This window comes from Dama dama, chromosome 27, assembly GCF_033118175.1.
Source record: "Dama dama isolate Ldn47 chromosome 27, ASM3311817v1, whole genome shotgun sequence".
NCBI classification, from domain to species: Eukaryota; Metazoa; Chordata; class Mammalia; order Artiodactyla; family Cervidae; genus Dama; species Dama dama.
In genome coordinates, this window is record NC_083707.1 from 34,980,263 (window position 1) to 35,124,441 (window position 144,179).

Sequence of the window (144,179 nt, forward strand, 5' to 3'; positions counted from 1 at the left end):
GCCAGACTCTGCCAAAAGCCAAGCTTTTGCTCACAGTGTTTGGTTCTCGAGTTTCATTCTACGATCTCTCAGCCTAGCCCAGAGCCAAGGCTGTTGAACAAGGAATCTGGAAATCCAGGTTCCATATCAATTTGCAGGATTTAACCTCTTGAGACTCAGTTTCCTCAGCAGGACCTCACCAAGGTCCCTTCCATCTCTAAAGTTAAATGAACCCATAATTTAAACGAACAAGTGCACTTATGTATTTCCTCGATCAGACAACACCAAGAATAGGGGTCTCCCATCAACACCCAATACCCCAGCCATGCAAGTAAAAACTGTATCTTCTCCCAGAAAATGCAAGAGAAGCAAATGAAAATTCAGAATGAATTTCAGAATTCAGAAAAATTCTGGAAAACAAGCTTAATATACTTTTAGTATACCTAACGACCAATGAGAAGAGTTATACTAACATCAAAAAGTGTGAAACATCTTCCACACTTCCCTTGAAATAAACTTCCCTTGAAATATACACAAAATCTACATGAAGAAAAGTTTAAAATGCTGATGAGTATTTAAAAAAAATACTTAAACAAATGAAAACACACACTTCATCTTGGACCAGAAGACTTAACAAAATAAGATATTGATTCTCTCAAAATTAATTTAAAATTTTAATATTATCCCAATAAAACACCAATGGGATTTTTAACTGAACAAAATGGTTCTAAATGGTTCTATTTTTCTATGAAAAATAAATAAGCAAAAATAGTGGTCAAATTCTTATTGCTTAAGAGGTTAATAAGAATGGGCTAGCCCTCTAACTATACTGAAAGGTATAATAGTCAAAACATTTCATACCAAAAAATGAAATAATTAACGACACAGAATAGAAAAATCCAGAAATAAACCCAAATATATATAAAAATTTTTATGTTAAATATATATTCACATAAGAATTTATATACATATGTATACATATACACATACAAGAATACATATACATATGAGAATCTACATTTTTTTTCAATTCCCATTTTGAATCAGTGGGAGGTACATGGGATTATTCAGGAAATGATGCTGGGACAATTAAGTTGCCATTTGGAAAAACATAGGTTAAATATGTGTATACTCTACATGTCACAAACAACCAAAAACAAAAATTCCAAATGAAAATCCCAAAAGCAAAAATACAAAAGTCCTAGAAGAAAACATGAGATTTTAAAAAACAATCTCAACAGTGCAGACAGTTTTCCCAAATATTATACAAAATTGCAAACTCAGAAAAAATTGATAAACTGAATTACCGTTTTAAAAAAATCTTGATTCTTTTAAAAACATAAAGTCAAATGAAAAACCAGGAATAAATATCTTTAAACTATATTTTAGGCAAGAAGCTAATTTCCCTCTGGCAAAGAACTTCTCAAATCAATGAGATAAATAACCCATTAGAAAAAAGAAGTAAAAAGAGCTAAAGAATATGAACAGAATTGAGAAGAGTTCACACAAAAGGAAATACACCTGGCTATTATCGTAAGAAAAGATGTTCAACCTCAGTCACAGTAAGATAAATGCAAAACAAAGCTCGGGGGTAGTAAACGGACAAAAACCAGAATGTTTGATAACAGGCTCATTTGACTAAGGTAAAAAAGGGCACTCAAAATTGCCCATGAGATTGCAAATAGGAAAAACCCCTAAGAGTAATTTGGCAATATCTATAAAAATTTTATAGGTAGAGATATCCCTTGACTCAATAATGCCACTTCTAGAAGCTGATCTTGTAGGTATATTTGCATAGGAGTGAAATGACACAGATATGGGATAGTAATTGCAACATTGCTTAAAAAGCAAATGATTGGAAACAAATGTTCTTCAGGAGGGTGCTGATTAAATAATGAACTACTCAGACATACTAAGTAAAAAAAGCAAAATGCAAAGCAATGTGTATAGTACACTACCACATGTGTTAAAAAAATGACTATTATAAGGCGTGTGTATGCATGGATAGTTAATGTGCATAATCAGTGCAAGAAATAAGTTGTATCTAGTACAGGAACTGAGTATCGGGAGAAGAGATAAAAGAAGGGCAATTGTTTTTCACTGTATTCCCACTTATAACATTTTACTTTTATACTATTCAAGAAGTTTCGATGAACACAAAGGCCCCCAAACTGGAGATTCTTCAGCCTTACACAGGACCTGCAGAATCAGATTCTCTGGGGCAGGAATCAGGGACTGCAATTCTAACAAGCACTGTGTGTGATTCTTGGGCAGAGAAGTTTGAGAAGCCCCAACGGATAACATCACTGGAAACGCAAGTTATCAAAATAATAATAGCAACAGTGATGTAAGCAGTAATGAACACTTCTTTGGAAAGATAAAGTCCAAGACACCACTGCCAAAATCTTGCACAAGCTTTCCTGAAAAAAAGAGAAAAAAATTCTTTGGCACAGCCAAGCATAAAAAGAGTTTACTCCATGACAAATTATTCCCTGTTCTCTCTGGTGTTCGGTTTTAACCACTGTTAATCCTTTCACTAGATTTTAATACTTTAGCAAAATGCTTTACTCTCATCTTTTGAGCTAGGTAAGAACATAACAAGCCTCACTTGAAATTACATGAAAAGGAGAGAAGTGAAATATTCAAAGACAGCACACCTCCCAATTCACCACTTTTCAGCTAACAACTATGCACTTTCCGTGTTCTAAAGAAACTGCCGACTGGGAGAAAGGAAGAAGCGTGTACATTCAATAGATTTCTTCAGTCTAGGCATGTCTGTGTTGCAAAGCACAAGTGTGTATTTCTGAGATGCTAGAGGGGAGGGCAAGGGCATAGCCTCAGGTTTCCCACCGTTTTGGCTCCTCCTTGGTGTTCAGTTTCTTCCCCTTTAAACCAAGATGAAAAAACAGTATGCTGGGGGTGATTAGGAGCATATGCTCCAGAGCCAGACGGCCTGGGTTCAATTCCCAGTTCTGCCACTGTGTAACTTTGGGCAAGTTACTTAACTTCTCTGTGGCTCGGCAGACACAACTGTAAAATGGGGATAGCACCACCTCATTCACTTGGCATGGGGATTAGCTATGTTGATATAGGTGCAGCACTTTGTATAGAAACTGGTAAGTGCTGGATATATACCTGTAATTACTATTTCAGATAAGTCGTAGACTGTCAAGTGGTAAAGAGACAGGGAAGAGAAATCTGTAATAGCTAAAAAGACACAGAAGGCAAACAACAATGAAAAGCTGGTTATTTCCAAGAAATAAAAACCCAACTAGAAGATACTGAAGCAATGGGCCAAGCAAAGCAAAGCTGTTTTTTCCTTGTTCGGCTGATGCTCGGTGGCCAGACCTTTCCATTTTCCGGTCTGGGTCTGTATCACTGGATAAGTTTTATATCAGGAGCCTCCAACTCAGCAGGTCTGGCATTAGGGGGTGGCAGGACCTCTTACCGAGCCCCTGTGCCCATGAACATGACCAGGATCGCCACCCTCAGTGTCCCCAAAGGCAACAAGAGGACTTGACCTCCACAGAAAAACCCGAGGTGACAAGGAGCCTGGAAGAGCTCTAAAGGAATCCCAAATCCACCAGCTTCCCTGGTCATGGACTCTGGGAGCCCAGACCGGACCGCAGGCCCACCATGGCCTCATTGCAAATAATCTGCACATGGGATTGTGGGCAGAAAAAGCAGATGGAAGGGACCCCCCAAGACCACACTGCCTGCTTTCTCCATTTTATGGTTGCTGTGGAGACTGAGGTTCAGAAAGAGGAAACGACCCACCCCAAAGTTCAGCAATACCTAGATGATTATCTCACCACAGGGACCACTGATAACTGAAAATAGAAGCCCTTCTACTAATTAAACATTATTTCATCTTTAATTGCCATATTTTAGCCATTCTTTAAAAAAAAGAATAAGTATTCTTATTACTATGCATAATAAGTATCTCATTAAAATAATGACATCAACCATCAAGCTAGCCCTTCCCTGTAACGACTGCTGAGCAGGGGGCATGGTGATGTATCAGCTGTCTTGCTAGTTCTCCAGGGCAGACTGCAGAGATGCTGCACAATGCCTGGAGGGGTCACCACTCTGACCCGAGTCTCAGAGCCGCCTCTCCATCATCCTAGCTTCCCTTTCGAAGCTATTTGGGACTACCAAGCATAATTTACTTATCCAAAGTTCCTACAAACTTACTTAGGCTCTCGGCCTAATATCCTATAGTTGAACCAACTGAAAACATGACTCCTTTCACATTTGACTCCTTTCAAACCACCACATGACTCCTTTCCTCTGCAGGTCCAGACAGTTATCACCTTGGCCATGACCCACTGCCCCCTTCCCCAGAGACCATAGCATAGAGGTCTGCTCAGAACCCAGCTCCAGCTAAAGGTTCAGCCACGCAGAATCCAACCTGGAGTCTCAACTGACCAAAGCTGCAGATACCAAATTTTTACCCACAGACTGTGTTTTGAAAAATCTGGACTAGCAAGTTGATTAGTATTTGTTTCTCCTTTTAAATAACCCAAGTCACATCCAATAGTCCATCGGAGCGTCCAAACAACAGAAGGCAACCAGTGTCGCCAAACTGACTTGCTATTTCAACTCAGAACACTGCATTTTAATTATTCTGAGCTGCCTTGTTCTGCAAGAACATTTGATCTCTGCTCTGACCTCCCACCTTCTGTCCACACACCTTCTCAGAGTCACAGGGATCCAAAGACCCCGGTGGACAATGCAGGTAGACACTAGAGCCACCACCCTGCCACAAATGGAGAGCAGCCTGGAATACGGCTGAGCCAAAGGCTGACTGTATTGCCCTCCCATCAGTCAAATTTATCTCTGATCTGAACCTACAGCAAATTTCCAAGTACTGGGGAAAACATTTCCCATGAGCAAGAAGTTAATTTATTTGCAGGGGAAAATGAATGGCTCCCTCCATAGGCACCGGGAAACAACACGAAGTGACCCTGAAGACAGACCCCAGACAGAGCCCTCAGTTATGTAAGATGGCCTAAACTCAGCCAAGGGTGACAGAGGACATAAATTTTGCGATGCTCAGTAAGGGGGTCTGAGGATTCTTTAAACTGAAGCACACCTTATACTTAAATATACTCCCTAGTGAGAAATGACTTGGGTTTTGTAGGTAATACTTTAGGGGAGAGTGCTGAATTTGTGTACTTAGAAGAAATTATCAAACGTCTGCTTTAGACAATTACACATAAGCAAGTTATCACTGAAAAGGCCAGATTAGAGGAGTCCACTGTGTTAGGACAGGTTACAAGAAGCCCTCTCCCTGTCTTTCTGCCCCTTATATTTCATGAACTCCTTCCCTTTGTGTGTGTGTGTGTGTGTGTGTGTGTGTGTGTTTAAAAAGAAGCAGCACTTTAGAAACTAACTGGTATCTTAGGATTAGAAGGAGCAGTATTTGAGACCATCCTCAGAAAAAAAAAAAAAAAAAAGACCCTCTGGAAGACTCTAAGAAAAATTCATTTTCCAATCAAAGCATATTAACTTGAACATCTCCCAACCCTCCAGAAAGCACTCAAGGTAATGAGAACCGTAAGAGGAGGAAGGGGGAAAAGAATGAGCCAGTGGGGGTAATTCTCTTCTGCTGTCAGACCATACCAGTTCTACAAAACAATCAGCCGAAACCAGACTGCTATTTCTGAAGCGTCCATCTCTGCCACCAGCCACCTGGGCTGAGGGCGGGCAGGGGGAATCCCTCACTCCACTCTGCCCCATTTTGTTCAAAAGTGCAGGTAAGCCAAGGGACACAACTCTCACTGATCATAAACTTCAGGTACCCATATGGAGTGAAAGTGAAAAGTGAAAGTTGTTCAATCGTCAGACTCTTTGCCACCCCATGGACTATACAATCCATGGAATTCTCCAGGCCAGAATACTGGAATGGGTAGACTTTCCCTTCTCTAGGGGGTCTTCCCAACCCAGGGATCAAACCCAAGTCTTATGCATTGCAAGCGGATTCTTTACCAGCTGAGCCACAAGGGAAGCCCAAGAATACTGGAGTGGGTAGCGCTCCATTTGGAGAAGTACCATATGGAGTAAGGCATAAGTAGCACCATATGTAGTGAGGCATCCAAAACACTCATGCACTGCTAAGAGCTCACGCCCTTCCTTCAGTGTCAGAGTTCACACCGTGCCGGTTATGCACCAGACATTTCACATGGATTATCTCAGTCCTATGAGTTATATGCGTATGTATGTTAAGTCGCTTCAGTCACATCCCTATGGACTGTAACCCACCAGGCTTCTCTGTCCGTGGGACTTCCCAGGCCAGATTACTGGAGTGGGTTGCCATTCCCTCCTCCAGGGGATCTTCCCGACCCAGGGATCAAACCCGCATCTCTTACGTCTCCTGCGTTGGCAGGCAGGTTCTTTACCACTAGCGCCACAACATGCTTTATGTTATGAGGAAAATGAAAGCTAGGTAGCTTGTCCGAGGTCACCAAGCTCTCCTTGCAGAGCAGGGACTTGAAACCTCGTGGTCTCACTCCAGACCTCACTCTCTTAACCACTGTCCCCGCCCATCATAGGGTATCAGGGTACAAATGAGCTTCACTGACTTTTCCCCACACACACATCCCAGGCCTGCATCTGACTTCCAGCAACACCCCACCACAAAAGACTTCCCTTCTCCTGGTTCAGACTGGACTCCACAGACAGGCTGTAATCAGTACATCATTTACAAAGGCGTCATGTTTAGGGAGCCAAAATGAAAGGCCATCATTTTGTATTGTCAAACAGCCTCCCAATTGAAACTCATGCTGCAATGTAGAAAAAGAGAGGCTACTCAAACCATTTTCTATCTTCTGCTGAGTATAAAGACTTTAACTTCACATGAGCTTGGAGACGTCACCACACTCTGTAAAAGGGAGGAACTAGGAAAGAAATCCTTCTGTCTCTGGACCACAGAGTATATTTCATTCAGTGGAAAAGAAACTCTGGATTTTTTCAATGTTTTTAAGGCTTGATCCTAAACAGAATGTTTATAATTGCAGATAATGTCATATAATACTGGGTCTTTTTCACTTATAAAATTGTCCTCAATGCAGTGAAAGTGGAAACTTGACTCCATGTGGCAACTTCAGATGAATCAAGGTATAAAGCAGCTCCAAGAGGAGAATTCATTGAAAGTCTGTAAGACCATTTGCAAATATCACATGTACTTGCTTTATATGAATGTCTATAGCCATACACAGTATCAAAATGAAACTATAAGGGAAGGAATTCACTGTACAGAAGACAAAACAATACCCTTTTTATTTTTAAAACTCTGGTGAAATAGGTTTCCATATGACATCCCATTTTTTAAAAAATTAACGTAAACCAACCTGCCTGTGGGTTAGTCACACTATAGAGACTTCATCATGGTGTGTACAGATGCCTAAAGTATTTACAAATGTTATCTGTTAGGTAGTAAAGTTTTGTTGCCATTTTTCCAGCACATATTCCACAGTAAAATAAAGGGGAGATACTGATGTTCTTATACAAAAATTCTTAACAAGTGGATAAAGGCAATTTACCTGAGAGAAGATTTGTTCTTGAAATATTTTTTTCACAACTGGAAATATAGAAATGGGATGTAGTTGTAAAAGAAGCATAAGAATGTCTAAGTTTACATTTTCTTCTTTTAAATTATTTAAGTACCATTAAGTTAAAATGTTTACATTCATTATAAAAAATGTTGTTAAATCTTTTATGCAAATGATTTAACACTGATTGCTGCAACGCAAATTGCACTTTTTAAAAAAAATTATTGTTTACATGGAAGAAAAATATCTTTTGTTTGCTACCCTGTTTACAAATTCGGACTGACTTCGGGTCAGTCGCACAATGTGAACTTTGAGAAACGTCAGTCACAGTGTATGTTACAGTTACGATGCAGTCCTGCAAACTGAGTGATATTTTTGAAGAGACCTCAAGAACCGACTCAGCCTCCGGAGGTGTGTACCAAACGAAGGATCTTCTCCATGAACTCGTGGGAAATCAGGGAAGGGGGCTGTGGAAAAGGGGCGGAGAAATTCTGGAATAACCAAAACTGATCAGAAGAAGCACATGATTTGGGGCAATACACATAAAACTTTGGTTTAAAAATCTCTTTCGATATTCCATGGCAGGCAAGGCCCCGGGCGTAGTTCTGGTTTCTGCATGTGTCACGATAGACATCCAATCCCCTGGCCGACCCAGAGACCAGCTGCCTGGAAGTGGCCCCCGTGGCCAAGGAGGCTGTGGGCTGCCCCGGTCCTTCCCTGGAGAGGCGGTCCCTCTTCTCCCTGGGTCTTCAAGACAGGGTCTCGGGGGCAAGGCAGAGCAAGCCTCTCGGGAGATTCATCTCTTTCAAATAAAGGCACAGAAATCATGTATCAGAGGAAGAAGTCTGGTCAGCATCCTCGGCCCAGTCCGGACTGCTTGCCAAGAGGATCCATGAAGGCGATCCCACGGGCCGGCAGCGTCCTCTCTGGTCCCCGCGGCCGCTCAGGCCAGGGCCAGGGCGCACCAGGAATCCTGCCTCACCGACGACGTGACTTCGGCCGGCGAGGCCAGGCTGACGCCGATGTACAGCCCATCTTGACCTGAGTACTTGAGCTCGCTGTTCTCGGGGTTGGTGCTGTCCCCGGCACCGGACATCACCGAGCCGCCTGCCTGGTGGAAGAGGGGGACGGAGAGAAGGAGAGAGATAGTTACCGATAAATGTGTCAAGCAGGGCTTCCCTGGGGGCTCAGTGGTAAAGAATCCACCGCCACTGCAGGAGACGCGGGTTCGATTCCTGATCCAGGAAGATCCCTCTTGCAGCGGAGCAACTAAGACTGTGCGCCTCAACTACTGAGCCTGTGCTCTAGAGCCGGGAGCCAAAACTCCTGAACCCCATGTGCCCCAGAGCCTCTGTTCCACAGCAAGAGAAGCCACCGCAACGAGGAGCCCAAGCACCGCAACTAGAGAGTAGCTGTCGCTCATCTCAACTATAGAAAAGCCCATGCAGCAATAAAAAAAATAATCAAAAACATATTAAATTATTATTTTTTAAAAATATGTCAGGGAGAGACGATCGAGATGGTTAGACTAGCCGGCAGAGCTGCTCACTGGGCGGAGAGATGCCCTTGACCCAACCCTGATGATTTTCAGCTCTTAGAATCAGCCTCCTGCTCATGTTATTAACTCATGGCAGGAACCACCCGGCAAGATTTGCATGGACACAGGTAGGAAGGGGAACTGGAGGCAGCCTATTTGTAAAAAGTGCCAAATGCTCAGATCTCTGACAGTGAAACAAACCACACCACGTAGGTCCACAGGCCCTAAGGATGCCCGCACATTCTAATCTCTGCAAAAGAGAAAGTGCAGAGCACTGCATGGACGCACACACACACACACACACACACACACACAGCAGAACCATGAGGCTTAGCAGTTCTATTAAAGTCTAAGAAGGGAAAGATACATAGTTCAGCAAGGCCTGATAAATGAAATTTTTGGGCACTGACTTCATGGAAAATTAACCCATGCATACACAGGCTTTAATTCTTCCCAAGAAGAACAGATCATGTTTGAAGCAGGCCACATGATAAAGAAAATGCTAGCATCTTATATCTGTCATGATCATGACAATTATTTCTTGAAGCAAAAGGTCATTTTTCTCATTTCATTCCTTCCATCTAAATTAAAATGTCAAATAGCAAACATGATATAATTTAGTAAAATCAAATCAAAATAACTAAAATCATGTTTAGATCATGGTTTGAGAATACAGTTGCATTTGGCTTTTTTTTTTTTAATCTAACCAAATTCACATACTTTTAAATCACTTCTAAAGCACTGTAGTTGTTTAATCATTAAGTCATGTCCAACTCTTTTGGGATCCCATGGACTGTAGCTCAGAAGGCTCCTCTGTCCACGGAATTTTTAAGGCAAAAATACTGGATATGGGTTGCATTTCCTTCTCCAGGGGATCTTCCCAACCCAGGGATCAAACCCGCGTCTCCATCGCCAGGCGAATTCTTTCCCACTGAGCCACCAGAGAAGCCTGGTATTTCTTCTGAATTTTCAGGCTTTCCATAAACTACAGGATATTTGTTTTTCTGACACAGGTAGAACATCTTGCACTTTTCAAAGCATTTTTTTTTTTTACATTCACAAGCCCATTAAATCCTAAAACATCCATCTGTCTGGCCAAGCTGATGTTACATCCACTTCAGAGAAACACAGGGCACCAGACACAGAACAAATGAATGGAAGTTTCCCAGAGTGTCCCTGGGTCCACTCAGGGGCCTGGAAGTGGATGCAGTCCTACCCTCTCCTCTCCGGAGAAGATCTGGTTTTGTCTTGAACCCTCAGAATAACTGTATGGGGCCGAGAGGCAGGACTGCAGGAAGTCCGACCACGTAACTTCCCTCCAGCCGGATAGACCGAAACCAGCCCCTCCACGGCTAACCAACCCTTCCCCTGCCTGGCAAAAAATGAAGGTTTCTGAAAATCCACCAACAGCACACCCCACCAAAACTTCTTTTTAAACAACACGAGCTTAAAGATGTAAACAAGGGGCTCTGGGTGCCTAAAAAAAAGGAAGTTTCACAAACTCATTGAGATGTCTAAAATTTAAAGTAGGTTCTTGTGAAATAGATGAAATAACCCTGTTAAACAAACTAAAGCTATGGATTTACATACACATACAAATATGGTGGCCTTCCCAGGAGGCTCAGGGATAAACAATCCAACTACAATGCAGGAGATCCTGGTTTGATCCCTGGGTCGGGAAGATCTCCTAGAGGAGGGCATGGCAACCCACTCCAGTATTCTGGCCTGGAGAATTCCATGGACAGAGGAGCCGGGTGGGCTATAGTCCATGGGGTTGCAAAGAGTCAGACACGACTGAAGCGACTGAGCATGCAAATATGGTGATTCCTTTTAGAAAACCTCAGCTATAAGCAAACTAACCATGGATCCAGACTTAACTCCCAAAGAAATACATAAAAGGATGCTATTCAATTATAAAAGGAGTCTTCATTTTAGAAAAGAGCTATCACACAACTAGCAGAGTGAGGTCCCTTGTACACGATTGTCATACCCAGCTTTATATTACCTACCTATTCTCCGCAAAAAGCATTTTCTTCCCATTTGTCTGACCAATCTGACTTCACCACAGAGTGCTGCTTTCTGGAATGGAGGGGTGAAATGAATGGACAGGCCCAGGAAGCAGCTCACCTCAAACGGCCAGACGTGCTGTGCTGTTACCGCAAGTCACAACCAGCAACATCAGCAGGGCACATCAGAGCCAGGCAGTGGGGCCGTGAGCCCCAGACACAGTCGCTCCCAGCTTGGGTGGGGAAACCAGGACAGATACACTCAAAAGTCAGTCCGCTCAACAGCTGTCATGAGTCTGACTGTCTGAGACAGGAAGGTGGAACCAGAGGTCGGAAAAGGAATTGCAAAGAAAGGATACCTGGGGGACGGCCGCAGACAGCCTGCACGGTGGGACCAGCTCTGGCTTTCCTATTCTACCCTGGTTTCAGCCACCCACCTCCTGAGCCTCCTCCTCAGGAAACCAGCCCTACCTCAAGTATGTTCACGACAATTAAGTGAGCTTATGTTTGCAGACGCGTCAGAATGCCTTGCCATGTTAAACATTCCATCAAGGGAAGCTATTGTTGTGGGTAAGGAAAGGGTGTTCAAAATTGGAAGAATGCAGGATGTGGGGAGGCCTGCTTGCAAGAAAAGACAGCTGAAAGGGAAGGACATGAAGCAATGAGTCAGAAGAGGCTATGGGAGAGGGAAACTGGAAAGTCCGACCTAGAACTTTCTCAGTTTCCTCACCTGGAAAATAGAAATAAACAGGCAGCTACATCAGGAAATTGTTGCAAGGGTTAAGTTAGAAGAGAGCCCTTGTCTCTGACAATAGTAAAGACTGAGTATATGCATGCTACTATGAAAAAGTGTTAGTCACTTAGTCGTGTCCAACTCTTTTCGACCCCATGGACTGTGGTCTCCCTGTAGGGGAACCTGGTGGGCTACAATCCATGGAATTCTCCAGGCAAGAATACTGGAGTGGGTAGCTCATTCTTTCCTCCAGGGGAATCTTCCCGACCCAGGGATCAAACCTGTGTCCCCTGCATTGCAGGCAGATTCTTTACCATCTGAGCCACCAGGGAAGCCCTATGCTACTCTGAGAATTTTGTTATTGTGGTGAAGGAGCATGTACCTAATGAAATCTCCCCAATGTCATTCTTCGCCAGACAATTTGCAGCCATGGATGGGTGGGAGCAGCCCTTAAGAACTCAGCCAGAGCTAAGTTCACTTCAACCAGGACATTATTCTAACCATTGACGACGGCTCTCCCCAGAAAGCAAGCCAGGCCCTCCTGCACCCCTTCAAAAGGGTCACTGGCCCTTTATCAAATAAACCGCATTAAAGAAATATTAATACCCTGAATACTATTCTTACACCTGAACACCAGTCCTAAAAGCTACTATTGAAATGCTTATTGTCTTCTTTGTTCAGACAAAAATGTTATATGGCAAGCAAATCCCAAATTACATGGGTGATGCGCTCCTGAAAAAAATAGCAACTTTGAAATCAAAAGCAATATGTGTTCCCTGTGAGAAAAAAAATAAGTACTTGTGCCCAGGGTTTGAGAAACTTAATTTTTAAATGAGGATATACTATTTAAGGGCTTCCCTGATAGCTCAGATGGTAAATAATCTGCCTGCAATGCAGGAGACCTGGGTTTCATCCCTGGGTCGAGAAGATTCCTCTTGAGAAGGGAATGGCTCCGCACTCCAGTATTCTTGCCTGGAGAATCCCATGGACAGAGGAGCCTGGAAGGCTACATACAGTCCATGGAGTCTCAAAGAGTTTGACACAACTGAGTGACTATCACTTTCACTCATCACATACTATTTAAACAAGGAATGTGGCAATGTACAGCTTTTTTTTCATGTTAATCATACTTCAATTTTAAAAAATTGAAATTTTATGTCATGATACATAATGAGATCGTGATGAGATCAGATGGGATAGGTAACACCAGACCCCTCCATCCCTGATTGGCGGGGCTACACTCTGGCTCTAGCCTTAGAAGGCAGTTAGCAGAACCCATCAAGAACTTTATACCTTTCTGAGTGCTGTAATTTCACTTCTGGAAATGGATTATAAGGAAAGAATTCAAAGGGAGGGAAAGACACCCCACAGGAAGACATCCATTGCAGGGTTATTATAACAGTGGAAACCATGGAAATAATCTAATGTCTCATAATATGGGGATGGTCTGGGAAAGCAAGGGATATCCGCTCAGTGAACAATTATGCAATTATTGAACCTAATAAGATCCTGTAATGCAATGTTAATCGAAAAACCACAGGAAAGTAATTCTAACTAAGTCATAATTACAACGTGTCCATGGGCATACATAGGTATTTCAAGAGAACCCAGGTGAGGAGGTGAGGGACCAGCTGCAAGGGCCCAACCTATTACTAGCCATCTGTAGCTTCCTTTTGAATATTTTAATGGAGTGGCACAGCGCAGTCTAACTCTGGGGGAGAGTGGAAGACATTAGGTCTGGAAACGCAAGGCACCAGCGCTTGAGAAATGAGCCAGGCTGGACAGTCATAAAGTAGCATGAAAAACAAGGAGGAATCAGAATGGAGGGAGGATCAGAAGGGCCCCCACGCACCCTGAAGTCACCTCCACACCACCTGGCACAGACTGGAACCCGGCCAGTCATACATGTGTGACCACAGTTTCAGGTACCTGAAAACATCACAGAGAGTACAGAGATGGGCCCATCAGTATAACCTGAGCTCTTGAAACTGGCATCTAACTGCAGAAGAAGTCTAGAACTGGCATAACTCTCCTTCTTAAGAAACCTGGCTTGTCATGTTGTCATGTTAAGTATCTTCCCCTCACTGGGCATATGCAAGCTGCCTCTCAAAAAGCAGTTTATTATGTTTGCCGGTCAGAGGGATGGGGGAAGAGATAGTTAGGGAGTTCGGGATAGACATGTACACACTGCTGTGTTTAAAATGGATAACCAACAAGGACCTCCCTTATAGCACAGGGAGCTCTGCTCAGCGTTATGTGGCAGCCTGGATGGAAGGGGAGTTTGGGGGAGAGTGGATAGATGTATGGCCGAGTCCCTTCACTGTTCACCAGAAACTATTGCAACATTGCGAATCAGCTATGAAAGGGAAAGTCATTCAATTGTATCCGACTCTTTGTGACCTCTCCAGGCCAGAATACTGGAGTGGGTAGGCTTTCCCTTCTCCAGGGGATCCTCCCAACTCAGGAATCGAACTGAGGTCCCCTGCACTGCAGGCAGATTCTTTATCAGCTGAGCTACCAGGGAAGATTCTATAATCGGCTATATGCCAAAACAAGAAGTTTTAAAATAAAAGTTAAAAGGAAAAAAAAAAAAGAGAGAATCAGTTCAATTTGGGGAGAAAATCAGAGATCACTTATTACGACCCTGGACCCAGCACAGACACACACAAAGACAAGTCTAACTGTCAACCGGGTAAGGTTTTCTCACATCTACTTAAATCCCTGAAAGGATCAGTACACAGACATCTCAAAGAAGGCACGTCACTAACCTAAACCAGTCTAATCCCCCAAAAGTTCCTGAACAAAAGCAGGAGAGAGCACTCCGGACGCCCACAGCCGAGCCATCCTTCCTCCTCTGGGAGGCAGCCTGGCCAGCCCAGGTCCTGGCTCTCTCTCTGATCAAAGTGCAACCCGAGGGTGGAGCAGAAATCTGTTCTGTGTTTCCACTCCCAGCTTATCGGCCTCCACCCTCCCACAGACTGAAAATGGAGGCACTTCCTGTTGAAAAGAATGTGTTATCAGCCCCGACCCAGGCCGGGCTTAGCACTGAAAAGCAGGCCAGGTCAGATGGGGGACCCAGAGCAACCAGCCGGACACCCCACCTTCTACAGGAATAAATTAATTTAGGGACAAGTAGCAGCTGCAGACGCGAACATGGAAAATCTCCCCTGGCCTGTGAGGCGACACAGTGATTTCTGGCTCACCCAGGCTGTTTTCCCGTGAGAATGAGCCTTCGCTCATTTTTCAGACACAGATGTGCAAAGTCAAAGATTTCTGACTCGGTGAGCTCCTCCAGAGGATGCCCAGCAGCATCTGACCCACACTGGAGCTCGCCAGGGCTTCCCTGGTGGCTCAGTCGATAAAGAGACCACCAGGAATGCAGGAGGCCAGGGTTCGACCCCTGGGTTGGGAAGATCCCCTGGAGAAGGAAATGGCAACCCACTGCAGGGTTCTGGCCTGGAGAGTCCCCACAGGCAGAGGAGCCTAGCGGGCTCCTGCCTGGAGTCCGTGTCAGTCAGTTCTCTCTTTTCCTTAACTCATCACATCCCATGAGAGGCAGGCCCAGAGAAAGCCTCCTACGGTACTGAGGGAGCAGTCCTGGGAAGGTGACACGTCAGAGCAAAGGGAAACCTTAAAGGACACAGCCTGTCCAGGAGAATTACAGAGGTTCTCTGGCTTGTGGATTATAAATTTCGTTTTTGAGGAAGCAAACAAAAAAGGAATGGGCTGATCTGGAGAAACCAACCCAGCACCCTGGACAGGTTGGGGGAAGTGTGACCATTCCCAGAGCACAGGACTTTGAAGATGACCACACTGCCTCCTCCGCGTGGGTTCAGGCTGTCAGCTTCCATGGCATCTGGTCTCTCCTTCCTACACCTCTAAGTGAGCTGTGGTTACAGCTATTTCCTGGGTGAGGGGAAGCCAGCCACCTCTCACTGCCAAAGCTGTCTTCTCGGCTAGGGCTTCCCAGGTGGCTCAGTGGCAAAGAACCCACCTGCCAAGCAGGAGACTCTGGATCCTTGGATCTGGAAGATCCCCTTGAGGAGGAAAGGGCAGCCCACTCCAGCATTCTTGCCTAGAAAATCCCCATGGGCAGAGGAGCCCGGCAGGCTACAGTCCATGGGATCGCAGAGTGGGGCACGAGTCAGCAACTAAACAATAATGCAGGCAGATAGGAGAGATGTGGGTTCGATCCCTGGACTGGGAAGATCCCCTGGAGAAGGGTACAGCAACCCACCCCAGCATTCTTGCCTCAAGAATCCCATGGACAGAGGAGCCTGGTGGGCTACAGCCCATAGAGTTGCAAAGAGTCAGACACAAATAGAGCCACTTAGCCCAGACTGCTTTCGTAACCTCTAGGTTAGACCCTGTGGGGCTTCACAGCAGCCTTCCTCAAAAAAAAAAAAAAAAAGAAGAAAGCAAGCAAGAAAAACTAAGTGTATGTTTCAGCAAAAGTAAAAACACTTTCAGATAAACCTTAACTTCCATGGTCATTTCAGTTTGGATGGAGGGAAGAGGGACAAGACACAAAAGCGACCCAGTTGACAGTTGCGGAGGTAACACCAGGAAGCTACACAAACACACACAGGTTCCGTCTCCACCGGGACGTGTGAAAGCCATCCATCACAACAAAACCTTGAATTCTCCCACAACTGCTCAACAAAGCTCAAGAAGAGAGTGTCACGGTCACCTCAGCCGATGACCCAACTCAATGTTTTGCAGAAGAGTTTATTTCTTTATAATTTAGCAAAGAAATTCCTTACTGAGAAGAGTTCATCAGCCACCCCTTTGACCCCTCTTCCCCCTTCCAGGCCTGAGTTGGCCGGGTTACATCCATAGGCTAAACGCTGCTATTTTTAAGGAGGAAAAGAATTCTACAGACACACTCTACTCTAGGCAAAGGAGCAAACCGTTTTACACGTCCATACACACAAACAGCAAAAATATTGTGACGAAGGCGTGGCCCCAAGTTTACAAGGACCTGGGTTTATCAGTAAGAGCCTGATGTACTGAGTTGGCCAAAAAGTTCCTTTGTTTTCTTCCCCATAGCTTCCATAAGATGTTACGGAAAAATCTGAACTACCTTTTTGGCCAACCTGATACAAATTGCAGGGGGAAAAGGGTTTGTCCCACAGCTTGAAGTCACTGGCCTCCTGAAGAAAAGATTTATCTTCTGAAATGAACCAAAATGGATGACTTAGTCAAATTCAGTGGTAAAAGATCCAGTGGCAAGATAAAAATTAGCTATAGGAGCTTGGATGAGCCCCCTGCTCTGGCCATCTCTGCTAGACAAAATGGACAGCAGTCCATGGACCCAGCAACATTGACAAGAAAGCATTAAAAAAAAAAAAAAAAAAGTAAGCAAGCATTATGAAACTGCTAAGAATCACAACAAATGAAATATCGTTGCTATCAGGGAAATAAAAGTATCAAAACACAGTTACTTTGTTAACATAATAGCTTTATGTCTCTAAATTCCCTCCATGAAGAAAGTAAAGATTTATGTCTAATGTCTTGGGATGGAAAAAAAAATGCCATGCAAATAAAGCACATCACTATCAACTTCCAAGGTCATATTTAAACAGTGCTAGTCATCCTGAACTTCAAAGCTGTCTGCAGGCATCTCCCACTTATGCTACACGCTATTCCTAAGGACCAGATGGTGGGAATTATTTTTCCCCTTTAGTGAAGGGAGGAAAACAGGGGCTTTACAAAACCTTGGCAGCTCACTATAGTCACACACAGAGCTGGAGCTAGCGCCTGGCTGCCTGACTGTGTCGTTCCAGCTGTTAATCCGTGAACCCAGAGAATAAACTTCAGATCATACTCAGGCGCCACCATGAATCAGGTGACTAAAGGTAAGGAGAGCTTTCAATCACAAGTATTGGTTCCCTGGTGGTTCAGTAGTAAAGGATCCGCAAGTGATGCAGAAGACGCAGGAGACCAGGGTTCGATCCCTGGGTGGGGAAGATTCCCTGGAGGAGGGCACGGAAATGCACTCCAGTATTCTTGCCTGGAGAATCCCATGGACAGAGGAGCCTGACAGTCTGCAGACCATAGGGTCGCAAAGAGTCCGAAGCGACTGCGTGCTTGCTCACGTGCTACGTTTAACAGGATAAAAATATGATTCTGGGGTGTGTGCTCCAGCTCTGGTCAAACCATGCCATGCTAACAGCTACCAAAAGGGGCCATACACCAAGCAAATTATCACTGAAACATTGTCAAGTAATGACTTGGAATTGTTTACTCAAAAGACTCCAACAGGACATTGAAATCAATATCTGCTATTTGTTCAAATCTTTCTTAAAATCTGGGGTGAATAAAATCACCTCTTTTCGCTTCAGCTCACAAACGCTTGAGTATGTACCCTGATGTTGTAGGTAGCTGAACCATGAATGATCGCCTGTGTCAAGACTTGTCTTTGGAGATGCTTTTTTAAATTATTCAAATTTCAAGGAAAATTAACAAATTGGTCTAAACACAGAGCTAACAGATTGTATTTAATTCATATCCATTAGATCTTCATATTGCTAGTAACTCTTTTGGCAGACACCCATGAAATGCATAATAAATTACTTTTTGTTCCAGTAAAGGAATTCATTTTCTTCGAAGATTCATTTAGCAATAACATTTCAGGGCACCCTTAGCCAGATTTCTTAAGTTTGGCTGTGTTTTCCCGTAACATTATTTCATGTTTTGTGACAATTTTGTATATTCTTATAGAGGCGGAAGAAAAAAAATCGCAGAGTTGTGTTCTGAGATGAATCTGTCTAACTTGAGGCCACAACAAAAAGGCGACACCCAACCCACGCTTATTCTTTACCTAGCATTCTAGCTTTCAGATTGTGATAATGAGTCACTTATTAAACAAACCACAGTACTGTGATAAATTGGGTGGACACATAGGTTACAAACTATTTAAAGAGTGGCACAGCTTTACTGTTGCCTAACAGACATACAGACTCATTGGATATTAGTGTGGTTAAGTGTATTTCTAACCACCATCCTCCTCAGGACACAAGCACACAAGAAGAAAAAGAAAAAGAAAAAACGGGAAGTCTAGAAAAGGCCCTCAAATCAAAACGAAACTATGCAAACTCCACATGCTTCCACGTTCCTTGCCAGGGTGACGTGTGACTTTCTCAGTGAAGGCCAATGTGGTCAGACAGGAACGTGAGTGAGTTATTAGAAGGGGCTGTGAAAGAAGAAAAGAAAGGGAGCCTGGCACGTAAGGAGCGTGAAGATAAAATGCCAACAAAATATTTATGTTCATGGCTTGCAGCAAGTGGCGAGTGGTATATTAATAACTGCGATGATGGGCCAACTCCCTGGGAGCAGTGGGAGACGTCGGCTCCAGCCCCGGCTGCAAGGCGGGCTTGTCTTGTGACCTTATGGAGTCACTCCGGATCCTGGTTTACAAATGAGCCCCTCATAATACCTAAGTGCAACTCTCTCCCAGACCCTCGTGCGAGATTAATGCCTTTTTAACTCTTTTTATTCATTTAGAGGAAAAAAAAATATCTTGGACTATAAACTCTTGGGTGGGGGAAATGGATGCTTGTCTCTTTAAGAAATGCTTTTTAATGATTTTGTAAAAATTAAATTGAAGGTAATTTGCTTATTCTGCAAATTCCAACTCACTTGGCACTCACTAAGCATGGGTTTAAATCCCACTTCAAAAGGATTTTGGCACCTCGATCTTGTATTTCAAGGGAGACTTTTTACCATCACATTAGGCATGTCAACAACAGTAAACTTGCCTACCTATTATTTTTTTTCCCATTACCCAACTAACGAAGCCCTAGAAATGCAATGGGTTTTATTGATAAGTATATTTAACAAGAAAATGTATACAATGTAGCTTATATATTTGGTCATGAGCAAGTCATTTCTATGGTGCTATTCTCCTAGCTATATACCGTCAGCTAAAACTAACCAAAATTAATCAGGTTTCTTTAAGAAAATGCCATTTCTTCCCTCTAAAGACTTCAACAGTGCAGATAGTATCACATATGAATTCAGCGTGCTGTAAGGGTAAAACCACTGACTCTGCATCTGCCAGGCCTGGATCCAATTCCAAGCCCGTCTCTTAATCAGATACATAACCTTGGGCCTATTATTGAGTGTCACTCCTCAAAATAGAAAATAGAAAAAGATACCTCATTTGTACAGTGATAATTGGGAATAAAAAAGATACATGAAAGAACTGGAACATAAAAGGTACTTGGTAGAAGTTAGTCTCCTGCCTTCCTACGTCCCAGAATCTTACAAATGAGCAAGTACGAGAAACGGAAAACGCCTCAAAGCAACCATTATGGTGATTAATCCACCAACACCCGATTCTCGGAGCGCCCTAAAGGTGTGTGTGGAACATTCAATGTAAGAGTTAAGCAGGAACTTTTGGCCCCCACTTCAGCAGCCTCTTAAATCTCTTTCTGACACGTGAGGTCCTCTGAGTGAAAGCAACTCGGACTGTATGTATGTAGGTCCTTCGTGAATGTTCCTTTCAGCTATCTAACCACTATAAGGATAATTAATAATAATAGAAGCTATAATTGTGTGACCAATCATTATGTCGAGTAAATCTAAAGTGATTCAACTACTCAGGGGAAAAGACAGTGGAATATAAAACTTACTAACAAAGAAAGAAGCTATGTGACTCAAGGGATGTTTTCCCGTTTTCATCATAGGATGCAAATATTAACATATAAAATAAAATCCATAAAAAGAATATAAAATATTAACTTGCCAAGTACCTAACCTTTCTTCAGAGGCCTTATAAAGACATCCAGACAGCCCAAGAAATGTCAGTCCCTAAATCACTGCCCCTCATCTAAGAGCACTTAAGCACTTAACTCTTTCAAACCACTTTTAGCATGAGATTTAGCACCATGCAGCCCAGAGGTATTGCTTCTGACAAGGTCATTGCATAAAGCTGTTACCAAGGAGAGGCTGCAGTAGGGAAAAGTTTCTCTAGGCAGACAACCTCTCTGAAGGTTAAATGAGGCAGGAACTGAGGTACCTATTCAGCACAGAGAAAGTGACCAATGAGCAAGGCCCATCCAAACGCAGAGAACCAGCCAGAGAGGAATCTGAGGCATGATCCCCTTGTCTCAGTCTAAGGACGCCTGCCTCTCTCCAAGGAAGCTGTCTATCACAAACCACCAACCACAAAGTGAGGAAATGAATCCCTATCACTAACACGCCCTCCCTAATAGCCTCCGTTCCGAAGGGTCACCTGGCAGCCACTCTGAAACCATCTTGCCCCCAAGGAGCCCCTAGGGACCAAGAAACATTCTAAGGTCAGGACACATCACGAGTTTCAAGGAGGGAGTTTTCCTTCGTAATTGTGAGAGGAAAACCCTGCTTGTAAAATGTACAAAAAAGGATCATGCGAGCATTTGTTTACATCAATTATCAAAACACACCCAGTTCAGGATGGTTTTAATTGTCAGACTATAACTACATGGTTGATGAGAAACCACAGTAGGGGTTAGAGAAAGTCCACCATTTAGAAATGAACTTAGTGTGGACCCTACCTAAGGCTTAATATGAACTTGAAAGCAGTTTGAAATATCTGCCTTCCACCTAATTGATCCATCTCATCTCCTGCTACATTGGCTTTTTTTTTTACACCCTACTCTCAGCCTTACTGAATTCCTGAAACTGTGCCCTTGAAGCATCATAGCTACCCATGCTCTTCTTCTTCCTGGAGATTTCAATCCCAATTTTTCCCCTACAAAAATCCTCCACAACTAATTTAGATTTCCTCTCCTCTATGAAGCCATTTCCAACCCTGTAGTCAGAATTCATGGCTCCCTACTTTTGACTTCTACTTTTTTGTTCATTTATAGCTTTTTCAAACCTGATCTGTCTGTACATACGTGCTCCCACCACTACCACCACGTTATGAACAATTCAATGTCTGGAACCTTGTTTTACTACATGAAGAACGGTGTCACCCCAGCACAATGCTCCTTAAATAGAACAATGACTGCAAGGCAAAGGCTACTCAGATGGAGTTTGTGTTTATTTCAACATTATGTGTTCAATGAGGACGTCAACATTATATTTGCAGTACTAATATAAATTTAAGTAGGCTTTAACTTTTTAAAATAATCATCAACAGAACTACTTTCAGGCGGGCAAAATAGGTCCAGTGATTTCTTATTCTCAGACATTGTCTTATTGTTCATTTTCTCACCAAATTAATCCTCCCTGTCCCAAAGAAAATTAAGAGAAATACCCTTTATCTAAAAATTGGGGGATGAGTTATAAACATATGGTACATGCATATGTAGAATATATATATACACACACACACTTTATGTGTGTATGTACATACCCAGAGTATCCTCTGGTTTTATAAATTTTTAGTTACAGGTCCTAAGAGGGATAGGAATCTACAGAGGCTACTTGTTAAATCTTATTTGGGAATTGCTAAAATAAAATGTTATCATATTTATCTAATAATAATAACAACAAGTACCATAAAAACACAACTCAGTCAAGAAATGGAATTCAGTGAAAGATTTAAATATTCTTACAATTCACAGAGAACACAAATGGCAAAGAAAATCTTATCTCTATTCAGGTCCACTAAAGACTCAAAATTTTTCAGTAAATTTACAGGTATAAGAACTTTTTACACTGAATAAAAGAACTATTCTGGAGAAATTTAAGTTCCAAAGTCACAAAATTAATCAACATATCAAAAATTAAGTTCAACACATTTCTTAACCCAAAGAATTCCATACAAGAAACTGATTCTAAAATTCTGATCAACACAGAAAAAAATAAGGAAAATAAAAATGAAAGATAGTACGGTCTAGTGAATAACAAGTGTTATATAAATGAAAGCAAATAAATCATTTACTGCAATCATTTTTAAAAAATTCTAAAAGGAACAAGACAGGGGTTATTTTACTATCAGGCTGCGCGGCAGCAGCAACAGGTTTTCCTGTTTTCATAAAGGAGACAAACTGCCCTCCCTCCACCTCCCAAACCACACACCACACGGGCACAGCTCGCAACAGAGAAACTGAGTTCTAAGGGATCCAGGTCGGCGAGCTGATGACCATGAGAAGGAATGAGACAGAAGTAAAGTTAAAACACAAAGGAGCATCGCTTCTCAGCCTTTTGGCTAAGATCAAGTGTAAAACACAAAGGAGCAACATAAAGCTAAGACATGCCAAAAAGTCAACAGCATGAAGCTTCCGAGCAGTGCAAAAATGATTCTCCTGTCTCTCCCCCCAGAATACTCCGTTCCAACCAGATCTGCTCAGGTTCCAGGTCCTGAGAGGACCACCGCTGAATGTGCCCACAGGTGGAGACCTCAGAACATAAAGAAAATCCTCTAGGACTGCCTGCTGCTGATCTCCAGCAGCTGATTCCTCAGACGGGAATTAACACAGCCAGTCTGATAGGTCTCTTCTCAGACTTCTCTGCTTTAACTCACTTTAACTCTCTAACTGTCTTTAAGGAAGGCTGGAGGAGCAGGTATGCAGGCACTGACGTCTCTAAGTAGAGCACATGGCCCGTTTCCTTGTTCCATTGGGAATGTTCCTATGATCACCCTTTGTTCTGGGAGCTCGGCTGTCCCTATTAAACTAGGACTTCCCTGCAGGACTAATTTCCACCCCGCCAGTCACAGGGGCCGCTGGAGATCCACGGTGTGGACCCGTCACCACAGGAGGTTTAAGGGTCAAGCCAAAGAAGGAACCCTGTGCTACAGACCAGATACACCTTTGCTACGGGGATATAGCAACATCCCCTTTACCTACAGCGCTCACAAAATCCTATAAGCAGTCGGTCACAACGACAGCTGTCCTCCAACATCATAAACTGAGACCTAAGTGGGAACATGTCACATCTTTGTCAACACAGCCGCCTTTCACAAATGCTTCTGCCAGCTGCCCACAGATAACACCTCCAGCAGACTCTTCATGACACCCCCCACTGCCACAGTAGCCACGGGCACGCAGAACCAGTCAGCCCAGGAGGGTCTGAAAAGTGTCAAGGGACCAACAGAGACACACCCTGGCGCTCATGGGGACACCACGGAGTCGGCGTCAATTATCCTTGGAGGGGGCAGATGCCATAAGGCGGCCAGCAGGTTGGCTTCTGCCAAATAAGCCTGCTTCCCCCAACGGTCCCGTCAGGAGGGCAGCGAGGACTCCATGATGGGCTGGCCACCGGGGAACATCCAGGAGCCCAGATGCCAGCCCTGGCCGGGGAGGGGCGGGTGCATGGAGGGAGGAGGCGATGATGGGCCGTCCTCTCCGCCACTGGGCCGCCCCCCACCCCAGGCCACCCCCCGCTCCGCCCCGCGCCCCCAGCTCTGGGAAGAGCTATCAGGACGCATTTCTGAGGCCACCTGGGCTCAGAGAACTGCCCATCTGCGGCTCGCACGACTGTCTCCCATGGAAGGTGCCCGGGCCCCGAGAGCAATGGGGACCTTGTAGGGAACTGCTCTCCAACTCCCCCAATCTCTAAAGTACTTTTTTTTTTTTAATACTAAAATTGCTTTGCCGCCTGGCTGCTAGTGGAAAACTGAGCCTTCCTCCGACGGCACCGGCCGGCCAGCCACCCCCAGGAAGAGGGCTCCCAAGTGAGATACCAAGGCTGCCTTAAGACCAGCCTCCAGATTCCCAAGGTCCCACTTTCAGACATGCTCAGGCTAGATCCCGTCACCGCCTTTGCACTGGTCCTCCCCTGGAGGGCAAAATTCATTGGACTTGCAAATAGTCAATTTTGAATTGAATTTTTACATCACAGAACCACCACGCGAGCAAAACAGATTCCACCCACCTTGTTTCTAAAGCCCATTGTTGGGCAAATATCTCTATTTCTGTGCCATTCATCATTCAAATTTAGCTTTTGCCTCACTAAGCTTGGACTATAGCACTGCCAAAAGTGAGCTGGAGCAGGCAGCAACCCATTTTTCAGCCAGTAAAGATGGACCACTGAGGCTGAAATGGTAGTTGGTCCCTCAATGATTTGGAAAATCAGAACACTGTTTTGCCTCACATAAGCCCCATAATTGGCTTCCGTGGCAGTTCAGATGGTAAAGAATCTGCCTGCAATGCAGGAGACCTGGGTTTGATCGCTGGGTCAGGAAGATCCCCTGGAGAGCGGAATAGATACCCACTCCAGTACTCTTGCCTGGGAAATAGAATGGGCGGAGGAGCCTGGCAGACTACAGTCTATGGGGTCACAGAGTAGGACACAACTAACTGACTAGCACACTTTCAAGCTACATAACTGCTTCTGAGGACTTAGGGCTTCATAAAGGAAATTTTAAAATAATATTGATCTTTTCATTTCCTTACAAGTAACTTCTATTTACCAATTTAGACCCTTTAAGTTACATGTTAGCCTCTTGTAAAAAAAAAAAAAAAAAGTCCTTCACCAGCATTCACCTTTTATGAAGGTTATAAAGGCAAGAATGTTCTTTAAGAACATGTGTCTGCAACAAATAAAAACAGCAAAAAAGCTTTTTCCATTTTGAAACTCTGAACTTTCTTGTATTAAAGAACCCCCCCCCCCAAAAGAGCTTGAATTGGAGGATAAAGAAAATATCAAATATACTTTAAAGCAGATTTTTAAAAGATTTTTTTTTATGTTTAATTTTTGTTAGTTTAAGGCAGCAAAAATACCAGCTCCAAGGTTCCCAGTTCAAAGACACCTCGAGGGCAGTAGTTTCAATTTCACCTGCGGTGATTGTTCAAAAACACCAATTTCCAAGCCCCACCCCTAGAGACGCTGACTCAGAAAATCCAGGGTGGAGCCCAGGAATCTGTAGTATTTCAAAGTACCCCAAATAAAGTAAAATTCAACAGAGAAAAGAATTACTAAGTAGGGATTTTAATGCTAATGTTTCATCCTAAACTAGTGTAATCCTCACCCGGGGCACTCTGGGAAAACCGGCCGCCCCGGGGGCCAGCGTGCATCTCTGAGGGCCAGGGTGCGGCTGGGTCATTTTTTTAAAGGGCATTCCAGGTAAATTTGGGAAACCCTAGGGTGGGAAAGTGCTCTTCACTTGAGAAAAACTGAGTTTCAATCATGACTTTACTGAAACTAACACTGTGATCTGCACCAAAACCCAGGCATCCTCGTAGGGGTGTGAATCTCTCACAAACCCAATTGCTCACAGGCTGATCACAAGGCTGAAATAAGCCTGGGTACAATCAAGGAACATCAGAAGAAGGCAAGGCTGCCCAGCCCAGCAAAGGACCAACAGTTAGGCGAAGATCAGTGAATACAGCAGCACGTGACTCATGGTGATGACGTTTTACTTTGGGTAGATGCTTTCCAAAAAAAGAGAAAAAAGGAAAGAAGGAAGAGAAGAAAACAGAGAAGGCTGGAGTCAATAAGATTTGTTGCTGTTTAGTTGCTCGGTTGACTCTTTTGCAATCCCATGGATCACAGCCCGCCAGATTTCTCTGTCCTTGGGATTTCCCAGGAATAATGGAGTGGGTTGCCATTTTCTTCTCCAGGGGGTATTCCCAACCCAGGAATCGAACCTGCACCTCCTGAGTCTATTGGCAGGCAGATTCTTTACCACTGAGCCACCAGGGAAGACGTTGATAAGATACGCAAAAACAATTTAAATGTCATGGGAACTGGGATACATAAAAACCATGGAGCTGGTACTTTTCCTGATCTACACTAGAAATATATTGATATACATACATATGTACGTATACACACACACACACACATATATAAACTCAGATAAAAACCTGGAAATAAAACAATTTAAAGCACTTCAAACCCAAACTCCTTGCTTTTACTTAGGTTAATTCAACCATAAAAAAATGATATAGATCTTAATTAAGAGGTTTGTAAAGTACTTAAGTTTGTCATTTTGTTGACATTTAAATGTAATTTCCTCTAAAAACTATTCTTAGGTATCAGCTAACTAAACTGAACTGTTGGTTTAGATTATTGTACTACCAGATAAGATAAAATTGGAGATAATATACAGGAGAGCAACTCACTAACTCAGAAATAGTCTATGCTGTTTTAACACTTACCCCTGAGGCTGCCGGTTGTGTGGTGGGGGAAGTATTTTTGCTGCAGTCATCTGCGTTAGAAGAGGTGGAAGTTGGAGTCATGGGAACAGAATTATTGCTATTACCTGCAACGGTCAAAATTAACCTCATAAATATACATATACTCTACTAAGGTTGGCAAATATTTTACAGTCAAACAGCATTTTCTTATATTTACCAGAGCAAGCTTTTGACTTATTTATGTTCTTAGGTTTTCGTTTCCTGGTTTGAATTCCCTCTTTTTTCATAGCAAGCGGTCGAGGCACCTAAAAATTTTTTCACATAGGCCATAAGTTTAATAAATATTATACTGCAGAAAAACCAAACTAACTAGAGCCCGAATGTCAGTACTGAAAGCCCTCATTTAAAAGAACTTGGCATAAATTTCAATCCAATTTTTATACACACTTCATAGATTCCAACTGCACAAAGACTACACTTTCCCCATCAAATGCAGATTCCTCCAGGAAAAAAAAATGGGGTGATTTGCCAGGTAGAATCTCTTCCCTCAACTTAATATTTACTGTTTTAAACAACTTCAATTACAGAGTGAAACCACTGAATTACATATTTTTATTTCAAAGAGATCGTGAATTCTTCTTTCTACATATGCCAAGGTTATTTTTCTTTTTAAAATTGGCATATTTTATACTATCTTGTGCTATGCTTAAAATGCAAAATCTTTTTAACTAGAGCTACCCAATGTTATGACTCTTCTGTATAGATGTGTTTGAATGCATTCACATTTTTAAGTTATAAACTAGTTAGTGTGCATTTCTAGTAGGTTCCATGCTTTTTTCTTTTTAAGTGTACAGGTCTTTAAAATACACACTACTATATACAAAATAGATAACCAACAAAGACCTCCTGTACAGGGAACTGTACTTAACATTCTGTAATAACTTAGGAGGGAAAAGAATCTGAAAAAGAATATACACATTCACATATGGGATCGCTGAATCACTGTGCTGTACATCTGAAACACAACATTATAAATCAACTAGACTTCAATTTTACAGCTTTTTTTAAAAAGATTACTACCATTGTATCAGTTCTAAAAATGCGTATTTCCACATTTTTGTATTTCTACAATCTGGATGTCTGACTATGGATGTGTGTGAGTTTAACTGGCAGCATTTTTTTTTTGTTTCTTGCCAGTATGATAATAGTTTCTAGTATAATTGACAGGCCCCCTAGATTCACAAACATGCATATACAAAAATCAGATCCTTCACCCCATGCCCTCTCGTTTGCTGATTTTTTTAAGCTGAAACCAAGTACAAACAAGATACTGCAGGTGTATACACAGAAGCGGAGAAGGTGGCGCACCCCATGGAGCTTCATGTAGAGTCCACACGCATTGCACACAGGCTCGCCCTCGGCGTTTCTGCGCCACAAAGTGGTGGTCGTGGTGTGACAGTTGGCACAGGACAATCCAAGCCGCCGGGAGGAAGGCTAGAAAACAGCACAAGAGGGTGGACAGACATAAGTGCTTTTCACGTATATGCTACACATGTCCATGTGTCATGTCCCTGCCAGCAACAAGCATGTACCTGGTTATTACAAATAAGCAGTCCCCCTTGAGGCAAAAAAAAAAAAAAAAAAAACTTGATGTGTAATTAGGTTGACCTTCCTGGACCAAAGTGTGCTCCATCTAATACAGATCAATGGATCTGCCCCAGCTCATTAGCATAGATTAGAGCAGTCACAATACTGGCCAATGCCTGCGCTCACTGTTGTTGTCAGAGGTCTGAGTGAAGAAATTAAGTCACAAACTGCCTGCCAATGTGTTAAGTGGCTTTGGGGAGTCTCTGCCTCATCTGAAAACTGAGATAACCAGGTCTGTTTCTCAGATACATGCAGAGGAATAAACCAGAAACTATAGAAAACCCTATATATATTAATAGAAATGAATTTTGGAAGATGCACAAAAATTTTGTAAAGAAACATATTTTAATACATCTCATTAATGATCATCACGATCGCCTATTGCCTGAATTTTCTGTATTATCCATTCTCCAAAGGATAACCAAATTCTACAACACTGTGTTAGTGCTGGCCTTCTCTTGGTGATGCTGTTTTATTTGATTTACCCTGTCGGTATAGTACTTTTCCTCACATGGTGGTGGTGGTTTAGTCGATAAATCATGTCAACCTCTTGTAACCCCATGGACGGTAGCCTGCCAGGCTCCTCTGTCCTTGGGATTCTCTAGGCAAGAATACTAGCGTGGGTTGCCTTTTCCTCCTCAGTACAAAGGGTTAAATTTATCAGAAAAGGTCAACTGTCTGTCACTCTGATTTTTGTTTCCTTTATACCCATAACATCCTTTTGTGGGGTTTATCTCCTCTGAACTATTATGTGTGAATTATAAAGAGGGACTTCTTAAGCTAGTCTAAGTTCCTACCTAGAATGACAAAAATCTAAATTTGCTTTTCAATTACCTAGATAGGCAACTAAAAAAATCTGCTATGACTTCAGTTAAAAAAAAAAAAACAAAAAGCCTATGGGGAAAATCCAGGGACCAAAACAAGTTTAAAGATATAGAATTAGGGAAGTTGGCCATGATGATTAATTTAAGAAAAGAAGTTACAAAGAATACACGACAAAAACATAGATTGAGCATGTACTAACTATTCAGATTAAAAGACAGAGATTTTCAAAATCTTTGTTGGCAAAGTCAAAGCTAAAAATTGAATTTTGTTTTTACAACTCACGTCCTGTTATTGCTACAGCATACTCTTTACAGACAAGTTGTAAAACCAAAGAGACACTGGGAAGCCTCTTAGCACTGCCACATTTTTAAGAAGTCGGTGCTAAGAAAGAATCACTTTGACTTTTGGTGGAAACGAGTATGTTTGGCTGGGAATTTGCTTTGTTAAAATGATGAAAACATGAAATCTTACACATCAGGGCTTCTTTTTTTTTTCTTTATCCTTAAAAGAGAATAATTTCCCAGAAGAACACTCCTTTCTCTTCATAAATATGAAATAAGTAAATTAGGGACAGGAAAGTTCATTTTATAAACAGGCCATTTATGATAGTTTGCAGTGGAATTTGGAGCCAATGTGAGGCAAACTTGTTATCAGAATTTGCCATTATAACAAAGAACTTTATGACTGTCAACTGCAGATCATAAGTGAAGCCAGTCTCCATAAACATGTGAAATGAAGGTGAGCAGGCTATAAAAGTTCCTTGTAACAAGCGATCTCAGTTATATTCATCACTGACAAGGAATTCAAGTTACACCATAAATCTCTTATTTTGCAATGTATTACAAGTTCAAATTCACCGTGATTGGTCCTGTACTGCTAGCTAAACAAACTTGGGTTCAACATTCTATGTCTGAGAACTAACTAGATCCAGCAAAACCATAAATAAGAAGCCCACAGGAGAACTAATTGATAGACACACCCTTCAATTGGTATCATTTATAACCCATTTACAAAGCACATTGTCGGACCTTGGTCACTGCCAAGACACCTGCCATGCAGAAGGAAAACTAATAGATTCAGAGATGTTAAAAAAAAACTGGGTTTTGTGTTTCCTGTTATCAAATTTAAAATGCCACAAGAAACGAAATGGCTACTATTCTGCCAGTTTTTTGCTAAATCTTGAGAAAATGTTACCTTTCTAGGCTCAGCCAGGACTCTGTTCAATGTGCCTTTCCAAAAAAATAATAATCACTTTCATTGTTCATACACTGGCTAATGCATGAAAACAAGGAACTTCCTTGGAATATTTACCAGCAGTACTTTTTAAATATGATGCATGTAAGAAAAATGAAAACCAATGGGAGTCGGGCACAGAAGTTAAGGATGCCCTTTGAAGCAAAGTCTAAGCTGTGGGTGACTAACAAGTTTAAGGCACATACACTCATTAAATTAACCCCGGCCACTTTATTTTAAATGCATTAAAAACAAAACAACCATAAAACTAATTGCTTCTCTTTAAGGTGGCAGACTCAGATTGTGATGCAATTTCACTCTAATCTATTTAACACAAACAACATGTGTAGCATTTGTTCCTGCTAATTAGAGTATAACAATTAAATAAATTACTTGGATACTTAAGATGTCTGGCATCTAACTGTAAAATATTTTACTTTAAAAGGTATTAGAGTACCAGTACTTGGCTAAACAAATGTTAGCCTTACAGTGGGGCGTGTGAAAGCTTTCATTTATTTTCTCTAATCAGGACAGCAGTAAATAGCCTTTCCTTCTTAAAAACACAGGGGACAATAAGAGATTAATCCCTGAAGAAAATCAGAATTCCCACACTTGAAATCATAGTGAAATGTGTTGGGATGGTGAAAATCTTCCACTTGAGAAAAATGTACAGACTGCATTTTTTCCCCCTCAAGTTCTATGATCAGTAGTTCTCTGAACAGCCAGATTTCAAAATAACAAAAGTTAGAGTAAATAAATTTTTCACTAGACTCAAGGACAATCCAAAGGACGGATGGAATTTGGAGCTAAAACTAGTCTGAAGAGGTGGAAAGGGCCCAGAGGTGGAAAGGACAGAGTCAAAGGGATTCAAGACAAGCCTGTGGGGACAAGAGGGCTGTGGGTTCCATTTTAACATCCATTTTACGGGATGTTACAGAGGAGCTAGGTCTCTTCAAGAATCCACTCCAAACCAGACAAGAGTCCACAGTGAAAAGAAGCCTTAACCTGACCTAGGGCTGTAGCCTCAGTTTTTCTCCCAGGAGGTTACTAACATTACTCATTCCTTGGATCTCCTTCCAAAACTATTTCAGTGCATTTGCAAGTACATCTAGAGATGTGTAAAGATAGGGGGTTGGTACTTTTTTTAAAGGCAGTAGCACACCACACCTTCCTTCCTTTCTTTTTTTTTCTTTTCTTTTTTTCCATTTAAGGATGTCACTCCCCGTGTGAATTTGAGCAGAGGGCTGCCTTCGTTCCCCTGTGGCTAGTTTTGGGGACGATCTGCCCCGGTGGGCGCTGAAACTACCCGGGACCCCCAATTCGGGTCCGCTCTAGGCCGCGGGCACAGGTGCGGGCCGGGTCGGGCGGGGAGACCCGCTCCCCGCGGGCAGCGCGCGGCTCCCGGCCGAGCCGCGGGGGAGGGCGGCACCCGCACTCACCACGCGCTTCTGCGGCTTGATGAGGGGCCGGCTGAGGCCGTTCATCTTGCTGTAGAGACCGCAGGCGTTGCACAGGTAGTGGCCGGTGCCGTCGCGTCGCCAGAGCGGCGTCTGGATGGAGCCGCAGTTCACGCACTCGCGGCTCTCGGGCAGGTCCTCCAGCAGGTCTGCGGACGAGAGGCCGATGAGGTCCCGCCGCGCGCGCGCTTGCCGGCCCGACCCCGCGAAGCCCCCAACCCGCACCCAGAGTCCCCCGGGCCCGCTCCTGCGCCCTTCCCCACCCGGCCTTTCTACTCGGCGGCCCGGCCGGGAGCCGGCTGTTGATGTCACCGCGCCCGATCTGTTGACCAATTATTTGTCCAATACTTCTGCACCCCTGGGCGCGCCCCGTGCAAAGCCCTACAAAGTCCGGTGACAGAGCTGGCAGCCCGGCCCGTATCATCCGCCTTCCGTCTCCCCAAGGACTTCGGAGTCGAGATGAGCCGTGGGGAAGTCGGTGTGGGCCCCCTGACCTCTCCTTTCCCGCTGTTCCCAAGCTTTTCAAAACTGAAATCCATCACAATTACAATATACCACTTGCCAAAACCCGAGCAAGCTTTACAATATTAACAGTGATCGCTCACCCCAGCCCCCACCCGCAAATATCTCCACAAATACCCCGGGACATAACCAAGCTGTCTTCTTTTATCTCAAGTAATCTTTTGAAAGTATTTTCTATAACTACCACTCTTCCTTTTCCTCCATAAAGAACAGACAACTGAAATTAGAAATACTGTTCTTGAGCACTTTTGCCAATTAATTAATAATGACTCCTGGGGGGAAATGCAGTAGGAAATTTGTAAGAACAGAGATGAATGTTAGTTTGATTTTCATGTCACAAAAACCAAACACTAAAATATTATTTTAAAATGGGTCTAATTGCTACAGTCTACAAAATTTCTACAAACGGTGGATACTGAATGGATTGAGAAAATTACCAGCACTGTTACAGTGCTAAATCAAAGTTTTTCCTACTTTCCTACACTAAAACTTCCAACTTATGTCATCTATTTAAATTAATATTTGTCATTTTACTGTTTGGTTAGTTTTCCAAAGTTCATAATTAACCTAAACCTGCTAACTTTAAAAAAAAAAAAAAAAGCCTTTAGAGTAAATGATTTTAACATTTATTACTTCCCCTTAAATCAGCTAAATATGAACAATTAACTAAAGTGAGATGGGTACTTATCAAGTACTTTAAAAATACTTTTAAAAATATTTCCTTTAAAATAACTGTTTAGAGTTATTTATATTACACAAAATTTAAATGTTACAATTTAGCTTTCTTCAAGGGGCATTTTGAATCAAATTTTAAAGTAAATAAACATTACACTTTAGAGTTTATTTGAAGACTGTGTTAGCAAACCTTTCTATTCTTTTTCTTTCTATTCATCAGTGGTTGGTTTATAGCTTGTGTCTATCATCAGCTTTTGTAAATATATTTCAGTCTGATTTGGATGCACAAAAATCTTTAATTCAATTAACATTATTTTCCCTGCAAAACAAGTTTCCTTCCTCCTCGAGAAATAAATTTAAAAGAAACTAGCACCCCCCATAACCCCAGTTCAAAGCTGTCATGGGGATACTACAACTTAGAACACATCACAAAGATTTATTCTTCTCCGCCCTAAAAGCCACTATTGACTACGGTAATCAGTAAAATGCTCAGGACTTCAAGGACACTGAAGTTAAACAAGGTATTTGTCTTTGTTGTTGACTTTAAAATGTTACCTATCAGAGCCCCTCTCCATGGAGAAGTGGGGCATTCCCTGGAGAACCCAGCCCCATGCCTGGCCTCCTTCTCGCAGGCTGGGAACAATAAAGAAACTCCCAATAGAAGACTGTGAGCACCCCAGGTAAATCTCTTTGGTCAGCTGAAAACCCAGAGACAAAATGTAAAGCCCTGCTTGGATAAATAAAATTTAGTAAGTTTGCCTATTTTTAGTTAAGTAAAATCTACAGTTCCCATTCCCTCCATACTTTTCCTGCTCCTCTTTCGGTAGCTTCGATTTTACAACCGAAATAAGCAAAATGCGACTTTTTATAATGCACAAAATCTAACTGTGCTGGAAGCTCTCTCACCAACAGGCCCCCAATAGGCCCCCTATTCATCCTAACTTGTCTGCTTTGGGTGCCCTGGGCAGCGACAGACTCTGGGGAGAAGGGTGAAGTCATCCCCAGACTGAGAATGGAACCCAATTCAGCAGGAGCTTGGAAGCGCACTGGCCTCTGGGGACAGAGCTCACCCCCAGCCTCCCCACCACGCACCCACCAGCACCAGGGAGAGGTGAATACACCAGGTTTCCAGAGCACTCAACCACACCCCTGCCTTCGCACTGAGCCCAGCCATTCACTCAAATCAGTTAAAAGAGTGCCTCCATTTTTTTTTTTTTTTTTTAAATCAGATTGGAGAAGCAGAGAATCAGGAACCTGGGAGGAGAGGGGCTGGGGGTCAAGGTCTCTCTAGCAGGGGAATATCTGTGGGGACAAGCAAAATTAGGGTCATTCGTCTCCCCAGCTCCCAGATTGGCTTATTCTCAGCAGCTTCCTGCCTTCTTAAAAGACTCTTTAAGTTTGATGTTCCCAAACTCCTCTCCTTTAAAAAAAAAAAAAAATTCTGAATCTATACAAGACTTTTGTAACTTTGCAGCGTCCTACCCAGAAAGTGAAAAAAATAGTGAAAGGATAGACTACGTTTCAAATGAAATAACTTATAATTTGTCTGTAACTGCACCCAACCCCTCTAAAAGGGTTTTCTTCACAGAACCAATCAGTTTAACCATCCCCCAATCAGTTTAAACATCCCAAGGCAGAATGCCTTTTGGACTGCTGCTCTTCCTCTGTCCCGTGAAATGCTGAAACGGGGCAAAGGGAAATGGAGGTCAGGCTAAGGTGTGTCTGCCAGGCCAGCAGAACTGCCCCCAACCCAATTCACACCACCTTTCAGATTCCCTGCTGGATTCCTGACTTGACAAGCACCTCACACCCCAACCACCACCTCCTCCCCATCCTTTGAAGATCCTGTCTCCCAGTCTCTCTGCTCCCAGGAGCCAGACATGGGTCCCCATGCAGCAGCAAGGGTGACCTGGCTCTGTCCTCTCCAGTCTCCAAACCTCAACGGGGCCCCTCCCCGCCCCCACTCTACACACAGACCCACAGGCTGTAAAGATTTTCCACCCAAAGTTACTGAGAGACGGAGGTTCGAGTCAGAGCCACTGGTATTCCCAGACTATCCCTGAGCACAAGGCTGGCTGTGCCTCACTTGACCCTCACTAATTAGGACCCCCAAAAGTCCTAAATGGAGGACCCCAGCCCTGGGGAGTGCGAGTCCCAGGTGGGATAACTTAGGCTGAAAGGCCTCCTTGTCTTTGCCACCTTCTGACACCCACAACACCCCTTAAAGAAGCAATAGGCCAAAAAAGTCTTTTTTTTTTTTTGTCTTAGGAAACTGTCAAGTTACATCAAACGCGTGAAATACAAAGACAGACCCCTGAATGCACGAAGAAGGATCCAGAACCCTGCGGCTGAGGAAAGAAGCCAAAACGCCTCTGTCGGGCCAGACAACAGTTCACACCCTCCTGCTTGAGCAGGACAAACGCTCTTCAAGACCGCGCGTTTGCAGGAATTTTGACAACTTTTCCCAGCTCACTCCAAACTGCCCCCAGACACTGGAATGGAAAGCATGAGTGGGATTGGAAACTGAAAAATTATTGGCGTGCACTCTGGCGGAGGAATAGGTGTGGGTGCCGGCGTACCCCTGGTCCCAGCCTGGGGGTGGGGCGCAGACGGGAGCAGCAGCCGCAGACACCCTGCCTGTCGATGCCAAGCGAAAGGGCCCTTCCACCAGCTTTCCCTCGGGACAGTCACGAGGCTGACCTCTCTGCCTCCCCTCCCAGAGTGGCAGGGAGATGCCAACTAGGTCCTTTTTTCCACCGTGGAGCTTTTTTAATAAAAACACTGTCCTTGAGAAAAACACACTCAACTCCCGACCTTTGGAGAGGTGAATTGGGTACGACTCTATCTGAGAGGGTGACTGCCACGCTCAGCACTCACCTAAAGTCACCCTCCCAAATGGGAGTCCCGGGTGGAAACCCGGGAAAACTGGGGTCTGCGACCAGGCTCAGGCCCTGTCGAGTCCCTCCTGGGCTCACTGTTTCCAACGGCCCACTGCAGTCCCTGGCCTGAGGCGTGCCGGAGCATCTAGTCTCTCTCGTGCAAAACAGAAGCACCATCGCAACGCGGCCGGACTCCGGGCACCCACACCAGGAAAGCCCCGGAAACAGGGTCCAGGTCAGAAAGCTGCTCCACACCCGCCGCGCGCCCTCCAACCCGCACGCCGCGGCGCGACCCTGCCCCTTACCTGTGCCGGGGCCGCGGGGCACCGGGAGCGGGGCTCCGGCGCGGCTCTGCAGGCTGTGCAACACCGGGGTCTCGAAGGGTCCGGCGGGCCAGGCGGGCGTCAGCGGGGCCCCCACGTAGGGCGAGTAGGCGCTCGGGTGGTGGTGATGGTGGTGGTACGTCCCGTTCAGCGGCCGCGCGGCCGACAGCGAGCCATACTGGTGCTCGCGACCGCCCATGGCCGCTAGGCCGCCGCCGCCCCCGCTCACGCCGCCCGCGGCCCCACCGCCGGCTGCCGCGTAGCCCCCGGGGTCCCGGGCCGCGCCGTTGGCCATGGGCGGGCTGGGCGAGTAGGGGAAGCGCGCCGAGACGTGAGCCGCGGCCGAGGCGGCGCTGCCGGGCCCCGCCGCCCCGCCGGCTGCCGCGCCGCCTCCGCTGCCGTACGGGGGGCTGTCGGCCGAGGCCTGGGGCCAGCCGGGGTGAGCGCCCGCGCCCCCCGCATGATTGGCGGGCCCGCCGCCCGCCCCCTGTAGGTACGGCAGGCCGGGCAGCATGGAGCTCACGCGCGTGGTGGGGACGTAGACCGGGGAGCTAGCGGCGGCCGCGGCTGCAGCGGCGGCGGCCGCCGAGTGCACGAAGCCACCGGGCGAGCCGTCGTAAGCTGCAGGCCCCTGGCTGGAGAGGGCGGCGAGGGTCTGGTACATCTCCTCCGGCTGCTCGGGCGCGAAAGGGCTCAGCTTGGCGCCGCGGCTGGACCACAGCAACTTGCTGGCGGTCGCGGCTTGATCGAGGTCAGCGAAGAGCAGTAGGTCCTCCCAGCTCGACAGGGCGCCCGCGGGGCCCGAGATCCCCGGCGCCGAAGGTCCGTGGGGAGCCCCGAAGGGATGCGAGGCGTAGGGACTGAGCAGCAGCGAGCGGGCCGTGGGTCCCGCCGCCGCCTCCGTGTCGAGCTGCGGCGTCCTGCAGTTGCTGGCGCCGCCCGGGCCGCGCTTCCCACCCCGAGAGCAGCAGGAGGAAGAAGAGGAGGAGAGGGGGGAAGGCGGCGTGGAGGGCTCCCGCGCTGGAAAGGCTCCGGAGTCGCTGGCGTCCCCAGGAGGCGCGGCCCCAAGGCGCTTCGGCAGGCACCAGCCGCCGTCAGTCAAGGCCATCCACGGTCCTGCGCCGCTGCAAACTGACTTTTAGCTCCTGAGACTAGATGGGGAGGGAGACAGGATCGAGAAAGGAAATTTTAGGAAGAACTTATCAAAGGCGCGGGCTGCACCGCATCTCACCTCCACTGTTCTCTCCAGCTAATGAGATTCCTCAAAAATCCCATTTTCTGCCCCGGGTTCCAGGGGTGAGAAAGGAGCACGGAGCCTGCGCAACCGCCGCAGGGTCCTCCCAGGGCCAGGATACCCGCTCCTCCTCACCCGCAAGGCTTGTATCCCCTCTAGCTCCCCTCCCACGCCCGACGCAGCATCCTTCATCCGCGAGCGCCAGATCCCAGGGGTGCCTGGGAGACTGGCTGAGCTTTTCCTTCCGCCCCAAAGTGGCTCCCTCCGGGCCAATGGCACACACAAAGGAACTTTTTAAGGAGCCATGCGTGTCTGCGCCGCCTTATCCTGCCTCCGTACCGCGGTCGCTCGCCCGAAATGCCTCGGGGTGAGGGCTGCCCGCGTGAAAATCATTAGCGTAGAGTAGGCAACCTGTCCCCCGAAAACGAAACCGTCGCGTTCTCCTACTCGGGCTTTCCCAGAGCTTCCTGGACTGCGCTGACGAGACAGAACGCGAGCCCCGGAGTGAAATACAACCCAGCCTTGGGAAGGTGGGGCGCCAGGGCGGAGACCGAAGTCTCAGACCTTAGGGACACACAGGCTGTGCGGGATGTCCGCGGGGCCGGAATCTCCTGCCCACCCCCACGTCCCCGGCGCCACGCACCTTAGGTACCGCTTGCTTATGCAGCCGCCAGCGCGTGCGTTCACGCCGGCTGGGCCACGCCGGCCAGGCCACCCCGACCCACCCCGCGGTCATCCCCAGCCACGGAAAGGCCAAACCGTTCTGGAATCGGACGTCGCGGGGTGGAGCGGAGTGCAGAGAAAAGGAGGGGGAAATGCAAGGGGGGGTGGGGGGGGTGGGGTGGTGGGGGGACGTGAGACCGCCCCGGAGCCGAGGCCACCCCAAAGGGGAGAGCAGGAAGAATGACAAGGAGACTGGGAGGGGGGTAGAGGAGGGAGTTGAACGCAGCCGGACTGGCCTTCTCGGGGCCGCTTCCTCAAATCGCTTCGGCTCAACGGAGATAACCATACTAAAATTAATACCCACACACACAGACCCGGGCTAGATAGCAAGAAAGAATTCTCTGCCTGCCTGACTGCCGGCTCCCGCCCCTTTGCGCCAAGATAACTCTGAGATAAGGCTGAGCGCAGATAAGCGCTTCGGGGAGAGGAAAAGACACCAGAAGTTGGTCCGCGGTGTCCCGGGAACCTGGGAGCCTGCCGGGAATGGAGAAGGTAGACACCCCCGGAGCCAATCGCGGCCCGCATAGGGCCGGAGAGCCGAGGCCGAGGGGCCTGCGACTAGGGAGGGGAGGTGCAGAGGAGGAAAGAGGGGAGTTGGGGCAAGAGAGGAAGCAGCCGAACCTCGGATGGGCGCTGCGCATGGAGAACAGCCGTGGCGGAGGGTGCTCCCGAGCGCGGAGAGAGGCCGAGGGTGCCGGCAGGCGAGCGCGAGTCCGGGGTCTGCGCGGTGCTGCTGGTGAATAAAAAGGAGAGAGGAGGCGCCTCTTACTGCTCTGCCGGAAAACTGCAGCCTGCGCTCCTGATTGGACTCACCGAGCCCTAAACAAACAGCGCTCGCCGAAGGGTGCCAGGCTGTGGGTCGGAACTGCGCTCTGCGAGCAGCTGGGCGCTGGAGGTGAAGAGGAGGAGGAGGGAGCGAGGGGAGGAGAGAAAAGAGGGTGGGGAGGGGACGCCGAGCGGCGGGGGGAGGGGAGCGCGCCGCCACGGCAGACAATGAGCCCCGCGCAGCCTGCGGGTGTGGGCTGAGCCGCGAGCGCCGTCCTGGGAGCAGGAGGCCAGTCCATACGGGGGGCGCCGATCCCGGGGACGCCGGGGGAGGGGCGGAGGTGGCAGAACGCCTGATCTGGCGGGCGACCCACACCCATTCCTCCGCCCTCCGTTACACGCGCGCTCAAGGGGGCGGGCTGGGGGGGAGGGGAGGGCGATGGCGCGGGAGGAGTTGACCATGCACAGCCCCACGCAGCCACCGCCGCCGGAGCGACGCGCCAGCTCCCGGGTCAGCGCTCCCCCCGAATAAGAGGGGGACCATGCCTTCCTCCGCCGGCCTTTTCCTCTCCTCTCGACCCAGTAAATGGGCTTTTTTGCTCCACAGTTGTGTGTGACCGACCTTAAACTCTCCCGATCTCTTCTCGAGACTCTGGGGCTCAGGTCGTGGTGGCCGTCGGGGGTCTCGTCTCCTGGGATCTAGGAAAGAAAGAACTCGAGTGTCCAGCTCCCTATCTCTGTCCTACTAAATGTGATAAATTCCTGTGAAGTTTCGGGAGGTTCCCGTCTGCACTCCCCAGCTAACCTGAAACTTTCAATTCGGGGTCACGGTGCACGAAAGGTTAGTCCATGAAGCGCGCAGAGTGGAAAGGGGTTTCCACGCCAGTCGCGCCCAGAGGTGCTCTCCGAGTTTGGGTGTCCCGTTTGCTCTGAACTTTCCCTGGAGAACTTCAGGTAAGTCTCAGATAAGTCGTTGGCAAGAGGAGGGGGTCACCTTCCCCGGTCCCAGCGAGAAATACCTCTTCCCCACGCCCCCGCCTTCACATACACACCCCTTCTTCGCTCCCTCCAAATGGTTATCACAACTGTGTACAAACTGATACGGTCCTTGGCCGGCAGAGGGGCTGGAAATGAACGTCGCGGGGTTATCAGCGCCGATCTGTCAGCAGGGCGTCGCGGGGCCGCAGGTTCGTCCTCGGCAGGAGCCGTGATGTATGTCTCGCTCCCTTTCACTCGCAAAAAGGATTTTTCCCAACAGATGTGACCTCGGGAGGCTGGAGAGAGAGAGAGAGAGAGAAGGAGAGAGAGAGAGAGTTTTAACTAGGGCAAGAGGAGTTGTTTTGTGGGAATGGATTTTTACACTTTTTTTTTTTTTCAGATAAATCGAAGTAAATGATTTTCTAAAGGTCAGTCTCCCTGAAGTGTGTGTGTGTGTTTCCAGCTGGGGAAGGGAGAGGCGCCTTAGCAGAGTGGAACCAAGTTATATAGAGGCTTAGTAAAATAGGGTTTCTAGAGATCATGAGACCTCCTGGCTAAATATATGTTTCCTCTGGATGTAACTGTGAACCTGTGGGTCCTAGGGGACAAGGGGACAGGGCCTGGCAGCCCGAGGGAGGAGGGAACCGAATGGAGAAAGTCGGCGATTCTTTTTTTCCCCCCCATTCTTCATTGTAAATTGCTGCTAAACACTTCTGAATTTCAAATTGCTACCGAGAAGGTCCATAAACCGTTCTCATCCAATTTAGTCACTTTTATTACATTCCTCTTTGCCTCCCCGGATCACTGCGGCGGCTCCCAGTTTCAGCGCGGCCGCAATTCCGAAAGACTGAAGACAGAAAACTCTGGAAAGGAGACTAGCGACTGAAGCAGGATCCAGGGGCTTTAAATTTTAACCTGGGTTCGATCGAATGCATCTACCCGAACAGATAACCCGGCGTCCACCGTCCACTTAGCTCCGACCAGGGCTTCCAATGCCTTTCTTTTTTCTTTTCTTTTTTTTAACCTGAGTTCTGACCTAATTTTTACGCAGACTGTTTTGCAAAAGCTCATCTGTAAGCCGTTACAGAACGGTTGTGGGCATTTGATTTTCTCTGAGTCCAAGGGTTCTTAAATGTTTCTGAGGTCTGTTCTCAAAAGCAAAGTTTTTTTTTTTTTAAATACATACTCAAGTGAAGTGATTTCTAATGAAACCAAGTTAACAAATAAATCCTTTGGTTAAGTTGGGAATACAGGCTGTGAATGGCCTCCAAGTTTGAACCCCAAAGAGACCGAGCCCCCTCCCCCACCCCCCACGCAAGAAACTGATTCCTGCTGTGTGTATTTCTTTATATTTGCAATTACGGGGGTGACCGTGTAAATTTCTTTGGACAACAGATGATCCCCAGAGACCTGCTTTTCCGGCCACTCCGCAGCAGCCGGGAGAGGGTGCCCTGGCCCCCGCACGGCCGGGACAGAGCTGAGAGGCGGGACGCACACCAATTTCACTATGTGCCATTTCTAAGGCTCGAGAAAGGACCTGACATTTTACCACCGCCCCCCCACCCCCACCCCCACCCCCAGAACTCCGATTGCGTTTGAGTATTGCTCAGAACAAAGGTGGGGGCAGGGAGGTAATTGTTTGCTCTCTTGCAAGGTCACAAATTTTTTTTTTAAAGACTAGTTTTGTTTTTCTTGCCAATTAACTAAGAAATAAAACTGTTTGACCCATGGAATTGATTCAGACAGAAAGCCAGATTGCCTGACCCTTTCAGTTTGCAGTTTTCCCAACGCGTCGACTTTGGCCCTGGGGACAACACCCCTGGGGAACAGCACATTTTCAAAGCCACCCTCCCAGGGGCCCCAGGCCCGGCGCTCTGAGCTTCCTCTGAGAGCCCCAGCTGGTCCGGGAAGGTGGGGGATATTAGGGGACGCAGAGGAAGAAGGGCACCGCAACAGCTTGCGAAGGCCTCCACAATGCTCCAGGTAGACGGTCCTGTCCTTAAAAGTTGTTTCCTTTCCTTTCTTTCTTTCTTTTTTTTTTTTTTTTTCCTTTCCTTTTCCTAACGCCTCTCTCTTCCTTGGTGATTGGCTAATCCGGAACGAAATCGTTCCTCTCGGGACCATTTAGACCCGGGGAGTGGCCCCTCCAGAGAGAGCCTGCCTCCCCGAGCGGCCCTCTTCATCCCTGGAGGGGGGCTGGCTCCCGGGCGCGGCCTGTCCCCAGGGCTGATTTATTTGGGCCGCGCGCGCCACACCGTTCTTCGCCACTCGAATCCAGCCGAACCCAGTCGCCAATCGGGCGGGGGGCGGGGGCCGGTGGCCAAACGGGGAAGGGTGACGGGGACTGGGGGGCCGTCGTGCGCCGCTTCCGGAGGAGTAGCGAGACCCGGAGAGGACGCGCGATCACCCCCGCAAACGGCAGCGCATCCTCTATCATTTCACCGATCTCGGGTGCTCCAGCGACGTTTCAGGAAGAAAACGAATACATGCAATTTCTGACTTAACAGCATGGTTTTAATTTGAGAGGTTTTTTCTTTTCTTTTTCTTTTTTTGGTTTTGGTTTTTATTTTTCAAACCAGATTTACGGGACCTTCTCGCTTGTACCATATTTCTTCCCTCCCCGGGGACGCTCTGTGCGAAGGACACGGGGTCACCTGGGCACCCCCCTCCACCCCGGCCAGGGCCCGGGCCCACTCGCCCGGGTGGGATGGCGCGCCCCCCGACTCGACTCCACCGCCGTCACTCCGACGCAGTTCATCGCCCAGAGAGTGCTGACAGTGATGGTGATGGGGTTTGTTGTTGTTTTGTTTTAATTCTCGAAAAGCCCGAAATACTGCTTGGAAACGTCAGGTGGCGGCGGCTGCGGAAGCGTGGGCCGCGCGCAGCCTGGAGGTGGCCCCACCGTGTGCCCTGGGCCCCCCAGCCCCCTGCCCGCCGCCAGGTCCCGGGCTCCGGGCGTCAGGCGCTGGCGATCGCGGCCCCGCAGCCCCGCGCCGACCCCGCGCGCCGCCGGCGGCCGCCAGCGCGGCGCGGAGGTGGGCGCGCGAAAGGTCACCGCGGTGGCATTCCTCTCCGCGCGCTGTTTACGTGACTTAATGTACTTCGTCCGCCGCGGGTAAGTTAGGGCCGCGATAAGGGGGCGGCCGGGGGAGGGTCGTTGTAAAAGCCCCACGCTGGGCGCCTTCCAGCCCTCCCCTCATCCATTAACCTTTTTACTTTCTTCTTCCCTCTCTCTTTTAAAGCTTGTTATCTAGGCCACCCAATGACCGACGAAAGATTTTCTCCCTCGCTGCTTCTCCCCAGGCCGCTTTAAACCAAATAAATTTAGCTATTAAGGGCCAAGATGTCTGACAAAAGATCGAAAGGTGTCTCTCCGTGATCGCTTAAAGAAGCGAAGGAGAAGCTTGCGGCTCCATCTCGATAAAGACATTCCACACCGGCGCCGGCCTCCCTCCCCGCGGCCTGCTTGCGTCCCGACACCCTGACAGTCCCCACTTGGCGGCCCAGACCTCGGATGGGCCGGGCGGGACCTGCGGCCGCTGCCCGGCCAAAGAGTGCCGGGCCCTAGGGACCCGGGAGAGCCGGGGACTCCAGGCCTGAGCTGGACTCCCCAAACGTGCCCTCCCCCGCCGCCCGCACTAGACTGAAGACCTAAAGCGAGCTCATGCATGCTAAGTCGCTTCAATCATGTCCGACTGTTTTGTGACCCTTTGGACTGTGGCCCGCCAGACTTCTCTGTCCACGGGATTCTCCAGGCAAGAATACTGGAGTGGGTTGTCAATTCCTCCTTCAGGGGATCTTCCGGACCCAGAGATCGAACACGGAGCTCCCGCATTGCAGGCAGATTCTTTACCGTCTGTGCCCCCAAGGAAGCCCCAAATTAGCTCTCATTTGAATTATTTGCTGATGCTGAGTTTATACTACAAAGCCAAACCACACCGCACCGAACCTCTCGCCCACTTCTGCGGTTTTGCTGGGGGGCAGTGTTACCCCGCATCACTGGTCCTCCGAGGCAGACCTGTTGAACCCCAGTCAGAATGTAGTGGGTGGAAGGGACCCGGCATCTGGATCACACGGAGGCTAATGGGGAGGGTGTGGACGGCAGAACGACAGTGTGCACCTGGGAGACAGCAGTCCAAATATTCAGGCATCCCCAAGTTGAGTTGGGTTATGAAGTGTGGGATATATTATTATTATTATCATTATTATTATTAATTACTGCTGTAATCACTGCTTAAAGCCTTGGACTGCCAGCCATGCTGAGGCCCGCCCCTGAGTGATGCCTTCCCCTTCACCAAAGATGAAGCAAAGAATATCCAATTTCCTGATCAAGGGCTGAAAACTGGGCTGTGCGGAGTCAGATGCTGTGTTTTCAGTTTCCTTGCACTGAGTCGCTGCTTCATCCCCTAAGTGAATAAAGACTCCTAGTACTCCAGGTCCACGTAAGCCTTTTCTAACCTCTTTGAAATGGGCTTCCCTGCTGGCTCAGCTGTAAAGAACCTGTCTGCCAATACAGGAGGTTCGATCCCTGGGTGAGGGAGATTTCCTGGAGGATAAAATGGCAATCCACTCCAGTATTCTTTCCTGGGAAATCCCGTGGAGAGAGGAGCCTGGTGGACTACAGTCCATCGGTTGGCAAGAGTCAGACCTGACTGAGCCACTGAACACCCATGCTCCACTTTGAAATATGGCAAGGCAAGAAACTGGGGGTAGAAGCTGAGAACCCTCTTGGCTTCCCTGCTATGGGGCCTCTTCCCACATTTTCTGCCTTTTCAGTCCTTTCTTCTCTGGCAGCGTTAGAGACAAGACTCAATTTCAAAAGGCCATTGAACATCTTCAGCTTCTTTTTGTCAACTCATGCTGGGCTCGAGGAATTAAAGATGCCTTTTTTCTCATCTCTTCACCGAAATAAGGTGAACTCCACCTCATTTAATTCTGAGGTGAAGATCATTCCCCTCATCTAATCCTGAACCCTCACACAGCCTCCAAAGGTGGGAAAAATCAGACCATCAGACAGAAAGGAACCATTTATGTCAAGAAGATGAGAAAGATGCAGAAATTTCCATCCCACTGGACAGGTGAAAGCCAGGCTTTCTCTGGGCTTTGCAGGTATCACTGGGTGTTTAGGTAATGCCCTTTCTAGGGCCAGCATCCCGTGCCACTGACCCAGGGCTGTCTCAGCCTAGAGACCTTTGTGACTGGTGTTCTGGTGGAGCAGGGGGCATTGGAGAAGCAGAAAAAGGCGATGATAGACATTTGGAAATTTGCTAAGTAACTTATGCTCCTCCATGATTCAATCAAAGGGGGAAAAAGTGCCCCCAAAAAATTTTTTTTTAAGTACTGCATTTGCTACCCAGAAATATGACCTCTCCAGCCATGTTGCAAATATGCAGAGAATTAGGACCAAAAGGCTGTCTGCCCATATGCAGTCCTCCAGTTTCCTGCCCTTGCCCAACAGGACTGAGTGTGCACTGCACAAAGAAGAACTCAGAGAGGCACCTACTGGTTCTGAAGTGTTTACAGTCTAGAAGGTTGGCACTTCTGCAGAGCCGGTTAGGCAAAGTACCACAGACAGCTTTCAAGATAGAGGGAGATGTCTGAGCCCTTTTTTCTTTCTCTAGAAAAGCACCCATGCTCAGATTTTCCTCTAGTCTTCACGATGAACATATGAAAAGGAGGGAGGGTGGTATTTGCTCTAGCTCACGCACTGAGGGAGTCCTGTGTGAGCCCAGGGAGCTCAGACTCTGGGCCAGCCTTCCTGTTTGAGTCGTGACCCCACCCCTTCCTAGCTGAGTGACCAAGACAATTTGCCTGACCTCTCTGCCTCAGTTTCCTCATCTTTAAAATGGGATTGAGAAAAGCACCTCCCTTACAGGATGGTTGAGAGGGTTAAAAATGGTCTTGTGTGTGAGGGGCTGAGGGGACCCAGCACATCGGAAGCACTGTGTAATCATGAACTATTACCAACATCTGTATTGTAACAAACTCACACCTACTACATCAGATTTCAATTTGGGGGGTGACCCACCTATCGCCCTGGAGCTGAATTAGTTCCCAGAAAAGAACTTTGAGCACTCATTCAACTTTGAGACCCACCATTCACAAGAGTTCTTAGGCTTTTTCTATGTATAGCAGTGGGGACTTCTTTATCGAATTATGATAGGAAAGGAAGGGTGGGTGATACAAGCGTAGATCTACTTGTTTTTGTTTTCTTTGAAGAGGAACAATTCCTTGTTTCCCTTGCAAATGCCAACAGCAGACTACTACTGGACAAAGATAGTAATCTTGAGCTTTGTCTCTGCTCCAAGAACTTCAATCCTCAGCAACATTGCCTCCCTAGAAGCTTCTTTCTGGCAGGAGATAGGAGCAAATTAACAGCTGGGGCTGTGAAGGAGGGCAGACTTGAGGATGGGCATTAGATATAAGGGGTGGGGGGAGAACTAATTAAATTGACCTGGTTATTCACTACTCTCATGCTTTTTACCTTTCAATTTTGTATTGCTGTTTATGCAGACTTACTCCACACTAATCACATTGTGTTAAGGAATAAAAAAAAAAAAAAAAGATCTATGAGAGAGAAGCTAGGGGCCTCAATATTGGTAGAGGAAAATCCAGATCATTCCAGACTTTTTTCCAACTGATTTCCTTTCTTTCTGTTTTTCTTTTTCTTATAGCATCCCATCTTCTAAAACAAGACCTAAACCTCAATAATGAAAACTTAAAAAAAAAAAATCCATGGGACATAACAAAGAATACTGTTTCCTAGATAAAATGGCAGGGAAAGGGGTTTGTTTTTCAGGAGGCAAGGTCTGGAGGGAACATAGAAGTCTTCCCTCTGTGCAGGTTTTCAGCCAGGTTTTTGCCCAGAGTCTGTTTTTCTCTTGTCTCTGACAGTCTTGATCTTCTCTCCTTTTGATTTACTAAGTGCTGTCATTTCTCTGCTCTTTACTTTCACAATCACACATTCAAACCTGATAAAGTTCAAGACCCTGAAGAGTTGCAGCCTTCCCAGATTTACAGTCCTCTGCCCCCCACCCCGGCCAGCGGTCCCCTGGCTGATTGAATCCTCATGGACGGAAGCCATGCAGGATCAACAGGGGAACAACAGCACCCATGTCAGCTCTGTCAGTCAAGGCGAACCTTGGTAGCTTCCTTCCCCTGGAAAGTGATGGCAACCTTCTCTCATTTTATTTCTAACTTCTAGTTTGTAACCTGCCTGTGGGTAGGAACAGAAGTGGTAACTTGCAAATTTTACAGTTGGTAAGAATTAGATGTAAAATCCTGGTCAGCTTACATAATTTTCTTTCTTTTCTTAAAAATCACTTAATTATTAAATATTAACAAATTATTATTATATTTATTAATTATGAGTATAATTATTGACTTAGAAAACAAATAATAACATCATTGATATATATTTATTATTATTTATTTATTTATTTTTGCTGTGCCAGTCTTAGTTGTGGCTCTCTGGATCTAGTTCCCAGACCAGGGATCAAACTTGGACCCCCTGCATTGGGAGCATGGAGTCTTATCCACTGGACCACCAAGGAAGTCTCTCCGTGGTTTTCCTGGATCTATGAAAAAGCCTTATGATTGAGGGCAAGCCCCTTAACCTCAACTGGAGTTGCTCAACTGGAGCAACTGGAGTGTCTCAGTTGCTCCATCCATAAAATGGTAGAAATATTACCTTCTACACATGTTAATCACAAATCGGTGACTGGAGTCCTCTTCCTTGTGTTAGTTCTGTTAGAGCCCCAGGAAGACCACTAGCATGTATCTGGTCTGGCTGTTTGAATTCTGCCAGGCTAAATACAAACCTACTAGTTAATCTAAATACTATACCAATGTGCTAAATGAAAGGAATGATTCATCTTCAAAGACAGAGCAGTTAAATCAGGCTCAAGTTTTCAAACCACTTAAAGGTCTTCCAATGGAAAATGTCATCTAAATAATCTATTCTTTGCCTATAAATATGTCGTGTCAACTAAATTACAAAACAGTGACAAAAAGCAGTCACTGACTATGAATGTCCTTATTTCCGATATGGTGACTCTATGGGGACTTCATATTTACTACGTAAGTAAATATTTTACGTAATTTAATGTTTTCATTTATCTTGACCTAGTTGGACCATAAAGAAGTCTGAGCACCAAAGAACTGATACTTTCGAATTGTGATGCTAGAGAAGACTCCTGAGAGTCCCTTGGACAGCAAGGAGATCAAATCACTCAGTCCTAAAGGAAATCAACCCTGAATATTCACTGGTGAAGCTGAAGCTGAAGCTGAAGCTGAAGCTGAAGCTGAAGCTCCAATACTTTGGCTGCCTGATGTGAAGAGCCGACTCACTGGAAAAGACCCTGATGTTGGGAAAGATTGAAGGTGGGAGGAGAAGGGGACCCAGAGGATGAGATGGTTGGATGGCATCACTGACTCAATGGACATGAATTTGGGCAGACTCCAGGAGATAGTGGAAGACAGGGAAGCCTGGCGTGCTGCAGCCCATGGGGTTGCAAAGGGTCAGACACAGATTAGCGACTAAACAACAACAACAGTCAGAAGTTTATGAGTAAGGTAAGCAGAAATTTATGTAGGTCGTTTTTTTTTTTTTAATCACTGTTCCAAATCCATAAATTTTAAAAGGTATATTTTTCCCCCTTTAAAGCTCATATTCTGAAAAAAAACCTAAACTCTCATAATATCTAAGAGGAAAGTTATATTTACCTATTAGAGAAAGAAGCTGAATTATTGCCTATGTTCTTTCGAAGGCTTTTTTTTTTTTTTAACCTATCCAGTCAGGAGATGCCAATTAGAGTATATTATGATGTTGCTTTTCTTTCCTGATGGTAAGAATATTCACTTCTACAGAGGTGTCTAAAAATAGAAACTTGACTTAGTGGATATCAAATAACTTTTTCTGGCTACTCCGAAACTGGGTTACTGCTCTGTTTATAATCCCACAAATTAAAGACATGCAATTATCCAACAAAAACAGTGGGAATATTACACCATTTTTTAAAAGACTGACAACCACATAGCCCATGCCCAGCCAGCTCTAGCCAAAAACCACAGTGTGGATCCACAAATAAAGCTGTCAACCTGTGCATTTCAAAGGCACCTTTCTGTAGAGAGCTCAGCTTGCTTTGAGCAGAAGTGAAAAAGTCTTGATGAATAGAAAAGAGCCTCCCCAGTTGTTGAGCTGGTGGGCCGGCAGCAGAATTCATCCACACCTGAGTACTATGGCTAGATGAAACTCTCCTGTGGAGGTTGAGAGCTGGAGGTCTGAGTTTAAATCCCAGCTCTGCAGCTCATTCTCTTTGTGTGTCCTTATACAAGCTCCCCAATATCTCTTTTTGTGATTTTCCTCATCTGTAACAAAGAGGGTGGTAAGAACCCGTAGACTTGGGCTTCCCTGGTGGCTCAGTGGTAAAGAATCCACCAGTCAAAGCAGGAGACATGAGTTCAATCCCTGGTCTGGGAAGATTCCCACATGCCTAGGAGCAACTAAACCCTTGCACCACAATTACTGTACCAGTGCTCTAGAGTTTGGGAACCACAACTACGGAATCCTGAACACCCTATAACTTGTGTTCCACAACACGAGAAGGCACCGGATTAAGAAGTCCACGAACCACTAGAGAGTAGACCCCACTCGCCACAACTAAAGAAAAGGCCCACATGCAGTGACAAAGACCCAGCGCAGCCAAAAAATAAATAAAATTAATCAATTGAATCTTAAAAAAGAACAGTAGCCTCCTCCTCAAATAATTCTTATGAAGACCTAATGAGTTAATATTTATCAAATGCTTAGAAGAGTGTCTGGCTCAACAGGCAGACTATTTGAGCCATATGATAAATAAGGAAAAACACAAATTTCCATTTCAGGTCACCTCTCTAGGGGAAGAGAGATGAAGGGAGAAGGGAGGACATCCCAAGGTCTCAAAAAAGTTAGGGAGGAAGGTGATCAAAGGCAGAAAGAAAAGGTATGGGAACAAGCCTATAAGTATGTCAGACATTTCCTACTGGGGATTGTTTAAGGTCATAAACTCACTTTTCTGTGTGTAAAACCTTCCAACGTGCTGTCTTTACAATGATGAATGTGCCAATGTCTTGAGCAGTGAACAGAGTCATAGGTTCTCACCCAGCATATTGTGTTTATATCAGAGACAAGAGTGAAGGTTGCAGAGGCAGTAAAATTCTCAAGGTGCAAATATTTTAACAATGAGCAAGTGTAAAAAGTTCCTCCTGGCGAGCCAGTAACTTTTCTCACTCTAGGAAACCCTGCATGATGGCTAGAAGTTGGCCTTGGGTTACATCCTCCACGTTGTCCTAGGGAGCTTCTGCAGTGTCCACAGTTATGACTGGTGTGACTCTGATGGTCGTGGGATCCATCCTCAAACCAGCGAAGGCTGTCATCACACAGTGGCCCTCTTCTTTCTCCATCCACCCCACCACATTTCCACAATTATGGCTGCCTTCTTGATGCTCAGGCAGTGCTTCTTGTGGTCACTGGGACACAAGGTGGGTCACAGGTGGCTAATCTTTACTGCATCCTTGTGCTGCCCTGGTCCATGAGACCTCGGGGCCTTGGATCATGTCTCGTTCATCTTTGTATCCTCATGGATACACACATTGTCTAGCCAGACTGTTAAGTGTGATGACTTTGAAAGTTTTTGTTGTCATTGGTGTTTGTTTTGTTCTTGGCTGCCCTGGATCTTCGTTGCCGTGCCTGGGCTTTCTCTAATTGCGGCGAGCAGGGCTACTCTCTAATTGCGGTGTTGGGGCATCTCATTGTGGTGGCTTCTCTCGTTGCCTACTAGTTGAGTACTGAGCACAGGCTCAGTAGTCACGGCACACCGGTTTAGACCGGGGGTCAAACCTGTGTCCCAGTATTGGCAGGCAGATTCTTAACCACTGGGCTACCAGGGAAGTCCTGAAAGTTTTAAGCTACCACGCTCTAAGCCCAAATAGTGAATTCCAACAATATTGATGTCACATCTTTCTATGCTAAGATAATGATCTCTTTATTTGAAGAGAGAAAATTCCTGGAAAATTCTTTTCTTTCTCTCTCTCTTATATCCTCCTAAATAGAATTCTCAACAGAGGTATGAGCATCAACTTTGGGGGAGGATTCTATATTGAATGATGCTGATTATCAAATGATATCTTTATAAGACACTTTCTGATTCAATCATCTTAATACAAACAAATCCCAGCTATAGCCTGTGCAAATTCTCTAATCCCAAGCGTCATATCATTGGTCCTTAATAGGAGCCACTGTGAGGCTGTAACTGCAGCAGACATATTCTTTTACTTTCCAAACTCCATCTCAGTTTTTATGGACTTTATATTTCACTACATTCTACTACTTCCAACTTCTAAATACTTTCCACATTTTTTCCTCTTAATTCAACCACTTAAGAATATTATATTGTCTATGTCCAGAATTCTTTTTTGGCCAATAATTTATTAAGCCAATTAGAAAGAGCACTGTAAAGGGGGAATCAATGGTGAACAGTCAGCAAGAATGTATTAAGCAACACCAACATCGCCAACACCATGAACACGAAGTGAGGTGTAAATTCTGTTCTGAACACTAGTCACATGCTCCTCCTTTGTTTTCATCATTCTAATGTTAACAAACAAATGTCAGTCTTGAGAATAACTGCCTTTTGCCAGTAGTTATAATGAAGGAACAGATTTACAACTGGCACCTGCCAAAAATAAAGTAGGATAACTTCACATCAAAAAAAAAAAAGGTTAAACAGTACTAGAGAAACAAGGGTCCCTTCTGAAGGATTCATTGGAATTCAGTGTCAAATGCCTTTCACCTATATTTTCTGTCCTGTGGTTCAGGGCAGTGTAGATGTCTCTTCAGTGGTAGGGATATGCCTAGTGTGAGAGCTGGTGACCTACCTGAAGAAAACCGGCCACCATCCACACCATGGTCCTCCCTCCCTGGAGGCCCCCAGATACATGGGAAACCGGGCCAGACACACTAAAAAAATGAAGTTCCAAAGTCCTCACACAACAAACACCATGAAAGATGGAGCACCTTACTAGAACACTGTTGATAAAGTTCCTCCCTACAGAATCCTTTTCTAAAAGAATTGTCACCATAAAATGTCCCACCCAGTTAGAAGCACCCCAAATCGATTCACAGCATGGTTGCAGGCCCATATCATCAACTATACTTCTCCTGTAACACACCATCAAGAGCAAACATCACTGCCTGTGTGCCACAACTGAAGCCTGAGCACCCTAGAGCCTGTGCTCCCCAACAAGAGAAGCCACCACATCTTCTCTTACCTGCTTCATCTCTCACATTGATGCAGGGACTATGGGCTTATCACGAGCAAGAGGCGAAGGAAGAATTGTCTCTCGCTCCCTCCCTCCATGTACCAAACCAGGGGCTCACTGAAGTGGTGTTAGCTCCGGGCATGACCCTAAGGAACTCATTCAAGAGAGAGAAGCTGCATCCATACAATTCTACCTACAGAGCAACTGCTAGGCCACATACAGGGGTCCTGGTGCGACTCCTTTGTAGGTGAGGTGGTTCAGATAGTAAAGAATCTGCCTGCAATACGGGAGACCAGGGTTCAATCCCTGGGCTGGGAAGATCCCCTAGAGAAAGAATGGCTACCCACTCCAGTAATCTCATCTGGAGAATCTCATGAACAGTGGAGCCTGGTGGGCTGTAGTGCATGGGGTGACAAAGTGTCAGACAAGACTGAGCAACTAACACCCCTTGGGGAGGTCCTGGTCCTATGTAATAAGCAACAACAGGGCAGAGAACAAGATTGATGGAAAGGGAAGAACTATTCCAGTCCATATCCTCTGAACTTCAAGAAAGAAGATGAGATGTATTGACTTCTTTAAATCAAGATATGTAGGGAAAGCCCAAAGCAATGCTATGAAATAGGTCAGATTATCTCCAGTCTCTTGTTTCCACACCCAGTGCTGTGAAATCAACAAGAACTCCCATCAGTTACCCCCACACTCAATCCTTCCTTTCTTCCCTTTCCCACCCCAAACAGGTAGACACCAGGCTGATCTAAGTTAAGCTACTGGGAGTTCATGGGCTTATAATAACCAGCCCGTCAGAGGAGACATAATCTTGTTTCCATGGAGACTTTGTATAGTACAGTTTCTATAAGGTGTGATTGGTGAAATTTCAGACTTGTTTGCATCCTTGGGAGAAAGGTTTTGGAGGAAGGTCTCCTAGTCATATTTAATTCAGGTAGATTATCACCCATGATTCCAAGCATGGATCTTTCATTTCAAGTCACCCTTTGAGCTCACTTGACCACTTGTTTTTCAATCTATAACTTAACTATTGAGCTCAGAGTTTTGGGGTTTTTTTGTTTGTTTGCTTTTTTGCTTTTTTAAAAAGAGAACTTATAATTTAAACTGGGAAAGGAAATGGCAATGCACTCCAGTATTCTTGCCTGGGAAATCCCATGGACAGAGGAGCCTGGTGGGCTACAGTCCAAGAGGTTGCAAAGGAGTCAACTTAGTGACTTAAACAACAAAAATAGTTGAAACATGGCTTTTTACAAATCTCAAATTTATTACAAATTATAAATTTATTTACTTATTATTTATTTTGGCTGCGCTGGTTCTTCGTTGTGGCTCAGGCTTCTCTATTTGTGGTGCTTGAGCTCTAGAGCACGCAAAATCAGTAGTAGTAGCAACATGTGGGCTTAGTTTAGGCATGTGGGATCTAGTTCCCCCACCAGGGCTTGAACCCAGGCCCCCACAGTGGGAGCACAGAGTCTTATCCACTGGACCACCAGGGAACTCCCTGAACCCAAAATATTATGAACTATTACATTTTTGTGTTGAAACCATCTAAAGATGACAAATACCTCTATTCTTAGAAGAAAGTCCCTGCTTTGACTAACCCATGGGTGGAGAATGAGAAAATTACTATTTGCTTTTGCTTAGAAATGTGAGCCTGTTTGGGTCCTCAGGTTTTCATAAAACTGACAAATCAAAAACTGGGTTTACTGTAGGAAATAAGGTATTCTGTATATACATATTTAGAGGCAAGATGTGAGCACTGTACTAGAGTTTCAAAAGTGGTTAAAATAATGACAGCAAATTCTCAACTGCTGTGAAAATGAACATGATAAAACTTGCTGAAGGCCAGTGAACAACTGTCAGATGCCATATTATTCAAGAATGCCGCCCTGTTACAAGGACTCACTTTTACTTACTTTCAAATGGACCCATAAGAAAGAATCAAGAAAGCTAGGAAATGCCTTAAACCTCATCTCATATTACACTCTCGTGAGAAACCTAAGACCCAGAGGATCCCCCAAAGTTCATTGGTAAGTTGCTTATTTGGATGTTGGAGCAGATATTCTCATAGAAATAATGTGATAAATGATGGTTAGAACCCAAAATACCATCGCTTCCCTTATCGTTATACAATATTGTGTACTTGAACATTAATTGTTTTCTAATATTGTTCACTGCAAGTATGTACTGTTTAAACTACATTCTTGGTTAATATGCACAATTGACTACCATTTCTAACATGTCAGAAGGAAGACATAGCCCTTAGAGATGGGCCATATGGTGGCTAGATAGAAGACACTTCCAACCCTCTCTAAAACTCCCAAGATGGCAGAAACTCCTCTCTAACTGGATTGAGCAGTGAGAACATTCATGTGTTGATGTAACTAAAGTTCAGAGTCACTTTAATCCAGGAGTTCCTGCCCCGTTTCTCTGCCACTCCCCTGTATGTGTTTCTCCCATTTGGTGACTTTATCTTCAGGTCCCTTCTCTCAGGTGGCAAAAGGACTTCTTACATCCAAAAGAAGAGAGAGGAAACCCAGGTCACAGGATTCCAAGCAGGAGTCCTGAAATTCATTTTAATTGGATCCTGTAAGTTATACATCCACCCTGAACCAGTGACCTTAGCTTGGGAATGGAATGGGCTAATTGGGTTAAGCTAATCAAGAATGATGCTTGAGAACATCTCCCCTCAAAGTCCACAGGTGAGAATGATGTAAACTAAGACAAAAATGTGGGTCCACTGAGTTGGGTGAAGGGGGGAAATGGATAGATAAGCAACAATATCTTCTAAACTATCTTTCCCCATTGACCCCAGCCCCAACTGCTGAAGGAAGGTATTATATGGCTGGTGGAGCTAAGGAAGCAAGGTTAGCAGGGCCAGGCACATGAGTGTCAGTCAGTCAGTCAGTTCAGTTGCTCAGTCGTGTCCGACTCTTTGCGACCCCATGGACTGCAGCACAACAGACCTCCCTGTCCATCACCAACTCCCAGAACTTGCTCAAACTCATGCCCAGTGAGTCGGTGATGCTATCCAACCATCTCATCCTCTGTTGTCCCCTACTCTTCCCGCCTTCAATCTTTCCCAGCATCAGGGTCTTTTCCAATGAGTCAGCTTTTCACATCAGGTGGCCCAAGTATTGGAGTTTCAGCTTCAGCATCAGTCCTTCCAGTGAATACTCAAGACTGATCTCCTTTAGGATGAACTGGCTGGATCTCCTTGCAGTCCAAGGAACTCTCAAGAGTCTTCTTCAACACCACAGTTCAAAAGCATCAATTCTTCGATGCTCAGCTTTCTTTATAGTCCAACTCTCACATCCATACATGACTACTGGAAGAACCGTAGCCTTGACTAGATGGACCTTTGTTGGCAAAGTGATGTCTCTGCTTTTTTCCCCACGAGTGTGGGGAAGTGGAAATGTTCTACTCTGCTTGCTCCGTCTTGGCGTACACTCTGCCCCCACCCTCAGGGAGCCCTAGGCCATAAGTCCCGACTCTGTCCCAGATCCCAGCCCCTAGACCTTCACTCTACCTTAGAACTTTAGGATCTACCACCACCACTAGAAAGAAAAATACCAATGGAAAATTTATATCTTTTCCTACATCATTTAAAAATGGTTACATTTTCCATCTTCCTCTTCATTCCATTTCATTGTAGAAGGGAAACTCAAGGGCCATAGAAATTCGACTTATGCTTTGTCCCCTGACAAAGTGGCTTAGGCACCAATTGACTGATCAGTATGCTTTTGGACAAAATTGTAGTGGCTTTTTTTTTTTTAAGTTATTTATTTTATTTTTGGTTATTCTGGGTCTTGGCTGCTCTGCATGGGTTTTCTCTAGTTGTGGTTACGCGGGGACTACTCTCTAGTTGTGGTACTTGGGCCTTGGGGTATCTTCTCTTGTTGTGGAGCATGGGCTCTAGAGCTCGTGGACTTAGTTGCTATGTGGCATGTGGAATCTTCCCAGACCAGAGATGGAACCCATGTGCCCTGCAGTGATAGGCAGATTCCTATCCAGTGTACCACCAGGGAAGTCCTGTGGCTTTTACAAAACATACATTTATTTATTTGGCTGTTTGGGTCTTAGTTGCAGCATGGAGGATCTTTGGTTGTGGCATTCAAACTCTTAATTGTGGCATGTGGGATCTAGTTCCCCAAGCAGGGATCAAACCCTGGCCCTCTGCATTAGGAGCATGGAGTCCTAGCCACTAGACCACTAGGGAAGTCCCTGTGATGGCTTCAAATCCACTGTTTAATGGTCTATCTGTAGTCAATCGGGTGCTAAAAATTGCAAGGTCAACATGAGACCATCTAAAGAAATGTAGAAAGTGAGATTAATACTTCTTTCCCAATTACCTCATGTTAATAAAGCTACATATGCCCAACTCTGCAGAGCATCCTCTTTTTGACTAATGCTGGGGACAGTGTTTATTCCTGAGCCATGAAGCTGTAAAATATAACAAATAGACTTCTGATTGGAAAAATAGTCTGGGACTGGATTTGCAACAATCAATGAAAACACAGGAGTGAAACAGAGAAAGGGTCAGATACTTGGGCTTCTCAGAGAAATTGTCCCACATAAAGACTGATTTCAATCTCACTCCACTGTACTCCAAAAATCCCACTTTCTAAAATGGTGGTTTCCCACTGCAGGACTGGCTCAGAGCCCAGGCTCTGTGTCTCTAGAGCTTTCCACCGAGTTCCAAGTAATGCAGTCTTCGCTTGATTGGAAGCGGAAGGCTGGAAATAAATTGTCCCATTAAGTGTTCAATGGAAAAGAGTCTGTTCTATTGCAATAATAATAATTTAGCTGTGTGCTATGGCTCACTGTCACATGAAATGCTGACTTCATAAAGAGATGTGCAGCTGCCGTATTTAGAAACTGACTTACCTGCCGTAGATGCTGAGCAATGTTGACACCTGTTCTATGTCTTGGGGGTGCAGTATGCAGTTGTCGAAAAGACAAGAACCAGGAATTTTCTTTCTGATCACGGCAAATAACTCCTGAAAGTTTTGGCTTTTATTATATATTATTTTTGAAAATGAAGTTTTTGTTTCTGAGTAAAACACATATATTCTGCGGAGTAGAAGTGAATTCCCCCCAACTCCCCATCCCCCAGCATGGAAGATCTTACTTCTCCGACTAGGGACTGAACCCATTCCCCCAGTACTGGAAGCTGGAGTTATATCCACTGGACCAGGGAAGTCACTAGAAGTGAATGTTTTTTTAAAAATATTCCTTTTCCTTTTGACTAATTTCTCTCTCAAATAGTTTCTGCTTTTAACTAGCATGATTTTATCTTCTGTAAAGAAAATTGCTTTTAATTTGGGGCCATGAATACAGGGACAAAGATCAGTATAACAGTATTAGTTGTTTTGCATTATTATCGCTCAGTTTGGGGTGTCATTGCCCCTTTGCTTTATTACACAAGCTGTTTTTTTTTTTAAAGGGTGAACTCTCTCTCCTCAATTTAGATTGAGGTTTCCAGGAATGTTTTCCAAATTATCCCACTCCCCTGTGACTTTCCCTACCCTTCGAGGGGCCCATAGTTAAGCCTGGAGGAAAAGGTTAGTTCACAGCACACTAGAGGCTGTTTAAATGGAAAGGAGCTGTTTCGAAACCCTCATTTCTCAACTGTCAGCATTTAAAATATATGGGGCAGTCACAAATGGACTTAAATGGATATAGTCTTTTGGAAAGTAACGTGATAATCAGCTTTAATAGCCAGGGAGTTTATTGTGCAACATTACAACACTCACTCCAGTGGTGGCAAACTTTAAAGAATTTATATGACCCACAACAAGGAAATGTTAAACGTCGCACATGCATACAATGGACCATTCTATTGCCATTAAAAACAGGTTTTTAAGGAATATTTAGTCAATGGGCAAATGTTCATCTTTATGGCATAATCATCTCTGTGGCTGGTGAGATAGGAAGGGCTTGGTTTTCTCTGTGTGTGTGCTTGAGTTTCTCTATTTCGCATATGTCTAGAATGAGCGTGCATTGTTTTCGAAATAAGAAAAAATAAATTCCAGGAATTCAGGAAGGTTGAGTTTGGACCCTCACCCTGAGCATGAAGTCTGGCTGTCAGTGGGTCAGTGGATCAGGCAGCAATATTTATCCAGCACCTACTTTGTGCCAGGAGCAGGGACGAACACTGGGAACACAAAAAGGACAAAAAGAAAACAAAACAATGCCAATCAGCAGGGGTGGCTGGGCTGAGGCACTTAGAGTTCATGGGTCTTTTTTTTTTTTTTTTAGATTTTTAAAATTTATTCTTTAAATTTACATAATCTTTAAAATTGATTTGTATCTCTTTTTTTGGCCTCTCCATACAGTATGTGGGAACTTAGTTCCCTGACCAGGGACTGAACCCATGCCCACTGCATTGGAAGTGTGAAGTCTTAACCACTTCCCCGCCAGGGAAGTCCTCACAAGTCTTAATTGTGTGAACAAAAGTGGATGCTGGGTGTCCTGTTAGTCAGTTCTAATTGCTGGTACCTTAAGGAAAAGAAGCTGGTGTAATAGCAGCTATATTATCCAATCAACAGAAAGTCCACTTTATCAAAAATTTCTTTCTCCAATATGCTATTTTTAGGAGAAAAAGATAAATGGTTAAGGAAGCAAGGTACTGTAGAAGGTGATTAGCTCATCTCCCACTGTTCAACGAGAATCGCTTTTCATACTAATGTAAGATAGTGTCTGATTTTCTTCCATCCAAATCTCATTCTCTTTTTATTTATAGCAACTTGATTAATCCTGCACATCTAAGGAATGGCCTAAAATGTCTATTCAATTTTAAAGAAAACTTTTCCTTCATCTTTGTATTTGGATTCTTTGAAGAGTGGGGGGTCCTGCTACATACAGAAAAGTTTAGTTAACTAGAACCTCTCAACCATTCTGGATAAATAGAATTCTGTATTTAGAATGCCAGGTCACCTTGAAGAATTCAGCTTGAGATAAAAATAACTTTTGTAAATTATATCTGCAAGAAACTTCTGTTTAAATAACTACTATTGTTGTTGCTTGTGAAGAGAAGACTGGATTATTATGGGTGAAAATATACATAATAATTAGCCAAAAGAGTGACTTCCCAGGTATTCCAGTGGCTAAGACCCTGATCCCAATGCAGGGGGCCCCTGGTTCTAATCAGCAAACTATTCATAGATCCAGCATGCGGCAAGAAGATCGAGAGTACTGCTTAAGACCCAACACAGCCAAATAAATCAATAAATATTTAATACATTTAAGAAAACACCTGTGGATTTCACTTTTCTCATCTGTAGAGTGGAAGTGGCAATGGCTACTTTCTGATTACTTTACAGTGATGACTTAAGGATAAATCATATATTAAAAAGTGCCCATAATTCCTTGGCAGAACGAACTATAATTGGCTGAAACTCACAAAAGTGGGAGTCAATGCAGGTATGAAGATGCCTCACCAACTCCAAGCCTTTGTCTGTGCAACCCCACCTTTAATGATCTGCCTGTGTTTGGATTACAGGCCAACAGAGTGAGCAGAGGATAAACATTCTCTTGCCTTTCTTTTTTTTTTTTTTTTAAGGATAATCTAGGGCTGTATAGGTAAGGAAAATCTATAAAAACTGTCTGAGGTAAGTCACAACTAACATTCACAGTAAGAATAATGAACACAGAAAATCACCATCTGGAAAACACCACAATCATCGCTTAAGGGATGAATCATCACTGAAAGCTAAAATTAGTCAGTGAAAGTATGATAAGAAACAAGATTTCTATTTAATACATAGTCTCAAAGTAGAGCCCTACAATACTTATTAAGGAAAAAGCAGTAACTTTACAGCGGAGGAACCTAACAGATACCACCTTAACCAGATTGATTAAATTTATCATCTCTTATAATGAGATGGATCAACATAACATGCCTCCACACACAGATGCTCTGAGAAGGGCCCAACCTCATTCTGGTGGTACAAAAACTTCATGAGGAAATACAAAATGACCCAAGTTGAGGGTCCCTCTATTAAATACTTGGTCAGTACTTTTCAAACATGTCAAAAGTTGTGAAAAACAAAGGACTGAGAAAGTGTTCTAGATTAAAGGAGACAAGGAAATGCAGGCAGCTACTGCAACCTCTGATTCCTCATTGGATCTGGGGTCAGAAATCAATGGTGATATTTGAATCAGGTCTGGAGTTTGATAAGAGTGATGCATCAGAAATAATGTCTCAATTTTGATCATAATGATATGTAAAATGTTAACTTTGGGTGAATCTGGCTGAAAGGTATATAGGAATTCTTGTTTCTAATTATGCATTTTTTCTTTCTTTCTTTCTTTTTTTTTTTGGTACATCTGAGGGGGGGGGGGAAACCTGTTCAAGTTAGGCAAGTAGATTTTTGTTGTTGTTCAGTCACCAAGTCATGTTCAACTCTTTGCGACCTCATGGACTGCAGCATGCCAGGCTTCCTTGTCCCAGATAGAAATTTCTTAAAATCATTTTTGTGAAAGTGATACTCAGAGGAAATAAGCAGAAATATGACTTGATGTACCATGTCAGGATGTCTCAAAAGGCCCCTCTTCAGAATTTGAGACAGAAGTTTTGAGAAGTGGTTTTCTCTTCCTTTTGCCAAACATAAAATCATGGAATCTCAGTACTGGAGGGAAACTTGGGGGGAGAATATTGATAAGGAGGAAACTAGCCACAACTTTAATATCCAGCAATAGGGAAATCATTCATTATGCTTCCCACACACTCCCTGTACTTACATAGCCAGTAAAGGTTGTTCTCATGAGAAATCATACAGCAAAATGGGAACATGTCTGCACTATAATTTTATTCCTTTAAAAATCAGGATGCAAATTACATATATACACTTTCTAAATCCAAGTACCTAAACTATACATCCATGAAGAAAGGCAAAAGAAATACTTGGTAAATTTGGATAAGATGATGGGATTGTGGGGACATTTTTTCTTTCCCTATTTTCCAAATTTCTTATGATATTTTAAATGTCAAAATATTTTTAGAAAGAAAAAAATGAAAGATCTCTTAACTTTGAGCCAAAATTTATTCTCTACAACAAACTCTAAACCTTCTTTCACATGACTGCCTTGCCCACAGTCCCTCAGCTGTAGGTACGGGAGACTTTCATATACACTCCAACCTGACCCAGACACTGGGCCACTCCCCAAGGAGGCAACTTACAAAGAATTTCCTAGGCTCTTCCTGACCTGAATTTGATGTCGGCTCTTTTGAGTTTGGGAGATGAGACCTGGGAAAGCCCATGAGTGTAGCTTTAACTTCCCTGATTATGCCCCCAAATTCACTGGCTTTGTCTCAGTTCCCCTTTCACTTTCATCCACCCATGAGGCTGAAGTTTCACTCCCTCACTTGGTTGGTCCTTGCTGGTCCCCTGCCTCCATCCTCTGGGAACCGAGCCCTGTTCCAGTGTATTGGTTCGCTAGCCCTGCTGTAACAAAGCACCACAGGCTGAGTGACTTAAACCACAGAAATCCATTGTCTCACAGCTCTGGAGGACAGAGGTCCAAGATCAAGGTGTCTGCAGGGCTGGTTCTTCCTGAGGGCCGAGAGGGAGAGCTCTGGTCCAGACCTCTCTCCTTGGCACCAAATGTCCACCTTTTCGTTTTGTCCTTCACATTGCCTTCCCTCTACATGTTTCTCTGTGTCCAAATTCCCCTCTCCTTAAAAAGGCACAGAAGAGTCAAACTGAGCAACTAGTCACAACACAGTCATTGGATTAGGGCCCACCCTAATCCAGGATGACCTCCATGAAACTTGATTACATCAGCAAAGACCTTATTTCCAAATAAGGTCACATCCTGAGGTTCTGAGGAGTAATAGGCTTTTCTACATATGAACTTGAGGAAGGGTGGGGGCAGGACAGGATTTAACCCATAACATCCCGAGGCACTGGTGACTCCAAATGAGATGAGAAGACCTGAGAGTATCAACAAGCCTCTGGCCTGACACTTTCTAGAGCTCTCAGATAGTGATTTTTTTTTTTTTTTTTTCTCTGTTAACCACACAGCTGAGAGGCTTGTGGGATCTTAGTTTCCCCCCCAGGGGCCAAACCTGCACCCTTGGCAGTGAAAGTGCAGAGTCCTAACCACTGGGCCACCAGAGAATTCCCCACTGATAATGGATTTTTTATCAGACTCCTTTTTTAACAGACTTGTGCTGCTTGGCTACAGGGAGTTATTCTGCCTGCCGGAGGGTTATCCCCATTGGATGGGTGACAAGTGTATCTGCCCATCATAAAGAATCTGCTTGCCTGGTCACATGAATTTCAGCATCATATTTATCAATGAAAAAAAAAAGGAATTACTGTTTGATATTCTATAGTCTCAACTGTACATTTTTTAAATCTTTATGAAAATATTTTAATTTTTTTCACCCACGTAGACAAAGAAATTCTTTTCACTTGATGGAGACGATTAGAATTTCAAGAGAACATGTCTTTTTAAGGAATGACATGTACCTATTTCAAACATAGAAACGGGCATAGAAAAGTTTGTGTTCGCAAAATCAGGGTGAGATTTTCCATTAAAGTTTTTGAAAGGATTTTATCAGAATATTTAATTCAGATTTGATATTTAATATTTTCCCACTCATCTTCTAGGCAAATGGTGTGTAGTAACTGCTTTTATGTTCTGATCCTCTCCTCCTAAATATTCATCATTATGCTTTTCCAGTTAGTTCCTCTGCAACATCCAGGTAAATATACGCTAATAAATAAGCTTCTCTGCCTCATAAATATGGGCATAGGTTTCATTTCATCACTGTATGTCAGTCTTTTTTTTTAAAAAAATAGTACTAGTTCTTTATTCTACCAAAATTGGATCTCATATTATGTACATCTATTTGTAACTTACTTTGTTTACTGAATATGTTTTCACATTTTTCTGTGTAAATGTACAAGAAGTTGCCTCATCTTTCTTTTTTTCTAACTTTTTTAAAATTTATTTTTTTATGGAAGTATGCTTGACTTACAATGTTGTGTTAATTTCAGCTATATCCCGAAGTGTGTCTATAGGCCCCGAGCCCTGTCTACAAGGTTTCTATGAGGTCATCTTGTCTCTGCCTGGTGTTAAAATCTCAAGTTTCCTTTGCTTGTTACCTGTGCCCTATGTGTTTGTACTTAGACATCTGAGGCCTTAAGTATTGTTTCTGGCTTCCTTCCCAACTGGTTTCTCACAGGAATCACCAGGCACCTCTCACTCCCTTATTTCTATATTGTACCTATTACTCTTCAGAGTAACTAGATTCGCAGGTTTACCTGGCTGCTTTCCTCCCTTCCCTCACTTATTCTCTTTTCAAGTTCCATGGATAAATTACTATTTATCTTGTAAACTCCTGGGTTAATTATTATTCCCAATCGTGGGAGATGTCCTCCATCTCAAATCAAAAGTGCACCACTTCCATCACCTAACTACCCAGGACTAAGATCCATAAATCCAAATACAGTAAAATGAAACCATCTTCAGGGCCTGCCACTCAAGTCTCCGACCTTCAAACTCACAAATGTCACTGTGTGCTCAGTTGATCAGTCATGTCTGACTCTTTACGACCCCATGGACTGTATTGGCCATCTCCTGGATTGGCAGGTGGGTTTTTTACCACTGAACCGCCAGGGAAGTCCACTAAACAACCAATCAGGCTACCAACTCCTAGCCTTTGTAGTCTCTCTTTTTTTTTTTTCATTTATTTTTATTAGTTGGAGGCTAATTACTTTACAACATTGCAGTGGGTTTTGTCATACACTGACTTGAATCAGCCATGGAGTTACATGTATTCCCCATCCCGATCCCCCCTCCCACATCCCTCTCCACCCGATTCCTCTGGGTCTTCCCAGTGCACCAGGCCCGAGCACTTGTCTCATGCATCCCTCCTGGGCTGTCTGTTTCACCATAGATAGTATACATGCTGTTCTCTTGAAACATCCCACCCTCGCCTTCTCCCACAGAGTCCAAAAGTCTGTTCTGTACATCTATGTCTCTTTTTCTGTTTTGCATATAGGGTTATTATTACCATCTTTCTAAATTCCATATATATGTGTTAGTATGCTGTAATGTTCTTTATCTTTCTGGCTTACTTCACTCTGTATAATGGGCTCCAATTTCATCCATCTCATTAGAACTGATTCAAATGAATTCTTTTTAATGGCTGAGTAATATTCCATGGTATATATGTACCACAGCTTCCTTATCCATTCATCTGCTGATGGGCATCTAGGTTGCTTCCATGTCCTGGCTATTATAAACAGTGCTGCGATGAACACTGGGGTGCAACGTGTGTCTTTCAGATCTGGTTTCCTCGGTGTGTATGCCCAGAAGTGGTATTGCTGGGTCATATGGCAGTTCTATTTCCAGTTTTTTAAGAAATCTCCACACTGTTCTCCATAGTGGCTGTACTAGTTTGCATTCCCACCAACAGTGTAAGAGGATTCCCTTTTCTCCACACCCTCTCCAGCATTTATTGCTTGTAGACTTTTGGATAGCAGCCATCCTGACTGGCGTGTAATGGTACCTCATTGTGGTTTTGATTTGCATTTCTCTGATAATGAGCGATGTTGAGCATCTATTCATGTGTTTGTTAGCCATCTGTATGTCTTCTTTGGAGAAATTGTAGTCTCTTTAAAATGCTTCCTTTCTTTGCTGGTGAAGTCATTCATTCCCACAGGAGGCAGAGTGATCATTTTTCAGAGTCCTAGGTATTACCTTCAAGCAACCAATCTCCTCCACTCACTTCAGCCAATCCATTGTCCTGTTAATTCTTCCTCATAAATGCTTCTTGGGTCTGTGATATTTCTATCCCTACTGTATTGCCTTAATTGAAGCCCTCATTGTATCCTGTTTCGTACATTGCCCTGCTCTCTTTTGGGGCTTCCCAGGTGGCAGCAGTGATAAAGAATCCACCTGCCAATGCAGGAGACACAGGAGTCAATCCCTGGGTCAGGAAGATCCCCTGGAGAAGGAAATGGCAACCCACTCCAGTATTCTTGCCTGGAGAATTCCATGGACAGAGGAGCCTGACAGGCCATAGTCCATGGGGTCTCATAGAGGCAGACACGGCTGAGCACGCATGCAGCACAATGCTCTCTGCTCTCTCTTACGGTGTAGTCTCCACCCTGCCATCAGTTATTGCTCAAGGCTTCTCAAAAACTGTTAGTAGCTCACATTACTAACCAGTGAAATTCATCACCTTTGATAATATGGCCCCAACCCTCTGTTCTGGCCTCAATATACATTTGGTGCCAATAATCTTGTGCAAAGTGAGCAATCTTCAATTCACAGAATGTATCATATGCTTCCATGCTTTGGGGCCTTCCCTCTTATTCCTTAATGATTATTCCATCTCTCCTCAAAGCTCATGTAAGGAAGCTACTCTGAGTCTCCTCCTTCCCCACACCTTGCCAGAGCTAATCTCTTCTTCCTTTAGTTCCTCTTTTAGCACCCCCACTGTATTTTTGTTGTCTGGCAGACACGGATTGCATCATAATCTTTTCTCCATCTCTCCCCAGCACTTGACTCAGAGCCTGGCACATAACAATTGCTTGAATTGTTAAATTTCCAAGAATTTGTGAGCTAGTTGCCTTGACTTTGGTTGCTTAAATTAGCCATGAAAGTGAAAATGTTAGTTGCTCACTCATGTCCCACTCTGTGACTCCACAGACTGTAGCTGGCCGGGCTCCTGTGTCCATGGAATTCTCCAGGCAAGACTACTGGAGTGGACTGCCATTTCCTCCTCCAGAGGATCTTCCCAACCCAGGGATCAAACCCAGATTTTCCGCATTGCAGACAGATTCTTTACCATTTGAGCCACTTGGGAAGCCTTAGTGGAAGTATTTACACCATGGAAAACACTGTGATAAAACAACACTACAATATAACCTTTTATTTATTTTTTTTTGGAGAAAGTTGCTTCTTAAATGTTTTTTTAGAAATCACAGTAGAGTTGCTTCACAATGTTACGTTAGTTTCTGCTGCACAAGGAAGTGAATCAGCCATATGCAAACATATCATCTCCTCCCTCCTTCTTGGACCTCCCTCCCACCCCACCCTCAATCCCACGACCCTAGATCATCACGGAGCAACAAGCTGAGCTCCCTGCACCATGTGGCAGGTTTCCACCAGCCACCTATCTTAGACATGGTAGCGTATATACGTCATTCCCAATCTCCCAATTCATCCTCACCCTCCATGTCCACACGTCAATTCTCTGGGTCTGCGTCTCTTTTCCTGTCCTTCAAACAGGTTCATCTGTACCATTTTTCTAGATTCCACATATATGTGTTAATACAGCACACCCCTGATTATACAAGTAATACTAGTCATTTTTTTTATTGGACACAATCAGAATCAACTGTCCTCTTTAATACCTCCCATACTCAATCCAATAAACAGTTTGGTGTGTTTCTTCCAGACCTTTTTCATACATTTATGTATTGTGACATTTGCTGAGTTTAAATGTACTGGCTTATTGCCTCTCAGCTGGGAAGCTTTCTCAGACTGCTCCTGCTGCCACTATTATGTCTTTCCTCTGATCTCCTTCTACACCCACCACATCTTTTCTAACTTCTGTGTGCCTTGTTTTTTCTTAAGATTTCAAGCTGTTTGGAGAAAGGTATCCTTAAATGCCTGTATTTTCTACTCAACGGGCAACCTTCATTAAAATGAGTACTTTCTAAGGATCCAATGTACAGCATGCTGACCACAGTTAACAATACGCTATTGTACACTTGAAAGTGGCTAAGAGAGCAGATCTTAAGTGTTCTCACCACAAAAAAAAAAAAAAAAAGGCAGTTATATGAGATGATGGTATTAACTAATCTTATTGCAGTAATCATTTTGCAATGTGTATGTTCCTCACATTGAACACCTTAAACTTATACACTGTTAGGCATCAAATTATATCTCAATAAAGCTGGGGGGGAATTAAAATGAAATAAAAAGAACCGACCCTCCAAAATGTCACTCGTTTAATTCTTTGATCCAAAACCGGCTAGGAATCATCCAGTGCCGTCTGAATATAGCATTAGATAGACAGAATCCAAGCAATAAGCCCTTTCAAGGTGTTTTCTTTATTTTTTCTCTCTTTCTTCCTTTGGCTACCTCGAGTCTTAGTTGCATCATGCAGAATCTATCACAGTGATGCACAGATTCTCGAGTTGCTTCCTGTGGGCTCAGTAGTTGCATGCAGGCTTAGCTGCTCCACAGCATGCGGGATCTCAGTTCCCCAACCAGGGATCAAGTCCCCTGCATTGCAAGCTGGATTCTTAACCGCTGGACTGCCAGGTAAGTTCCTCTTTAATTTTTTATGTAAAGGTCAAACTGTTTCCTCCGGGTACTGCAGTGCCTCAGTCATGAAGTAAAAGACAAGAGAACGGTACCATGTTTTGATCTGTTATCATGTCCTCAGTTAGGCAAGGCTTCCATCTCTTCCCAGGTCACCCTGTGGACCGGGAGCCACACAGAGTAAGAACGAACCTTCCGGCTCTCAGCAGAGATTCTCATGGTAAGTAGACCTTCCCTGTGGGTGTGGAGCTGCCATCTGCCCAGTAAATCTACCTCTCTGTGCCCAGGAAAACACTGTGATGCAGCCTGAGGGCTGAAGTGGGATCCCAGTTGGATGGCAGACCTCAATTTCAGATGCAGAGAAGAGGTCTTTTTGTCTTACACTTGCTCTTGCCCCATGAGCCATGAGGACCTTGAGCTCAGGCAGCAGAACTCACTCATATTTGTTTATCCAAAGGCTACCAGAGCACCAAGCATACTGTTGGATGCTCAATAAGCGTCAACAGAATGAATTATGAGTCTGTGTGAAGGATATCACAATGTCCCTTGTACTGTTCTTTCAACTTCTATGTAGGCTTGAAAGTTTTCAAGCAAAAAAGTTGAGGAAAAAAATATCCTCCCAACCCAAGGATCAAACCCTGGTCTCCAGCACTGCAGACAGATTCTTTACTATCTGAGCCACCAGGGAAACCTGAATTGAATGGTGGGAGGGTCACTAAATTTTTGAGTGATGGTGCCTAGGATGTTTAGTTCAATAAATTTAGTTCTTCCTAAAGAGCAGCCATCCTTACAGGATCTAAAAGCCTCTGAAATGTTTAAAGGTGGTTCTGTCTGGCGTGAGTGTGACCTGGAGGGGGTGGGAGAGGGAGGGGCAGGAGCTGCCAGGCAGGGGCATGATTATGGAGTAAAATATCACAGCTTCCGCCAGGGGAGGGGGTCCCTCCCCAGTCTGGGGTCTGTCCAAGGAAGGCTTGAATAAGGACATTGTAAGTGGAGTGAAAATCTGAGATGTGGAACTCCACCCACTCCATCCCAAGGAGCAACCGCTCTACACTCTGCCGCAGGTACAACAAGACCTGCCCCTGGGAAGTGGCCACCTTACCTGGCTCCACGGGTCTCCACCTCAGGGCTCACCTTCTCAAGTTCAGAGCCCTCTGCTAGCAGGCTACACCTGCTAATCTCAGTAAGTCAAGATCACCTACAGCTTTGATTTGGCCGTCTCTCTACCAACCTAAATCTTCATTTCAGATTCCAGGAGCGCTTGAATTGTTTGCCTCTTGAGAAACTAAACATTCACCATTTATCTTTGCTCACATTTTAGAAATCTCCAGCTCCAGGACTCAACCTCCTCTTCTCTTTTTCTTGATGTCCAATGGTGATGTTGTCCGGGTGACCTGGTCTTCAGCACATGCCCAAGCCCTCCCTAATGTACTTCCCTCCTCCAAATTGTAAGCTGTGGTTGGTTAATATCAGTAGTAACCACAGAAGAACACATGAGAAGTCAAGACACTTTTCATTGAGAACTATTACTTAGTGATATGATTAGTCATCATCTATTGAACTCTAATGGGGCTTCCCTGGTGGCTGAGTGATAAAGAATTCACCTGCCAGTGCTGGAGACATAGGTTCAATCTCTGGTGCAGGAAGATCCCACATGCCTCAAAGGAACTGAGCCCGTGTGCCACACTATTGAGCCTGTGCTCTAAAACCCTGGGAACCGCAACTAAGGAGTCCCCACGCCACAACTACTGAAGTCCGTGCACTCTAGAGTCTGTGCTCTGCGACAAGAGAAGCCACTGAAGTGAAAAGCCCAGGCACCATAACCAGAGAGTAGCCCCTGCTTGCTGCAATTACAGAAAAGCCTGTGCAGCAATGAAGACCCAGCACAGACAAAAATAAATTAATTAATTAATTTAAAAAAAAAAAAAGAATCCACCTGCAATGCAAGAGACATGGGTTCAATCCCTGAGTCAGGAAGACCCCCTGGAAAAGGAAATGGCAATCCCCTCCAATATTCTTGCCTGGGAAATCCCATGGACAGAGGAGCCTGGTGAGCTACAGTCCATGAAGTCGAGAAGAGTCACATATGACTAAGCGCGTGTGTGCACACACACACAGACACACACACACACATGCACACATTGAACTCTAAAACCTCACATCTGCTAAACACTAATAATAACAGTGTTAGATATGTATTGAGCGTTTACTATGTGCCAAGGATTGTGGTTAGTGTTACCTTAATTTTCTCATTGAATTCTAACATAGGTTCTTTCCAGTGAGTGTTATTTCTATCCTACACATAAGAAAACTGAGACATACAGAAGTCAATGAGTGGTAGAACCACAATTGGAAGCTGGTCACTGTTTCTAAAATCTGTGCTCTTCATGAGTTATGCTAAAGTGTCTTTCCCTAAGTAACTTATTTTGAAGTGAAATGAGTAACTTTAGTTTTAAAAGTGTTGCGGGAATTCTCTGGCAGCCCAGTGGTGAGGACTTGGCCCTTTTTCACTTTCACTGCCTTGGCCGGGGTTTAATCCCTGGTCGGGGAACTAAGATCCCCCATCAAAATAGTATGGTACTTGCATAAAACAAATGGAACAGAATTATGAGCCCAGAAACAAACCCAAGTGTACACAGTTAACTAACATTTGACAAAGGAGTCAAGAATATTCAATGGAGAAAAGGCAGTTTTTTTTTCAATACATGGTGCTGAGATAATTGGATAGTCACATGAAAAATAATAAAACTGAACCCAAATCTTACATCACTCATAAAAGTTAACTTAAAATAGATTAAAGCCTTAAATGTAAGACTTTAAATCATGAAATTCTTAGAAGAAAACCAAGGAATAAAGCTTCTTTACATGGGGGTTGGTAATCAGTTTTTAATAAGACAGCTAAAGCACAATTAGCAAAACAAACAACAAACAAGTGGTCCTCCATCAAACTAAAAAGCTACTGCACAGAAAAAAGAAATTATCAACAAAGTGAAAAGAAAACCTGTGGAATGGGAAAAAAAAACAAACATGTGAACCATATATATATTGAGAAGCTAACATCCAAAATCTCATACAACTCAGTAGCAAAAAAGAGAAAAATAACCCAGTTTAAAAATTGGACAAAGGACCTAAATAGACATTTCTCCAAAGAAGATATACAAAAGGCCACTAGGTACATGAGAAGATGCTCAACATCACTAGTCATTAGGAAAATGCAAGTTAAACCACAAGGAGAGGTTAAATCACCTCTTACCTGTTAGAATGGCCATCGTCAAAAGGATAAAAATAATAAATCTTCCTGTGAATGCAGAGAAAAGCGAATCCTTGTGCACTGTTGTGAAACTATAAACTGGTGTAGTCACTATGGAAAAGAATGTGGAGAACCCTCAAAAAATTAAAAATAGGCCAACCATATCATCCCGCAATTCCACATCTGGGAATATACCCAGAGGAAACAAAAATATCAACTTAAAAATATATCTGTATCCCCATGTTCTTTGTAGCATTATTTACAGTAGTCAAGATGTGGAAGCAACCTCTGTGCCCATCAATGGATGAATGGATAAAGAAATTAAATACATAATAGGAGATCCAGTCATTTACAAAGAACTGTGCCAGCTGACACTCTCGGGAGACTTATATGAGAGTCCTGCATCCTCGGCAACACTTCATATTATCAGTCCCTTTAACTGTCGTCATTCTTTTAGGTGTGTAGAAGTATGTTACTATGATTTTAATTTGTATAACCCTTATGATTAAAATGAGGTTGGGTACTTTTTTACATGTTCACTGGCCATTTAATATCTTTTTTAAAACATGGACCCATTCAAGTCTTTTGCCCATTTTTTTGATCGTCTTTTTCTTATTAATGCCTAGGAACTTTTTAATATTCTAGATATGAGTCCTTTCTCAGACATTTCCATTGCAAATATCTTTTGCCAAGAATGTTTCTGCTTTTCCTTCTCACTCTCTATACAGTTTGCCTATGTTGAATTTTTAAAAAATCATTATGTGAAAAAAAAACTGCACAAATAACCTCAAAATATCACTTTAGATCTTTTGATTAGTGGAAATACATGTGACATTTTCCTTCTTATTTTCACTTCTTAATATTTTTCTAAACTTTTATTTCTCATTATAAATAATAAAATGTCTATTTTAAAACTAATTATATGAGACTCTAACAATGAAACCATGAAATGCTAATGATAATGTAGAAAGAAAAAAAAAGACAAGAAACAAATTTGATTTTATCATTTGAAGTGAAGAAGGAGTTTCTATTCTTATTATTAGAAAACAAAAGCTTAAATAGATGATTCCTAAAGTTCCCGTGGATAACACTATGGATTGAAGAGAGCATCCCCAAAGTGATACTTGTCTAAGGATTGTGTGTGCCTTGGCTTTCCTTGGCTCATCACTCGCCTGCCATGACATCCAGCTGCTTCAGAAAGCCCAGGAGTCACTGTTTCCTTTGTGGGACCAGAAGGACTAAAGCAAGTGGCAGATAGAGGGGCAGGCTAGTGGGTGGGAGCCCTCCTGGTCAAACTTGAAACATCCAGTCAGGACAATATATTAACTTGTTACTTGACATTTTGGAGCTTTTGGTTGAACATACGACCTTGAGTTTAAAAGAATTTTAAATGCAATGTCTACTTAAAATTTTCTTTCCTGAAATGAATTAGAAGATCCAATTTTTGAGGAGGAAACCAATGGAAATAAGAACTATTTGGATGTGTGGTGACGCACTGTTCCATTAGAAATGGTTTTTTTAATCATGCAAATCTCACCCATTTGTGCTCAGACACAAGGCATAGCTTTCTTCCTTTGCCATTCCTAAAAGGTATTTTTCTTTCTTCTTTTGAATGGAGTTGTTTTATGGGGACACAGTTACTTTCCTACATTATCACATGATGCTGGAAATATCCTTGACCTGGAAAGTCTTTTCTTTTATTTTAATATGACTTGGAAGAATTTTAGAAATTGCTACAGTCTGCTAAGAAACATAGTAATTCTATTTTGTTCTAGTCCCTGTCTACCTCTGTGCCTTAAATGCTCAAAGAAGCTTATGGATTTCTTTATTTAATATTTTCCAACCATCTAAATCTACAGTTTCCAACTGTAAAATAGGGAGCAAGAGACAACATGAGACAATGAATGGAGATTCTTAAGCCCTACCTTCCTTGTGCGTCTGTGATCATGGTGATAGCTTCCATTATTGTTATTATTATTTTGGCCGTGTTGGGTATTTGGCTGTGAGGGGTTTTCCCTAGTTGTGGCTAGCAGGGGCTACTCTCTAGCAGTGTATGGAGTTTTCAGTACAGTGGTTTCTCTCGTCCCAGAGCTTGGGCTCTAGGGTGCCCAGGCTCGGTAGCTGCGGCCCCCGCGGGCTCTTAAAGCATGGACGGACTCAGTAGCTGTGGTACACGAGCTTAGTTGCCCGGTTGGCATGTGAAATCTTCCCAGACCAGGGACTGAACTCATGTCCCCTGAATTGTCAGGTAGATTCTTAACCACTGGACCACCAATAAAGTCCAGCGATACCCTTCTTTCAAATTTCATGTTCGAAAGCTTAAAGCAAAGTTTGATTTTTGTCCCTCAGATGTGTGTGTACTCCTCTTTGAAAATATTCATTTTTGAATCTGGAAAGTGTTGGGGAAAGAGGCAGGATCCTGGGCAGTTTGAAGGGGCCCCACACACCCCCCAAGCATCCTGCCTGGGTCAGTTAACAGGATAAACGTCCTTTCCACAGCCCGCACCTGGACCTTGTCTAGAGTCCCCTAGCCCCACCTAGGAGGTGCTAGACCCCTCCCTTCTCACAGTTCCCAGGGCACCAAGCAGTTTCCCCACCCCTTTCCTCTGCTGTCCCCTCCAGCCTGACCAAACCCTTCCTTCCTACGTGAATATTCACAAAGCACCAGCACAGACTTCAAAGCTGCAAAGTCACATGACCACCACGCCTTGACCATCCTTTTATATTCCTTACTCAAGTCCATGCTGAAGTCTATTTTCTTGTTTGCTTGTTTTGAATTAGTTTGTTTCTTGCACCGTCTCTAAATGTGACTATATCAAATTTTGTCAGTGATCCGGCTCAGCCAGGGTGTGTAACCTTCTTGGTTGTGACTTCAATTAGATTTTCCTAAATGTCCTACACTTTCAAAGAGATGTGAATGCTATGAGCAGTTAACTAAGCAGTCTGTTTCTCAAGGCTTTCCTTTACAACATCACCACCAAGACATTCATCAAATGACAGTTACCCAGAGGAACGACAACCATGTGTTTTGGAATGATAAAAACCACGTTGGATTCCCAAACGCACCTGAAAGAGTATTTCCCCATACAGTCCATCTGCTCTACCTTCCCAGGCTTTGGCTAAAGCTCCATTCAAACTAGGATACTCAGAAAGGCAGTGGCATCAGGGTTTATATTCCCCTTATAACTACCTTCCTTGTGCATCTGTGACCACAGTGACCACAGATCTGTTATGGACTAACTGTAGCATCAGTGGGCTTCCCTCGTGGCTCAGATGGTAAAAAAATCTGCCTGCAATGCAGGAGAACTGGGTTCGATCACTTGGTGGGGAAGATTCCCTGGAGAAGAGAATAGTCACCCACTCCAGGATTCTTGCCTGGAGAACTCCAAGGACAGATGAGCCTGGCGGGCTACAGTCCATGGGGTCGCAAAGAGTCTGACATTACTGAGGGACTAACACTTTCACTTTTCATTGTGCCATTAACAACAACAAAATTCCTTGAGTCTCTAGTTCTCTCGAGACCTAGTGTTCCCTCCCCTTCTTTTTTACTTATGATTTATTCTGCAGAAACACAAGTCAAAGCACACTTTAAAATCAGTCATCAAGAACAATTAAGTCCCGAGCTCTCCCTACTTCTGATTCTCCAGCCATCCGTCCCCTGGAGATTCCAGCTAGGATGTGGTGTGATCATCATCTCTGAGAGAAAGTTAATCCTCTTCTCTGGAACACACCAGGGCTCTTTTCTCTTTTGTGGCAAAGCACAGAATGACATTTAGACAATCCCACTTCCGTCCCTGAGATGGCTTGTGCAAGAGAAAGGGGCCGTTTTCTTGCTCTTGACCTTCCTCCCCATTGAAGTGACTGCAAGCAGGTGTATAGATCAGGAGAATGCTAGGTTAGAAATGCCAGCACTTCAGACCCTGCAGGAGGAATCTTCAGCTGAGGGAAGAGCCGCTTCTGATTGGTCAGAGCATCCCACATTGACTTCTGTGTCATCAGGCGGGCATCATGCCTAGTTCTGTTTCCTAACACTGCCAGTGGGTGGCAGGTAGGGGAGGTGAATGAGATGAGATAGGCTTTTATTTGGGTCAACTCCAGGACAACTAATTAAGAGGAAGTGAGGCACTGGAGGGTGGTTTCAGAAAGAAAAAACCTGCTAGGATCACCGTTTTCTCTGATTTCAATTTATCAAAGGAACTATAAAATCCTTAAGATTTTGAGCTCTCCAGATGATTCTATTAGGCAGCCAGAGTTGAGAACCACTGGTCGACATCCACCATTGTATTTATTAATAAGGCTTTTAAAGATAGAGCAGCAAGCAAGTCCATATGTTTTTGAATGTATTCAAATAGGTAATTTCTGGAAGCTCACTCCCAGTCCAGAAACCAGTGTGCTAGAGAAGCAGCCATCCCTGGCCAGGTACAGGGCACCCACCACCTCTCTCCTTCCCACAAATATGTTCTTACAGATGACTTTGCTGCAAGTGAACTCAGAGCCCAAGGTGGGGAAAGATGCCTCAGAAGAACACCACCAAGCCAGAGGGGTGTGGAGGAGCACAAGACATTTGCCTCCTGGACTGGGATGCCGATTATTATGGGATGGTTCCCATAATACATAATTATTATATGTATTATATATATATGTATATATTATTCCCCATGTATGTATATATTCCCCATGTATGTATATATTCCCCATATATATTATATATATGGGGAAGCCCCCATAATACAGGGGCTTCCCTGGTGGCTTAAACAGTAAAAAATCCACCTGCAATGCAAGAGACCTGAGTTCAATCCCTGGGTTGGGAAGATCCCCTGGAGAAGGGAACAGCAATTCACTCCAGTATTCTGACCTGGAGAATTCCATGGACTGTATAGTCCATGGAGTCGCAAAGAGTCGGACACAACTGAGCTACTTTTACTTCACTTCACTTCTGACCTACAACCCATATACACAGCAACCATCCCATAATAATTGGATGCCCCATCATTTATTAAATAAAATATTGGAGCCCTGTAATTTTTCCTATGTGAAAGCCTTTGACTGTGTGGTGTGGATTATGATAAACTGTGGGAAATTCTTAAAGAGATGGAGATACCAGACCACCTTACCTGTCTCCTGAGAAACCTGTCTGTGGGTCAAGAAGCAACAGTTAGAACCAGACATGCAACAATGGACTGGTTCCAAATTGAGAAAGGAGTACATCAAGGCTGTATATTATCACCCTGATTATTTAACTTATATGCAGAGTACATCATGCGAAACGCCAGGCTGCATGAAGCACAAGCTAGAATCAGGATTGCCAGGAGAAATATCAACATCCTCAGATATGCAGATGATACCACTCTAATGGCAGAAAGTGAAGAGGAACTATAGAGCCTCTTGGTGAGGGTGAAAGAGGAGAGTGGAAAAAGCTGGCTTAAAGCTCAACATTAAAGAAACTAAGATCATGGCATCCAGTTCCATCACTTCATGGCAAATAGATGGGGAAAAAGTGGGAACTGTGGCAGATTTTATTTTCTTGGGCTCCAAAATCACTGTAGATGGTGACTGCAGCCATGAAATTAAAAGAACTTGCTCCTTGGAAAGAAGGCTATGACAAACTTATACAGCATATTAAAAAGCAAAGATATCACTTGCTGACAAAGGTCCATATAGCCAAAGCAGTTTTTCCAGTAGTCATGTATGGATGTGAGAGTTGGGCCATAAAGAAGGCTGAGTGTCAAAGAATTGATGCTTTCAAACTGCAGTGTAGGAGAAAACTCTTGAGAGTCCCTTGGACTGCAAGGAGATCAAACCAGTCACCCCCCACCTCCAAAGCCCACCCTAGACCTTAGTGAAGTTCCAAATGGACTGAGCAACTGAACAACAAGAAAGGAGAGGGCAGCAACCAAGGCTGGGACTCACCAAAAGGCCAAAGTCAGTTGGACAGCCCAGTGGTCAGTCACCCTGGGGACAGGGCAGGAACCTCCACTGATCCAGAGTCAATGGCTAGAAGAAGACTTTATTTATTTATTTATTTATTTAGAAGAAGACTTTAGAACTTTATGATGGTCTGGGGTGGGGTTTGGAGGTGGGGGGCGCCAAAGAAGGAGCAAGCCCACCCACTTAACCTTCGGTGGGGGGGGCCATGTTCCCAAGAAGTGCCTAGTTTACTGTACACAGTGACATCCCTCACAAGTCACTGAAAGAAGGTGCAAACCAGTAAGAACACAGTTTTTGAAAATGGAAAGTGTCCGATTCTGTGAGCCCATGGACTGTAGCCTGCCAGGCTCCTCTGTCCATGGGATTCTCCAGACTAGAACACTGGAGTGGATTGCCATGCCCTCCTCCAGGGGATCTTCCCTGCTCAGAGATGGAACCCAGGTCTTCTGTGTCTCCTGCACTGCAGGCAGATTCTTTACAGTTGCAGCCATTTGGGAAACCCTTAAAAATGGAAGGAAAGTTAAAAGCCTGGCATGGCAAGCCAGGACTGAGCCAGCCCCGTCCAGGGTGAGGAGATTGTTTACCCAGGGACCGGCCCCAGCAGCACCATCTGTCGGTGAGCTCCCTTCCTTAAGGACATTTCACGTGGGATCAGTCAGGTGTTGTTTAAAAAACAAAGAAAGAAAAAAGCTGTTCAAGGACATATCCTGTGCAGGCGTGGTCATGTGAGGCAGCCACAGGGGAGTGATGGGGGTGGGAGCCTGGGGCCCTCCCTGAGGCTACAGGGCCGGGAACCCAGGGACTCCTCCTCAGCCAGGACTCTGTTGGGGCAGGAATTGGGTGGGTCAAGTCAAGGGAAGGCTTCGGAAACTTTAGGCTGAGTGAAAGTTTCTGGCTTCTCTTTCTACCATACCCTACGGTATTCTTCTCCATACCTGTTTTTAAAATATACAAATACCTATGCACAGAATATACATGCATGCGTAGCATGTGCCTGAAGTTTCGGGTGAGTGGGGCTGGACTGGGATGGTTGGTCCCTTCAAAGATCTTTCTGAAATACAGCATATTTCCTCTCAATTTTATCCAAAGACTCAATTTTATCCAAAGAAGCAATAAGCCTTAACATGGAAGAAGCTTAACTTTGCTAACGTCCAGGGATAATAATCATAGCTCATTTATATTTGTTTTAGAATCTCTTTCAGTGTTGATGTAACTTTAGAGTTCAGGCCATCTTCATGATCTCCTCCTGCTCCCAGACCTCCAAAGTGATCATCAGAAAACACCAGGGTAATTCACACACACACACACACACACACAAAACCCTCCGTGGCTCCCCATTGCCTACTGGAAAAAAGATCACACCCTTTGACTTGACACATAGTTCTGCCCCTGTCTGTTTCACCTCCTCCTTCCACCACAACTAAAATAGGTGCCTTCTTTTCTCCATGACCTTGAACTCGCTGTTCCTTATTCCTAGAATTGCTTTTTCTCCTTGATCTGACCTTTAAATTCTCCAGGATTGTCTTCAAATATTGCCTGGTTCCAGATAATTTCTCATTCCCCAAAATGATCATTATTCTCCTTTCTGTGCCCCTACTTTGTAACTTAGTAAATTTACTTAATGGTCTGTTTGCCTGTCTCTGCTGCTATGTTGTGACCTTAACAAACAGGAACTTGGTGTTCACTAGTGGATGCCACCAGAGCCTGTGTGCCACAGGCTCACAAGTGCTGACTAAGCATCACTGTGATGCTACTTCTCAAGATTTTCATGAGATTAATATCATATGAGTAGAAGATCCAGCTGCCTAGAATATAGATCTAGCTATTAGTATTATACATTTGTTAAATGAATGCCCACATCTCACTTTATCAAATTTTACTCACATGGCCATGCAGAAAGTTCACATTTAAATTCGTGCAAAGTGGACTCAATCAGAGCAGGCAGAGCCTTGGGATGAGCCTGGAATGCTCACTCCCTTGGCCCCTCTACGGCTCAGCTTTCTAGCTCTACAGATTCACCAAAAGTATTAGTCACGCCTGCCCCACAAGACAAGCAGGTCCAGGAGTGCCTGCCGATAACATTCCTGGAGTTCTATCACCAGCATTGAAGACTTACTGTGACAATAACAACAAGCTAGAATTTGGTGACTGTTGTCAGAAAGTTACAAGCAAAGTCCATTCACAGCATGAGGGAGGGAGAAGGTGGGAGACGGGAGCGGCGTGGGGGCGATGCTCAGGTATATTCTTTGCCTGTCCTGGGCTGTGGGGGTTATGTGTTGCCTTGTTTAGTCCTCATAATATGGCAAGGTGAAGATTGTTAGCCCATCTTAGAGATGACTGGAGACTCTGAGAGGCTAAGTCACTTGACAAAACTATGCTGATGATACATGATGCTTCCAGTTGTGATGCCAGCCTGGTCCCCAAGTGGGATGGAAAGGCCTCCTGAAGGTGATGGAACCACACGGGAAGAAGGAGTATCTCGGGAAGAAGGAACCAAGAGGACAAAGATTCAGAGGATAAATGTAGTTTGACAAAAGGGATAGCCTGTGTGTGTGTGTGTGTGTGTGTGTGTGTGTGTGTGTGTGTGTGTGATGCGGGAGTAGGAACAGGAAGTCATAGCTGAAAAAAAGACTGTGGACCAGTAGACTAGGGTCAGATTGTGGAGTGCTTTGGGTTTCAGGCCTAGGATAAATTTTTTCACTAATGATAATTATATATATATATATATATGCATATACAGGCCATACCACATGGCTTGCAGGATCTTCCCCAGCCAGGGAATGAACCCATCCACCCTACATCTCTGCACTGGGAGCTCATAATCTTAACCACCTGAACTGCCAGGCAAGTCCAATAATGATCATTTTTAAATTAATAGTAATAATACTTTGTGATGATCGAGGTGCCTTTCTTATGACCAACTTAAAGGTCTTTCCAAACTGTGAAGTCAAATTCCCACTATCATTCACTCCATTTTATGAATCTGGAAACTGAGACAAAGAACATTTCAGAAACTTGTGCAAAGTCATGACACACGAGGCGCCTTGAACACCTAGTCCCTGGCAATCTGAAATACTCTATGCAACACTTAACAACATCTGAGCCCTGAGCCTCACTTTTCTGATCTGTAAAATGGGCATAATAACATCTACGAAGTGGTCTTAAAGGGCTTTTCCAGCTTTGTAAGATAGCACGTGCAGAGGTAGGATGCACAGATAGGGAGATAAGCAAAGTATTTCCTGTCATCCTGGAAATGTCATTAGGGCCCTTTGGAATAGGGGTCTAATGTTCAGAGAGATTTATCTGGAAGACAGAAATCTGCAGCTCAAGGAGGCTGTGCTGGTGGGCCCTGGGGGAGGAAACCACCACCTTTGCACATTGAACCACTAACAATTGCTGAGTGTGCTCCTTTGCTCCCGCTAGTAAAATCTTGTCAAACAGGAAACAGGTTTTTAAGGCAATGGGGTCCCCGTGAGTTCAAACTTCTGCTTTCAAATGTTCTTCCAAGATGCACAATTGGCACAGACTTACAGGAAATATTTAATTGGAATCGGAAGGCGCTGGCTCCACGGGCCTTGTTTTATATTGTCTGCGGGCTTCTGCTGAAATGACTTCGGTGTGGAAGCAGCGGTCACTCGTTTTTATATTTGCTGATGGGGAGTGAACTCAAAGCAGACTCTGCGGGGGCGGCTGGGGCCCCAGTGCCGTCTCCCCGGCGGTCAGGAAAAGAAAGGAGGAGGAAAACTGTCGCAGGAGAATTACGCTCAGAGAAGAGACGGGCTGAGACGGACTCCAAGTGACATATTTATGAGCTCGGTATCAGTTGCTTGTGTTGATAAGCGCTGGTCATTCGAGGAAGGAAAAGTCACCTTTGTGTATATAAAATACACAAGATTCATAGCCTGAAAGGACTGAACAGGAAAGCATTAGGTAAATAGAGGATTTCCCTTCAACTGTAATGTGAAAATTAAATGACTTCAAGAAGGAAGAAGGGAGGTGTTTCTGAGTCAAATGTTGAGAAAACCAGTGATTCCTTAATTTGAAATCAAGCTTAACTAGCTTTCAGCCATTTTTGGCCCACTTCTGAGAACACAGAGAAGACATTCCTTCTTCCCAAAAGCCCTTTGGTCTAGTCTCCCTTTTACATGTCCCCCGCTTAGCCTCAAAATGAATACACGGGTTTTAGAGTCTGATGGATGGAGTTTAGACTCTCAGATCTGCCTTTAACTGCCTCAATGGGATTGGCAAATATTCATTGGAAGGATTGATGCTGAACTTGAAGCTCCAGTACTTTGGTCACCTGATGGGAAGAGCCAGCTCATTGGAAAAGACCCCGATGCTGGGAAAGATTGAAAGTAAAAGGAGAAGGGGGTGGCAGAGGATGAGATGGTTAGATAGCATCACTGACTCAATGGACATAAATTTGAGCTAACCTTGGGAAACAGTGGGGGACAGAAGAGCCTGGTATGCTATAGTCCATGGGGTTACAAAGAGTCTGACACAACTTAGTGACTGAAAAACAGCAACAACCACTAAGTCTCCCTCCTGTATTTGCAAATGATGGTTCATCATCTCAGATTTTCGTGAGGATTAGATGAGAAAATGCACTTTCCTTGCCTCCTGAGTGCCTGGCATCTAGGAAGTGTTCTGTCAAGGTGACCCACAATTATCCTGGTACCACAGACTACTCGTTTTTCCCAGAGTTTTCCAATCATGGGACACCCCAGAGTTTGGCAGTTATTCCCTGTGAGTGTTAAGAACTTCTCCCAGGGTCCTCCAAAACTAGATTTCATTCAAAAATCTATGTTGGATAAGACTTCCCTGGCAATCCAGCTGTTAAGACTTTGCCTTCCATGCACGGGGTGCAGGCTGGATCCCCTGGAACCCACATGCCTCGAAACCAAAAAACCAAAACATTAAACAGAAGTAATATTGTAACAAGTTCAATAAAGACTTTAAAATTGGTCCACACTAAATAAATAAATAATAAATAAAAATCCATGTTGGAGTCCAGAGCATTTTGATAGAGGAGGATGGTGGGGGAGGGGATAGAAGAAGAACTTTTCCTGGAAATTCTCTTCTGATTTAGTTTCCCAATCCCCAAACTACCTTGATCCCTGGAAATGACCTCCATACTTTGGCTTTTAGAGTGTTCAATGACACCTGGATTAACCCTCCCAAGGTAGATAAAAGTCCTTCTGCCCCACTCCAGTGACCCCCTAAACCTTCCCCTTTCCTTCTCCCAACTTCCTCCTGGAACTAGCGAGATTCTGGTCTGATAAGCCTATCTCCATTCAAAGTCAGGCTTTGCATATCTCAGAATCCACCTTAGTGGCAGAATACTCTCCTCTGTGAGCCGCTAGCTGACTGAGTCCCAGTTCAGGCACCCCTGTAGGTTCCTTCCTGATGAGGGTTTGTGACAAATGTTCTTCCCTCAGGCTGGGTTAGACAAGATATTCTAAGAAAAAAAGACAGGAAAAGACCTTATCTTTATAGAATCTTCTATCTCAGGGGATAACCTCCTGTCCATTTGCATCTACCAAGTATATTCTCAGAAGACCCCTCTCAGTGACTCCTGGGTGTCAACGAACTGACTGCATGGAGTAAACATTACTCACAGAAACCCTTTTTATTTTATTTTTTGACTGTGCCACACAGCTTTCAGGATCTTAGTTCTGCTACCAGGGATTGAACCCAGGCTCAGGGCAGTGGAAGTCCACAGTCCTGATCACTGGACGCCCAGAGAATTCCCTGAAGCCCATGTTTTGTTTCTTTTTCTAGTTTATTCAAATTTTATTTATGATTCAGTGTTTGTAGGTTGTACATTTCAAGGAATTTATCCATTTTCTTTAATTTGTCTGATTTGTTGGCATGTAATTGCCTCTTAGATTCTTTCCATATCTGTGGTATCAGTGGTAACATCTTTTTCGTTTCTTATTTATTCAAGTCCTATCTCTCTTCTCTTTTTAAATTTTTTATTAATTTATTTTTTATTGATGCATAGTTGATTTGCAATATCATGCTAGTTTCAAATAGACAACATGGTGATTCAGATACTCTTTCCTTATAGGTTACTATAAAATATTGAGTATAATTCCCTGTGCTATAGAGCAGGTCCTTATTGGTTGTCTGGGGCTTCCCTGGTGGCTCAGACGGTAAAGAGTCTGCCTGCAATGAGGGAGACCCGAGTTCGATCCATGGGTTGGGAAGATTCCCCTGGCAACCAGGGGTGGCAACCCACAACTGGAGTGGCAACTCACTCCAGTATTCTTGCCTGGGAAATCCTATGGACAGAGGAGCCTGGCAGGCTACAGTCCATGGGGTTGCAAAGAGTCGGACACAACAGAGCAACTAACACTTCCACTTTGTTGGTTACCTATTTTTCTTAACTGGAGAATAATTAATTTGCAATATTGTGTTGGACTCTGCCACACATGAATATGAGTCAGCTGTAGGTATACACATGCCCCTTCTCTCTTGAACCTCCCTCCCATCTCCCTCCCCATCCCAACCCCTCTAGGTTGCCACAGAGCACTGGATTTATAAATCGCCTTTTCCCTCCTCAAGCCTCTCCATGACCTCTGCCACAGTGAAATATATCTCTAGCTTTTAATTTTAAGTCACTGTCTCAGAACTCCTTACATGGGACTTGCCCCAAATGAATACCTCCAGGGCATCCTAATATTTATTTTTATTTCATACCCCACAGTCCATCAGCAGATTCCAGTTCACCTCTATTTATGTTTAGAACACAGCTCATCCTCTTCTTTGTTCCTAACCCGGGAACATCATCTCTTACCCAGTTTACTGCCAAAGTCTCCTAACTGGACTCCCCACCTCCACCCTGCCCATCTTGAGTCCATCTCACGAAGCAGCCAGAGGGGCCTTTTAAAAGTTAAGTCATCACTTCTCTGCTCAAAGCTCTTCCTGAGTCCCCATCACACTCTGAGTAAATAATGAAGTCCCCTGTGAGGCCCCCACATCTGCCACTTCACTTTCTATGGCTTCAGTTACCCTTCAGTCAGAAAATATTAAATATTAAATTCCAGAAATAAGCAATTCACATGGAGGTATGTTTGTTTTGTGTTTTGGTTTTGCTACAGTGCGTGGTTGGCGGGAAGTTAAATGTTAGCTCCTGACCAAGGACTGAAGCCAGGCCCCTGCAGTGAAAGCGCTGGGTCCTAAGCACTGGACCGCCAGGGAATTCCCTTGTAAGTTTGAAGTTGCCCGCTGTTTTGAGTCATGTGATGACATCCACTCTGCCTCACCCAGGACGTGAGTCATCCAGGGTGTCTTACCTGTGAGTCACTTAGTTATCAGATGACTATCTTGGTTGGGGCTTCCCTGGTTGCTCAGACGGTAAAGAATCCACCTGCCAATGCAGAAGACTCGAGTTCAGTCCCTGGGTGGGGAAGATCCCCTGGAGAAGGAAATGGCAACCCACTTCAGTATGCTTGCCTGGGAAATCCTATGGACAGAGGAACCTGGCAGGCTACCATCACAAAAAAGAGTCCTACACAATTCATCGACTAAATAACAACAACAACTATCATGGTAGCACAGGGCTTGTGTTCAAGTGACTTACTTTACCTAATAATGGCCCCAAGGCACAAAAGCAGTGATGCTGACAGTTTAGATACACTCTTACCGTGGCTAGTTTATATAAACTTTATCAAGGTGTGTATGTGAAGGAAAAATATAGCATATATAGGGTTCAGTACTATCTGATGTTTCAGACATCCACTGAGGGTCTTGGAATGTATCCCCTTGAAGATAAGGAGGGACAACTGTATGGCCCACTCAGTCTGACGCCACCCAGGCTCCATGTACTGCTCTCGTCTCATCTACCACCCTCCCCTCGATCAGCTACTTCTGCAGTCACACTAGTCTTCTTTGGTTCTGTGAATGTGCCAAGCACACCCTTACCTCAGGGCCTTTGCACGTTCCATCTGCCTAGATAGTCCTTCTCCAGATAGCCACATGGCTCACTTCCTCACCTCCTTCAGCTCTTTCTTAAAATCTCACCATATCAACTAAGCTTTTCCTGACTGTTCCATTTAAAACTGCAAGCCTTGCTCTCATATCCTGTATGTTCGTGTCCGGACTTATTTTTCTCCATATCATAGGTCACCACTTAACTAGTATGTAGTTGGTCATTTATTTTGTTGATTTTACATCTCATATCACTGACCTCACTAGAATGTAAGCTCCAGAAGGGCAGGGGTTTCTGTCTGCACTGTTCCCATAGCTCCAGTGTCTGAGACAATGTCTGGTACCCAGGAAAAGCTTTCATCATATTCAGGCTCAGTAATTGGATGAATAGGGTGAATGCCCTTCCTTCAGTGCCTCAGTTCTATGGGAGGCAGACATTATCATTCAAGTCAGAACAGGAGTTAGAACTGGTCTTAAACTCCTTTGGTTGCCCTTTACTACCTGTTTGACCTTGAGCAAGACACCTAAACTCAAAACTTTACGTTCTCAACAGTAAGATGGGAATAATAACATTACACATCTCATAGGACTGTGTGGCTAAATAACTTCCAGAGAGTGCTTTGTCCAGAAATTCAATAAGTGATAGATATAGTTATTGTCATTGCTATCATTATGAGGTGCCATAAACAACAAGAATAAAACTCTCCGGCCGTGGAACGGAAGAAAAAGAACACAGAACACTTTTTAAACTAATTAGCAAATAGAACAACTGTGACTCAGGAATGTGTTGGATTTCTCACTGGAAATTGCTGCGTTTTCATTATTGTAAAGCATACCACTAATAACTTCCTTAAAGAAGCAAAAAAGGGCATGGCAGGAAGTAGAAAAATATTTTCCAACCGCTGCAGACTCCCCGCATCCATCAAGTGTTTTCTTCTTGCAGTGGGGTAATCTCAAGTACATGACACAAGATAAACACAGAGCCATGCTCCATTGAATTTATGAAAGGATGTTGTTTATTTTTATCACATTTATTAGACTTGAAAGATATCCTTTAGTTCTCAGATCAACATCGGCATCCATGTTTATTTCTGGGTTTCTGAGTGCTTTAATAAATAATAGAAGGCTGATCTTTCACCTTGTGCAGCCTAGTCAAGTGCTTGAGTGCCAGGGTTGAAGATGGCTCTGGGGGGTGGTGCACTGATGTGTTGGGGGGTTATTTTTTTATGTTTGGCTGTGCTGTGCAGTTCGCTGGATTTTAGTGCCTCAACCAAGGATTAAACTCAGGCCCTCAGCAGTTAGAGTACAGAGTCTTAACCACTAGACCACTAGGAAATTCCCTGTTGTTATTGTTTTCTACATTTATATATTATATATTTATGTATTTGGCAGCACCAGGTCTTAGTTGCGGCACATGGGATCTAGTTCCCTGACCAGGGATGGAACCCCAGCCCCCTGCATTGGGAGCTTGGAGTCTTAGCCACCAGACCACCAGGGAAGTGTCCCCATTGGGATTTTAAAACAACATTTTTTTTTCTGGTAATTTAAGGCAACCTGGAATTCTGTGAGATTCAAAAAAATAGGAATGGTTCTTCTACTTGCCGGGAGAATCAATCAACTCTGCTAGGCTGTTGGAGCCTACTGGGCATTTTATGAATGGTGAACACACTGTTCAAGACTCGGAGCAGTTTGGCAGTCAGCCACTGCCTATGGGCCAAGAAACGGTTCTCAGAATCCTTCCCCAGCTATCCCCTGCTCTCCTTTGCCCTCAGCACTACTGTCTTCCCTTCTGGAGAAGTCCAACGATGCAGAGGTCATGGCTAGGGCAGTGGAAGTGTGATCACACACGCGTCCTCTCCAGCCCCACGATTCTGTCTTGTGGGGCTACTACATTCTCATTCGTTCCCTCACCTTGGGGTCCCTCTGCTCTACTTCTGCACTAAAAAGGGGGATGATGAGGGAGTTGTTAGGGAGTGAAAATTTCTCCATCTTTTATCCTTTACTATCCTCTTAATATGTGTGCTCAGTCGCTTCTGTCGTGTCTGACTCTTTCTAACCCCATGGACCTTAGCCCGCTGGGCTCGTCTGTCCATGGAATTCTCCAGGCCAGAATACTGGAGTGGGTAGCCATTTCCTTTTCAGGGGATCTTCCCGACCTAGAGATCGAACCCAGGTCTCCTGCATTACAGGCAGATTCTTTACCATCTCTGGAGACAGAGGACATTGAATATAGATACTCTTCTCTTTCATGTCTGAAAAGGCTCTTGTCCTCCGTGAGAGATGCTTTATGATTTAAATAACTTCTAAGGCTGATTATAAAAGGAGACTTGAAATTTCCTGACTGTGCTGAGGATGCAGTGATGGGGAACTGAGTTAGGCGGGGTCTCCAATCTTCCCTGTTGCTGTCTAACAGCTCCTGCCTCCTGCAACCTCTGGCCACAGCCTGGTGGGCTGCAAAGCACCCAGGACTCAGTCAGCACCCTGTAGTTCCAGCTTGGGAAAGCCGCTCAGTCAGCCCAGACCTCAGTGTCTTCCATTATGAAACCGAGACCTTGGGCTCAGGCACTTTGCAGTACCTCTGCTCTTCAAAGTTCTGGGGTTCTGTGCAAGCAGTGACACCCCCTGTGATGCTTTCGGTCCTGGAGTGATGTCATCGGTGGTCATCAGTAGTAAAGTGGCCCCTGAATCTAAAACATTTCTCCTCCAGGCTGTATGTCCTTGAAGAGTCAGTTCTGCAGAGCCTACCAGGAAGCCGCTGGCCTGACTCCCATCCAAAAGGAGTCTCTCTGAGGGCTGAGATCACCATGGTGTCAGCTCTGGGTTAGAGATCAGAGTCCCTGAGATGGGTCCTAACATCTAACAGCTCCGTCATTTAATCACACTTTTTTCTTTCCCCTGAAACCAAAGGTGGGGAGTAGCTGTGGGTCAGAGGCACAGGAACAAAGGACACCCTCCCCCACAGAGGAAATACAGTGAGGATTATCCCTTTTCAAAGGTACAATAATGAAATACTTTCCTTCTCCTGGACAGGCAATTTTATCAGGGTTCACTGCAGGGGAAACAAGATGCTATTGTCTCGATTTAATTGGCATAATATCTCCCCCTCCTCCAAATGATCGTTCAGACGGCTGCTAAAGGCTTTCTGCTGGAAGATGAAATCTCTTTCAACTTGGCACCTTTCATCCTGGCCAGGCCCCTCACACTACCTTCTCCCAGTGACTGCCTCCTCTGGGTGCCAGAATCTGGAACATTCTCCAGGTTATCTTTACCCCTCACCTCCACACAGCCTGTGTGTTAAACCAGCCACCAAGGGAGCCACTCCACAGTCCCCACAAAAGTCACAGAATTGCTAAAATCCTTTCTGGATCTGTTCTGAGACTCGGCAGCTGTGGTGAGGGCAGTCCAGAGTGAGGACTCCTAGAGAATTCTATCATGAAGACCTGAACTTTTTTTCTTTTTTTTTTTAATTTAAAAGACTTTTTTTTTTTTTTTTAACTTTTTATGTTGCATTGGAGTATGTGTGTGTGTGTGAATTTGGCAATAAGGAGTTCATGATCTGAGCCACAGTCAGCTCCCGGTCTTGTTTTTGCTGACTGTATAAAGCTTCTCCATCTTTGGCTGCAAAGAATATAGTCAGTCTGATTTCGGTGTTGACCATCTGGTGATGTCCATGTGTAGAGTCTTCTCCTGTGTTGTTGGAAGAGGGTGTTTGCTATGACCAGTGTGTTCTTTTGGGAAAACTCTATTAGCCTTTGCTCTGCTTCATTCCGTACTCCAAGGCCAAATTTACCTGTTACTCCAGGTGTTTCTTGACTTCTTACTTTTGCACTCCAGCCCCCTATAATGAAAAGGACGTCTTTTTTGGATGTTAGTTCTAAAAGGTCTTGTAGGTCTTCATAGAACTGTTCAGCTTCAGCTTCTTCAGCATTACTGGTCAGGGCATAGGCTTGGATTAACGTGATATTGAATGGTTTGCCTTGGAAATGAACAGAGATCATTCTGTCATTTTTGAGATTGCATCCAAGTACTGCATTTCAGATTCTTCTGTTGACCATGATGGCTACTCCATTTCTTCTAAGGGATTTCTGCCCACAGTAGTAGATGTAATGATCATCTGAGTTAAATTCACCCATTCCAGTCCATTTTAGTTCGCTGATTCCTAGAATGTCGACATTCACTCTTGCCATTTCCTGTTTGACCACTTCCAATTTGCCTTGATTCATGGACCTAACATTCCAGGTTCCTATGCAATATTGCTCTTTACACCATCGGAGCTTGCTTCTATCACCAATCACATCCACAACTGGGTATTGCTTTTGCTTTGGCTCTGTCCCTTCATTCTTTCTGGAGTTATTTCACCACTGATCTCCAGCAGCATATTGGGCACTGACCTGGGGAGTTCTTCTTTCAGTATCCTATCATTTTGCCTTTTCATGAAATCCTTATTGCCAAATTCAGACTTAAATTGAAGAAAGTAGGGAAAACCACTAGACCATTCAGGTATGACATAAATCAAATCCCTTATGACTCTACAGTGGAAATGAGAAATAGATTTAAGGGACTAGATCTGATAGACAGAGTGCCTGATGAACTATGGACGTAGGTTCGCGACTTTGTACAGGAGACAGGGATCAAGACCATCCCCATGAAAAAGAAATGCAAAAAGGCAAAATGGCTGTCTGAGGAGGTCTTACAAATAGCTGTGAAACGAAGAGAAGTGAAAAGCAAAGGAGAAAAGGAAAGATATTCCCATTTGACTACAGAGTTCCAAAGACTAGCAAGGAGAGATAAGAAAGCCTTCCTCAGTGATCAATGCAAAGAAATAGAGGAAAACAACAGAATGGGAAAGACTAGAGATCTCTTCAAGAAAATTAGGGATATCAAGGGAACATTTCATGCAAAGATGGGTTCGATAAAGGACAGAAATGGTATGGACCTAATAGAAGCAGAAGATATTAAAAAGAGGTGGCAAGAATATACAGAAGAACTGTACCAAAAAGATCTTCACGACCCAGATAATCACAATGGTGTGATCACTCACCTAGAGCCAGACATCCTGGAATGTGAAGTCAAGTGGGCCTTAGGAAGCATCACTACAAACAAAGCTAGTGGAGGTGATGGAATTTCAGTTGAGCTATTTCAAATCCTGAAAGATGATGCTGTGAAAGTGCTGCATTCAATATGTCAGCAAATTTGGAAAACTCAGCAGTGGCCGCAGGACTGGAAAAGGTCAGTATTCATTCCAATCCCAAAAAAGGCAATGCCAAAGAATGCTCAAACTACTGCACAATTGCACTCATCTCACACACTAGCAGAGTAATGCTCAAAATTCTCCAAGCCAGGCTTTAGCAATACGTGAACTGTGAAATTCAAGATGTTCAAGCTGGTTTTAGAAAAGGCAGAGGAGCCAGAGGTCAATTGCCAATATCTGCTGGATCATCGAAAAAGCAAGAGAGTTCCAGAAAAACATCTATTTCTGCTTTATTGACTATGCCAAAGCCTTTGACTGTGTGGATCACAATAAGCTGTGGAAAATTCTGAAAGAGGTGGGAATACCAGACCACCTGACCTGCCTCTTGAGAAACCTATATGCAGGTCAGGAAGCAACAGTTAGAACTGGACATGGAACAACAGACTGGTTCCAAATAGGAAAAGGAGTACATCAAGGCTGTTTATTGTCACCCTGCTTATTTAACTTATATGCAGAGTACATCATGAGAAACGCTGGGCTGGAAGAAGCACAAGCTGGAATCAAGATTGCTGGGAGAAATATCAATAACCTCAGATATGCAGATGACACCACCCTTATGGCAGAAAGTGAAGAGGAACTAAAGAGCCTCTTGATGAAAGTGAAAGAGGAGAGTGAAAAAGTCGGCTTAAAGTTCAACATGCAGAAAACTAAGATCATGGCATCTGGTCCCATTACTTCATGGCAAATAGATGGGGAAACAGTGGAAGCAGTGTCAGACTTTATTTTTTTTGGGCTCCAAAATCACTGCAGATGGTGATTGCAGCCATGAAATTAAAAGATACTTACTCCTTGGAAGGAAAGTGATGACCAACCTGGGTAGCATATTAAAAAGCAGAGACATTACTTTGCCAATAAAGGTCCATCTAGTCAAGGCTATGGTTTTTCCAGTGGTCATGTATGGATGTGAGAGCTGGACTGTGAAGAAAGCTGAGTGCCAAAGAATTGATGCTTTTGAACTGTGGCATTGGAGAAGACTTTTGAGAGTCCCTTGGACTGCAAGGAGATCCAACCAGTCCATCCTAAAGGAGATCAGTCCTGGGTGTTCATTGCAAGGACTGACACTGAAGCTGAAACTCCAATACTTTGGCCACCTGATTCGAAGAACTGGCTCATTTGAAAAGACCCTGATGCTGGGAGGGACTGGGGGCAGGAGGAGAAGGGGACGACAGAGGATGAGATGGCTGAATGGCATCACTGGCTCGATGGACATGAGTTTGAGTAAACTCCAGGAGTTGGTGATGGCCAGGGAGGCCTGGCGTGCTGTGATTCATGGGGTCACAAAGAGTCAGACATGACTCAGCGACTGAACTGAACTGATTGGTGTGTGTGTGTGTGTGCTCAGCTGCTCAGTCATGTCCAACTCTTTGGGACCCCATGAAATGTAGCTTGCCAGGCTCCTCTGTCCATGGAATTCTCCAGGCAAGAATACTGGAGTGGGTTGCCATTTCCTTGTTAATCTGAGTATAGCCGATTAACAATGCTGTGATAGTTCAGATGGACAGTGAAGAGATTCAGCCATACATCTACATGTATCCATTCTCCCCCAGACTCCTCTCCCATCCAGACTGCCATAACATGGAGCAGAGTTCCCTGTGCTCCACAGTAAGGACCTGACCTTTTTGTCTTTTGGAATGGAAGAAAGGGAAATGTTGAGTAATCAGCAAAGTATTCTGCTGGCCAGAGCTTTACCCAACCCAGTCGATCCATCTCTGTGGCCCCTCTGTGCTATGGCTGGATACCTAAGCCAACAAAGTCAGGGGGCCCCCCCTGGGCAGGGCACCACTTTGGCTAAGAAAACACAGAAGCCAGCTGTCTGGGCGTGGCAGCTACCTGCCTGCCGCCTCCAGGTTCTTCTTTCCAGAGGGATTTGAGAATAGAGACTTGAAAGGAGATCAGGTGGTGGGTTGGAAGGTGTAATCTCCAAGGAGAACAATGTGAAGTCCCAGTATCAAGCAGACAGATAGCAGGACACTTGCATACAGAACTCCTACTGCCCAGATGCTGAGCTCCCTTGATAAGCAAACCCATGACTATCGACCTCCCACCCCGCCCACTGCTATATCATGCATATTACTGAGGAAGACTCAAATCTCCCGTTAGAACTTCAACCCAACAGCAGGTTAATAAATTCTTACAACTTAAATTAAACTTACTCATAAGACTGTCGTTCAATCCCCCCACCATTTTCCTCTTCCCCACCCACCACACCCTCCCTATTCTGCAACTAGTTAAAGAGGATTGAAATCTCTAGGTTTTTTTTTTTTTTAAATCAGGACTTTCTGCTCAAGATAACTTGTCTCTAACTCAACTTGTCCTGAGAGCACTTTGGCACAAGTATCTCAAGAACCCTGTTTCTGGTGAGTTGTGAGATCTCTGAGAAGACCTGGTCTCTGAATCAGACTTTTAAACCCAACGTGAATTACCCCCAGAAAGACAACAGATTTAAAGTCAAGAAACAAGAGTTTGTAGGTGATTTTCTTCTTGTAGTGTTTCATTTTGGGGGGAAGCCTTGAAAGCTCAGAAAGACTTGGCTGAAGTGGGGGAATTTCTGACATTATCTTCCACCAGGATTACATTTCACACAAGACACTTCTGATCTCCAGACCAAAAAAGGAAAGAAAAAAAAAAAGATACAAGAAAATAAAAACTAACTCATGAAACAAAGCCTGTCTCTTCCATTTGGTTGGAAGAATATATGATGAACTTTCATTTTTAAATTTTAATTCTGGAACATAAGATTACATCATAAGTTGCCCAGGATAAAATCAGTGGCATCTACCTGTGTACCAGACCACCGTGATGCAGGTGTTTGATCTAAAGGGGCTTTTTCAAAACTCTGTGAGTCAAAGAAAGGTTGTGGAGGCACATATCTACCAAAGCTCTCAGACTTATGATTGGAAAGGATTCTTTCCTTTGAAGCCTCCCCAGCTTGTGTGAGCAGCTGAGAAAGCAAAGTGATGGTCACCTCATTACATGAAGATCCCTGAGCCAAGAATGACTCAAGCCTGAAGAGGCCTCCTTCAGTCATAGTGATGGCTACCCCATGTTCACATTCCACACACACACACACACGTACAGAGGGAAAAATAGCAGTCATTAGTTGCTCTAAGAAGGGATATCGGACTAGAATGGAAAGAGTTGTAAAATAAGAACTTGGACTTCCAGTATAAGATGATAAGTCCTGGAGATGTAACATGCAGCACGGTGACTGTAGTTAACGATATAGCTATTAGATCTGAGATCCAAATCCTATCATAGAGTGGCAATTATAATGTTACCTGAAAATAAAATGGTAAACGATGAAGTCCCTATGACCACATAACTGCTGCCTCCCCCTTGGCGTCATGCCATCCATTTTCTCCAAGGGTGGATGCTGGGCAAACGGACAACCCCACCATTCTAGACAATGGCTTAGTCATTATCTACCAGAGATGCAGATGTCCCCTGGCCTTTTCCCCAAATCCTGGGTCACTCATGTGTATGTATTTTTCTATTGCCTCTTGCACTCATACATAAATAATAGTATTACTTACAAATTTCATTTCAGGAAAAAAAAAACTTAGGCATCAGATTTTCATTCTCTTCTTCCCCCGTGTGCCCCCATACACTTTTCCATGGTGACTGGTTGATTTTGTTTACTTTTCTATTTTATGAGCCTTTCTGCCGCCCTCCAGAACACGGCCACAGTATGGTTCTCCTTCTGCATTTCCTTATAACAAGGATGTATTAGTTCCCCTCTTGTAGACACCTCAAACCACCAATGACCTGTTTCATCATGAGGGCTAACACTTTTATTTCCTCAAACTATCTTCTTGGGTTTGTTTTTTAATACTTCTTAAATCACAAAAAACTGAGTTACTAATCCTAGACATACTGTTCCTGGTGTCTATGTGTCATTTACCCAAAAAAGAAAAGGAAAAGTGGAGAGGGAGCAGATAGTAAGAGAAGTTTAATACCTAAGCACGAATTGGGTGTCAGCTCTTCTCATGAAGGGTTTAACATCTTGTTTCCAAAAATGCGTTCTCAAAAAAAAAAAAAATGTGTTCTCAGGGGAGGTTAGCAGTAAATTGTCAAATACTTTTTATGCTCCTCTTAGTTAGCAAGTTCCATAATTAACCAATCATATCAGGAGGGTTTATAGCCCACATTTGTTGCTTCAACTGTAATTTGGTTATTTCACACAAGTCAATGGCTCCAGTCTGCAAAGTCGACGGAGAAGAAGCAGGCCGCCATCAGTATCCCCGGCACCACCTCAATTTGCTGTGTCACTCTGAGTAATTCACTTAGCTCGCTGGGTCTCCATTTCTTCGTTCAAAATGTGCTTTCTTCCTGCCTACCCACAACTTAGGGCCATTTCAGGATTAATCAAAGAGTGCTGACAAAGGAATGCTGCTTGAAGAAAGAAAAGGAAATCACTCATTCACTCGTTCAACCAGTGTTTCATGTGGATGCAAGTTGTGTGTAAGACATGTTGCCTGGCATAGGAATAAGGAGCTGTGTTGGGTCCTGGAGCCCTAGACGGTTTTGCTGAGACATCAAATGGGCCCCACACGTGCAGGGGGACAGCCACGGGGAGGAGCAAGGTAACCATCTAGCATGAGCCCAGTGATGAAGACTTGTGAGCAACAGTCCTGGGTTTAAACCCTCTGACTTTGTCCCTATGAGCATGCTTGTTTTGTCAAATGATTATCAAATAAAAATCCTCATTATCAATCTTAGATTGGGAAAACTCAGGCCCTGCAGCCTGAGAGGCAACTGTTGTGATTGTGGGGCCAGTCACCTTTGTAAGCCAAATGGAATTGATGACAGTCCATGTGGAATCATCTGTCAAGTTCCTCCTTACAGTCCCAACCTGTCCTGTGATGTGAAATAGCACACTTCTTGCTCCAGAGAAGAATTTGACTTGGAGAAGATGCTGTAAAAGATCCTCTAAAGTTATGATAGAGATTCATGGAAAATGCTTTTTTCATAATCCAGTGGGATTCTTTGCTATTTTTTTTTTAAGTGATAAACTCTTTAATCATCTCTACTGGTGCATTTAATAATAAATCTAATCCATTACCAGTTATGGCATAGGTTTTTAGTTATGTCTACAAAGAGACTTTAAGATGCATTTAGACAAAACTTGGAACAATTCCTTGGTGGTCCAGTTGTTAGGACTGAGTGATTTCACTGCCATGGTCCTGGGTTCAATCCCTGGTTGGGAAAATAAGATTCCACATTTTTTTAAATTAATTAATTAAAAAAAAAAAAAGAAGAGGAAGATTTGGGACTTGCCTGGTGATACAGTGGCTAGGATTCTGTGCTCCCAATGCAGGCCAGGTTCAATCCCTGGTCAGGGAACTAGATCCTACATGCTGCAACTAAGACCCAGCGCAGCCAAATAAATATATATATAAGAAAAAACTTGAATAAAACATGGATGCTAGGGGTGTGCATGGGGGATCCCTTCTGACTGCTCATGAGAGGATTACTCCTAGCTGGTGTTGGGGCATGTGCACCGTCTCTGACCTGTCACATCCAGATTGAACACAGAGGCATGTGGGGAGCCAGGGAGAAGTTTCTTTTGGTCAGATCAGGGGGTCTCAGTACCCCAAGACCAAGGCAAAATTAGGAGGAATTTTAAAACATCAGGGGATTCCCTGGTAGCTCAGACAGTAAAGAATCTGCCTGCAATGCAGGAGACCCGGGTTCAATCCCTGGGTCCAGAAGATCCCCTGGAGAAGGGAATGGCTACCCAAATCCAGTATTCTTGCCTGGAGCATCCCATGGATAGAGGAGCCTGGTGGGCCACAGTCCATGGGGTTGCAAAGAGTTGGACGCAACTGAGTGACTAGCACTTAAAACACTCTAGCATATTTATTCTGATATTATCTATCTACATATGTCTCCCCCCACCAGACTATCTCCTTGAGACTAGACCCCTCCTTCCTTCCTTCCTTCCTTCCTTCCTTCCTTCTTTCCTTCCTTCCTCCCCTCCTTCCTTCCTTCCTTCCTTTCTGCTTTCTTTTGCATTTACCTCTAATGTCTCGCTCTATTCCCAGGCATTCAGTAGCTGCTCAAAACCCACTGAGATGGACTGAGCCCAGATGGTCCCAGCAGATCTCCACGTCTGTCTCCCCTTTCCCCTCTCACTGGGCTGTCACCTCCCTACAGAAACTTAACTCCTGGCCATCCTGTGTCCCTCCCCCACCTCCACCCCCAGCCTCTCTAATCACAAGGGTTCGGCTGAGCTCCTGGAGAAAGGACTCCTACCTCCCTGGCTCTGTGCCCCTACTCATCACTCTGAATGCATGAGAGACTGTGGTCTCTGAAAGTTCTCCCCTCCTTTTTCTTCTGAAACAGATTCCGGTGGGCACAGTGAGAAGCCCCATAACCTCAGTGCCCCTGGCAGGGCCGGCTTCAGAGCTGACAAGGACCCCAGGTCTGGTTCAGCGCTCTGCTCTCACTCTCTTGAAACTCTTTTTTTGTTTGTTTTTTAAGATTTCTTTTTTTTTTTCTTAATGTGGACCATTGTTAAAGTTTTCTTTGATTTTGTTATAATAGTGCTCCTGTGTTGGTTTTTTGGCCTCAAGGCATGTGAGATATTAGCTCCCCAACCAAGGATTGAACCTGTACCCCCTGCATTGGAAGGTGAAGTCTTAACCACTGAGTCCCTCTGCTGAAACTCTGAATAATTCTTAAACAGAGGGCTCTGCATTTTCATTTGGCACTGGGTCCTGGGGAATAGGTAGCTGTCCTGTCTCTCAGGCAAAGGGCACTTACAAGGAGAAAATGGAAGGGTGAATCAAACTGTGTTTATCAAATAATATCTCCCGGAGCAAGGAAAAAAAAAGGCTCCATGTTAACTTTCATCGTTGGCCAGCTTGTAAACAGGAAGTACCTGTAAATGTAAATTTGGGGCAAATGAGCCTTTTCTTGTTGGAGGAAAGGTGTCGAGGACAAAAGTCACATTCTTTGCTTCCTGTGACCCTTTCTGGGTTTGACTCAGAGGTTGGTTGGCAGGAAGCATGAAGAAATTTAAGTCGTAATGTTTGGGAAGTGGGGTCAAGGGAAAAACCATTTTACCTTAATTTTTTTTTTAATTTACCCTAAAATGTTTTAAACCCTGAATTTAATGGTAAACAGACATTTTGGTGGAAGAGAATCCTAGGCTTCAGAGAGGAATACCTTACATAAATGGACATTATCATACAGTGAACCTGAGCCTACAGATTCTTCCTATCATACTTTATCCTCTTCCAAGAAGAAAAATAAAAGATGGTTATAGAGATGAGGGTCTAGGAAAACTTGGTTAGTTATATCTTTGCATATGTGGATGCTAAGTCGCTTCAGTTGTGTCCAACTCTTTGTGACTCCATGGACTGTAGCCCACCAGGCTCCTCTGTCCTTGGGATTTCGAAGGCAAGAATACTGGAGTGGGTTGTCATACCTTCCTCCAGGGGATCTTCCTGACCCATGTCTCCTGTGGCTCCTCCTTTGTAGGCAGATTCTTTACTGCTGAGCCACCGGGGAAGCCCAGTTTTATCTTTAACCCTTATATTTTTAACCATTATCAAAGGTATTTTAAAGTGTTACAAGGAAAAATTACTTGAAATTTCTGGATGGATTTTGTTAAGATGTTGTTGTATCCACGTGTTTTTTTTGTTTTGTTTTGTTTTTCCCCCTGGGTTAAATTTCTAGGCTACAGGAAAAAAACCACAACTTTCAATATCAAATAAAGGGAGATGGGAGCCAAATTATTGGGTGTTCAGTGTAAGAATTCTTTCTAGTCAGCCTCTTCCTTATACCTGTTCTTGTGGAGTGCCTTCTGTCAAAATCACCATAGAAATTTTCATCCCCTTCAATGGTGAATTTTGCAACATGTACTCATCTTCTAAAGTGAAAAAGTCACTCAGTCGTGACTTTTTTTCGTGACTTTGCAATTATACAGTCTGTGGAATTCTCCAGGCCAGAATACTAGAGTGGGTAGCCTTTCCCCTCTCCAGGGGATCTTCCCAACCCAGGGGTCGAACCCAGGTCTCCCACATTGCAAGCGGATTCTTTACCAGCTGAGCCACCAGGAAAGCCCAAGAATACTGGAGTAGGTAGCCTTTCTCTTCTCCAGGGGATCTTCCCAACCCAGGGGTCGAACCCAGGTCTCCCACATTGCAAGCGGATTCTTTACCAGCTGAGCCACCAGGAAAGCCCAAGAATACTGGAGTGGGTAGCCTTTCCCTTCTCCAGTGGATCTTCCTGACCCAGGAATCAAACCGGGGTCTCCTGCATTGCAGGCGGATTCTTTTAACATCTGAGCCACAAGGGAAGCCACCTTTTAAAACTTTGTTTGTAAAATAAACTTTTTAACGTTAAAATTATTTTTTTAATTTTAATCTGTATTTTTTAAAATTTAATTACTTGATTTGGCTGGGCTGGGTCTTCATTGCTGCACATGGGCTTTCTGTAGTTGTGGTGAGCAGGGGCTACCCTCTCGCTGTGCGTCAGCTTCTCAGTGCAGTAGCTTCTCCCGTTGCAGAGCACAGGCTCTGAGGCACCAGGGCTTCAGTAGTTGCTAGGCACAGGCTCCGTTTCCTCTCCGCATGTGGAATCCTCTCAGACTAGGGATGGAACCTGTGTTCCCTGCTTTGGCAAGTGGACTCACTGGACCACCAGGGAAGATCCTAAAATGGTTGTAGACTTACAAAATCGTTGCAGAGGTAGTACAGAATGTTCCCATGTACTTGGCGCTCGGTTCCCCTATTGGTAACACCCTCTGTCACCACGTACTTTTGTCATAACTGAGAAACCAACTTGTTTTCCCCCACATTTTGTATGATTCTATTTATATGAAATGTCCAGAATAGACAAACCCTTAGAAAGCAGATTAATGGTTTCTGGGAGCTGAGGGCAGGAGGGAAAGGGGAGTAACTGCTTAACAGGTACGGAATTTCTTTGGGGGCACAAGGAAAAGCCTCAGAACTTATACTGTGAATGTACTGGAAGCTCCTGGTTTGTGTGTTTTAACATGGTTCACTGTATACTGTGTAAATTTTATCTCAATTTTAAAAGAGTGTCCAGACAGCAACCTAGAAATTCTGATTTCACAGTTCTGGGACAAGGCTTTTTGAAAGCTTTCCAGATGTTTCCAAAGTGCAGTCCGGATTGACTGAAAACCACTGACTAACTGGGAATTCAAATAACAGTAACAGAGATAGGTATTACTGAGCACTCCAGGTGTGGTTCACACAAAGGGGATGGAACTTTGAAAGATGAAGGACCAACCCCACACTCTGTCACTTTGCTGCTCAACATTTGTGTTTCAGCAGCATCAGCTTCGCCTGGGAGCCTGTCAGAGAGAGACTTTTCAGCCCCACCCGAGCTCCTGAATTATAAAGCTGCCTTTTCACAAGATCCCCATGGCTAAGAGGGCTTCCCAGGTGGCACTAGTGGTAAAGAACCCACCTGCCAATGCAGGAGACCTAAGAGACGCTGGTTCGATCCCTGGGTCCGGAAGATCCCTTGATGGAGGAAATGGCAACCCACTCCAGTATTCTTGCCTGGAAAATTCCATGGACAGAGGAGCCTGGTGGGCTCCATGGGGTCGCAAAGAGTCAGACATGACTGAGCGACAGAGGACACGCACACCGTGGCTAAGAAACCAACATTGGTGAATTACTATCAACTAAACTTCATGCTTTTATTCTGATTTCTTTAGCTCTGTAACAGGATACCAAGTTGCATTTCATTGACACATCTCTTTAGTCTCTTCTGGTCTGTGACAGGTTATCAGACTTTTCTAGTTTGTCAATAACCTTGACAGTTTTGAGGAGTACTGGTCGGGTATTTTGCTCAAAGTCCCTCCATTTGGGTCTATCTGATAGTTTTCTTATGGGTGTGTGGGTTGTGGGTAAGACCACCATGGAAGTCAAACATCCTTCTCACCACATCACATCAAAGTTAAAGCTATCAGCATGATATATCGCTGCTGATATTGACCTTGATCACCCAGCCAAGGTAGTGTTTGCCAGATTCCTCCAAGGTGAAGTTACTCTCCCTTCCCCTTCTACCCTTTGGGAGGAAGTCAGAAACAAGCCACTCTGCACAGCCCACACTCAGGTGGAATGTGAAGGGAGCTTAGCGCCACCTCCCAGTGGAAGCAGCTATATAAATTATTTGGAATTCTTCAACAAAGATTTGCCCCTTCTCTCCTCATTTATTTATATCAGTATGGACACAGGGATATTTATTTTATGCTTTGGGTTATAATCCCATTTGTGGTTTATTGTTGTTCAGTTGCTCAGTCATGTCCAACTCTGCAACCCCATGGATTACACCACTCCAGGCTTCCCTGTCCTTTACTATCTCCCAGAGTTTGCTCAAACTCATGTCCATTGAGTCAATGATGCCATCTAACCATTTCATCCTCTGCCACTTTCTTCTCCTTTTGCCTTCAGTTTTTCCCAGCATTAGGGTCTTTTCCAATGTGTCAGCTCTTCGGATCAGATGGCCAAAGTATTGGAGCTTCAGCTTCAGCACCAGTCCTCCCAATGAATGGTGGTGGTTTAGTTGCTAAGTCGTGTTGACTCTTGCAATTCCATGGACTGTAGCCTGCCAGGCTCCTCTGTCCATGGGATTCTCCAGGCAAGAATACTGGAGTGGGTTGCCGTTTCCTTCTCCAGAGTATCTTCCTGACCCAGGAATCAAATCTGGGTGCCCTGCACTGCAGACAGATTCTTTACTGACTGAGCTATGAAGGAAGCCCCTTTCAATGAATATTCCAATCCAATACTACATGGTTTTATTGCTCAAATTGTTCCAGCTTTGGCCACTGGGAGCTCTCTCAGATTGGGTCTTGTGTCCCTTTGATGCGCCTCATTATTTTGTTTCATTTTGTTTTACTTCTTTATTTTCTGACACTGCAAGATGCTTCAGGCTTCTCCTGCATTTCTCTGCTCCAGCTTTCAGTTCAGTTCAGTTCAGTCACTCAGTCATGTCAAACTCTGTGACTCCATGGACTGCAGCATGCTTGGCTTCCCTGTCCATCACCACTCCCAGAGCTTGCTCAAACTCATGCACATTGAGTCGGTGATGCTATCCAACCATCTCATTCTCTGTCATCCCTTTCTCCTCCTGCTTTCAATCTTTCCCAGCATCAGGGTCATTTCCAATGAGTCAGTTCTTTGCAACAGGTGGCCAAATATTGGAGCTTCAGCTTCAGCATCAGTTCCTCCAGTGAATATTCAGGGTTGATTTCCTTTATATTTGACTGGTTTGATCTCCTTGCAGTCCAGTGGACTCTCAAGAGTCTTCTCCAGCACCACAATTCAAAAGCATAAATTGTGTGAGGGTGGCAAAGTTATTAGGAAGCATCTATAACTCCATTTGCCAAAAAGAGAGGACCAAGGTCAAGAGCAGCAGACCATCTTTCCCAAGGTGACCCAGCAGTATAAATTCTGCAACCCTGCCATTCCAAACAGTTGCTTAGCAACCCATGCCCACCCACCCCCCACCCCCCACCTCTCAATAACTTTATTCTCACACGACACACACAGGATGCATCTAGATAAGCAGGCAGTTCAAATATAAGATCAAGGAGTGATCAAATAAAAGATGGAAACTAGACTGCAGATTCCCAGAATCGAAGGTGTTCTCATGACCCAAATGTCACCACAACCCACTGTTTACCATAAGAAGCCAAACAACCGTGCCTCTCAGTTATCAAGGCATGCACAAGTCACATTTCTCAGTGACCCCCTGGGGGAATTCATAACCTGCTAATCCCAGCCAGAACATTCTTGGAAATGTCACCTGCCAAAGCCAGCCGTTCTGAGAACAGAGGGGTGGGTCGCAGTCGTCGGTGAGGGAGCTGGAGAAGTTATTTAGGGAAGAGTGTTTCTGCGAGAACATTGGTGCCTGCTGAGCAACACCCTCCCCACCACCACCACCAAGGGAGTGTTGCTCTGTCTGCACTTAGCACAGGCTTGGCAGCATCTCATATCCTGCTCTTTCCAGGACCTTGGCCTTCTCCCCTTGTCCTGTGGCTCTCTGGTTTTCCAAGAAGGAGGAAGTCCCAAAGCAGACTTCTGACCCCTGGGAGCCAGAGTGCCTTCTCGCTCTCCCCTGCTCTGCTCTGACTCTTCGGGGTGTGGACAGTGGTTGGCCCTGCAGGCTGTGGTTCCCAGGATCTGAGTCAACTGGCTTCTGTCAGACAAAACTGGGCCATTGGTAGTGAGGTGGATGTACCTAGAGTGTGTCGTACAGAGTGAAGTAAGTCAGAAAGAGAAAAACAAATATTGCATATTGACAAGTATGTGTGGAATCTAGAAAAATGGTACAGAAGGACCTATTTGTGGGGCAGGAATAGAGACACAGACATAGAGAATGGACATGTGGACCCAGGGGAAGGGGCAGGGGAGGGTGGGATGAACTGGGAGAGTAGCCCTGACATTTATACACCACCAGGTGTGAAATAGATAGCTAGTGGTTGGGAGGGAGGCTCCAGAGGAGGGGATACGGGGTACCTACAGATGATTCACGTGGTTGTACAACAGAAACTCACACAACGTTGTAAAGCAATTATATTCCAAAAATAAATACATAAATAAAAATTAAAAATAAAACATTGGCTTCTGTCTGGGTTCAGCAAGGGCCCATGAGAGCTTCCAGTTGGAAATGGGAAGGAGGACGAGCATTTCTCCCCACTTCCCTCTTTGCCAGTAAAGGAGGCATCTCTCCCGCTCCACCTCCTACAAGATGGACTCACTGTGGTCCCAGCTTCTGCCAAATGACCCAGCCCTGCACTCAAGGAATGCCAGCTCCTTCTTTGGTCCCTCCAGCCTGGAGCAGTGGGGGCTTCCTGCTCCAGCTAACCCCTTGGCTGTCTCACTGTCCCCTCTTAGGCGTCTCAGCCGTTCCTTCACCCACACAACTGATTCCTGGTACTGAAGTCTATCCGCTGCAAATGCTCAGGGTGGGTCCTGTCCTCACTGGCTGCACATTCTCCTGACAGGAATGGCAGATACCATCTCAGTGACCTTCTGTCTTATTTTCATTGCAAAGGTCCAAAAGTGGGAAGAAATTGGTCTGAACGGAAAGAAATCATGTTGCGGACAAGCAGACCTTCCAGTGAAAATTTTCCTCACAGCTTCTGGCCACGGCTTGCCCAGGACAGGGGCACTGAGAACTAGCCCGGTCTTGTGAGCACCTCTGTTGTGCTCACCTCACACATGGCATCATTTTATAACCCACCTGTGAGAACACACGGCAAAACGTGTTCCATAAATTCTGTCCAGAAAGTCTCAGAAACCTGGGCATGATCAGTCCTGTGGCTGATTTTCTAGATAGTGTTAGTGTTAGTGTTAGTCGCTCAGTCATGTCTGACTCTTTGTGACTCCGCAGACCATAGCTCACCGGGCTCCTCTGTCCATGGGATTCTCCAGGCAGGAATACTGGAGTGGGCTGCCATTTCCTTCTCCAATTCTGGGGAGACTTTCCCCAAAATTTAGTTCCTCCAGTATCCATCCCTGAGGAATTCCCCAATGGGGAATCATCTTCCCAAGGGATGGGTCAGACAGGGTTTGGCAAGTGTTCAGGGTGACCTCATGGAAGAGGAAGGAAGAGAGAGGACCCAGGGAGCCATTCACGACAGCAAGAACACTCCAGAGCCTCTGGAGGAGGGAGCAGGGCCACCATGGCGTCTTCACTTTGCAGCCTCGAGAGCTGGACCTGAAGGAGGCCAGGTGACCCTGAGGCCACACCGGCGGCATGCAGGGAGATGGGCAGAGACCTACCCGGTGGCCAAGGATCCCCTGGCCTGGGAGGAACAGGATCAAATGAGTTCACCTCCTCCAAAGTGCTCTGCTGAGTGAAGATGTTTGAAGCCAAGGCCCCAAGGGCACATTTGTCAAGCTCTCAAAAAATAGAAACCGGGATCAAAGCAGAAGTACTTTCCAAATATAAACATTTGTCACCTACATTCACTTTTGATGTGCTCCATTTTGAATACGTTTCTCCTTTATAAGAAGGACAGCTTAATCTTTCTGTACACACACTTGGGTCCTTCAAACGAAGCCCAGGGACAATTTGGGGTGAGTGGGGGGAGGTGAGAAAGGAAGTGGCAGCCAGGCAAAATAAAAGACAGGAGGAAGGAGAGCCCCCCAGAAGAGAGACAGGAAGGAGAACAGGAAACCACGATTTATGGGGCCCCCAACACCCCGCGTGTCACTGCGTATTTTCCTGCAGACTAACTCTGGGAAGAGGACATCAATAGGCCCGCTTTATAAAGGGCTGCTCCGGTAGCTCAGATGGTAAAGAAGTTGCCGACAATGCAGGAGACCTGGGTTCAATCCCTTGGTTGGGAAGATCTCCTGGAAAAGGAAATGGCAACCCACTCCACTATTCTTGCCTGGAGAATTCCATGGAGAGAGGAGCCTGGCAGACTCCATGGGGTTGCAAAGAATTGGACACAACTGAGCAACTTTACACCACATAAAAAGTGTAAGTCATGAATCCGAGCTCATAAGAGTGGAGTTAGAATCTCTTCCCAGCCGTGTCTGACCCCATGGGCCTTGCTGCCACCTGTAATAAGTGACCTCAGCTAAAGAGAGGTAAGTGACCTCAGGTTGATGTACCATCCATTGGGCATTCAGGGCCCACTCACGGCTAGCTGTGCATCTGGAAGGGACCATGTTTTAGAGTTGAAAAGCACCCTCATGTTTCTCCAATCCAGCTCTCACCCAAAATCTGCTTGCTGCCCAATTTCAGAAGCACAACTTTTCTTTTTTATTTTTTTGTTTTTGCCACACAACATGTGAGATCTTGGGTCTGCCGTGGTGGCTCAGTAGTACCAGGTAAAGTCTCTGCCAAGCAAGAGACTTGGGTTTGATCCCTGGGTGAGCAAGAATACTGGAGTGGGTTGCCATTTCCTCCTCCAGGGGATCTTCCTGATCCAGGGATCGAACCTGCATCTCCCGTGTCTCCTGCATTGCAGATGGATTCTTTACCTGCTGAGCCATCAGAGAAGCCCCTATATCTTACATTTGTTCTATAATAATTTTCATGGGTTAGCCCTTATTCTTTAATGGGATTATACATGCCGTAAAGCAAGTGCAGCAAAGGGAACACTACTCAGCAAGGCACATGGGCCATTTTCTTCTCAGCATCAGGCTGTGTGTTTAGAAGCCTCTGGAGTCACCATTAAAGGGACAGAACAATTAAGAGGGTGAGTGGGACCTCCCTGGTGGCCCAGGGGTTAAGATTCCACACTCCCAATGCAAGGGCACAGGTTCAATCCCTAGTCAGGGAATGAGGTCCCACACACTGCACGACTGGCCAAAAATAAAGAAAATATTTTTTAAAAGAGAGTGACTGGTGAGGGGTCTGGCCCTCCTGTGAGTTCAATGGAGTCACAGACAGTGACTGGCTTCTCCTAGTGACCTAGGCAAAAGAAAAAGAGAAACCAATGGTCTCTATCATAAGCCATGGACTTGGAAAGCCTCACTTTCCAAAAGCCACAGAGACAAGGAATTAGGATCTGGAAGGAGGAAGGTAGGGCAGAGGTCAGGAGGAAGATTCTTCCAACCGTCTTAACTGACCCAGCAGCAGTTTGGGTTTCCACCTTCCCAAACAAAAAACCTTCCCTGAAACTAGGAATCGGCCTGTAGACTCGTTTTAAAGCCAACCTAGAGAGAGATTTACACTCCCTGAGTTGATCTAGTCCTTGAGATGAAACTGTGAGATATATAATGATATTAATAGCAAGAGATCAAGTCCAATTTAGAAAATTTGGTCATTGTTGAGCATGGTAAATCATCTTTCAAGCAAACACACTTACAGTCTTAGAGATAAAGTTCATTCCCCTGTGATGAGGTCGCTTGATGGAATGCTAGTAGGTCCCGGGCAGGGTTTCAAAGCCGTTAAGTGAGCCTAGGTGAGATAGAGCTGCTGGGATTTATGGGAATGTTGGCACCCAGGGGACACGCTGGATAATCTTTAACAGAGGAAGTCTGGCTGGTGCCTGCTCTTTGTTCGAGCTCCGCTTTCATATTTGAGAACCCTTGTGATATACTTGCTATTCACGGCGCATTTCAGTCAGTCACGAGCGTGGTCTGGTGTTGGATGCTGAGCAAATAAAGCCCTCCCCCTCCCCTGGTCTGAGTCTCCCTCCCAAAAGCCGGAGGGCAAGGGCAAAATTTGCTCTCCACCCAGTAATATTTTGCAGGGGGTAGTGGGGTGCATTTTCCAAAATGTATTTTGTGACTATTGCTTATTTTCTTAGATAAAGTAAGCATTTGGGGCTCCAAACGTGTTTTGTGGGTTTGGCTGCTGGTGTCACATGACATACCTATGGTATAGAGCAGTTTCTCCAGGGGATTCCCTGGAGGTCCAGTGGTTAAGACTCCATACTTCCACTCCAGGGGGGCATGGGTTTGATCCCAGGTCCAGGAACTAAGATTCCGCATGTTGCACAGCCAAAAATAAATAATCTTAAATATATAATATATATTTAATTAACAGCCAAGTGTTAGCAGCCTAGGGGCTTCCCTGGTGGCTCAGATAGTAAAGAATCCACCTATAATGCAGGAGACCCGGGTTTGATCCCTGGGTTGGGAAGATACCCTGGAGAAGGGAATGACTACCCACTCCAGTATTCTTGCCTGGAGAATCCCATGGACAGAGTAGCCTGGTAGGCTACAGTCCGTGGGGTCACAAACAGACAGACATGACTGAGTGACTAACACACATCACTCACTATACACACACACACACACACACACACACATATATATGTATGTATGTATTTTAAGAGTAGTTTCTCTTGGAGGATATAAACTTTTGTCCAGAAAATCTTCTGAAGATTATTAATAGAGAAGGAAGCAGGAGATGAGTCAGTGTTTTCATAATCAATAAAAGACTTTGGAAAAGAGTGTCTAAGAAACCAAGAGATTTGACTGCAAAGTGTTGAGTCTTTCTCTCCCCTGCAGAGAGAAGCTCTTTGAGATACACAGAGAGTATACACAGGAGAGGGTGGTTAAACCAAGAATGACTAAACCAACCATTGCGTTTCACCTATGCATTACCTAATCCCAGCTGGACATTACCAACTGCAACAACAATATCGAAGATGACTCTGAGGTCATTGACTTTCTCCCAATGCCTGCTGGAGAAGAGGAGTGTCTAGTCGCCATCATGAGGCCACTGGCAAGCACACTGGGGTTGAATGACTCCCTTCCATTTGTCATATTATTAATAGTTAACTGGAAGCTGAGATTCCAAGACTCCTTGGCACTGGAGTAGGACAGGTTCATTTCCATTTACTAATAAGTGATCAAAACGAAAGGCATGGTTTGGCTTGGTTTTGTTTTCCACAGACTCAAATGACCAGTTAACATCACTTCTTGCAACAAACATCTATTAAGTACTCACCCGGGGTTAAACACCAGGATTCAGAGATAAATGAGACACAGTAACTGTCATCCAAGAGCTCCATGGGGGCAGGCAGATTGGGAAGCAGCTCTGAAAGAATTGCTAATAGGAAGTCCAGGCAAGGAGCCGGGAGGATGGCCCGACCCCTCTGCCCACTGGGAGAACATGGAGAAACTCACCACTGTTTTCTGGGGCTGAAGGGGGCTCACCCATCTCACAGAGGTGCCTCCGCTCCCCTCCCCACCCCCAGCCAATCCCTCGACAGACAGCATTAACAGAGCCTGAGGTTGGCTGCTGGTGCCAGTGGACAGAGCCAAGTGCTGTCAGCAACCCCAGAGCCGACTGGAGCAGAAGTCTGCCTGTCACACTGAATGTGTGAGCCCACAGCCTCGTGCCCTGAGCCCCTGGAAGCCAGCAGCATCAGTAGCACCCCCATGAGGCTCACCAAATGCTCTCCCATGGGGTGAGACTTCGGGCAATGAGGGGGCAGGGACAAAACCTAAAAATAGAATACCTCCAATGGATTAACTGCGCTTCCCAGCTGGCCTAGCGCTTGCCAATGCAGGAGATGTGGGTTCAATTCCTGGGCTGGGAAGATCCCCTGGAGGAGGAAATGGCAACCCACTTTAGTATTCTTGCCTGGGAAATCCCACAGACAGAGGAGGCTGGCAGGCTGCAGTCCATGGGGTCGCAAAAGAGTCAGACGCAGCTGAGCATGCACGCATGAGGGATTAGCCACACTGTGAGACTCAGCATAGCCCAAGTTCACTAGATGTTAAACTGGACACCTGGGGGGAAATAACAACCTTCCCCCAACAACGAACTTTCCATCAGTGACTGACTTTGCTACCAAAGGCAATGCAGACAGTAGAGGTCATTACAGAGGTGACTGAAGGATTTCTTTCCTAAAGGCATTTTCATTACAGCACCACGTTGCTGGAAAAATAAGTAAATTCCTTAATGTCTCCTGACACAGGTGAATCCTGAAATGGTATGAGATGAGGCTTTAGCTTCAGTGCCTTATGTGCAAAATGAAGGATTTAACTGGATGATCTCTGAGGTCTCACATTTAATCTATTAGCTTCTCTGCCTGAACAAATCATTTCCCCAAACCCTCGATCAGCAAAGACCGACACTGGCTTTTCATTCAACCACTATTTGTCTTCATCACGAAAGGCCTTTCTCAAACACAAAGAAAACTTATAGGAAAGAAAAAGGAAGGAAAAAGGGGGAAAGACGCAATAATCTCACCCAGGTATTTATCCATCACGGTGCTTTATGTAGAGAGTGATTTTCCTGTTATATTTAGATTACAATCAAACTGTAAAAGAACTCTTATCTCCCTGGGCCTGCTTTTTACTTTAAACTCCAAGACCTTTGTCCCCCGACATTAGAGAAGCTGTAAATACTACAAGAGAATGTTTACATTTTAAAAATCCATTTTCCTTGATCATTTGTAGAAGGAAGAAAAAAATCTTTGTACTAACATGCCAATTCATCTTGACTCTGTAAAAACTGTTGCCCACAGAAATTAGGTTTTGTACAAACTCACCTGAAGGCCACCCTTCTACACAGCAACTTCATTCCTCCCAGCTTTTGTCATAGTTTTGCTATGTGCCTCTCTCTTTTCTTCTCTTGTCCTTGACAAGTCCCTGAGAGCTGAAAACACTCTCTGAGTTGGGAAGGAGGAAGGCAGAACCTGACCTTGTAAACTTGGGCCAGACCTTGTAAGGGACATGGAGCTTGGGTTTGTTGTATTCTAAATCTTCAGTTAATGTGAAAAGTGTTAGTCGCTGAGTTGTATCCAACTCTTTGCAACCCCATGGACTGCAGCCCGCCAGGTTCCTCTGTCCATGGAATTCTCCAGGCTAGAATACTGGAGTGGGTTGCTATTTCCTCCTCCAGGGGATATTCCCAACCCAGGGATCGAACCAGATCCTGCTTGGCAGGTGGATTCTTTACCACTGAGTCACCTGAGAAGATCAAAATCAACTATACTTCAATAAAAATAAATATGGCTTGTGGTTTAGTCTCTAAGTCGTGTCCAACTTTTTCGACCCCGTGGACTGTAGTCTGCCAGCCTCCTCTGTCCATGGGATTTTCCAGGCAACAATACTGGAGTGGGTTGCCATTTCCTTCTCCAGGGGATCTTCCAAACCCAGAGATCGAATCTGGATCTCCTGCACTGCAGGCAGATTCTTCACCAACTGAGCTATCAAGGAAGTCTAAAAATATATAAGATAAAAAATTAAAATCACTTCCTAACCTTCCATAGATATTGTGACTTACAGAGCCTTGATCGATCAAAATAGATCAACCTAGACTTTTATCCAGAAGAAAATTCATGCTGAGTTCACATTATTGAGAATGTTCTTAACAAGATCCAATTGTCACCTGGATTCTTATTGCACATGACCTTATGAAAAGTCCTATTCTTAGAATGAACGATAGAGGAGAGAGGAAAAGGAACAAGATTCAGCCATTTTCCTCAAGAAGAGAAAACAAAAATATAATATAGAATGAGATAAGTGAAGCTGGCACATATTTGGTGTTTAATAAATATTTACAGAATGAATGAGTGATTAAATAGTAAGAAAGTATCTTAGAAGCACAGATGAGAAGATTATTTCTGGTAGGGAACCTCCAGGAGCTGACATTTGAATTTGACCTTGGTTGGTAGATAGGATCTTCTCACTGGGCTTGGAATCCATTCCAGGTCAGGGAAGAGTGTGAGGAAAGAGTCAGCACTAAAAGATGTGCATGAGAGACTTCCCTGGTGGACCAGTGGTTAGCATTCGGCACTTTCACTTCTAGGGCCCGGATTGGATCCGAGGTCAGGGAACCAAGATCCCAAAAGCCACATGGCACAGTCAAAAAAGAAAAAAGTGCTTGGTCATAGCAAAGTGGCTAGAAGTCTGTTGAGATGGGATATTTTAAGTGGAAAATGGTGAGGGGTATGACAGCTGGTTCTCCGTTTGAACAAGGAAGCTTCAGATGCCAAAGCAATTGGGACTCGAGGAGACCTTTTTTTAAGGATAAAGTCTATGAGGTTCATGAGTTGATTGATCTTTTTGCCAGAAGTGTTCATTTCACCACTTTAGCATCTTCGTATTTGTTGGCCTGGACCAGTCTAAGTGCATTCTAAGACCCTCAGAACAATCCTACAATTGATGTTTATGTCCAACTGGACTTCCTGCAGTCAGTGTGAATGAGGAAAGGAGTCTAACTCTCTGACGACCCATCAGAATCCGAAAGCAGCTGAGGTTTCCAGTGCATTCAGTCTAATTAATAGTTATGAAACTCCCACAGTACTCTGGGCATTCTGATCCATGCTAGCAAGGGTAGTCCAGAAGCTGATGGCCTGGAGGAGACATTCATCTCAAATAACCATAATGAGCTGTCATGAGAGTGATCCAAACAGAGCATCACCCAGGATCACACGAAAGGACCATTTGGATTTGGGTCCCTCAGGAGAGAAGTTATGAAGTAGGTGGCACCTTTTAGGGAGGAGCTTGGATCCAGCAGAGAGGACTTTCTGTCAGGAGGAGCAGCAGAGGACTCAGTGATGGCTCTCTGCGGTGGCTGTGCATTAGAAGTAGCTGGGACACTCTGAAAATTACTCAAACCCAAACCCAATATGTGTACAAATGTGAGAATTAGACCATAAAGAAGACTGAGTGCTAAAGAATGGATGCTTTCAATTGTTGTGCTGAAGAAGACTCTTGAGAGTCCCTCGGACAGCAAGAAGATCAAATCAGTCCATCCTAAAGGAAATCAGTCCTGAGTGTTCATTGGAAGGACTGATGCTGAAGCTGAAGCTCCAATACTTTGGCCACCTGATGCAAAGAGCCAACTCCCTGGAAAAAACCCTGAGGTTGGGAAAGATTGAAGGCAAAGGAGAAGACGGCAGAGGATGCGATGGTTGGATGGCATCACCGACTCAACAGACACGAGTTTAACCAAACTCTGGGAGATAGTGAAGGACAGGGAAGCCTGGCATGCTGCAGTTCATAGGTCGCAAAGAGTCGGACATGACTTAGGGACTGAACAACAACAAGAAGCCCAGCCCAGAAATTCTTGTCCAAATGACACCCGAGGCACCTGTATTTCTTAACCTCCTGGTGATTCTACATCACAGTCGGGGTGGAGAACGACTTCTATAAAGCAGGGACATGCTGATGACTTTGGGGGAGGCTAAACTGAAGCTGAGTTTAGGAGGCGAGTTGGGCAGGGCAGAACCTGCAGAGTTCAGGTCACATTGGCACCAAGGCCCTGTGATCCAGTCCGTAAGTACTGCAAGTGTTCTTCTCCTTGGACATGTCTCTTCCCTGTTGTCTAGGACAGAAAACAACAGCAGCTGTTTTATACATCTTCCACCCAGCACTCACAGTTAGGAGAGCAGAGAGAGAATGCAGAAGGATATTTCATTTTATCTTAGCAAAAGGAGAAATAGCATACATTGAAAGGAGAGCTAGAGATGGAACTTCCCTGGCAATATAGAGGCTAAGGCTCCCTGCTTTCAATCCAGGGGCCACAGTTCTGTTTCCTGGTCAGGGAACTAAGATCCCACATGCGGTGTGGCATGGCCAAATAAAAAACAAAATAAAATGATAGAGGAGAGAGACGAGCATCCTGAAAAGTACTTTCCTCTCTCACTCACCCCCTGCCCCAACACCAACACCACCAAATAATGCATAATAGAGCACATGTCCTCTCTTTCAAGTGGCTTGCGAGCCACAGACCATAGAAGTCAGGGATGTCTTCACTCAGCAAACATTACTGAGCATCCGCTCTGCGTGCCAGGCTGTGTTTTAGAGGCTTGAGGACACGGTGCTTGAGCAAGGCCTGGCCCTGCCTGCAAGAAGCTTGCCACCCAGCAGAGGAGACAGACACGTCCCAGACGCCAAGCTTCTCCTGGGACTGGGGAGCACAGGACTTCCCGTCACCAGGCGCGCGGGTGACAAACCCCAGCCAGGCGAAGGCGACCAAGAATTCGGACAAATGGGTGAGTGAGTGGGTGGGGAGGTCTTCATTCTCAGCAGCCAGAGCTAAAACATGTGAAACTGGCCAGAGGGGAGAACCAATTACAGGGACTAGGAGTTCAGTTAAAGGCAACAGAACTTAGAATTCCAAGGATGCGCTTATTTTTAAAAGCTGAGCCTGGAAAGAGAAGCGGAGTGGACTCTCAACTTTATCTGGGGCAGTGGGAGGCCAGGGGAGGTTTTCTAAGTAGGGAGATGATATGATCAAGGTTTGTGTTGGGAAATATAAGTCTGCGGTTTGGCGGATAGATGGAGACATGAGTGAGAGAGGGAGCAGTCAATCAGTTGGGGAAGAGAAGGAGGCACAGAGCTGACCAGCAGGGCTTGAACTGAGTGAGCACTGACATGTGTGGGCATAGCGGGGATGCACAGGACCCATGGGGACTACTTTCAATGAGTCTACACTATGGGAGGAATGATTTGAAAATACTAAATAAATGATTACACAAGTAATTACTACAATTATGATAAATTCTAGGAAGGAGAGGTACAGGGTGTGGAGAAAAACAACCAGGTGGACCCAGCCTGGTGTGGGGTATCAGGAAAGGCTTCCTGAGTGGGACTTCCCTGGTGGTCCAGTGGCTAAGACTCCTCACTCTCAATGCAGGGGGCCTGGGTTCGATCCCTGGTCAGGGAACTAGATCCTACATGCTACAACTAAGAGTTCATATGCTGCAACTAAAGATCCTGCAAGCTGCAGCTAAGATGCATGCCTGTGTGCTAAGACCCTTCAGTCGTGTCCAATTCTCTGCGACCCCAAGGACTGTAGCCCGCCAGGCTCCTCTGTCCATGGGATTCTTCAGGCAAGAATACTGGAGTAGGTTGCCATGCCTTCCTCCAGGGGATCTTCCCAATCCAGGGATCGAACACACGTCTCTTTACATCTCCTCCATTGACAGGCAGGTTCTTTACCACTAGCGCCATCTGGGAAGCCCAACTAAGACCCAGCGTAGCCAAATAAATAAATACTTAAGAGAAGAAAAAACAGGCTTCCTGAGAAAGAGATCTTTTAACTAAGACTGGAAATTGGTTTGGGGCAAGATGAGGCACGCAAAGCAGTCAAGAGCCTGGTAGCAGGACGTGGTGACCAGGTTGAGTGAAGACTGTGGTCTGTATTCTAAGAGCCAAAGGTGAGTTTAATGGAGGGATGGCCCAGTCAGATCTGGAGGTGACTTCTGCTGCTGGGTGAATAGAGACCCATGGGTCCTGGAGCTAGCTACTAAGGAACTTGGAGTTATCAGGGTAGGGGCTGGGACAGACCCAAGAAACAATCATAAGGAAGGGACAGTGGGGAAGAGAAGCCCGTGACGGAGACGGAGAGGCAGCAGCTGGAGAGGCAGGAAGAAAACCAGGCCAGAGGGAGAAAGTGTTAGTTGCTCAGTCATGTCTGACTCTTTGTGACCCCATGGGCTGTATCACACCAGGTTCCTCTGTCTGTGGAATTCTCCAGGCAAGAATACTGGAGTGGGTTGCCATGCCCTCCTCCAGGGGATCTTCTAGACCCAGGGACTGAATCTGAGTCTCCAGCATCGCAGGCAGATTCTTTACCATCTGAGCCACCAGGGAATAGCCAGAAGGAGAGCCAGCCCCTAAAGGAAGAATATCACTGTGGAGTCAGGTTATTACAGGGACAGAAAAGCATCTATTTGAAGTTGCCCCAAGCAGGTTTTAGGTGACCTTGACCAGAGCAGTTCAATACCAAACTGTGGGTCCAAACTAGATTCCAGAGGTCTGAGGTATAAATGGCAGTGAGGAAGAAAAGATTTGAGTGTAAACAACTCTTGCCTGAAGCAGGGAGATTAAAGGGAGGAGGAGGTGGCTTCCTGGCTCCTTGAGAAGGTCGAATGGGATACCCTGCCTGTGAAAGGGCTCAGAGAGCTCTGCTGCTCATTAGTCTAGCTCATTAGTGTTGGAGCAGGAAGCAGGTTCCAGATCCACATGGCCAATTGCTGACTTACTGCGAGCTGGGTAGAACTGAGTGCCCTGAGTAGGCCAGCCCCGTGAGATAGGGGCTGTTGTTCCACTTTACCAATGACTACACTGGGGCTCAGAGAGGCATGGGCCCACATGGTATCAGTTTAGTTCAGTCACTAAGTCATGTCCGACTCTTTGCGACTTCAGGGACTGCAGCACGCCAGGCTTCCCTGTCCATCACCACCTCCCGGAGTTTACTCAAACTCATGTCTATCAAGTTGGTGATGCCATCCAACCATCTCATCCTCTGTCATCCCCTTCTCCTCCCGCCTTCAGTCCTTCCCAGCATCAGGGTCTTTTCCAATGAGTCAACTCTTCACATCAGGTGGCCAAAGTACTGGAGTTTCAGCTTCAGCATCAGTCCTTCCAATGAACATTCAGGACTGATTTCCTTTAGGATTGAGTGGTTTGATTTCCTTGCAGTCCAGGGGACCCTCAAGAGTCTTCTCCAACACCACAGTTCAAAAGCATCAATTCTTTGGTGCTCAACTTTCTTTATAGTCCAACTGTCACATCCACACATGACCACTGGAAAAACCATAGTCTTGACTAGACACACCTTTGTTCACAAAGTAATGTCTTTGCTTTTTAATATGCTGTAGAGGTTGGTCATAACATTCCTTCCAAGGAGCAAGTGTCTTTTAATTTCATGGCTGCAGTCACCATCTGCAGTGACTTTGGAGCCCAAATAAATAGTCAGCCACTGTTTCTACTGTTTCCCCATCTATTTGCCATGAAGTGATGGGACCAGATGCCATTATCTTAGTTTTCTGAATGTTGAGCTTTAAGCCAACTTTTTCACTCCCCTCTTTCATTTTCATCAAGAGGCTCTTGAGTTCTTCTTCACTTTCTGCCATAAGGGTGGTGTCATCTGCATATCTGAGGTTATTGATCTTTCTCCTGGCAATCTTGATTCCAGTTTGTGCTTCCTCCAGCCCAGCGCTTCTCATGATGTACTCTGCATATAAGTTAAATAAGCACGGTGACAATATACAGCCTTGATGTTTTCCTTTTCCTATTTGGAACCAGTCTGTTGTTCCAAGTCCAGTTCTAACTGTTGCTTCCTCACCTGCATACAGACTTCTCAAGAGGCAGGTCAGGTGGTCTGGTATTCCCATCTCTTTCAGAATTTTCCACAGCTTATTGTGATCTACACAGTCAAAGGCTTTGGCATAGTCAATAAAGCAGAAATAGATGTGTTTCTGGAACTCTCTTGCTTTTTCGATGATCCAGCGGATATTAGCAATTGACCTCTGGTTCCTCTGCCTTTTCTAAAACCAGCATGAACATCTGGAATTTCATGGTTCATGTATTGCTGAAGCCTGGCTTGGTGAATTTTGAGCATTACTCTGCTAGTGTGTGAGATGAGTGCAATTGTGCGGTAATTTGACCATTCTTTGGCATTGCCTTTTTTGGGATTGGAATGAATACTGACCTTTTCCAGTCCTGCGGCCACTGCTGAGTTTTCCAAATTTGCTGACATATTGAATGCAGCACTTTCACAGCATCATCTTTCAGGATTTGAAATAGCTCAACTGAAATTCCATCACCTCCACTAGCTTTGTTTGTAGTGATGCTTCCTAAGGCCCACTTGACTTCACATTCCAGGATGTCTGGCTCTAGGTGAGTGATCACACCATTGTGATTATCTGGGTCGTGAAGATCTTTTTGGTACAGTTCTTCTGTATATTCTTGTCACCTCTTCTTAATATCTTCTGCTTCTGTTATCAAGTGAGAGGCAAGATTCAAACCAGGTCTGTCAGCCCATGAGGCCTGTGCCCTTTCCATCCCACTGCACTGCCTCTGTGTGTTATAGCATCTTCACACTGACATCTCCCCTAAACCCCCAAATTCCCATGCAACCGTGGCTACGGTGACTAGCTCTGTTCTTTTGCTGTCTGCCCTCCAGGATTCATGAACTTAGGCCATGGAGTGGTTACTGTTCAGTTGCTAAGTCATGTCCAACTCTTTGCAACCCCCTGGGACTACAGCAAGCCAGGCTTCCCTCTCCTTCAGTATCTACTGGAGTTTGCTCAGACTCATGTCCATTGGATCCATGATGCCATCCACGGAGTGGTAATGCACATGAAATCTGGATACAAACAGACCTGCTTTGGGGCTTCCCTGGTGGCTCAGTGGTAAAGAGTCTTCCTGCCAAGGCAGGAGATACAGTTCGGTCCTTGGGTCAGGAAGATCCCCTGGAGGAGGACATGGCAACCCACTCCAGTAGTCTTGCCTGGGAAATCTCATGGACAGAGGAACCTGGCAGCGTACAGTCCAGGGAGTCAGGAGTTGGACACAACTGAACAACAACAACAGACCTGCTTTTAACTCTCATTCTCTGTGAACCTTAATTTTTGTGTCACGGGGAAGGAAAATAAAGATTTTATTTTAATCTATAGGCTTCATGGATGAGAATTAATCTTGGCTTAGATGGGAGTGTGTATAGAAAGCGCCCTGTCTAAGGCAGACCCGCGAGCTCTTGTGAATGGCGGTGATTGGTATTTCTACGCTTCTTCCCCCAGCACATACCTGCACATGAGCTCTTTCTCCCCAGTAGCGCGACAGCCGAGAATAATGTGCTGTTATAGAGCCTGACACTCCTCAAATACAAGCTGCTGAGCCTCCGACCCACAAAGGTCATCTCAAGGTCACGTCAGGATAAGGGGCCATCACCTTATCCACTGCTGGGCTGTGACTTTGCTTCTTGGAAAACCTTCCCCATCTTCCAGAATCCCCTATTTAAACACAATATAGGACCTCCCTGGTGGTCTAGTGGTTAAGAATCTGCCTGCCACATACAGGGGACACGCATTCGATCCCTGGTTCGGGAGGATTCCACATTCCATGGAACAACTAAGCCAGGTGCACTAAGTTCTGCAAAAAGAGAAGCCACTGTGATGAGAAACCCCGAACCGAAACCAGAGAGTGGGCCTCACTCGCTGTGACTGGAGAAGGCTCATGTGCTGCAATGGAGATCAAGCAGCTATAAGTAAATTAATTAATTAATTAAAAAGGCAGGATGGTGACCGATACAGGCAGGCTGGTGACCACAGACAGCCAAGGCAGAGAAGAGGCAGAGAAAAATCAATCATGTCAGTGCTAATAACATTAGAGCTTTAAGGTCACTAACCCTCTATAGCGCCCTCAGTGGGCAGGGGTAATCCAGCACTCAAACCACTCCAAAGCACAGCAAGTAAAAATGACAATTCCTTCCACTCTTTTCTGTATCCCATCCCCGAGAATGAACCTGGTCTTCCATTGGATGTGTATCCTTCCAGATCTCTTCTTATAGACACTAAAAAGCTACATGCAAATTTTTTTTTCATTTTATTCATTCCCTGTTTATTTATTTATTTATTTATTTTATTAGTTGGAGGCTAATTACTTCATAACATTTCAGTGGGTTTTGTCATACATTGACATGAATCAGCCATAGATTTACACATATTCCCCATCCCGATCCCCCCTCCCACCTCCCTCTCCACCCGATTCCTCTGGGTCTTCCCAGTGCACCAGTCCCGAGCACTTGTCTCATGCATCCCACCTGGGCTGGTGATTTGTTTCACCATAGATAATATACATGCGCTACATGCAAATTTTTGAGGATTATCTCGTTCAGACTTTTATCCAAATCACTTTTTTCTCATCCAATACCATGGACATCCCATCATTGTAGACATACAAATCTACAGGCTACTTATAAATAGTTACATCGTTTTCTGTGCTGTCAGTTTCCCTGGATCTTTTGACCATCCATCTGCTCTAATACATTGTTCCCCAGACCTGCACTTAAGATAGAATCCTAGAATAGAATTCTTCACTCAAACGCATCATTTAAAACTGTTAATACAAGCATGCCCTCTGAAAATCTTTTCTTTTCCAGGTCAGGAGTACAAGGACTTCAGGCCCCATGCCTTCTCCACAATACCCTTTATAGAAAAACAATTGAGCAGTTCAAAGATAGTTACATGTTGTCAAAACACTTTGTTTAAGAAGGTATATCTAATGCATACTGAAAGATTTCTACTTAAAATGACTGAGAAAACAATTACTGAGCACCTATATTTTGCCACCTCTGTAAGGTGCTGAAATAGAAAGACACATAAAATAATAATTTTTTTTTTTAAAAAAAGAGACATAAGACATCATGCCTGCCCTCATTCACTCAAACTGGAAGAAAAGGCAGTTCTGGTCTCAGTAGAACAGTCATTCCAAGCTGTAGGATTGCGTAAGACAGCCAGAAACATGGAGCAAAGATAACCTGAATAAACTCGACATGCAAGTGGCACAGGATAAGGAAATGGGAGGGGGTTGCCAGATCCTCAAAGGCTCCGAATGTCATGCAATGGCTTTTTTCAAAAACTACAGTAAATTATCGAATCCTTCTCAGCTAGACATGCACCTTTTCATTTCAGAAACTCACTCTGGCTGTGGAGTGGAGCCTGGCTGAAAGGACCCCTGACCAGAGATGAGGTGGTAGGCTGAGGTCCCAGAGCTCTGCATAAAGGGACCCAGGGAGGGACCTCTGGCCAAACTGGAGAACTTGCAATGTCTAAGCAGGGTGCTGTGCCTTGCTGGGCTGGGAGTTAGGCGCTGAGGGAGAAAGATGTGAAAGCTTGAAAGGATACTTTTTAGGTCACTGGGGAAGACACTGACTTCTCCAATGCTGTACCTTGCCATTGATGAAGAGGATCAGGAAAGAGCTGTATCAGACTCCTGGGTTTGCTAAAAGAAAGTCCTGTAAGAATGTAGCAGGGAGCACCTCTTAAGGCAGAGCCTCAGGGTGAGCCCAGTTCCTGGAAGAAAGTGGGAGGGGATTTAAGAGTGACTCAGCTATTGAGCCCTTCGAGGGCACTGGCCTGGGATCCTCTCTGACCTGCGGCTCTACCTCTGATCTAACTTCTCTTTACTCAGTTTATAAGCCCTTTAGCCAGGTCAAAGGGCCTGAAATGCCCACAGCATTTCTGGAGGGGGAAAACTAAAACTTCAGCAAAACAACTGCTGGAGTTTTCCAGCATGAGACAACATTGCTATGATTAAAGTGACTTTGGAGAAAGGTGGGCTTCAGGCTCATAGATCTCGTTCTCAGAGGCATTTTGAAGGAACTCCTGAACATCGTGCCCCCTCCCCAGCCCCCCTCCCTCCCCAATTTCCCAGGGACTTGGCTCTGAGAAACTCTGATCATCACAACTCGTCACAAGAAAACCATAGGCTTCTCAATGAATCTGATGACTGAATTTTTCCCTCTGCCCCCCAGACCCAGTCAGAAACTTGTTTTCAGAGGCCCAGGAATGAGCTCACCCACCAGGGATGTAACTCGGTATCACCCCAACCAAGGAGACTCACAGGACACCCTCAAACCTCTCAGCCCGGCGCTCCCCACACACCCCAGAGACTAACAGAGGCCAGCATTGTCACGCCCTCCCCCAGGAGGATCAGCGGGAGCCAGTGGCGTAAACAGACCCTCCTCTCTCCGCTGAGCCACACAGGAGCATCTAAAGGAACGGGAACAAGGATGCTTTGTGAGCCTACTGGCCGGGCGCCACCCAGCTTCTCACTCCCCAGAGGCGGTGCTCAGTGTGACTGCAGATCCAGGCGAGAACCTCACCACCCCTTGGGGAGGAGGCATCCACGAGCTATTTGAGCAGTTAGTTTGGGGCTGCAGGTTCACCTCAGGCCAGGATCAGAGTCCCATATTGTAGCCTGAGTGTCCTCTCTCTCCCTTATAAGGTCTCCCTTTTTTTTTCTTTTTTTTCTGTTTTCATATGCTGTCCTTTAGTAATACTGTGCCTCTTGAGTTCATGCGTGCTCAATCGTGTCCGACTCTTTGCAACCCTTTGGACTGTAGCCCACCAGGCTCCTCAGTCCATGGGATTTCCCAGGCAAGAATACTGGAGTGGGTTGCCATTTCCTCCTCCAAGGGTCTACTTTTTAATTCAAGTGAACTTGTGTCTGGTCTGATGTGAATGAAAGGAAGCAAAAATGTTAGAGTGCAGTCAGGAAGCCTAGGGGGGCGGCCTCCCGTGTCCCTTTCCACCCTACCGGCCTTGAGCCTGACACAAAGCCCCTCCTGTAGGCAGCCAGTCTGTGCCAAGTGGGATCTGTTTTCACACCTCTCTCTAGAGATAAGAGGTAGTGCTTGGGAATCACATAACCGAGTTGCGAAATAAAGCTGATCAGCTAAAACTGACCATTTTAGGTGCCAAAGCGGGAGCTGGCTTGGTAGGTCCTCAATGGGGCCACTGTTTTCTTTCCTCCTCACCCTCAAGGAAGCCTCCGGTTGGCTGGCCCGCTGGCTACGGCTGAGGGCAGACAGGGACTTGTTCTCGGTCAAGTGCACTGATGCTCACGCACTGCCCTCCAGGAAGCGCTGGGGGCAGCTGACACATCAGGAAGCCCGCCCTCAGCCTCCCAGCAGCGCAGGCAAGTGCTCTGTTGGCAGGCGACACCTGTCAGAAGCTTGATCGCCTAGACTTGCGGGATTTTAGGGGACAAAGGCAAGATGGTGAAGGGCCCTGGGATCTCTAGCCTCCTAAGTACTGTCCACTAGGATGCCCACAACACAGAAAAGCATTATGTGTAAGAATTTTGTGCTCAAGACCCACTCCCATCCCTTACTTGGTCTACTTCTTGAAATAGGATGGGTGGGAGCCCAAATCCAGGTATATAAGCAGAAGCTGTGCGGATCTACACCTCTGGGAGAGACCAGTGTCTCAGGCTGACTCTGCCCATGACTTTTTAAACCTAGTTACCCAGCCATCCCTCAACAGCATAGTTGTCTGCCCATCCCAGTCAGGCCCCTCTCCTCCTAATCAATCAGGGTTAGGAAGCTTGGTGGATCAGATGGTAAAGTGGCTGCCTACAATGCGGGAGACCCGGGTTGGATCCCTGGGTTGGGAAGATGCCCTGGAGAAGGAAATGGCAACCCACTCCAGTACCCTTGCCTGGAAAATCCCATGGACAGAGGAGCCTGGTGGGCTACAGTCCTTGGGGTCACAAAGAGTTGGACACAACTGAGCGACTTCACTTTTTTACTTTCAACCACTGGGACAAACACTGGTTAATTGCAGTTCGTCACTGTGGTTGCTCCAGTATATAGTTTCATCATCCTGTCACTGCCCCTGAGCTGGTAGTGCAATGCTTAGGGCATCTTCCACTGCGCAGACCTTGGGCTCAGAGATGGAGGACCCCAGGCCCCACAATACCTTGCACAAAGACATTTGTTGAATGACTGGATAAAATGGGTAGATGAAGTCTTATCATCAAAATTCAAAATTGAATGAGAGAGACTTCCTTGGCGGTCCAGTGGATAAAAATCCAATGCAGGTGGCATGAGTTGATCCCTGGTCAGAGAACTAAGATCCCATATGCCTTGGGGCAACTAAGTCCATGCACCACAACTAGAGAAGACTGGGCGCTGCAACAAAGAACCAGCACAACCAAAAAAAGAATAAATATCAAATATTGATCAGAGATAACCTGAACATGGCTGCTCTGGTCTGAGATTGCTGTGGGAGCAGGATGGGGGGGCGGTTCTAGGCTGAGGAGTTTGTACTTGCAAACATGTACATCGAGTGGGCAGGTTCCAACTGACACCAAATATAGAAGTGGAAGCCTGATGGAGACTCAGCACTCTTCCTAAGGTTGGTTACACATGGTGACTTCCACCCAAAGACAATCAGAAGTATGGCAGGACACCTCTGTCTTGCCTTCTTCTCTCCCAGATGCAGTGGTCTTGACTGTGACTCTTCCCTGGATAGAAGGCACTCGGCCAGGCTTCTGCCTCCCTCCAGTGTCTTTATACCCCACTACTTAGCAGAACCGCATTCTCCTTCAATTATTCAACAAACTTTTTACTTTTTAATATGTATGTCTTATAAATGGTCAGAGGATGGATCCTTTTAAATTAGAGAAACAAATTGTGAATCTAGAGCATTCTCATTATAAACAGCTTTTTAAAAAATTTTTTTTATTTTATTTTTTGTCTGCAATGTGTGGGATCTTCACTCCCTGTCTAAGGATAGAACCCATGCTCCCTGCACTGGAATCACAGAGTCTTTACCACTGGACCACCAGAGAAGTCCCTCAACAGACTTTTTAAAATAAGGGATCCCAATCTTTGTTCAGCCACTACCTTTTACTATTATTATTATTCCATGGACTCTATGTACTGAAGATCCTGCATACCAAACAAACTGCATTTACTAGGAAACACTTCTTTGCAATCAGCATAAATGGCCAGTGCTACCACCCTGGGTAGATAAAGTCCCTTCTCCAGGTTATCTTCCCAACCCAGGGATCAAACCTGGGTCTCCATCTAACCCAAAGCTTATTATTCTTTATAATAAGCATCTTATCCTGGCTCAGAGCATTCATTTTTATGCAAATTTTGTTGCGACAAAATATTGAGAACTTTATATTTTTATATTCTGCCATTTGTAATATTGAAATGATTTGGGGAATCCCCTCTCCCCCGACATCCATCCACCCAGGACTGTAAGTTAAAACTGAAGACATGAAGTTAAGGTTCTCTTTAAGGAGCAAAGGTTGTAGAGCTTACAAAATGGGAAGAATTCTTTTCTTCCAGTTTTCAGGAATCAAATAAGCTAATGGGCTGAGACAGATCTTGTCTCAACAAGCTTCTCAAGTTCCCAGCCTCAGGGTTGACCAAACCAATTTCTTTCATCTATCTGACTCCCTCCTGCTCATCCAACAAGGGCTGAGAGCTGAAAGGGGTCCCTCAGAGGTAGGCTCCTTCCACTCCTGTGTGCCCTTAAAGGGCCCTCTTTGCCCACTTCCTGTAGGAAGAATTTGTGCCTTGGGTGGGGGTAGTTACAGTAGCAGGGCTGTTAGCAACATCTAAGGCCCTCTTATCTGGCCCTAACCTACCTTCCCGGGGAGCTTATCTCTCCCCCACCCACACTACTTATTTTGCAATCAATGGTCTAGGGTTAGACAGTGGTAGGGAGGAGGGATTCCGACTTTCCGGGGAAGGGTGGGTGAAACTTGAAAAGCATAGTTTGTATGATAATTTTATGTAGGGGTGGGGTCAGGAGGAATGAAAACAAATCCCTCCACCCTTGTCCCAATAATAATTACAGAAAGAAAAACCGATAACATCTGGGTGAATGGAGATCCACAGAAGATAGCTAGGAGCCAGCCCCAATTCAGAGAGGTAAATGAACGTCTTCAGGACTGGTGTGTGGGGGTAGGGAGAGTATGAAAGTCTTCTGTTTATCCAAAGGGGGCAGGGTTGAACAAGATCACTTTCTCTAGCCATGGGGTCTCCTCCCAGCCCCTGGTCAGATCTTAGGTTCTCATCCCTCCAATGTTTATTCTGTTTATTTCATCCACACTTCCCTCCAGCCCTCCAATCTTCCTACCAGCCTCAGTTCAGTTCAATTCAGTTAAGTTGCTCAGTCACCTCTGACTCTTTGCAACCCCATGGACTGCAGCACGCCAGGCTTCCCTGTCCAAACCAACTCCTGGAGCTTGCTCAAACTCATGTCCATAGAGTCAGTGATCCCACCAGCCTTCAGGCTACTTTCTGAGGCCCCTACCCTCCTCTGACCCCTGTATTGATACCCCGGCTGGACCTCAACATTCACTGGCCTGCTGGTGTCATCACTTCCACAAGCCATGGGAAGCTTGGACACTGTTACCCAGGTGTTCACACGGTTGTTCTCAATTTGGCATTTAAGTTTTTCAAAATCTTAATCATCTCTGAAGTCCTATCAGTGAGACCACATCTTAAGTCCTGAACTTTTCAAATGATCTGGTAGCACTTTTGTTACCTTTATTGCACTAATTTTGATAATTCAACTTTTTTTTTTAATTCAACTTTTTGGAACACTGATTTGTCTAAAGTTATCTCTTCCATCAGACTGCAGGGACTTTGTTTCGATCACCAGTATAGCAGAGTTAACAGTTACTGTTTACTATTAGCTAGCGTCAGTCACTCAGTCATGTCCAACTCTTTGCAATTCTATGGGCTATAGCCCCCCAGGCTCCTCTGTCCACGGGATTCTTCGGTCAAGAATACTAGAGTGGGTAGCCATTCCTTTCTCCAGGACATCTTCCTCACCCAGAGATCAAACCCAGGTCTCCTGTATTGCAGGCAGATTCTTTACCAATTAAGCCACCAGGGAAGCCCCACTGTTTAACCAAGCGCTTTCTATATAGACTCTGGATCAAGAAATGCATGCAAGGAGCTTTGCATACATTCTTCACACACAATCCTATTAAATTAATTAGATGTCACTTCCAATTTGTAAATTAGGAAATTTAGTCCTTAGAGGGTTAACCAAGGCCCCCGCCCCCCAGCAAATCTGTGTGGAAGAAGGACCAGTCCCCTGGCCCCAAAGTCTTTGCACCCCTCCACCCCCCAGCCCCCCGCACTGTCTCTCATCCCCTTGGCTGTGTATAATGGGTTAGGTGACTGAGTGAATGAATGAAAGCATGAGTGCTATGATGTTTAACAACTTACCATCCACATTCCCAGTGTGGACCATGGCACTTTCAAATTGTTTCTCTTCTCTTTTTATTATTTTTTTTTTTTCAAGAATCTGATTCCAAATCCTTTCCCCTTCTTAAACCTCTAAGGATACGTGTCTTTGTAAAATACATTGTGGTGTTTTATATACTTATTTTCTCCCTAATTGTTCTTATTTTTTTGGCTGTACCATTGGCTTGTGGGATCTTGGTTATCCGACAAGGAATCGAACCCATGCCCCCACCAGTGGAAACACAGATGCTTAACCACTGGGCCCCCAGGGAAATCCCCATATTTTTCATCTATTTTAATTAATGATGGAAGTCTTAGAGACTTTGTTCTACTTCTTACTGTTTCAATTAACAGTATGCTTTTTAAATACATGCTGGTGTATCTATATCAAATTTCTCACTTCCAAAAGCCAGACAGAATTCCATAGTTTATATCCACCAGTGTTGACTTACCTTGGGCTTCCCCTGTGGCTCAGATGGTAAAGAATCCACCTTCTATGCAGGGGGCCCAGGTTCGATTCCTGGATGGGAAAGAGCCCCTGGCGAAGGGAATGACAACCTACTCCAGTATTCTTGCCTGGAGAGTCCCATGGATAGAGGAGCCTGCCAGGTCCACGAAGTCGCAAAGTGTCAGACACGACTGAGCAACTAACACTCTCTAATTTACCTTGTCCCCTAGCGTTTGACACCTTGGTTGCCTCTGCTCCCCACCACCACATGTAACACACCAGCGCACTTTCAACCCCATAGGAGACAGGCTCTGTTTCTGTGAGCATGTCTAGTGGGTTGCATCTGGGAGTATGAGGCTGGGGACCAGGCTGCCCTCTGCCCTCTGACATCTTGGACTGTGACAGGCAACATAAGAAGTGGCCTAGCAGGGAGGGAGGTGGGAGGGGGGTTCAGTTGGTAAGTAGTAAAATTGGTATTTGAGCCCAGGTCATGTGTTTCCAGTATCTGTCCACATAACTACTAAGTTATAGTGCTTTTTAGTAGTATATAGGCCAGGTTTGTATTCATAGGACAGGTTAAAAAAAATCAAACTATGTAATGGAAAATTCTTCATGAAGGTGTCCTTGGAGACTCAGATTCTGAGTTCAAAGCCAAAAGGAATTGATAGGCCATTTCTTTTTTCTTTTTAATTATTAATTTATTTTAATTGGAGACTAATAACTTTACAATATTGTAGTGTTTTTTGCCATACACTGACATGAATCAGCCATGGGTGTACATGTGTTTCTTTTCCTTTTGGCCACACTGCCCAGGGGGTGGGATCTTATTTCTCTGACCAGGGGTCAAACTCTCGCCCCTTACATTGGCGGCGAGGAGTCTTAACCACTGGACGGCCAGGGAATTCAACTGTACTCAGCTCCTGTGTCTCATTTTTCTCATCTATAAAATGGACACAGCAATATTAACGGTACCCACCACCCAGACTATTACATTTAGAATAGTCTTGGCAGGAGTAAGTGCTTAATAAATGTGGGCCCTCACTATTTAAAAGACACACAGAAAAAAATAAAATAAAATACACACAGGATCTGAACCTATAAATCTGTCTACATAATTTCTGATACTGTCAGCATAGAAAATCTGGGATTTAAAAAAAATAAAGAAAATAAAGAGAAGCAGAGGATGTATCTGGCTACAGCAAAGTGATTCTCCTTGTAATCTCTAAGAGCCAGAGCTTTATAGGCTCATTTTGTTCTTCTAAGACCAAACAGCCATAAACAACAGAATCCACCCCCAACCCCCCACTCCCCCAGAAATCTGTTTCTTTCTCTCGGTCTAGCTCTGAAGGGTTTACAACCAACAAGTTCTGGCTGCAGGGGGACCCTGTTCCCCCCAGAGTATGAGACCTTATTGGTCACCATCGATTTTCTACTTCTTTGTCACTTTCCAACGCTGGAACCCTTAAGCATCAAAGCTGGAGATGGGAGAGACGGGCTCAGCCACTGGGAGCTTGAGAGCTGACACCGTCTGTAGAGAAGAGCTTCCCTTTCATGTCCTTTGACTGCAGAGTGACTCAGTCCTGACAGCCTTGATTTGGGCCATACTTAGGAGCCAGCTCTGGTGGGGCTCAAGCCTGAAATTTATGGCTTGTTTGTCCTGGACCCATGCAATATTTTTTCCTGCCTTGAAGATGAAAGGGTTACTATTCTCCACACTTCCCCATCGCCTGCCTTTTGTGGGAAGTGGGCTTCTGTAGTGTCTCTCTTATTTATCTGCAGAATTAACTTCTAAAGGATATACTCATCTCCCTCATCAGCCAGAGCTGAGGGCCTTGATATATACGACCCTAAATGGACCATTAGGCTTTCCAGGTGGCTCAGTGGTAAAGAATCTGCCGCCAGTGCAGGAGCTGTAGGAGACAAGGGTTCGATCCCTGGGTCAGGAAGATCCCCTGGAGGAGGAAATGGCACCCGCTTCAGTATTCTTGCCTGGAGAATTCCGTGGACAGAGGAGCCTAGCTGGCTGTAGTCCTTGGGGTAACAAAGAGTTGGCCATGACTGAGCAGCTGAGCATGCACACAAATAAGTTATTTAGAAAAGAAGTGTGCTCACAGGACCTGTCTTGAAGATGTGAAACCAGGATGGTCATGCCTGTGAGGGTACTCCAACACTTGAAGAGCTACACAAATATCTGCACTATTTTAAATCAGTTAACTTCCTATCTTCTCCAAAAACCAAAAGTAAAAAACCTGACATCATCCCCTTCAAAGTGCCTTATTTTTGTACAGGGCAATGTGATCCAGAGTTTGGCTAAATGTCAGGGCAAATGTTAGTTACTCAGTCGTTTTCCACTCTTTGCGACCCTATGGATTGTAGCCTGCCAGGCTCCTCTGTTCACGGAATTCTCCAGACAAGAATACTGGAATGAGTAGCCGGGGAGGTGATTTTGACGAGATGGACATTGGATACATCAACAGCAGCTCTGGTTCATATATTTAATCTCCATAGTCCATGATGACAAAAGTCATGTGAATCATGATGGAAGGGATGAGCGTCTTAAAAGTAGGTCAGATACTAGCCAGCCAGGAATAGAGAAAATTAAATACAGGCACAGAAGTCAGTGAATTGTTTGTGCTCTCCACCCTATTCAGTTAAAAAATAGTAAAAGAGGAAGGGAAGTGAAATCAAATGGACTTGCTAACATGCCCCCAGTCTTCTCCATTTCCTAATCCTTTTATAAATTCCATTGAGATGGGATTTGCTTTTAGACTGATTATGTGGCTTAAAAATCAGCATAATTACAAGATATTTGTTGAAAGGAAATTCCTCATCTTGGCTGTTTGGTTTCCTTTCCAGGTCTGAGAAGTGGATGACCTGGTTGGAACTAGTTTCATCTGGGACTTCCTCAAGCATCTCGGAGGTAGAGAGGACCTTCATGATAACCTCGCAGTTTTTAAATGAGGAAACCAGGGCTCAAAAGAAGGCAGATGATTTTCCCAGCCACTCATTGGCAAAGACAAGAATAGGGCTTTTTTCATTTGGTGGCTTAGTCACTCAGTGGTGTCCGACTCTTTTGAGACCCCATTGACTGTAGTCCACCAGGCTCCTCTGTCTGTGGGATTCTCCAGGCCAGAATACTGGAGTGGATTGCCATTTCCTTCTCCAGGGGATCTTGCCCACCCAGGGATTGAACCTGGATCTCCTGCATTGGAGGCAGATTCTTTACCGTCTGAGTCACTTGGGAAACCCTTAATATTAATTATTGTTCATGTAAAGGTAGAAAATAAAATCTTGAAAAAACTAAGTTTAAATATAATATCACAGAGCCCGTATTTCAACAGTAACATGAGTCAGGTAATAAATCACCCCTTTTGATCAAGAATGGGGCTCTTGACCAAAGAATATTTTTGGAAATGAAAAGCACAGGCTTCCTTCATATCTCCACTTCCTTTTGGCCTCAGAATGGATCTTCTGGGATGTTCCAGGCCAGAATTTTTCTTGTTCTGCCTTTGGCCCTCCAAAAAAGTTCCAGAATTTCTGGTATCAATCATCATTATATTATCAACAACCACCACTTGCTGATTATCATAAGTGACCTTTGTAGGAATGAGATAAAGTAACCACTTTCACAGAGCTTGAGTCTGGAAAGAATGATCTGAGATTAGGGGAAACATTTATAAAAACAATAATAATAGATTTTATTAAGCCAACTATTAAAACACTTACCTGTTTGTCTCTTCTAGTGCTTTCATTAAACTCCCATACATTTTACAAATGAGCAAACTGAGGCCCACTCAAAAGTTAACAGAGTGTGAGTTACACATGTATATCTCACTCCAAAGCTTTTACCCACCTAAACGTTAATGATTAGGACCTCCCTGGCTGTCCAGTGGCTGAGACTCTTAGCTTCTGCTGCAGGGGGTGTGGGTTCGACCCCTGGTGGGGGAACTAAGATTCCCACATGCTGCACTGTGTTGCCAAAAAAAGAAAGAGAAAACAAAAACAAAAAACAAAACGTTAATGATCATCTGCAGGAGACTGGAATGCCTAAGGAAATGGAATAATATGTCCTTTTTCTTCAAGGAGAGTCCTAAAGTATTATGTATTATACATACTATTTTATAGTCATTATAATAATTATACCATCTCGTCTTATACCCCAGAAAACAGGAGTTTTTCTCAGCAAAGACACTTACTGGAAACAAAACCTCTCTTCACAATACCCCTTCACGTTGATTGGATATTTTAATGTATTCATGTTCCCTTTGGATGCATAGATTCATCAAAGAGATGTTTAAATTTTCCTCTCATTCTGAACTAATTTATTGAATACATATAACATTTCTGAGTACCAGGCAAGCTTCTAGTCACATCATCCTCACAATCACATTCAGGGAGGTACTAATCTTATGACCATTGTACAGAAGAAGAAACTGAGGCACGGAGAGGTGGAACAACTTGTCCAAAGTTACACAGCTTCGCCATGATCCCAGATTCAAAGCCAGGCAGTCAGGTTCCTGAGTCCAGATTTGAACTATGACACCCTGTCACCTCAACCATATGGTACAAGTGCCTGAGAAAGATTGAGAAGCTAACTTGAGTTGATGCGGAATATGTCCCAGGTTTTACAGAGTTGTGTAGAGTTGTGAGAGATGCTTGCAGAAGTGCACAAGGGCTGGACTTCCCTGGTGGTCCAGTGGTTGTTGTTCAGGTGCTAAGTCATGTCCAACTCTTTGCAACCCCATGGACTGAAGCACATCAGGCTTCCATGTCCTTCACTATTTCCTGGGGTTTGCTCAAATATATGTCCATTGAGTTGGTGATGTCATCCAACCATCTTGTTCTCTGTCGTCCCCTTCTCCTACTGACCACAATCTTTCTCAGCATCAGGGTCTTTTCCAATGAGCTGGCTCATCACATCAGGTGGCCAAAGTATTGGAGCTTCAACTTCAACATCAGTCCTTTCAATGAATATTCATGGTTGATCTCCTTTAGGATTGACTGGTTTGATCCCCTTGCTGTCCAGGGGATTCTCAGAGTCTTCTCCAGCACCACAATTCAAAAGCATCAATTCTTCAGCACTCAGCCTTCTTTATGGTCCAACTCTCACATCCATACATGACTGTTGGAAAAAGCATAGATTTGACTGTATAGACATTTGTCGGCAAAGTGATGTCTCTGCTTTTAATATGCTGTCTAGGTTTGTCATAGCTTTTCTTCCAAGGATGAAGTCACCATCCACAGTGATTTTGGAACCCAAGAAAATCTGTCACTGTTTCCACTTTTTCCCCATCTATTTGCTATGAAGTGATGGAACCAGATGCAATGATCTTAGTTTTTTGAATGTTGAGTTTCAAGCCAGCTTTTTCACTCTCTTCCTTCACACTCATCAAGAGCCTCTTTAGTTCCTCTTTGCTTTTTGTCTTGAGAGTGGTCCAGTAATGAAGACCCTGCTTCCACTGTAAAGGGCATGGGTTCATTTGAGGTCCCTCATGCCGCACAGTGAGGCAAAAAAAAGATTTTTTTTTTAAATAAAATATATATATTTAAAGTGACTATTGTTCTCACTCCTGTGGCCTCTCCCAAACCCCTTCAGAGTTTGGGTGTCTGGTTGGTTCTTAAGTAGCTTAGCTGAATGAGCCAAAATGTTGTGAAGGTCAGTGTTGAAAGAGGTGCCCTTGAGTGTTTCCTTTTACATGTTTCTTCTGGAAGTAAACAGATATTTGGGTCACAAAAATCAGCTGGGAATGTAGACCAAGGACAGTCAGGGTGCAGAGAAAAACTCAGCATTGATGAGGTTGTTTTGGGTGGAAAACCTTTGGGGGTTTTCTTCCTTTTTTGGAGGAAAATTGCAAAATAATATACAAATGGACCTTTTTCATTTTTCCCTTGTAATGCTCCAAATTTCCCACTTGATTTCTGGTCACTTCTAAAGGTTTGAAATCATTTCATCTTTATGGAAGAGGACTTTCTTATACATATTTTTAATCATCACAACTAACATATTTTTACACCTTAAGAAAACAACTTCACAGCTTCTAACAATTGGTAGACTGGGAAACTTTAAGATGATCAGAATATCCAGGAACTGTTGAAGCAACATTTGAATACAATATTTTATGCACATTCTAACTCAAGTGGGAGAGGTGTGGGGACTTGGGAATGGCTAGTTTCCTTTCCATCTAAGCCAGAGACTGGGTGGAATGTGAGAGATAGTCATTTTCACCTATCCCCCCAACTTTATTCTCAGGACTCTGGAAGTGACTAAGACATCAGAAAGTAAAATAATACCTGGGAAGTTAAACAGTGACTTGTGTGTGCAGACTCTTATGAAAAATAGACAGCAGCACCCGAGAGGGAATTTGCTACAGCCCAGCCTCACCTTTTTATTGGCTTTTCAAAAGAAAGGTGTGGAATAGGGAGCGACGCAGAGGAATTCCAGCTTTAAGTGGATGCCTGACCATTCTGCCAGGAGAGAGTTGAATGGTGGAAGCAGGTCAGGACATGATGCACAGGTTAACAAATACCAGGAGGAATGATTTTTTTTTTTTTTTTTTTACATGACATATATAATTGGGAGGGGAAAGAGAAACATTATGTTGAAGATGAAGGTTGGGATAGGTTTTGGCAAAAATGGCTGAGATAATTCCTCCATCACCGTCTTATACCTCTTTGTTTGGTTTGTATTTTTGTTGTTTGTTTTGACTGCACTGGGTATTCATTACAGCTCAAAGTCTTCTCTAGCTGTGACTCTCCGGCTTAGTTGCCCCAGGCATGTGGGATCTTGGTTTCCTGACCAGGGATCAAACCCATGTCCCCTGCATTGGAAGGCAGATTCTTAGCCACTGGACCATCAGGGAAGTCCCAAGAAGTGTTTTCTCTGGAGGAGGGATGTACTTGACTATGGCCAGAGTTGGACTTTAGTATATAAATCATAGGCCAAAAGTGGGCACAATAATTTCACCCCCTCCTGCATGCACATCCCTTCTCAGAGGGGCTTGGCTGTGTTTCACCATCAAGAGTTAAAGCCTGTTTACCTAGAGTCTGAATCTGATTCAGTTGTTTGTGGCAGAAGGGCAACATTCCAGTCTAGGCATCAAAACGTCTTGCAGCTTCTGCTATTGCCTTCAGATAATGCTGCTTCCTTGGGGAGAGCCTGGGCTTGTCTTCTAGAGGATGACAGACCGCAGGAAGAGACCCCTCACCCCACTGACCCACCAGCAGACCCAGACAAGACCAGGAGAACTGTCCGGCTGAGCCCAACCCAAATTACTGACCCACAGAATCACAAGAAAATAAAAATGGTTATTGTTTGAGGCCATTTGGAGTTGACTTGTTACACAGTAATAGATAACTGATAAAAGAGGAAGCATCTATCTCAACACTAAAAGAAAACATTTTTTGGTAATCGAATTTTTAAAGCTAATTCTCTATTTATTTTTTGGCCACACCACCCAGCATGCGGGACGTCAGTTCACTAACAGGAATTGAACCCCTACCCCTCTGGAGTGGACATGTGAAGTCTTAACCACTGGATCACCAGACAAGTCACAAAAAGCTTTTTTTTTTTTTTTTAAGTCTTCCCTCAGCATAATTTTTGGCTCATCATGAAGAGGGCAAAACCAGCCTGGGCTCTGGCCTGGGGTGGAGCTTGGATTCCTCTAACTCTTCCTGAAGGAGGGAGGAAGAGTAAGTCCTCTTGAGACCCAGGGCTTCCTCAATAGTGGGTAATAATAATGATTACAATCTGAGTACCTATTATGGTCAGACGCAGCACCCAGCATTTTCCTCGGATCATCTACTTTAACAACAGGCCCTATTGTACCTATTTGTGGTCGAGGTAAGTGAGCCTTGGAAAGGTTATCTTGCTGGAATTCAGACCTAGTCTCACCCTTGAGCCCTGACTACTGTGCTGAAGCCCAGACTTTGTTGGCAGGAGAATACGAATGTAGAGACAAATAGGAAATAGCGACTGGGGGTTCGGAGTTGCTGAACACTGAAAATGGAAAATGCTTTCAGACAGTCCTTAGCTTAGATCATCTCTGTTCTCCAGGCTCCCATACCTCCAGCTTGATTATTTTACCAGTTTTATGCAACTGTGACATCTTACTTTGCACAAATTACTTTTAAAGCTTCCCTTCACGTTCATGAAACTCTGGGGATCCCCACTATAACCATCAGGTAAAGAGAATGCAAATCAGCCTGAACTGGCTCCAACACAAACTTCTCACCAAATCCTTATCACCCACTTGGCACTTTTGCTCCTGTCCAGCTCACCACGTGCTAGACAAATTGGCCATCATGCAAGCCTGCTAAGTCGCTTCAGTCATATCCAACTCTGTGCAGCCCCACTGACTATAGCCCACAAGGCTCCTCTGTCCACAGGATTCTCCAGGCAAGAATACTAGAGCAGCTTGCCACTCTACTCCAGGGGATCTTCCTGACCCAGGAATCAAAACCACGTGTCTACCTCTCCTGTATTGGCAGGCAAGTTCTTTACCACTAGCGCCACCTGGGAAGCCCAAATAGAAAGATAGAAAAAGATAACCACCTCCATTTAATGAGCAGCTCTTAAAATCATGAGGTCAGTTCAGAATTTAGAACAGAACAGAAGTGGAGCCTGGGCACAGGTACTACAATAAACTCCACCAATCTCTCGTGCTGGCAGTCTTTATTTTAAAGAAACATGATATCCGTAATACTGATGCTTGTGGCTCTGCTCTAGGTAAAGATCAAGTTCTTCAGCTTCCAGGAAGAGTAGCAAAGGAGAAAAAGATAAGAGCGAGCGAGAAAGTGTAATAGTGGGATGAGAAGAAATATGGGGAAAATAAAAAAAGTAAAGAAGAAGGAGATGATGATAAGAAAATTAAAGAAGGTGGGAGCAGAAAGGAGCCATTTAAAGAAAATAGTGAAATGAAGAAATGAGAGAAAATGTGGAACACTGGAAGGTGCAGGAAGGGAGCAGAAAGAAAACTTGTGTTTAGGTAATGTGATAACTTTAAAAAAAAAACTTTAAATGAGTCATGGAGATGTAATGTACACTGTGGTTATTATAATCAATAATAGTACTGATTATACTAAATATACTCAGTATTGATTGTAATCAATAATACTCAATACTCAGTAGTATATTTGACAGATGTTATGAAGGCAGATCTTAAAAGTTCTCATCACAAGAAAAATAGATTTGTAGCTATGTGTGACGATGGACGTAGTGATCATTTCCCAATACACACAAATATTAAATCATTATGTTGTACACCTCAAACTAATATAATGTTTTATGTCAATTATATCTCAATAAAAATATTTTTTTTTATTTTATTTATTTTTTGGCCACACCACACGGCATGCAGGATTTTAGTTTCCCAACCTTGGATTGAACCTGTGCCTCCTGCATTAGGAGGGCAGAGTCTTAACCAGTGGATTGCCAGGGAAGTTTCCAAATAATATTTTTTAAGCTTCTGTTGTCCACATTTCTCCCATCCCACCACAAGACGCAAGGCACAAGGCTCGATAAAAATATCAATCTCTACAGAATCAGCATCTTCCACTATCAACACCCACACACACTACAAACACTCCCCACCACCCACCCACCCACACACACAGTGGTGCCGTAACAGGAAGGGGTCAGGGAGCCAGATTCCGCAGGCATGTTTTGTGGTCTGTCCCTCCCTGAATCCTCTCCAAGAGACCTATCGCCTTCCAGGCCTGCTTAGCAAAGGGCAGACACACCGGCCTCTGCTGGGCCTCTTCCCCAAACATCTTCATAAGATAGCAAGCGAGGGACGAGTGTGTTCAAAGCGGGGATTTAGTTTATTTACAGATTTGTATCAGTGGGTGGCCAACTGAGTTTGAATCTTGTAAGGGGACAGGAAAACAAGAAAGCCGCCTTGCCTAATCAAAGATTTGCAAATACCCATTTGGAAAATATGGAGAGTTTTGAGGAAAATCCCAAACCTATTTTCAGCCGAGTCTGCCCCTCCACGGTAAGTTCCACATGACCCGCAATCCACCCCATGTCTCCTTCAGATTTGACTTTTCTGAGGCTTAGAACAAGTGAGAAGATTTTGCAACAGTTATGAAGGACATTTTAACAACTATTTTTTGGTAATTTAAGGAAATATTTTTGTCCTTTGTCCTTAAAAAAAAAATTATTTTCCAAAAAAGAAATATAAGGACTTCCCTGGCAGCCCAGTGGTTAAGACTCCTCACTTCCACTGAAGGGTATGTGGGTTCAATCCCTGTTGGGAGAACAAAGATCCCACCTGCCTCAAGGTGTGGCCAAAAAATAAAACAACCAAAAAAAAAAAATAAATAAATAAAGAAATACAAAGATGTACATACTAAATTAGAGAGCTAAATACCAGCACCATCTTCTGACTTTTACTGTTGGCTTCGTTTAGACACTCTTCATCAAAGAACAAGCCGTCAGATACCCCACTTACATTTTTTTTTTTTTTTTAACTTTCCAAAGGTCTGGAGGGGCTTCCCAGATGGCACTGGTGGTAAAGAATCTGCCTGCCGGTGTAGGAGATGTAAGAGACCTGGGTTCGATTCCTGGGTTGGGAAGATCTCCCGGAGGAGGAAATGGCAACCCACTCCAGTATTCTTGCCTGAAAAAAGTCCCATGGTCAGAGGAGCCTGGCGGGCTACAGTCCATGGGGTTGCTAAGAGTCAGACACAAAGAAGCGCACACACATAGGTCCAGGAAACACAGCAAACAAAATAAGAAACACTAACAAAAGAGCAATAAACAGTCTAGATGTCTTTATTCCACTGCCGCTTCCTCCCCCTGCCCCCATCCCCATCCAGGCTTCCCAGTAACAGACAGAGCAGGTCTGGCTGCTGAGTGAGATGCTGCCTTCGTAAAGGAGCCAACAGGAAAGCGCTTCCACCATCTGGTTCTACCCAGAGTGGCCACTCTGCTGCTTGCGTGATGTCCAGGTTTGCCTTCAGCAAATCCGCTCGCTCATTCGCGCAAAGGCAGCAGAACTAGGTCTTCCTTTGCACAGGTGGAAAAACACAACCCTGGAGTCATCAGCAGCAGTGTTAAAGGTCACACACGCAGTTGGAGCCCACACTAGTGGCAGTGGCCCAGAGAGCTCTGGGGCCGGAACCCCAGGGTCCCTGGTACTGAAATGACCGCTTTCTAGCAGCGCTGAGCTCCCCTGCTGCCTTACAAGTCCACACCCCGTGCCTCACCGCCCGCTCCATTTCCACAGTCACAGGGCAGTGGAACTTCAGAGTGCCCAGTAACTGAAAAGTACGAGAAGAAAGAAAGGGAGGGAGGGAGGGAGGGAGGGAGGCGCTGGCATCCCTCTGCAAGGCTTTTACATTTTCCCATGCCATATGAAACAAACGTTTTGTGTAATTTTCCAGTGGCCTTGATTAAAGATGTTATGTAACTCAATATAACTAAAGCTTGAAGAAACGAAAGGCCATGCCAGGCTTATCATTTGTTTGGACCCAGCCAGAGATCCAGATACATTAAGCCCTCCAAACGTGGCCAGTTTATTTCTGTGGAGTCTCGTCCTTCAGGAACTCGCCTCCTTTGCCTGATACTCAAGGCCTTTTATAATCTATCCCAGATCTCCCTTCTGCCCTGTCCCAGCCCCTGCCAACCCACACATGCCCTTCCCTCCAGCCAGGCGGCTGCCACAAACACCCAATAAGGGTCCTATACAGCCTTCCCACCCCATTTCCTCCTCTCTCTCATGCTCCCCACTGATCTGAATCTGGTTCTTTCAGGAGAATCCATCCACTTTCTGGGAGAAGACTTCCTTCACCACCCCATCCTCTGAACTCCAAACGCTTGCCCTGATCCAGGTCAGTCCCTTGGTGAATGCATGCATGCCAAGTAAGTCACTTCAGTCGCTTCTGAATCTTTGAGACCCCATGGGCTGTATCCCACCAGGCTCATCTATCCATGGGACTCTCCAGGCAAGAATACTGGAGTGGATTGCCTTGCCCTCCTCCAGGAGATCTTCCCAACCCAGGGATCAAACTCGCATCTAGAAGGTCTCCTGCATTGGCAGGTGGGTTCCTTACCACTAGTGCCACCTGGGAACTCCCCAGTCCCTTGGCTAGGGAGTAGATTCAGGCAGTGCCCCTTACCAACCCATAACTTGGGCATGACCTTGACCTCTCTGACCTACGTGTTCCCTAACATGAGCAACATGAGATTCTCCTGCAGGAAGTATTATGTGAAGGTGACGTGAGACTGTTCACCTGAAGGTCCTAGCACAGAGCCTGGGATGTTGGGGGGGCCCCTATGAACATGTTTTCCTGTCCCTCATGCTAGACACAGCACCAGGCACAAGAAGACAGCAGCTGTCTGTGTCTGACATTACAAAAGCAAGTTTTCCATCTCCCTCAGCCTCACTTTCCTCAAAATCTTAAAAACCAGGCTATTGGGACTTGACTGGCTGTCCAGTGGTTAGGACTCCGTGCTTCCACTGCCAGCGACACAGATTCCGTCTCTGGTCCAGGAACTGTTACTAAAATCCTGCAAGCTTCATGGTGCAGCTGAAAAAAAAAAGGCAGGGGGCAGGGGGGCAGCTGTTGACGTATCTCCATTATAGTCTGTATTATAAGCTTAGAGGAGTTAATACCTAGAAAGGGCAAAGGTGCCTGGATGACAGTAAATGCTCAGTAAGTCTTAGCGATAATGCAGACGTGGGTAGAGGGGACCTCGTGGTGAACAAGACAGATGTGGTTTCTGTTTTCATGAAGTGAGTGGAAGATAAGACACAAGTTAGTTTGTCTACAATACAACTCTTCTGGCATTTGACATATGTTATCTTGAGTTGTTGGTTATCTATTTACATGTATGTCTTGTCTTCTATCAAGATGGTAAATTTATTGAGGGAGGAGGGCCTGGATCAATTCTGCCACGTCCCCTGCACTGCCCAGGATATCATGTATATAGCAGACACTCAATAATATTTATTGCTAATCACTGAAAAGATGGTTCATTCCTCTACAATAAAAATTTTATTATGAAGCTCCTATTCATCAGTGAGGCTCTATAGCTCTTTCTCAGTGGTTCAAAACAATGCATGAAAAATCAACATATAAACACTATTCCCTGAGTACAAGTGCCTCCTACTTTCTTCCACCTGGAAATTCAGCATCATTTTGGTTCCCACACCTTGAGCACAGCCACTATCACTCTACACCTAAGTTGACCATTCATGACCCAAACAAATCTTGCATTTTTCCAAGAAGTAGCAACCCCATGTGATCTCATTTCTCCCTGGCAACTATGAGGCAGGGACAGGTACCATCTACATTTTATAGGTGGGGAAACTGAGGCTTAGGGAGCTGAAGTTACCTGCTCAAGGCCACAAGTGAATGCTGGAGTTGAAACTTGATCCCAGACTGCCTGGCATGAGGCGGGGAGTGGGCAACCCTAAGCCAGACTGCCTGGTGCCTAGCTGGACCACCTCTAACTGGAAGGCAGTGGCATAGAAGAGCTGGCAACAGGGCAGAGCCCTCTCTGCAAGCCCCTGAAGGAAGATCTTTATGGCAGAGACGTCTTTACTCAGAGCCATGTGAGAAAGACAGCCCGTGGGGCAGGTGGCTATTTTCTCATGGGGCCCGTGACAACTGGGCTGAGTCTACTCACCTGGAGAACACCATTCAGCCTCTCACCCTGGGCATTCCAAGGGACACCACCCCCAACTCTTCACCAAGGGGCTACCTACGGCCCTCAGTAGGCCCCATCCATGGCCCCGCTCCACAGGTCTCCTACTCAAAGCTGCTCACCCAAGACCCTCACCCAGGACCCCACCATGGCCCCCCTCTACAGCCCTCCTATCCAAAGTCCCCCTAGCCAGGGCCCTCACAAGCAAAGACATTGACCCACTTCTTCCCTCTTTCCTCTTACGCTGCCTCTTGTTGGTGATTTTTTTTTTTAATTTATGATTTTCAGGCCAGCCGGTTGTTAGCCTGCTGTGTTTGGAAATGGTAGATGATTAAACCTCCTGGCCAGGTGTAAATGCAACCTTTGTCATCTGGAGGCTGGGAGAATCACCTCACTGGGCTGCAGCCTGCCTCTGGCTCCGAACTTTCTTCTCCAAGCGGACCTTCTTCCAGGCCAAGGTCGGCGGGCCTCAGCCCTCCCCACTGATTTCCCTGCTCGGAGTCCAGCCCAGAAGCCAGAGATTTCAGAGGGACAAAGACAGCCACAAAAGTACTAGATAGATCCTTGAATTCAGGGGAAGCATCAAACCTTCTGTCCATCTGTCTCTCTCTCTTTTTTTTTAAGGGAATTTTTACCAGGTAAATAATAAAAATATGTAATCATTGACTAGGTCTTTCAAAGTGAACCAAAGATATGTGTGCATTTCTGTTGCCAGGGCTTCCCTGGTGGCTCAATGGTAAAGAATCTGCCTGCCAATGCAGAAGACATGGGTTCGATCCCTGGGGCAGGAAGATCCCCTGCAGGAGGAAATGGCAACCCACTCCAGTTTTCTTGCCTGGGAAATCCCATGGACAGAGGAGCCTGGAGAGGCTACAGTCCATGGGGTCACAAAGAGTCAGACATGACTGAGCACTATTGCCAGCAAGTTCTCCCATGACCCTTCCTTTGCCTCAGTACCACCCCCTGGCCCTCAGCATCCACTGTCCACATATCCCCTCAGATGTGGCTTCTGGTTTGAGCATCCAGGCAGCTTCAGCCAGCTGGGGAGGGGCAGCAGTTGGAGCCACTTCTAGAAACAGGTTCCCAAGCCTCCTCCCTCAAGGAAACCCCAACCACAGGCCCATGAGAAGGGGAGACCGAGCCAGGATTCCCTTTACAATTGCTAAAGGGAGGACAGAAAGTCCCGGATGTGCGTTATGGGCATCAGTAGCCCGACGCTCCTGGGAAAGCAGCCAGAAGCTGTCTGTTGACTCTTTCAGGCCGAGTTCTCACCAACAGACATGTGCTTCAGGAGGGTTATTGCTGAGCAAACAGCACGTGGCAAGTGCACTTTCCGCACCACACGTCCCAGCTCTTGCAGCCGGGAGCAGCTTGAGGGGAGCTGGAGGCAGCCAGACCTGCTCTCCATCCAGCTGCTTCTGTTTGCCCAAGTTCCCTTTCAGGCAGGCACTGGAGGGCTTTAGCAGCATTTCAGTGCAGTTTGGGCAGAGAAGTAGGAGTCTACTTGGGAGTTCTCTGCAGGCAGTAAATAAATGTTTGTTGAAGGCAGAATGAAGAAATCAATAAATCAATTAAGGTGTGTTTAGTGAGCGGTCCCCTGAGCCCCGCCCCAAGTCACACTCTGTGGGAGACCTGACGCCCCTCCGGCAGCTGCAGACAGATGGGGAGGACAAAACTAACAACTGTGGGATCACTTGAAACAATCTGATGCTAAACTACTATCCCTTCCCTTAGAAATCTGCCTTAAGTTCGCTCCATTTGGATCTTTACAATTGATGTTACAGACCGCAAGCCTCTGTGAATTTTGCAAAGGTTTTTGGTTGAAAGTGATCTAGTTCTAACCAGTAGCAGGATGGTCACAGTCCAGAGCCGGGGCAGGCATGTTCCATGTGTAAGCAAAGCAGATGAGAGGATGTGCTGGAGAGGATGGTTCATGGATGGTAGGTAGGATGCAGGCATGAGGACTGGAGAAAGGACCATCTCAGGTAGTGGAGGGGGCAGCTGCATGCAACGGGAACCCTCTGGAAGCTGCAGTGAAAGGTTTCTTTCAGGGGGAGTAAGAACCCAGTGTGCAGAGTGAGAAGGAAGCACATCCCTGTCCCCCCCTCCCCGGCCCCCCGCTGCCGGGGGTTGACATTTCTTTAACCCAGGATGGGGCACCATTAGAGGGGTGTATTTGGAGGACTGGTGGTTACTAGAGGTAGAACCAATGCAGAGGAGCAAGATCAGCCTCAGTGATGGAAAGAGATGAGGTGGAAAAGAAACAGCTAATCTTAGAGACTTTTTTTTTTTTAAACAAGGTGAGGCAGAGGTTAATGACTCCAGCACTCTGGGTGGCCCCATGTTCTCTCTGCCTTCCCTTTTTTTTTCTGCCCGTCCCCATATGGAATCTTACTTCCCAGACTGGGGATCCAACCCGTGCCCCTCTGCAATGGCAGACCAGAGTCTCAACCACTGAACCACCAGCGAAGTCCCTTAGAGACATTTTGAAGAAGTAAGACAGAATGGTGACAGACGGGTGACAGGCAGGATGTGGAAGGTAGTGGCCAGGGGGAGGGGGTGGTGGTGACCCCATCCTGAGAGATGGGCTGGGGGTGAACAGGATCAGGAGGGATGCAAAGGTCACCAGCGATCTGTTGAAATCTTGACCCCTGGGTTCCTCTGAGAGACTCCCATTTGTGTCTCCTCAGGATTTCTTTTTCTCCAGGTCCTCAAATTAGCCTCTTTTTGCCCCAGATTTCCCTCCTACTCAGTCTTTCTCGCTCCTCAAATGTCTGGTTGTTCATTTTTGAGGAAGAGATGAAACTGTTGGGGAAAAAAAAAAAAGATGTGCCTATGAGACCATTCTCCACATGGAAACCTGAGCCTTGGACACAGTGGGGAGGTTTGTCTGTGGAAGTTTCAGTGGTCTGTTTCCAGAAGGCCAGACTTCAGAGCACCTTGGGATTTTATACCGGGGAGTTCCTAGTTAAAGGAGAGAGAGGGTATTCTTTCTTAAAAACACATAATTTCTTTTATTTATGGCTATGCTGGGCCTCCATTGGTGCTCAAGGGCTTTCTCTAGTTTGGGAGAGTGGGGGCTACTCTTTGTTGCAGACCCTATGGAGCATGCAGATTTCAGTAGTTGTGGGACCCTGTGGGCTTAGTCGCTCCGCAGCACGTGGAATCTTCCCGGACCAGGGATCGAACCCACGTCCTCTGCATTGGCAGGTGGATTCTTACCCACTGCGCCACTTGGGAAGTCCGAGAGAGGTTATTCTAAAGAAGAAAGGAAGAGGAAGGAAACACCCAAGGAGGTGTTCAGAAAGGAAGTCAGGGCATTGATGGCAAGCAAGGGAGTGGGCTAAGACTTTACGCTTGGCCCAGTCCCCAGGGATGGCTTCTGTCTGCAAAGTCGCTGCACCAGGTGGGAGACATTAGGAAAAACAGATACCAGCCTTGTAGCGAATGAATGAATGGAGGGAGGGAGGGGGCAGCTTTACCACTAACTGTGCTGCGTGGGAGCATCTACCCAAAAAAAGAAGACAGAGACTTCCCTGATGGTCCATTGGTTGAGAATCCACCTCCCAGTGCAGAACACAAAGGTCCAACCCGCAGTCCAGGAACTTAGATCCCGGATGCCAAGGGGCAGCTAAGCTAGCGTGCCACATCTACTGGGCCCGATTGCCGCAACTAGAGAAGACCGAGCACTGTAATGAAGATCTGTGCATGTGTGTGTGATAAGTCGCTTCAGTTCTGTCTGACTCTGTGTGACTCTATGGGCTATAGCCTGCCAGGTTCCTTTATCCATGGGATTCTCCAGGCAAGAATACTAGAGTAGATTGCCTATTCCTTCTCTAGGGGATCTTTCTGACTCAAGGATCAAACCTGTGTGTCCTGCATTGCAGGCGGATTCTCTGCCACTGAGTCACCGTGGTAAGCCTATGGGGTAGAGAGATGGTGGCAAAATAATGAATTCTGTTTGGAACAGACTTGTCTTTCATCACTAGCTCTTCATCCTCCTCCCAAAGCAGCCTGAATGACCCCCAAAGCCTTGTTACTTGATTTATCATAATTTCCAGACAGCAAAATGGTCAACTAAGCACAAAACAGGATTCTTCTCACTGATGGTATTTTCACTGACAACCGTTCTTCACTGCAGAAAATAACTCCAAGGTAGTCAGGATTCAGGCCTATCCTAAAACTCAGTCCTCCTGATCTTCAGTTTAAAATTATTAAGAGGCAAAGGGACAACAGGACATCCTAATATTGCTATAAATATGACATGTGATGGTGGACATTAAACAAATGTTTATCGAGTGAATGACCAGACTGCAGTGAGCTCATGCCAGGTCCTGGGCAATGTGCTTCTACAGGCAAAATACAGGCCCTGCCCTCAAGCATGTCGCAGTCTAGTAAGGAAGACAGGTGTGTAAACATGCTGTCACAGTGAGATTGCGGTCAGACGGGAAGAGAAGCAGACATACAATAAGAGCCTTTTATTGCTAAAGTACAAGGGGCAACGGGGTGTGTAGCCCAAGCCTGTATCAGAACCCAGTGCCAGGCTGGAGTTGTTGCTGTGTTACTCAGTTGTGTCCGACTCTTTGCAACATTATGGACTCTGGCCCACCAGGCACCTCTGTCCATGGAATTCTCCAGGCAAGAATACTGGAGTGGGTAGCCATTCCCTTCTTCAGGGAATCTTCTAGACCCAGGGATTGAACCAGGGTCTCCTTCATGGCAGGCAGATGCTTTATTGTCTGAGCCTGCCAAGCTAGACAGTCTGATCTTTATCAAGGAGGCGACACAGAGCCACAAGAGTTTGAAGCTGAGAAGGGATGTTATCAAAACTGCATGCTGGAAAGATCACTTGGCGATGGTACAGGTGATAGATGGAAGATTGGGGAGAAGGGGAGCCACCTGGAAGGACATGTCCAATGTCCAGATGCTAAATGGTGCCTTTCTGAACCAAGGGAGTACCAGGAAGAGGTGAAAAGGAAGACATACGGTTAAGAGGGGCTGGGAAGGAGGATGCAGTTCAGCTTTGTGCTAAGCTGGTGTGGGACAAAAGGGAGGGCATGTCTAGGGGCTTCCTGGTTTCTTGTTTGGGCAGCTGGGTGGTTGGTGTTCA

General features: G+C 45.1%; 1 protein-coding gene and 2 long non-coding RNA genes across 11 annotated transcripts; 2 read left to right on the plus strand and 1 right to left on the minus strand.

Moving 5' to 3' along the window:
• Positions 1-7,234: 7,234 nt before the first annotated feature.
• GATA6 (GATA binding protein 6) lies at positions 7,235-39,104 on the minus strand. Of its 3 annotated transcripts, none has more exons than XM_061130949.1 (7): positions 38,965-39,104; positions 36,369-37,537; positions 31,970-32,136; positions 28,194-28,319; positions 27,043-27,130; positions 26,847-26,950; positions 7,235-8,643 (listed from the first exon to the last, which is right to left on the minus strand). In XM_061130949.1, the coding sequence occupies exons 2-7, from the start codon at positions 37,492-37,494 to the stop codon at positions 8,476-8,478; spliced, it is 1,779 nt and encodes a 592-aa protein (XP_060986932.1). In that variant the 5' UTR covers positions 37,495-37,537; positions 38,965-39,104; the 3' UTR covers positions 7,235-8,475. The 3 variants fall into 3 exon arrangements, with proteins under 3 accessions (XP_060986932.1, XP_060986933.1, XP_060986931.1); XM_061130950.1 differs by lacking the exon at positions 38,965-39,104 and adding an exon at positions 38,264-38,403; XM_061130948.1 differs by lacking the exon at positions 38,965-39,104 and adding an exon at positions 37,960-38,223.
• On the plus strand, positions 38,489-41,840 carry LOC133047647 (uncharacterized). Of its 2 annotated transcripts, none has more exons than XR_009690806.1 (3): positions 38,489-38,835; positions 40,487-40,514; positions 41,482-41,840. It is a non-coding gene; the product is annotated as an uncharacterized LOC133047647 (long non-coding RNA). The 2 variants fall into 2 exon arrangements; XR_009690805.1 differs by lacking the exon at positions 38,489-38,835 and adding an exon at positions 39,099-39,238.
• A 32-nt stretch (positions 41,841-41,872) lies between these two features.
• On the plus strand, positions 41,873-71,461 carry LOC133047646 (uncharacterized). 6 transcript variants are annotated; one of them, XR_009690804.1, is made up of 6 exons: positions 41,873-42,069; positions 48,215-48,660; positions 49,622-54,419; positions 66,061-67,683; positions 67,835-67,903; positions 69,005-71,461. It is a non-coding gene; the product is annotated as an uncharacterized LOC133047646 (long non-coding RNA). The 6 variants fall into 6 exon arrangements; XR_009690802.1 differs by lacking the exon at positions 49,622-54,419 and adding an exon at positions 54,869-54,978; XR_009690803.1 differs by lacking the exon at positions 49,622-54,419 and adding an exon at positions 54,883-54,978.
• The last annotated feature ends 72,718 nt before the right edge of the window (positions 71,462-144,179 follow it).

Bases quoted from the DNA above. Each gene is read 5' to 3' on its own strand.
- GATA6 (XM_061130949.1), bottom strand. From the start codon at position 37,494: ATGGCCTTGACTGACGGCGGCTGGTGCCTGCCGAAGCGCCTTGGGGCC. The intron at 26,951-27,042 runs GTAAATATAAGA...TGACCGTTGCAG, and splicing joins TAAGTCAAAAGCTTGCTCTG to GTAATAGCAATAATTCTGTT. The intron at 8,644-26,846 runs GTAAGTGTTAAA...CTCTTCCACCAG, and splicing joins CACAACCGGCAGCCTCAGGG to GCAGGCGGCTCGGTGATGTC.